This window comes from Salvia hispanica, chromosome 1 (genome assembly GCF_029641045.1).
Source record: "Salvia hispanica isolate PSC_SH4W2 chromosome 1, Shi_PSC_v1, whole genome shotgun sequence".
In the NCBI taxonomy this organism is placed as follows: Eukaryota; Viridiplantae; Streptophyta; class Magnoliopsida; order Lamiales; family Lamiaceae; genus Salvia; species Salvia hispanica.
Window position 1 is genome coordinate 50,707,967 of NC_142692.1, and position 122,732 is coordinate 50,830,698.

General features: G+C 37.2%; 20 protein-coding genes, 1 long non-coding RNA gene and 2 pseudogenes across 30 annotated transcripts; 9 read left to right on the top strand and 14 right to left on the bottom strand.

Annotated features, from left to right (window-relative positions):
• Window positions 1-535: 535 nt before the first annotated feature.
• Window positions 536-4,131, top strand: LOC125221656 (DEAD-box ATP-dependent RNA helicase 39-like). The gene is made up of 9 exons (XM_048123841.2): window positions 536-1,121; window positions 1,352-1,447; window positions 1,541-1,729; window positions 1,826-1,966; window positions 2,324-2,464; window positions 2,556-2,698; window positions 2,935-3,064; window positions 3,145-3,193; window positions 3,430-4,131. Exons 1-9 carry the CDS (start codon window positions 642-644, stop codon window positions 3,900-3,902), a joined length of 1,842 nt encoding a protein of 613 aa, XP_047979798.2. The 5' UTR covers window positions 536-641; the 3' UTR covers window positions 3,903-4,131.
• An 89-nt stretch (window positions 4,132-4,220) lies between these two features.
• LOC125221655 (type IV inositol polyphosphate 5-phosphatase 3-like) lies at window positions 4,221-8,165 on the bottom strand. Its single transcript, XM_048123840.2, has 12 exons — window positions 8,076-8,165; window positions 7,821-7,926; window positions 7,684-7,749; window positions 7,509-7,580; window positions 7,171-7,243; window positions 6,970-7,074; window positions 5,975-6,818; window positions 5,566-5,750; window positions 5,299-5,407; window positions 4,898-5,040; window positions 4,570-4,804; window positions 4,221-4,460 (listed from the first exon to the last, which is right to left on the bottom strand). The coding sequence occupies exons 1-12, from the start codon at window positions 8,100-8,102 to the stop codon at window positions 4,437-4,439; spliced, it is 1,989 nt and encodes a 662-aa protein (XP_047979797.2). The 5' UTR covers window positions 8,103-8,165; the 3' UTR covers window positions 4,221-4,436.
• Window positions 8,166-13,548: 5,383 nt separating this feature from the next.
• Window positions 13,549-21,519, bottom strand: LOC125223981 (carboxypeptidase SOL1-like). 3 transcript variants are annotated; one of them, XM_089064145.1, is made up of 16 exons: window positions 21,406-21,519; window positions 21,154-21,285; window positions 20,754-20,844; window positions 20,562-20,657; window positions 19,836-19,866; window positions 19,663-19,719; window positions 18,558-18,653; window positions 17,997-18,119; window positions 17,690-17,794; window positions 17,181-17,227; window positions 16,894-17,019; window positions 16,677-16,779; window positions 16,296-16,358; window positions 15,076-15,156; window positions 14,275-14,338; window positions 13,549-13,936 (listed from the first exon to the last, which is right to left on the bottom strand). In XM_089064145.1, exons 2-16 carry the CDS (start codon window positions 21,248-21,250, stop codon window positions 13,626-13,628), a joined length of 1,491 nt encoding a protein of 496 aa, XP_088920271.1. In that variant the 5' UTR covers window positions 21,251-21,285; window positions 21,406-21,519; the 3' UTR covers window positions 13,549-13,625. The 3 variants fall into 3 exon arrangements, with proteins under 3 accessions (XP_088920271.1, XP_047983263.2, XP_047983264.2); XM_048127306.2 differs by lacking the exon at window positions 21,406-21,519 and having other exon boundaries at window positions 21,154-21,370; XM_048127307.2 differs by lacking the exons at window positions 18,558-18,653; window positions 21,406-21,519 and having other exon boundaries at window positions 21,154-21,372.
• A 1,897-nt stretch (window positions 21,520-23,416) lies between these two features.
• LOC125220437 (stress response protein) lies at window positions 23,417-24,153 on the top strand. Of its 2 annotated transcripts, none has more exons than XM_048122605.2 (2): window positions 23,417-23,513; window positions 23,635-24,153. In XM_048122605.2, the coding sequence occupies exon 2, from the start codon at window positions 23,655-23,657 to the stop codon at window positions 24,027-24,029; it is 375 nt and encodes a 124-aa protein (XP_047978562.1). In that variant the 5' UTR covers window positions 23,417-23,513; window positions 23,635-23,654; the 3' UTR covers window positions 24,030-24,153. The 2 variants fall into 2 exon arrangements, with proteins under 2 accessions (XP_047978562.1, XP_088920293.1); XM_089064167.1 differs by having other exon boundaries at window positions 23,461-23,513; window positions 23,571-24,153.
• On the top strand, window positions 24,152-26,884 carry LOC125222932 (uncharacterized). 4 transcript variants are annotated; one of them, XM_048125833.2, is made up of 4 exons: window positions 24,152-24,261; window positions 24,322-24,426; window positions 24,933-25,021; window positions 25,938-26,884. In XM_048125833.2, the coding sequence occupies exons 1-4, from the start codon at window positions 24,227-24,229 to the stop codon at window positions 26,696-26,698; spliced, it is 990 nt and encodes a 329-aa protein (XP_047981790.1). In that variant the 5' UTR covers window positions 24,152-24,226; the 3' UTR covers window positions 26,699-26,884. The 4 variants fall into 4 exon arrangements, with proteins under 4 accessions (XP_047981790.1, XP_088920286.1, XP_088920290.1 ...); XM_089064160.1 differs by lacking the exon at window positions 24,152-24,261 and adding an exon at window positions 24,499-24,828 and having other exon boundaries at window positions 24,300-24,426; XM_089064164.1 differs by lacking the exon at window positions 24,152-24,261 and adding an exon at window positions 24,504-24,828 and having other exon boundaries at window positions 24,300-24,426.
• Window positions 26,885-27,900: 1,016 nt separating this feature from the next.
• LOC125224360 (cyclin-B2-3-like) lies at window positions 27,901-30,258 on the bottom strand. The gene is made up of 11 exons (XM_048127753.2): window positions 30,190-30,258; window positions 29,981-30,071; window positions 29,843-29,899; window positions 29,727-29,763; window positions 29,515-29,643; window positions 29,292-29,423; window positions 29,053-29,142; window positions 28,764-28,985; window positions 28,577-28,675; window positions 28,307-28,485; window positions 27,901-28,217 (listed from the first exon to the last, which is right to left on the bottom strand). The coding sequence occupies exons 1-11, from the start codon at window positions 30,224-30,226 to the stop codon at window positions 28,076-28,078; spliced, it is 1,215 nt and encodes a 404-aa protein (XP_047983710.2). The 5' UTR covers window positions 30,227-30,258; the 3' UTR covers window positions 27,901-28,075.
• Window positions 30,259-32,667: 2,409 nt separating this feature from the next.
• LOC125217968 (U-box domain-containing protein 15-like) lies at window positions 32,668-35,048 on the top strand. Its single transcript, XM_089064832.1, has 3 exons — window positions 32,668-33,249; window positions 33,328-33,744; window positions 33,922-35,048. The coding sequence occupies exons 1-3, from the start codon at window positions 32,758-32,760 to the stop codon at window positions 34,963-34,965; spliced, it is 1,953 nt and encodes a 650-aa protein (XP_088920958.1). The 5' UTR covers window positions 32,668-32,757; the 3' UTR covers window positions 34,966-35,048.
• A 562-nt stretch (window positions 35,049-35,610) lies between these two features.
• Window positions 35,611-38,257, top strand: LOC125218649 (uncharacterized). Of its 2 annotated transcripts, XM_048120365.2 has the most exons (5): window positions 35,624-35,754; window positions 35,922-35,980; window positions 36,500-37,257; window positions 37,350-37,433; window positions 37,927-38,257. In XM_048120365.2, exons 3-5 carry the CDS (start codon window positions 36,558-36,560, stop codon window positions 38,022-38,024), a joined length of 882 nt encoding a protein of 293 aa, XP_047976322.2. In that variant the 5' UTR covers window positions 35,624-35,754; window positions 35,922-35,980; window positions 36,500-36,557; the 3' UTR covers window positions 38,025-38,257. The 2 variants fall into 2 exon arrangements, with proteins under 2 accessions (XP_047976323.2, XP_047976322.2); XM_048120366.2 differs by lacking the exon at window positions 35,922-35,980 and having other exon boundaries at window positions 35,611-35,754.
• Window positions 38,258-38,650: 393 nt separating this feature from the next.
• Window positions 38,651-40,722, bottom strand: LOC125222219 (putative serine/threonine-protein kinase PBL21). Its single transcript, XM_048124718.2, has 5 exons — window positions 40,191-40,722; window positions 39,869-40,035; window positions 39,608-39,797; window positions 39,141-39,532; window positions 38,651-39,051 (listed from the first exon to the last, which is right to left on the bottom strand). The coding sequence occupies exons 1-5, from the start codon at window positions 40,276-40,278 to the stop codon at window positions 38,833-38,835; spliced, it is 1,056 nt and encodes a 351-aa protein (XP_047980675.1). The 5' UTR covers window positions 40,279-40,722; the 3' UTR covers window positions 38,651-38,832.
• A 141-nt stretch (window positions 40,723-40,863) lies between these two features.
• LOC125222217 (uncharacterized) lies at window positions 40,864-45,451 on the bottom strand. The gene is made up of 9 exons (XM_048124717.2): window positions 44,933-45,451; window positions 44,155-44,194; window positions 43,942-44,020; window positions 43,765-43,810; window positions 43,586-43,684; window positions 42,813-42,881; window positions 42,394-42,742; window positions 42,159-42,313; window positions 40,864-42,077 (listed from the first exon to the last, which is right to left on the bottom strand). The coding sequence occupies exons 1-9, from the start codon at window positions 45,383-45,385 to the stop codon at window positions 41,274-41,276; spliced, it is 2,094 nt and encodes a 697-aa protein (XP_047980674.2). The 5' UTR covers window positions 45,386-45,451; the 3' UTR covers window positions 40,864-41,273.
• A 693-nt stretch (window positions 45,452-46,144) lies between these two features.
• On the bottom strand, window positions 46,145-48,698 carry LOC125222220 (uncharacterized). Its single transcript, XR_016135247.1, has 3 exons — window positions 46,485-48,698; window positions 46,345-46,412; window positions 46,145-46,277 (listed from the first exon to the last, which is right to left on the bottom strand). It is a non-coding gene; the product is annotated as an uncharacterized LOC125222220 (long non-coding RNA).
• A 710-nt stretch (window positions 48,699-49,408) lies between these two features.
• LOC125222218 (protein WHAT'S THIS FACTOR 1 homolog, chloroplastic pseudogene) lies at window positions 49,409-51,278 on the bottom strand (annotated as a pseudogene).
• A 2,204-nt stretch (window positions 51,279-53,482) lies between these two features.
• LOC148934080 (HMG1/2-like protein) lies at window positions 53,483-55,842 on the bottom strand. The gene is made up of 8 exons (XM_089064177.1): window positions 55,686-55,842; window positions 55,537-55,583; window positions 54,747-54,836; window positions 54,563-54,620; window positions 54,436-54,480; window positions 54,234-54,314; window positions 53,798-53,872; window positions 53,483-53,699 (listed from the first exon to the last, which is right to left on the bottom strand). Exons 2-8 carry the CDS (start codon window positions 55,572-55,574, stop codon window positions 53,682-53,684), a joined length of 405 nt encoding a protein of 134 aa, XP_088920303.1. The 5' UTR covers window positions 55,575-55,583; window positions 55,686-55,842; the 3' UTR covers window positions 53,483-53,681.
• Window positions 55,843-63,661: 7,819 nt separating this feature from the next.
• LOC125219357 (coiled-coil protein) lies at window positions 63,662-66,059 on the bottom strand. Its single transcript, XM_048121318.2, has 6 exons — window positions 65,822-66,059; window positions 65,445-65,556; window positions 65,201-65,314; window positions 64,892-64,947; window positions 64,499-64,586; window positions 63,662-64,344 (listed from the first exon to the last, which is right to left on the bottom strand). The coding sequence occupies exons 1-6, from the start codon at window positions 65,951-65,953 to the stop codon at window positions 64,253-64,255; spliced, it is 594 nt and encodes a 197-aa protein (XP_047977275.1). The 5' UTR covers window positions 65,954-66,059; the 3' UTR covers window positions 63,662-64,252.
• Window positions 66,060-66,604: 545 nt separating this feature from the next.
• SAUL1 (senescence-associated E3 ubiquitin ligase 1) lies at window positions 66,605-70,096 on the top strand. Its single transcript, XM_048081620.2, has 4 exons — window positions 66,605-66,936; window positions 67,340-67,873; window positions 67,956-68,265; window positions 68,365-70,096. Exons 2-4 carry the CDS (start codon window positions 67,355-67,357, stop codon window positions 69,945-69,947), a joined length of 2,412 nt encoding a protein of 803 aa, XP_047937577.1. The 5' UTR covers window positions 66,605-66,936; window positions 67,340-67,354; the 3' UTR covers window positions 69,948-70,096.
• Window positions 70,097-70,797: 701 nt separating this feature from the next.
• PP2CG1 (Protein phosphatase 2C family protein) lies at window positions 70,798-74,162 on the bottom strand. Its single transcript, XM_048125606.2, has 4 exons — window positions 73,292-74,162; window positions 72,025-72,219; window positions 71,542-71,747; window positions 70,798-71,440 (listed from the first exon to the last, which is right to left on the bottom strand). The coding sequence occupies exons 1-4, from the start codon at window positions 73,502-73,504 to the stop codon at window positions 70,885-70,887; spliced, it is 1,170 nt and encodes a 389-aa protein (XP_047981563.1). The 5' UTR covers window positions 73,505-74,162; the 3' UTR covers window positions 70,798-70,884.
• An 857-nt stretch (window positions 74,163-75,019) lies between these two features.
• LOC125222794 (MLO protein homolog 1-like) lies at window positions 75,020-78,369 on the bottom strand. Its single transcript, XM_048125604.2, has 14 exons — window positions 78,244-78,369; window positions 78,109-78,166; window positions 77,777-78,024; window positions 77,573-77,689; window positions 77,410-77,470; window positions 77,249-77,334; window positions 77,078-77,152; window positions 76,892-76,980; window positions 76,685-76,734; window positions 76,559-76,599; window positions 75,932-76,105; window positions 75,812-75,847; window positions 75,600-75,728; window positions 75,020-75,512 (listed from the first exon to the last, which is right to left on the bottom strand). Exons 1-14 carry the CDS (start codon window positions 78,364-78,366, stop codon window positions 75,198-75,200), a joined length of 1,602 nt encoding a protein of 533 aa, XP_047981561.1. The 5' UTR covers window positions 78,367-78,369; the 3' UTR covers window positions 75,020-75,197.
• A 6,379-nt stretch (window positions 78,370-84,748) lies between these two features.
• LOC125223462 (uncharacterized) lies at window positions 84,749-87,019 on the top strand. The gene is made up of 6 exons (XM_048126625.2): window positions 84,749-84,946; window positions 85,301-85,418; window positions 85,744-85,840; window positions 86,034-86,120; window positions 86,406-86,574; window positions 86,801-87,019. The coding sequence occupies exons 1-5, from the start codon at window positions 84,886-84,888 to the stop codon at window positions 86,541-86,543; spliced, it is 501 nt and encodes a 166-aa protein (XP_047982582.1). The 5' UTR covers window positions 84,749-84,885; the 3' UTR covers window positions 86,544-86,574; window positions 86,801-87,019.
• A 122-nt stretch (window positions 87,020-87,141) lies between these two features.
• Window positions 87,142-90,998, top strand: LOC125223917 (MLO-like protein 9). Its single transcript, XM_089064244.1, has 15 exons — window positions 87,142-88,196; window positions 88,403-88,460; window positions 88,553-88,794; window positions 88,874-88,990; window positions 89,093-89,147; window positions 89,262-89,353; window positions 89,419-89,493; window positions 89,579-89,667; window positions 89,754-89,782; window positions 89,871-89,932; window positions 90,016-90,180; window positions 90,286-90,321; window positions 90,401-90,468; window positions 90,542-90,602; window positions 90,692-90,998. Exons 1-15 carry the CDS (start codon window positions 87,981-87,983, stop codon window positions 90,854-90,856), a joined length of 1,530 nt encoding a protein of 509 aa, XP_088920370.1. The 5' UTR covers window positions 87,142-87,980; the 3' UTR covers window positions 90,857-90,998.
• A 730-nt stretch (window positions 90,999-91,728) lies between these two features.
• Window positions 91,729-94,121, top strand: MCD1 (multiple chloroplast division site 1). The gene is made up of 5 exons (XM_048120231.2): window positions 91,729-91,912; window positions 92,016-92,273; window positions 92,905-93,071; window positions 93,282-93,669; window positions 93,764-94,121. Exons 1-5 carry the CDS (start codon window positions 91,865-91,867, stop codon window positions 93,953-93,955), a joined length of 1,053 nt encoding a protein of 350 aa, XP_047976188.2. The 5' UTR covers window positions 91,729-91,864; the 3' UTR covers window positions 93,956-94,121.
• Window positions 94,122-94,161: 40 nt separating this feature from the next.
• Window positions 94,162-96,646, bottom strand: LOC125185476 (monosaccharide-sensing protein 2-like; annotated as a pseudogene). Its single transcript, XR_016135262.1, has 4 exons — window positions 96,012-96,646; window positions 95,057-95,932; window positions 94,758-94,945; window positions 94,162-94,679 (listed from the first exon to the last, which is right to left on the bottom strand). The product of XR_016135262.1 is annotated as a monosaccharide-sensing protein 2-like (transcript).
• A 9,301-nt stretch (window positions 96,647-105,947) lies between these two features.
• On the bottom strand, window positions 105,948-107,523 carry LOC125200400 (protein CUP-SHAPED COTYLEDON 3-like). The gene is made up of 3 exons (XM_048098045.2): window positions 107,074-107,523; window positions 106,720-106,994; window positions 105,948-106,641 (listed from the first exon to the last, which is right to left on the bottom strand). Exons 1-3 carry the CDS (start codon window positions 107,276-107,278, stop codon window positions 106,204-106,206), a joined length of 918 nt encoding a protein of 305 aa, XP_047954002.2. The 5' UTR covers window positions 107,279-107,523; the 3' UTR covers window positions 105,948-106,203.
• Window positions 107,524-119,524: 12,001 nt separating this feature from the next.
• On the bottom strand, window positions 119,525-121,947 carry LOC125218927 (increased DNA methylation 3-like). 2 transcript variants are annotated; one of them, XM_048120733.2, is made up of 3 exons: window positions 121,758-121,947; window positions 120,525-120,859; window positions 119,525-119,871 (listed from the first exon to the last, which is right to left on the bottom strand). In XM_048120733.2, the coding sequence occupies exons 2-3, from the start codon at window positions 120,823-120,825 to the stop codon at window positions 119,636-119,638; spliced, it is 537 nt and encodes a 178-aa protein (XP_047976690.1). In that variant the 5' UTR covers window positions 120,826-120,859; window positions 121,758-121,947; the 3' UTR covers window positions 119,525-119,635. The 2 variants fall into 2 exon arrangements, with proteins under 2 accessions (XP_047976690.1, XP_047976689.1); XM_048120732.2 differs by having other exon boundaries at window positions 120,525-120,874; window positions 121,758-121,944.
• Between the last annotated feature and the right edge of the window lie 785 nt (window positions 121,948-122,732).

A 122,732-nucleotide genomic window follows, 5' to 3' on the forward strand; every position in this document is an offset into this window, starting at 1 on the left:
GTATTTAATTTTAAAAGTAGTGTAATTTTTTTTAATATAAAGTATATTTAATATATAAATATATTAATAAAAAAAATTTGTATAATTATTTAAGTTACATAAATTATTGATAAAATATTATGGGACTAATATGTAATTTAAGTAAACATGTAGGTATAATTGAAAAATGTATAAAAAGAATATAAATATGGAATATTCTTTTGGGTTTGAGTTTAGAGTAAATGATTGGAGTAAAACTACTTTTTGGTGTGACCCAAACTTAAAAATGGATTTGAGTTTGGTGTAACTTATGTGATTCAAATCTCTTATTTATAGTGTATACCAACATTGATATGTGAATGCCTACCAAACATACCCAAAAAAAGAAAAAAACTGACCACATAATCTGGCGGGTAAAGATAGCTACCTTTTCCAATTATCAATCTAAGTATCTAACACTCCAGTTAATTTCTCCAAAAAAATTAGTAGATATTTATTTTAAATATTAAAAATTAGGGTGTGACATAACGACATCCAATTGTTGCAGAGTAGTAGGACTACGTTTCTCATCTCATCCCTAAAGGCTAAACCCATCCCTAAAGGCTAAACCCATGAGCAGTAAAACCCCATAAACTCAAAAGCTTTGATCTTTGCAACCAGAAATGGCCATAACAGCAAAAGCTCTCTCCACATCTCTACCAAGATGCCTCTTTTTACACCGCCACTTTCGCTTCTCCCTTCCATTACCCGTTCACCGCCCTCCTCTCCACAAATTCCGCCCCCTTTGCACCGCCGCCGTTGAAGAGGCCGAATCACTGCAGCCCTTGAAGCATTCCATTCTCCTTGAAAGACTCAGGCAGCGCCACCTCAAGGAATCCCCCCAGCCTCCTAAATTGAGGCATGCTGGTGCCGAAATTGAGGGTTCGAGGAGGAAGAAGGGCGCTGCGCCGGAGACGGCGTCGACTTTTCAGGAGCTGGGTTTGAGCGAGGAAGTGATGGGGGCATTGGGGGAAATGGGGATTACGGACCCTACAGAGATTCAGCGTATTGGGATTCCGGCTGTCCTCCATGGGAAGAGCGTGGTTTTGGGGTCTCATACTGGTTCTGGCAAGACTCTGGCTTACCTTCTCCCTCTTGTTCAGGTTCAATCATCCTTTGATTTTTGTTGACCATTGTTTCAAATTGTATGTTTCTTCACAAGATTATCGTTGCTCATTTATGCCTAGATTGTGGGCTGCCTGTGACATCTGGATGTAATGATGTGTGTATAATGCTAATTTATGCCTTTATGATACACTTGAAGATGACTAATTTACTGTGAAAGTCTTGAAGTTTTGTACTGAAACACCTTTGCTTCGTGTTAAAACTCTAGTTGCTGAGAAGGGATGAGGATTTGCACGGTATGCTGATGAAGCCCAGACGCCCACGGGCTGTTGTTCTGTGCCCAACGAGGGAGCTGTGTGAGCAGGTTCGTTGTCTTGTTTCGTGGTCTGTTTATCCCTTTAGTGGCTTGAAGATACAACCACATTGTTCGATCAATGACGCTCAAATGCACGTCTAGGTGTTCCGTGTTTCCAAGTCCATTAGCCACCATGCACGATTCAGATCAACCATGGTAAGTGGTGGTGGGCGTTTAAAGCCTCAAGAAGATTCCTTGAACAGCCCCATTGACATGGTTGTGGGGACCCCTGGCCGGGTTTTGCAACATATAGAGGAAGGAAATTTGGTTTATGGGGACATCAGATATGTGGTAATTAGCCTGATATCTCACTAATTTTCTTATAAACAACTTTATGGCCAATTCTTTTATATCCTCAGCTTGTTGAAGGTTTCAATCTCTTTATAGGTGTTGGATGAAGCTGACACCATGTTTGATCGTGGATTTGGCCCTGACATCCGAAAATTTCTTGCTCCACTGAGGAGTCGTGCATCTAAGCTGGATGGTCTAGGTTTTCAAACAGTATTAGTAACTGCAACAATGACAACGGTATGCTAAGTAGGCTTGTGACAAACAAATGCAAAACCTAATCCAGATATGAACTTTAATTCTCCAAATTTTCAAAGTCCTTTTAGTTTTGGTCTTCCTTCTCAATGTAATTGAACTGGTACCTTTCTTTTTTTTTACTGCATCTTTAGTAACCTTGGTAATTTTTTGTCATGATATTGCAAACTATCACTTCTAAAAGAATTCTATTTTGTAGAGAAAATAAGTTAAAACCCTTAGTGTTCCTGATATGACCATGATGCTTTCAGGCCCTTCAGGCTTCAGCTGATGTTTCTTGTACTTCCCCATAATTCTTCTTCACTGTTCCTGGATAATTAACAAAACGTTTAATTTATGAAGGCAGTGCAAAAGCTGGTTGATGAGGAATTCCAGGGAATTGCTCATCTACGTACCTCTTCACTCCATAAGAAGATTGCTTCTGCTCGTCATGATTTCGTCAAACTCTCAGGTTCCGAGAATAAACTGGAAGCCTTATTACAGGTGTAGTACTTTCTTCACGCTTTAAGATGATATGCACAACTATTCTCAATTATTTCAATTTAGTTAATGTGGTCATGGGATCACATCACAGGTTCTTGAGCCAAGTTTAGCAAAAGGAAACAGAGTGATGGTTTTCTGCAATACATTGAGCTCCAGTCGAGCTGTGGATCACTTTTTGTCTGAAAACCAAATCTCTACGGTCAATTACCATGGAGAGGTTCCTGCTGAACAAAGGTAAAATGAGATGTTATTATCATTATTGGTCTGTGCCTGTCCCTTTCTACTGGCTGCTCATGATCACACTGACAAATGGACAGATGATGTGGAAATGTAAACTTACAGCTGCTCATGTCTACAAGAAATTCTCTTTTTGTTATCTGTTTCAGAGAGCTTCTGCTTTGGACATTGGCTTGTTAGATTTTAACTTCTTTTCACAATTTCACCTGTCGTGTTCTATGCAACTAATGCAGGGTTGAGAATCTGGAAAAGTTTAAGAGCAATGATGGAGATTGCCCCACTTTAGTCTGTACAGATCTGGCTGCTAGGGGTTTGGACTTGGATGTCGACCATGTTATTATGTTTGACTTTCCCTCGAATTCTGTAAGCCAAGAGACTCTCTTGCTGTCCATGTTAGTGCAGTGTTTCCATAATCTAATTCTTCTTGTTTTTTTACCTTTTAGATCGATTATCTCCATCGTACTGGACGAACTGCTCGTATGGGGGCAAAAGGTGAGTACTTTATAAGGCTTTACAATGTTCAAACTTAAAAATTTTGCTGTTATGTACTGGAGCTCTTGTTTCAATATGGTGATACTCCTTATCACTTCAGAAACTTAGCCTTATGTAAACTGGTCTTACATGCTCATCGGCTAAATATATCCATTGCTCTTGATTTGCTATATCTTTCTTGCATTCCTTTGCGTGCAACTTTGGTTAGACCCTTACCGGCGTCTTTGTGTTGATAGGGAAGGTGACAAGTTTGATCGCTAGAAAGAATTTGATTTTGGCCACCCGCATTGAGGAAGCAATAATGAAAAACGAGAGCTTGGAATCCCTATCCGTTGATAGAATCAAAAGGGATCTTGCCAGATCACACATAAATCAGCAGAAGGGACAAAATGAGAAAAGGGAAATGACCTCCAGCTTAAAAAGGAAGGCTCAAGCCACCTCAACAAAACCATCCGATGCTCGCGGAAAAGCAACAGTCGCCAAGAAAAGCTCTTTTTCTAAATCTACAAAAGCTCCCATGATTTCCAAGCCTAAGAAGAAGGTGGTTAAGGTTGTCAAAACGTCAAATTCTTCGGGATCTGGCAACTCAAGAGGTACGTCTTCTGGTGGGAGGAAGCATTCAGGGGGAAGAAACAAAGGAGGGGCTGGATCTCAGTCAAAACTAAACGTTGTTGGATTCAGAGGCCGGAGCAGTGTGAAGGCTGCTTGATATCTAATCTAGCTCTATCAAAGGAAGAGTATGGTACTTTTATCTTGATGTATTACAAGTTTCCTTTCAATTTGTTTCGTAGGTTAGGTTTATTTTCACTCAAACAGTGTATCGTCCACTTTTCTGTGGAAAGGCGATATGTATAAATACACAGTCAAGCCCTTAGGATAATGGAACATTGCCCTTGAGATAAATTTTTTAGAATTAGATTATTGATTTTCAAGAACAAGGTGCCAGCTTCCAGTCTCTTGGCACTTCTCAGTTTCCATAGCCATATCAATTTTTTGGTAAAAAAGCTTTTACCGTCATATTTTGATATCTTCAACACGTTATTTATATATACATATAGAATTCTTAGACAAGACATACACATACATTAGTACTAGTAGTAGTAATGTTGGTACTCAACATACACAGGCCCCTGCGGAAGCCATATCCGACCCCAACCCCCCTCCATACACAGCAACAAAAAATCGTAGCAAAAGACGAACATCACCCGATCAAGGGTCACTTGTAGCGTCTTCAACCATGGTTTCAGCGCTCCCAATATGAAGCGTCCTGCATATATAAACCAAAAGGAATGTATAGACCGGCAATTCCAAAATGTCGCATAATGCTGCAATATCAAGATTACAAACCATCTTCACTTGAGTAATCAACCACTGACCTCTTCTAGCATTGGCAGGTTAAATTCAGTATTAACTCCCACATCCGTTACAATATCCTCTTCTTTAACTTCGGTATCAGTGAAAGTGAGTGCTCGTTGCAACTTCTTCTGAGAAAATACTTCGACTTCCACCATGTACGTGGCTGTCACTGGGCGGTGGTCAGATAATTTGATCTCGGATCTTCTGTAGTCGACCAACCTCATTCCCTTCCCAAAGGATAGAATGCGATCACACCTGCACAGTACATGCAAGAGACTGCTATAGCTTCTATAAAAACAAGAATAAAAGTTTAAGAAAGAGAGAACAAAAAAAAGAGAAAATTCATACCATGCAGGTGTTCTTCTACCAGCTTTTGGGTCCTCACCGATGTAAGTGTTGGAATTTAACTCGTATTTGTACGTTGGAGCGAAGCTCAGAGAACCTTCCGACCACCCATCAAATGCTCGGCCTTTCTTGAGCTCTCTCACCAGCTGCAGAAGAATAAAAGAATCAGCTTCTTAGGTGTATCAACGAAACTGGATACAATTTGTGTTTATATGTTCAAATCAGTATTCAGATTTTGCCTCTTCGGTGTTTCTATAAATTTCTGAACTTGCATCATGTTCACTGTCGCTATATTACGTACACGATGCCTCGAGATTCATGCTATAAACTATATAGATTAACAAAGACAAACCAAACAATGTTTCATGTGACTCATTTCTAATGAACTGTCAACTGTTACGGACCTGGTCCTGCTCAAGTAACTTGGGCCAGTCCTTCTTGGATATCAGCTCTCTTGTTTGATCATAAGGCAAGTTGATTCGATAGTTAAGGTCACCAAGCCAGATAATTCTCCTGCAACAAAACAACGGTTGCCTCATGTCATTTAAAGAAACACCCCCCCCCCCCCCACACACACAAAACTAAAAACACTGTAGTTTAACTATGGATTTTTCCACAGTAGAAACTGGTGAAAACGAGAATAAGATATAATGATCGGAACATATGCTTACTCATGGTCATAAATCCTATAAGGAAGCCCCATAGCAGAACAAAAGTTGAAACGGCTCCGTCTATGAATCTCATGCACATCAGCATTTCTCTTGACTGCATCTACTTCCTTTTCTCCTGCTGTTAGATGAGTACAAACGAAACATAAGACTGTCTGATGTACCGACATACTAACTGATACCGCTCCCTGACAGATAGAAGGAGAGAGTTAAACTAAAGCTTAGATAAAAAAAAAAAAACGATCCGAGCATAACCTAAGTTAGAAGAAGTCAACATTAAAAATCCATATAACTCAAACTGTAATGAAAAAAAGAAGTGATATCTACTATTGTCAAATGTGCAGACAATTCCTTTTTGCTTTTTTCTACTGTAAAATTATGCTAATGCTTGGAAGTTTGGAAGAGAGAGAACCTTGTTGCCAATATAGCCCATGGCACCAACACCAACAGCAGACACGTTCACATTTTGTATATATCTTCGCAAGCTCCTCCGCACCCATACTGTAATAAAAAGTCCAACCATTTGCTTGCTCACTATTCTAACATAGGCCGGCCTTCTTTTCCGGTTTATCAGGGAGTCAAGGTCGATTGATGCTAGTGCTTTCAAGTCGGACTTCATTGTACTTTCATTTGTTGAACTAGATTTGAAAGAGCTGTTTGTCTGGAGAGATTTCAGAGTCTTGAAGGATTTAGCAGAACCGAAGGAATTAGGCTTCTCCAAAATATGCTGACCCAAAAGATCAAGTGGTGGCTCCGGCCAGCTTAAGCCTATCTTTTCTGTACCACTAAGTGTTTTGGATAATATCTTAGTGTACTGAATTTTAGACTCTTCGATGTTTTCCTCATTATCATCGATCTTTAAGCACTGCGATCTGTCTAATCTTCTGGAGGAAGACGACTGCAGCAACTCTTTTTCCAGTGCCCTGTCGAAGTGAGCAGAGTCCTCGGGGAAAGAGGAATCATCAAAAACAAAATCAGTTCCCCCATCATAAAAACCAGACGTATCCTCATTCACTGGGTAGAATCCTTCCTCGATATCACTGTCTGATTCAAGTGCAACTTCGTCTTCTATATTTATGGCATCCTCGGTTGGCTGAAACGTCGATGGACTAGGAGGACCACTATAGCTCTTGAACCTAGTCATTGGTGAAACTCGGTTGAGAGTTCTACGAATGATGTTTTCCCATTTTTGGACAGGGAGGGTATCTTCAGCTCCAAATATGTTAGCAGCATTCAACGGGATAATCTCCTGAAAGCTATAGATGAGTGCAGAAGTTAAACATCAAAAGGCTTTAAGTCCACATAAGGTTTCATGAAGCAAAATGCAATAACAATCATAAAAATGCATTACTTAACTTCACAGCTAAAGATAAGAGCAAGGACCTGGCTATATGCTACTAAACTTACCCGATCACGTATATATCAGCAGGCTCAGCAATGTCTAGCCAACCATCGAGATCGAGGTCATCGTCTGGAGCAAGTCCTCCAACGTTCCAGGTGGCGGCACATATCCTTGTAGAATAAAGATCTTATAGGTATTTGGTAATTAAACGTAGTACTTGGGTATGTTGTTAGCAATAAATCATGAAAGTGCAAGAGTAATATTACCTGATTTCCTTGGATTTAATGTACTGAGCTCTGACTGTCTCTGAATTGCGCCGTCTTAACCTAGGAAGAGCCTCTGTTGGCAGAAGACACATATCATAACTCACTAAAAACTAGACATCATATTCGATGGCAGTAATTTTTAAGCGAGAATTTGAATGGATTCCATTAAGCTTATTTTGCTATTATGTTGTTACCATTATATTTATATACAAATATATATGTGCTAAGGGGAAACAGTAGTATGGCTTCAAGAAGAAAATTATCCCAAATTTCAGCCAAATATACCTTACAAACACTAACTGGAAAATACAAGTATATATATTTAAGAAATAGCATACCATTAGCATCAATGTTGAGTTGTTGAGCTAATTCATTCTTGAACCTGGAGTCTTTGGGCCTATCATAAAACTCTGTGGATAAAAAGGGGGAAAAATGAGAAATTGATAGAAGAGATTAGTAGTCCTATTATGGTAAGTGATGCCTGAGAATGAAAAGATCTGTGAGCAGCTTTACCTTTAGCATCAAAGTTAACATGATCAAACTTTTCATTTTTGAACCTGGAGGCCTTCTCAGAAAAATCTGAGGAAATAAAAATGAGTTGATGAATTAAAAAAGCATGAAATAGAGGGGAAGGAGGATTGAAAAAGGACCTTGTTCGGAATCGGAGTCGGAGCTGAAGTCGCTGTCAGCGGAGAAATCGGAGTTACTGGAGGGTATGTTGAGCCACTTGCGAAGCACCGTGCGGCGCCACGACAGCTGCAAAAACACAAACACACACAATGTTGCAGCAAATCCTATCCATAAAAATCATTTGCACACACACGCAGCCGCATGTGTATGTGTATGTGTATGTGTATGTGTATGTGTATGTGTATGTGTGTTAAAAACAGAATTGTTTGCGTTGCCTGCTGGTGCTGGCGGTGGCTTCGCATCTTGATATACTAAATGTATACGTCACTAATATCGGCAGGAGAGAAGAAAATGTGATGTTAACTGCCGATTCACTCCTCTCCCTCCCGCCTTTATAAACCACCTTCATTTTCATATTTACATATTTTAACTTATTTTTTTCAATTACTTTTAACATAATTGAGTTATTTTTATAGCAATTAAAACTCTTTTTCGCTTTTATTTTTTTGTTTTTTTATTTTTCAATTTTATTTTCTATTCAACTTTATTCTAATGCCTTAAAAAATGCTTCAATTATCTTAATGGACAGAATACTCTTTCTATCCTGTCTATGATATCATATCATTTTAGGTAAGCAAGAATGAAAAAACTAGGGATAAATGAATCTTATGTTATAATATTATATTAATTTTATAATAAATATTAGTAAAATAAGATCGTGATATAAAACTGAAATATTTAATTGAGATATTTTGATATAAAATATTATCCGAGGGAGAGGTGAGAGTACAAATTTGTGTACATCATGATTCTTATTTTTAATACTGTATTAAATTCTAAAAAAGGTACTATATCGTAAATCAAAAGCGAATAATAATATACTCCCTTCGTCCCGTTTTAGGAGTCTCGGTTGATCGATTTCGGGCATCCTGCTTTTGGAATCCCGGTTGGGATAAACTAATAAAAAATGCCTATAAAGTAAGTAAAAAAAGTGTAAAAAGGGGTCCCAACATCCACTACAATATTTATTGATTACACACTCAATTAAAAGTGAGTCCCAATATACATTACAATATTTATTTATTACACAATTAAACAATTTCTTAAAACATATGCCCGATTCAACTGGGACTCCTAAAGCGGAATGGAGGGAGTATATAACTCGTATGAGAGTGATTTGCAATTTTATTCAATGCAGTGCTCTAAATAAATTAGATTAACCTTCTATACGATGTACGATCAGTTAAATTAATGATAGATAGTTAAAAATAAAGTTATACTAATAAAATGTGAGTGGAAAAATGTTAGTGGAATGTGGGGTCTATGACCATTTATGGAATATTTCAATCGGGACTCCTAAAGTGAGATACCCAAAAATAGTAAACCGGGACTTCTAAAGTGGGACGGAGGGAGTATATATAAAATTTCATAAATTATACTCCGTAGCCCGTATACTTTACGAGAAAATCAATATCTACATCAATATATTGCTTGACATGACTATGTTTTCATGCTTAATTCTCTTCGTAAAATGAAATCGAATTGAATTCTATAAGCTCCGATTTTTACTGAAAAAATCATTGTACATAATCATGCAATTAAATTTGAATTTTAATGTGTCATGTTATTTGATTGACCATAGCAAAATTTTCATTCAAATCGATTTGCAACTTTGTACTCAATTGCAAATTAAAAACTCCATCTTTAATATTTCATAAATATATACACTGTTTATTACAATTTGTTAGAGATCATAAATATTGATATAATATGCTATTTTAAATATTTATAAATTACAAATTCATAATTTTTTTATCCACCGACTGCACATTGGTTTTGTCCTCACTTGAGTTTTGATTAAGGGCAAAGAAGGGGTTGACTTAATCATTATAGGGATTAGTAATTTATTCAAACTGATAAGCTATGTGGCGCTGTATAAGAGGCCAAGGGGTGACTCATTACACTAATTATTGTTAATAATTGTTAGTTACATCGTCTTAAAATATACCATATGTGACTGCTGACAGTTGTGTGTATTATATAAAAGTCCTCCTCAAATTTTCTTTGTATAGTTTCAATTAAGAATTATTTTTGTCACCATCATAAAAAAAAATAGATACTAATAGGGAACCGAAACACACAAACATTATATCCTATCAATGCCTTACATTTTTCGAAGTAGTATTTAAATTCTACTTTGAGATCAATGAATATTGAGCATGAAACCAATGTTGCATATCAGTTTTATATGTAAAGCTACATACATTCTCTCGATTCACATAAATATTTTGGAGCAAACATAAAAGAATACTCCATTAAATATAATATATTTTAAAATTTTGTTCAATTAATTTAAAACTCTAGATTGAGTGAGTAGAAGAAGAACTACTAGGGAGAGTTTATCAAACCATTGAATTAGCATATAGTAGTAGACTAGATCCGGGTGGGGTCACATTTCAAATTGTAAAATAATACTAGCACTTATTTCATAATACAACTAAATAAAAATCGTCTTACATAAAAATGACTATTCCCTCCGTCCCGGATAATTCAGGTCACTTTGGCCGAGCACGGGTTTTAAGAATTGTAATGAAAAGTGGGTTGAAAAAGTTAGTGGAATGTGGGTTCTACCTTTATATATTAGTTTTATAATAAAATGTGAATAGGAACGAGTTAGTGAAATATGAGGTCCACTACCAAAAATAGTAAAAGTAAAATGGGACAAATTATATGGGACGAACCGAAATAGAAAACTGAGATAAATTATTCGGGACGGATGGAGTATATTATAGCCACAAATCAAAACAAGCAAACCATAGGATAACATTCCTAATATCAAAAAACAAGGGCGTCAAGATATTTTCAGATCTCTACCAAAGCATTGAGAATATAAATGAGACAACCATATTGAAATTTTTAAATTCATAGGATAACATTTTTAATAGATAAATCATTATACGTTTGCTATAGAAAAATAAATTGCACTAAGCAATATAATTGTATGACTAATTTATCCTTAGGGACCATTCGTATATGAAATCGGAATTGAATTTGAAAAAAGTGAAATGGAATGAATTGAATTATAATTTAACTTCAAATCATTTGTTTAGTAAAAATGATGTAATTGATATAAAAATGAATTTGAAGAAATTATACAGTGTGTGTAATGTGTGTATTATAACTATTTAAATATCTAATCATCTACTTATGGAATTTAAATTATGGAAATTTCAATTTCAAATCTAAATTTTTTATGGTACTGAATATTGAGTTTAGAATTGAACGGTCCAATTACAATTCTGCATGCTCAATTCTGTGATACCAAATACTCCATTTGTCCCTCATTAATTGGCATCAATTTTCTTTTTTACCATCCTCGATAAATCGCCAGTCTTATTTTTTATTCCATTCGTCCCACTTTAGGAGTCCCAGTTGAGTTTGGCACGAATTTTAAGAAATGCGAAGGAAAGTTGGTGAAAAAAAATAGTGGAATGTGAGTCCTACTTTTTATATTAGTTTTATACTCCCTCCGTTCCCTCATAGTTGAGGCGGAACTTTTCAGCACGGAGTTTAAGAAATGAATGTTGAGTGTGTTAAATAAATAGATAAAAAAGTAAGAAAGAGAAAAAGGTGGAGAGAATAAAGTAAAAAGTGAATAAAGTAGAGAGAATAAAGTAAGAGAGAGTAAAGTAAGAAAGAGGAAAAAGTTACTATATATGGAAATGACTCAACTATGAGGGAACTTCCCAAAATGGAAAAATGACTCAACTATGAAGGAACAGAGGGAGTAATAAAATATGAGTGGAAAAAGGTTAGCGGAATGTAGGGTCTAATACTATTTAAGGAATATTTCAATCGGAACTCCAGAAGTGGGACACCTAAAAATGGTAAATCGGGACTCCTAAAATGGGACGGAGGGAGTACTATTTTTGGTAAAAAATCACATTTCAGTAACTAATTTCACTCACATTTTATTATAAAATTGATATGTAAAGTATGAATCACATTCTACTAACTTTTTCTACCCACTTTCTACTATATTTCTTAAAACTTGAGTCAAGTCAATTAGTCCCAATTAACAGGGGACGAAGGGATTAGTTCCTTGCACTTTGAAATATAATTTTAACATCCAAAAAGAAAACAAAATGGAAAGGGAAAATGATAGTCTAGCTTGTCAGGCTCTTATGGCGAATAGACTAAAAGGCGTGAAGATTATGCTAATTGAATGGAATTGTTTTAAAACTTAGGATTGGTGGATATAATCGGTTGAAATAGAGGAAAGTAGGTTACTAGATTCAATTAAATTCAATTAATTAATCTTAACATGTCAAATGTAATGAGAAAGTTGGGCGCCTTTAGAATGTGTTAATTTTATGGAAATAAAGTTTTGTTAGGATAGACATTACCTCAATTAATGCTTTTTGTTAGGATAGACATACCTAAATTAATGCTACATTCCGTGGATGTAATTTAGATTAGTAGATTTTCTTTTGGAACATAGTGTATGGTTTTATTATTATGTTTTTTGTTTTTATATAGGTATAATTAGTTAATCAAATTAACAAATAACACACAAGGTTGGACACTTAAGCCACTATTATTTGTTCAAATTGTCGAAAATTACTTTCATCCCTCACCGGCCTGAAGATAAAATTGTCGAAGGTTAAAGGACGAGGAAGGATAATTCAAACCTAAAATTCGGTCCGACCGGTTTGGACGGAATTGATTTGATTAATATTTTAAAAATTATGGATGATTATGAAAAATCATTACGAAAACTTTGATTTCTCAATCCGATCATATCCATTCAGTTCTTATAAACAAAAACAAAAAATCATCGGTGATATTGAAACTACGAATTCTTAATTGTTACTGAAAATAAAAGGTTGAATAATTTAGTGGGAAGGCCGTGTTTGACAAAAGACAAAAGTTATGGTGGGATAGTAGTCTTCTCCTACGGAAAGAGAGCATGCTAAGCAGGAAACAACATTAGGTATACTGTACAATACATGCATGCAAACCTTCGATACCTTTACTACAAGTCAAACATGAACTAAGTAGATTATCATTTCATCATTATTTCCTACTAATTAAATATATATCATTTCCCTTTCCAATATAATACAACCTGTTTTATTTATTAAAGTTAGAACATTCATATAAATCATATCGGGTTTCTACCTTCAAATTTATAATGAGAACTAAACATTTATGTCTCCAAACTCCTTATATATGAACTTTCAATTGTTGACATTTTTCACTAAATTGCATTCAAATTAATTAGGTATATATTGCATAAAATGTGTTTATATAGATTATTTGATTGATTTACTAAATGTTATAGTTAGTGACGGAATCAGTATTTAGACGCTGAGCTATCGTTAAAAGCAGCGTTAAAAGACCCAAATCTAACTCTCTAATTATTTTTATTAATTTCACTTTCTAGATTTCATACCTCCTCACACTTTTATTATTGATAGAGTTTGTTTCTTATCGAACCAGAAAATTACTAACAATTAAAAAAATTATCTTTATTCGAGAATTAAATTCAAGTAAAACGGATGTAATTAATTGTAAAATGTGTTTGTAACTATTAAAATTGAGAATATAGTACAGCAATTTACGGAAAACGAAAATTCAAACATAATATGTCGGCGATATATCGTTTTTCTAGCAGGCCATTAAATTTATTTAATTTGATTTCTTTCACTTTCAACTGTCTGATATTATAGTAAACATACCTTTCCCTTATTCAAGGATACTATTATTATTATCTATATAAAAATAATGAGTTACAAACTTACAACTAACAAAATAATAATTTCTCAGACCATTGCTGCTCGTCTGGGCACAGATATCTGTTTTTCGTTCCTTCTTGCCCTCCTCTTCATTAGGAAGCAAAGAAATCCTACCATTACAAATAACAGCAGACAAAATTCCAACTGCGTCGCAGGCAATAAATCGGCTGCCTGAAGACCAGTCTTGCTCTCTGGATAGCAACCTGAATCCTCCAAAACTCGACCATCCTTGTAGATGCTACTCGACTCTGAATCAAGAACAAAATCTACTGTCTGTGCTGCTTCACCAAGTATAACACAAGCCCTCTTCGACCTGTAACCGGGCATGCTAGCAATAACTGCAAACATAGTCCAACATTAGATGCTTCATTCACATATTGGATGAAAACTGGGCTGCTTTAACTGATATATCACAGAACAACTTTTTCTATTATTCATTTTCGCTGCTAAGCAGGGATTTTGAAGTTTATTTATATCAAATGCTCATCACGAGGATCGTAAACTAACTAAATAAAAGCAGATGTAAACTGGTCTACTGTAAACCAAGAATATTTGAAGGAAAACATTGAGTTGTGGATAAAATCAGATTCAAATCCAGCTCCAAACATTGAAAAAATTAAAATAACTAATGTAAGTTGTGTAGCAACGAGGAAAAGCTAATATTTAACTCAGGTACCTTCATATTTTTCACCAGGTGCCAGCAATCGGTAGTACTCACCGAACTTCTTGCCAGCAGCAATCTGTGGGTGGTGACGGATCAGAAAGCTCTATTGCAAGAGCATAAGAAACAACAACACTACACACTTATCATAAAGTAGCAATGTCAGAAATCAGTGCACAAGGAATGGACTTTATTGTGTATAGGTCTCCCATGTAATCAATAAGTATGGGCTTCTCACTGAAAACAGAAATTGGAGAACAGAAACAAGAGAGAATAAGATCAGATTCCCAATCTCTTTTACAATAATTCAAAGAAACAAACACTAATTAGAGCCTCGTTTTTCTAATTGGTAGTTTATTTGCTTTCACTTTTATTTAGTTGGCCAGAGTGTATTGACATGTCATCACTCTGGTCACATCAAGTATCAAGCTGGCAATTTAATTCAACTATATGCACAAAGTTATGCATTGTTTAGGAATTCATGTTAAAATGTCAGACCAAGGTCATCCTTGGCTCGTCTACAAAAGGGGGGTCGAAAGCTGGTGAACTTTGGAGGCGCCAAAGTGGAGAATGTGGTCTTTAAGGCAGGAAGAGTGGTAATGATGGAGTACTTTGTGTGAGCAGCAACTTTGGCAGAGGCCTTCATTTGTGAAGAAGTTTATCCACTTTATGTTTCTTATTCCCTTGCTTATTCGATATATACAAACAAACACATATACTCTCGCTTTCATTCTCTAACAGTAGGGAGGTACAGCAAATGTTGATCCTGATAACATATTGTAGATAGCATATAAAAGAGATAATATGAGCTCATACCGTGTAGTTTATTCCCTGGATAGCTATTGATGCAGGCAAAGGTTTTCCATCTGATGAAAAAACTTGTCCATGTATTCCAGTCTGCATGTTTAAGATTCATAAATCAGTATAATAAGGAGAATCCCACATGTAAAAATATGAAATATCCCACATGTAAAAATATGGGATCACATAAGATTTGTAAACTGTATTATCTATCTCAGTCAAGAATTACTGGTACTGCAAACAATATACTTATAAGCTATAAAACTGTAGATTAACGTTGATAGAGATCATAGTTACATATTATTATTTGTTACTATTATTTTTCTCTATTAGTTATTTGTTTCATTAAGGAGTCTGTTTCTTTAAGAAGTCAAGTTTGTTATTAGAGTCAGCTTTTTATCTATTAGGAGTCAGATTAGAAGTTCTTTTCATCAGGATTCAGACAGTTCATTTTATAGCGAAATGTATTCAACATTTCAGTCATTCAGAAATATAATTAGGGATAATCAAATATGTTATGGCTTCAGAATGAGTGGCCCTTCGATGGACCGTTTTGTTTATGCTCCACCAACGGCCTCTGTGAAGGCAACCTTAGTTTCAATTAACATTCATATCCCCGTTCCTAGCTTCCCGTCCCGACAGCATGTACTGGCAGCTCCTGTCGCGCAACAAGGCCTGCTTAATGGACCGTGGATGCCACATTTCTCTTCTATTTCCCACTTGATGAAAAAATCCAGGATGATACTGACGTTAAGCTGTAGCAGATTTGGGACGTTGTCTGAACTTGTTTCCAGGCCTTGAGGACAATGTTGTTTCAGAGTGTCAGAGAAATTGATAGAGATCACAGGTAGCAGATTATTTGGTTATTAGTACTTATTAATTACTCTTTATCAGTTATTTGTTTCATTAAAGAGTCTGTTTACTTAAGGAGTCAAGTTTGTTATTAGAATCTTCTTTTATCCATTAGAGTTGAAATCAGATTAAGAGTTCATTTCAATAAGGTTCAGCTTTCATTCATTCAGAAATATAATTAAGGTTCAAGATATACGATGTGGCCTATTCGGAGGAGTGGTCCCTTAGAGGAGAGTTTCGTTTCTAATTTTTGTTTGCTTCTTTCTTTCTGTCCTTTTCCAGAGGCATCCGCCTTTACTCTACCAAACTTTTTAAGGTAAAACAACAATCATGAAGAAAGGTTGCGGGGTATATAAAAAGTTTAAGGCATCTGCTGATTGTACCTTAATTATGCTCCCAACAATTTTTAGCATGCTCATTCTGTTATGATCCCATATTTTTGGAAGCTGCAACAATAGATAAGAATTAAGAAATAAGACCTAGATAAGAAAATACTGAGCTATATATACTCCCTCCGTCCATAGAAATAGGGTCAATTTCCTTTTTCGTCCCTTCCATAGAAATAGTCCATATCCATTTATGGGAACCTTTTATTCTTCTTTTCTCTTTATCATTTATGGGCCCCACTCATCCACTACATTATTCAACTACTTTTTCTCCTCTCTTACTTACCAACTACGCATTAAAACTCGTGTCATCCCCAAATGGCCTATTTCTATGGAATGGAGGGAGTATATATGTGTATGAAGGAGCTCAGATCTAACCTCACTAGCATCAGGCCATTTTTCATCACTAATCTCGAGAGTGAGTTCAAAGCAGCCAGAATGAATATAATTCCAATCTTGCATGCCACCATATAATGGATACCTGCAAAACAATGCCGGAAATGGGATTTTAGCAACAAAAAATTGCCTTGAGTGTATAACATCTTAAAGATCCTCACAGAATATAAATCACGTTGTCTATACTTTACTAGCATACCAAAATGCACCATTTGTAATTCCACCGGGGAACTCCTTGCTCCGAGACATTTTGTAGTGGGACCTACTGTATAAACTGGCCAAAAATCTGAAAGTCTTGTCATCTGGGCACCCAAAGTAATCTCTCCTGTAGATATCATTTCAAAATAATTATGTTGAAAACAATCTGAATGAGATAATGAAATCACTCAATGTTGCATCTGTATATTTGAGTAATCTCTTATTAATCAAATATACAGATGCAACATTTGAAGCCTTTTTTATAAGAATTGGTAGTACAAAACTCACCTTTTATCTTCAGTTCCATCCCATGGATAGTTTGCAACCAACGCTCCCTGTTAAAGGACAAACTATTAGGTGCTTGTACATCATTCACTTTTCGTCCAAATTAAACCAGGCTCAGAATGTTGACGTGGACAATTCCTTCGTTCAGAAGAACGATGTTACACATAGAATCTTTAACTGTCACCATTTGATTAGGATTACAAACTACTAAAATAAAAGGTTCTTCATCAGGACTTAAATTTCTATGTACTGCATCTTTCTTCTCAACATCCAATTTGTCCACGTCAACATTTTTATTTGCCACATCGGGTTTAATTTGGGTGGAAATTGTGGGAAAATTGCTTCAATTTAGTTGGTGTAATTTTATTTGACTCCTTTCAAAGTTCATGCGAAAAAAACTAGCATACACCCCAAGTTGGTGTATTTAGGCGACTATAGGTCTTTTTACAAAATCAACTGCAACATTAGATTTGACAATGTTCCCAATTTTTCAAGCGAGCGGAGAACATTACCCCATGCAGAGTGGCAGATGCTGTAAAGTGTATATCTTTCATCCATTTCAACATGGCTTTTGTTTCAGGTTGCCGCAAGTCCATATCATCATTCATATGAAAGAACTATGTCAATCATGTCATTCATATGAAGTAAGCCAAAGCAGCATTGTTCCTCAGATAAATGAAAAAAGGAAAACTAGTTGCTAATAGCAAACTAAATGTGTTTGAAGGTACATCTGGAAGGCATGTCTCATCCAACTCCATTGCACTAGTTTGAGAACTAACGAATACTATATTTTAAGAATAACATAACGCAGCAGATTACCTGGTCTGGAAAATCACGATTCAAATCAATGTTATTTGCATTTCCGCGCCTCCTCAGAGCATAACCATCAGGGTTCATGGACGGAAGTATATGAAGGTGGACATCATCTACAATTGTGGTTGCCTGTCAATTGGACCGCCTAATATTAAACTTACCAACAACACAATAAGCAGAGTAGGACACATTCAAATGAGAGACCCATAAAAATAGTATTTGAAAAATGTGTCTACTGTGAGAATAAACTTAGACAATACACCTAAGAAATGATACATCTCAAACACAGCACATCATGCTGGTGATCTGATGAGCAGACAAGTTTTTCACTGACATGCCTAAGAATCGCTAAAATCTTATTTCAACAAGGTACAAAATTGATACTGGGGAAAGAGGAAAGGGCTACACATAAACTGTTAGGAAAGAGAAACACTAAACACCGGAAGCAATCAAGTGAACATGATTTCTACACATAATGAAACCATTTGTTAATAGTCTCCCCTATTTCATTGTGAAAAGTGCCAAGTTTAGTAGAAATAATAGACAAATGTGAAAATAAAGCTTTACCAATGAGTCCTTCAAATAATTATCGCACAGCCAATTTGCTAGAAGTAACAGAAGTTCACGGCCTACAGGTTCATTACCGTGCACATTTCCAACAAACTGCAATACGAGACAAATGAGACATCAATGTTGTGATTCTACATGCATGGTAAACATGTTATGTACAACCTCTAAAGGTTATACCTATTATCTAAACTAGTCAGTCAACATATTTAATGAGATGAATTAATCTAGGTCCCCTCTATTCTTTCATCTCACCTTCCTTCTCTACAACTAGATTTTTCCCAATGTAGCTAAATGTTTTATTCTACCAAAAGCTCCTATATAGAGCAATTTTAAAGTGAATACGTGAGCATAAAAGAATTCAATATAGATCATAGTTATTGAAAACTGAACTATATTATTACGAGGTTCACCTAGAACTGAGTCAACTGACAAACAAAATCACCCCTCCTCAAATATAAATTATACTATAATATAAAACCATGAGATGTTTTACAGGAACTACTTGACCTGTGTAATAATAAGCAAAGGCCTCGTAGTTATGACAACTAGAAACAAAATTTATGCTATAAATTGTTCTGTAATACAATTATGAGGTTATTTGGAAACCTAATATTATATAATATGAGCTACTCTGATATTGAATTAGGCTCATCTCCATCAAAATCAGGACCCTTCATTCCCCACCAGGTAAATCAACAAGTGATATGAGTATCAGTATCCCAGCATTATCAGTTAGACATACGATATTCATTTCTTCTTTCATGAGTTTCATCTACAAAGGCAAATACTGAACCATCACATAATCACTTCTCATTTATATCAAATTATCACTTATCTTATTGCAAATCTGGAATCATAGATCCATGAATATAGTTCTTGACACATAATTAACAACCTGTCATTTCCCAAATTATTACTAAAGTTTTGCTAATCTGTAAGTTTAGGGTTCATCATGATTTGCAGAAGCATTTCCAAGCAAAACAATAATTTAAACCACATTAAAGCATTCACATTTACAATAATTTAAACCACATTAAAGCATTCACATTCCAAGCAAAACAATAATTTAAACCACAAGTGAAATGATGGCAAAATAAACTACCTTAAAAGAAGGCTCAGCATCAATAGTCCCAGGTGTGTCAGAAATTTCCATAGCCAACTAAGTTCAGAAAAAAAAAAAAAAAAAAAGAGTAATGCATTCACATTTACAACCTACAAGTTCTACAGCTGTCCAGAGAAAATAGATAAATGCAGGTTCTGGAAAAGCAGTAGTACCAGAGGAACTCCGAATACACTCTTTCCGATGCTGATTGTCAGTTCCGTCAAGCCCACAAAGTGAGAATCAGAGCACATCAGATAATAGTAGAGCTCTTGAAACAATATACAGTAATGAAGTAATAACCTTATAGAGGGTGTTGAAGGCTAATTTTCGAACGGGGTTGATATATTGCTTCTTCCAACTACAAGAAAATAACTAGTACTACTAGGCTACTAGCTTCCCCCTAGCACAAGTTCTATTAACAGGGTAACTGACACCTGAAACTCTTCTCTTACCAATAGTTCCTGGCATGAGGGCCATTTAATCAGTGAACAGGCCAAAAGTGTAACCGGGTTACTTTATATACAAAATCTTAATACTGGTACATATTACTAAGGTCAAACTGGTTTAAATTTCTATGAAATCCCAGGAAGAAATTCTCTGATAACGAACTCAGTATCAGTTCCAATCTACTAAGTATATGAAGGTGGATGGAAGTTCATGATAGTTGCAACACCAAGAAGTATCTTAAATTTTGGTTGCATCCATTCATTTAAAATAGAAAAAGAAACAGGAAGAACACACAACAGCACCAACAATAACAAAATCCTGTGATTTAGTTAACTTTTGATAACAACTAAAGATTTGTCATTAAAAATAGCACTACGACACTCTTTTCGTACTTTATTGATTGATATAGATGGTGGATCGTAACATAAAGTTAAGCATGTCTAAAGAGTTACCTGTAAACTCTGGAGATGTTAGGACAGCGGCTATTAAATTCCTGCATTGCCTCCTGAAGATCAGAGTTACTCATGTAGCCTTTTGCTAACTTTTCACTGAGAAAAACAACATCATCCAAACTTAGCTCAAAGTTGGTAATCCAACTCTACCTTAAGCATAGAGAAATAGGCAAGCAAAACCAGAGAACTTACAGCCTCGCATTGTAATCTTCCTCAGTCATTTGAAAGTCGTTCATCGAATACATCCGCCTCCCAGAATTCTCATAATTTCTGTCATCATAACCTGACAAAATATATTTATAAAAATCGAAACTTTCCTTAGTGGGGATTGAACGAGTAATTTGTTCGGTACTTTCCCAGGCTGGAAGGCGAAAAGGAGATGTTATTTCGAAAATTAATACCAAAGCCAAGTAGCAATCCATATAAGGCTAATAGTAATACATAAACCGCCGTTCAAAAATTGAGCGCAATGGAATCATCAATATCAGTGAAGTCACCAAAGATCAAATTTTGGCCGGTACACCAACCCGAAACCAGTAATTGATAATTGAAAATAAGTTGATGCCTAAAAATTGAAAATTCGCAATAATACCTGATTGATTGTAAGTGCGGAGTTGGGCGCCTCTGGCAGAGGAGAAACGGAAGAGAGAAGAGAGGTTTAGACATAGAAAGAGGAGAGAGAATATCATTGGAGGTTTCTTTTTTCATGGAATGGAGATTAAATCTGAAAAAAAAAACATGAGAGATGATCAGATGAGTGGGAAGCTGCCAGCCCAATTGAGTGTTGAAGGCAGAAGAAATTTGATGATACTGAAGTCGATTTGAATTTAATTTTTCTTAATACCAAAATTATTAATAATTAATGCAGCTTTTTTACTTCAACACTTCAACGAGAGAGATCCAGATTCCAGATAACATCATCGTAACTTGAAGGTGGTCGTCATTTCTTTTGATGTCATAGCATATTGTCAGAAATTAGTGTACATATTCCTCGTTTGTATATAAGTTTTATAATAATTTCAAAATTTTAATCCTATAGGTTAACTTCTAATCCTAGTCATTCATTAATAAAATTAATGAAATAGAAGTATATTCTAAACCTTCAATTATAAATAATGAGTACCATTCATTAAAAAAGCCACAAAAAAAAGAGAATAATATTCTCCATGTACTTTCCATCTTAACAACTCTTAATAAAAACATAAATAAATCTTAATCAACCATTTAAAAAATTAAGAGGAAAAAAAAAAACATACTAGTTCATTTACTATCAATCTTACCACTCATCGTAAAAGCATAAAATAAAAGATATAAAGCACAATCCGTATGCTTTCAATCTTAGCCACTCATCGTAAAAGTAGAAGTAAATCCTAGTCATCCATTCAAAAAATAGAATAATCATTACATATCTATAAATACAAGCGAGCACAACATCACAATCATCTCATCTTCATCTCTATCGTCATCTTTATCTTTTTCTCACAAAAATGTCAATTTGTAAAGAAAGTTATGCAAAGAAAGAGTGAAAATAGAGGCAAAGTATTAGCACAACAATTATAGCAATGTCAAGACTCAAGATAAAGGCAAAGTTATGTAAAGTTTATATGCAAATTCACGAGGTCCAATAATAGAGGCATCTCAATTAGCACAACAATTATAGCAGTATATGGAAGATGGATTCAATCATTCAATGAAGCTAGAGATCCGACGTGGCCAAAGCGTAGCAAAGTATTATGCGGGCTCGTATTCAAATCATCGAGAAAACAATGAAGTAATTCCATTAATGTATCCGAGTAGCTGAAGCAAGAAATCAGTTTGGTGCTTCAAATGCAAACATAATGAATATTTGATAGTATTTCAATGTTAATTTCTAACTGTACAAGTGTCATGCGATTAATTGATTACAAATTTTTGTAGATGAATGATGGGAGTACCATACAAACACGTGAGAAAGATTCAAATTACAAATTAGATTGGAAATTTTCAATTTGTAAAATGATTAAGAAAAGTCCAAAATTGGGCAAAGGAGATCTAGACAACAAGCATCACATTGAATTCATTCATTCTTATTCAAAAACTCTGACCCATACTTTCGTGGCTCTTCTTTATCAAGGCCTATCAAAATGAAAAAGACTAAACTCAAGGAAAAACAGTCTGACATCACTTATTGTTGCCCTAATATAACAAAATGAGCAAATTAACAAGGGCATGAAACAATCAAACGGCTATATGACAAAGATTTTGAAACATCAAAAGATGGCCCATGAATTCAAAACTATGAGGGAAGAAAATAAAATAATGGCTATAGACTTTGTGCTCCACCTTCGATCCTAATAGTTGTGCTTATTTTCAAGCTGAATGAAGATGCATCCGACAAAAAAAAAGCTCAACCAAACGCATATCCTTATGGTATTGGAGGATTCGGTTTTGCTTTATCAAATTATAAGATTTTTCATTTTGTTATTGTACCTTGGTGATCGTCTTTTATTTTATTTTATATCGCTAGCTATATGTATGATTTTCACTTGTAGGACCACTTTATGTTATGTTATTTTATTTATCTTTTACCATGTAGTAACTTATTACTTATACTATTAAATACTCATGTTATACTATAATATCACAATTTATACAAATTTTCTTTTAATAATAATCAATGTAAACCGTATTATAAAATGAATTTTAATTGATTACAAATATGCGCTCAGTTATTAATTACTTAAACTAATTTAAATTTATAAAATTTTATCGGTAAGCGAAAGATGAAAACCTATTAATTCATTTAGGCATAGTAGTTTAAATAAACTTATTAGCCCACTAATTAAAGCCCATTTTACAGTGAATAAAATTCTACACCAATGAATACCTATATATAAGCGGCGTTCCTAATATTTTCCCCCTTTTGCTTCCTCAAAGATTGTGCTTCAGACAAATTCTTTTGCAACCTAGCAGGTACACTTCTTCTTGCTCTATTCAAAATTATAGTAATAATTTAATTTCAATTTTCAGAAACTGCAAAAGTAGATTGGCGACAATTTTTGCTTGATTTCTCATAAAATTTGGTGGTTTGAAGAGTGAGATTGCGATAGCAAGATGAAAAAAGTTGGGAAGTTGAAGAAGCCCCCAAAAGTAGAAGACGTTGCGGAACAGGAGAAGAAGGTCTCTAACCAGAAGGGGAAGAGGAAGGGAAGTGAGATTGATGAAATTTTTGCTGCAAATAAACGGAAGAGACTGGAATCGGAAAAGAAGGCTGAGGCCGAAACCAAAGCCAAAGTAGCTGCTGCCAATTTGAAAAAGAAGGAAAAGAGTATGAAGAGCCGCTCCTTCGAATTTTCAGCCGGCACTTGTGGACCGAGGAAGAGAACTGCCGATGGATTGGCCGTGTTTTCAGAAGAAGAGCTGGGTATAGGGAAGCCAGATGCAGGAGGAACTGCTCTGTGCCCTTTTGATTGTGACTGTTGTTTTTGAAATTTTGTTAGCTGCTTAAGTATTTGCATCTTGTTATTGTAACTTTGAATGGTAAAAGATACTCCGTAGATTGTTGTTATACATGATTTCCAAATTAAGTAATCATTTACTCCATGTGTTTTAATATGTTTTCTCCAATGTTTCTGCCTTACTAGTCTATTTCAATCCATCTTTTTTGTTTATGCAGCGACATTCCCATGGCCCAGTTCATCATTAGCATGAATGAATGCCGGTATGCCTCAGTCGCACAAGTTTATATTACATGTATTGGATAACACTTATCTTTTTGAAGGATGAGTGTTACAACAAGGGGTCGTGTAGCAATGATGCCTATTGGAACACCTAGACTGCCTTACACAAACTCTGTTGAAGGAACTTGGCAGTGGGTTGATTACTTGTAAGAATCTAGTAAATTTGTTATATGAAAGCTTATCATAGCTTTACAATATTTCCTTTGTTTTTGTCAAAGATTAGTGTTATGCTATCAAGTATGTCATCCGATCATCTGCTGCCCCTTTGTTATTCCCGGAACAATTGATTATATGATGTGCGAGGAAGATAAGTAATTTCTTGTGCGCTCCCTGCATTATACAAATATTAGCTAGGTTTGATTTTGTTCCATCCTCTTCGAAACTCGTCTGACAGACAGTTAGCATGTTAATTTTATTGGGGAAAAACATAGACGAATATTTGAGCAATCAGATATACTTGCTTCAATGTTGTACCTTGTCAGTATTGGGGATTCAGAGAGGCTCTATATGTACATTAATGGAGATGTTAGTTCTTCATTTACAACTTGGTACATACACTTTTGCATTTATTTATGTATGTCGTAATTTAATACTTATTTTTTCCCTCCTTTTATATTTAAAATCTTGTGATAACTATACATCTCTGTTGCAGCTCACATATGATGCAGAGTTTGAAAAGTCCTGTTAGAACTCATTGTGCGGGATATGCTTATAATTTGGCAGGTTTTCTACTTGCAGCTGGTGAGAAGGTACATCTTATTTTATGTATTGTTAGATATAATAACAATAACAATACTAAATTCCTCTACCCAATATCCATAGATATATGGAATTATAAAATAGGCTCATAAAACTAGGTCTGAAAACTTGTATATGTTGAGTAGAACTTGGTGATTTTATTGTATCACTTATTTGTCTTTCTGTAAAAGTGACAGAAAAGTCTTGCCTTATAAAAGATCATATAATGACATAAACTTTAGTATAATGTACCTAATGTCTTTGATCAGCTTCTCTCTATCATGTGACAATTGATAGAGATGCATTGACTTCACTTCACTCGGTGCAGTGAATGGAGCTGCCCGTGGTCAAGTGTGCAAAAGATCATGTTTTATGGCATTCGTGCCCCTATTGATATATGCGCACTGAATTTTCGACATGAATATGCAGGACCTAAGTCCTTCAACACTCGGGAGCTCTTGAATATGGTCTCATTGATTGGATAGTTTGGCCACCAAGTATAAAACAAGAGAAAAGAAAATTTTGATTTGGACACCAAAGTAGGTTAGAGCGGATCATTTAATTGTGAGCTAATTTTATTGATTTTCCATAATTACATAGTAATATCATATGTTAGAACTTAGAATGGACCTTTAATTTGAGAGTCAATTTTATTATTATTATTTTATATAATTTCACGAGCCATCTTCGGTTGACGATATTCATATTTAAAACAAGGTGAGTGGATTTTGGAAGCCCGATTGGACTAAGCCAACATTCAAAAAATAATTGGCCCAACAAACAACAAACAACAAAATGGAAAGAAATTAGTCTTGGCTTTAATATTCAAATTTGGAAATTGCATTCCCACCTTTTCAAATCCCACCCAAAATTAAAAGCCCTAACCCCTCTCAAATCACTGTTACGCTAACGATGGCAGAGGAGGGACCAGATCCGTTTGGTAGGATCCTGAAATGCTGCAAGCTCACAGAGTCGCAGGAGGCGAAGCTCCTCAACTGCCCATTTGCGCGGGATTCCGAGAATGTTACGCTCACGGACTCGGTTCCCCTCAGCCAGTTTTCCTCCATGACGCACTCTGAAGACGATCACATCTTCGTACTTACGCCGCCCGAAACCCAGATCTCAGCCGACGAATCGACTTTGGAAGTGAATTCAGTCTTCCACACCCCGCCGGAACATCACCTCTCCTCCTCCGAGGACCAAAACCCTAATGTGGATGATACAAGGAGGCAGGTGTTGGATGATGAGCCGGAGAGCAAGAGAATCAGAGCTGTTTCTGGAGATACCAAAACAGAGATCGAGGAAGATGATGGTGTTCATATCAATGAGGTTATTGATTTAAGTGATTCTGAAATTGAAAGTGGGAGATTGAAGGGGAAAGCTGTTGAAGAATGTGCAGAGATGCATTTAAGTGATTCTGAAATTGGAGGTGAGGATTGTGATTCAAGTGGGAGATTGAAGGGGAAAGCTGTTGAAGAACGTGCAGAGATGCCTACAGATGGAGGTGAAGGAATTGAGGAGGATAACGATGTTGCTGAGGTAGTTGGACTGTTTGGGATGGTGGATAAACTCACGGCCATTTTTGGATTTCCAGATGCTGGTGAGCATGTAGACTTTCTTGACACAGCCAAGGAGAATGGTATGGTGTTTCCCAAGCCAAGATGGCACCAGGAATCCTAAATTTCTAAGCCTTTTATCTTAACTTTTGCAGACACCTTTTGATTATGTATTTTGGTGATGATATGTACAAAGTCAGTGTCTGTTTTGGCTTCCATCCATCATTGTATAACCTGGTTTGAGATGGATGAGTTGATTGCTTGTAATCAAGTTTGACATGGTATTGGAATGCAAGAATTTGGTTTAGTACATCATTTGTCCTAATATTATGTGGTAATGTGTTTTTTAATCAAAGTTTGGATCAAAAGATTCAACTTTGATAACATCTATGGAGATAACATATGCATATACAGATATTTGAAACTATTCTATGATCTATAATTAGCATACTAAAGCAAGATAAATCCAAAATATAAAAAAGATAAAGCAAGCAACTTATAACAAAATCAACAATCACAAGCTTTTGGATCGACATAGACAGCAAGGGTAAAAGCTCGAAAACCTACCAGCTGAAGAAAAGTTCAAATAGCAAAGTTAATTTTAGACTGATCAACAAATTTGACAGCAGCAAACAGTTTAAGGAGAAATGTAAAAATTAGTGGCACAAAAATCTGAAATTTTTTTCAGAATGTAACATTATCTCAAACGAAAGGTGATTATCATTTATATGCCACCATGATGATTTTAAATCGAAAGAGAGTTTTCAAGAAACGGGAGATGTATAATATATTCACTAAAGTAAGTAGCATATAGTACTAAGAATCAAAGCTCTTTGGAAAGTGTAAGACAATTTAATAACCAAAAGAATCATGTCAATATGCAGCGAATTTAATGTGATGTGTACGGCTAAGGAGTTGTTCTGTTGGAGATGGAAGCAGATAATGAGGTTGTGCGAGTATGTTTTGACACAAGTTTGAGTGGATTTGTAGAAAATGAGGTGATGAAGTTGGGGTTGATTTTTAAATCAGATACGCTGTCACATGTCTGAGGTTGTTCAAGTTCTTGAATCTTATAAGGAATGGCTCTGGTTCATGATCAGAAGCTTTGCTTTGGTTAAGATATTCTTTTGAATTCACTGATCAATTCAGTTGCACTACTATTATTCATTAATGGTGCTTGTACACTAAGATATTCATATTACATTCTTTAGATTTTAGAGTGATGGATATTCATAAGCGCATAAACATAAACTAACTATGCATACAACAATGAACAATCACATATATATATCCATCCTTCAATGAAATGTATAAGTAACCCTCACATTATGTAGAAGCAACAACCAAAATCAATCAATTTGAAGCTATTAATCATGAATATTAAATGGCTACCATCACCAAGAACTTGATGGAGAAAAACAAGAAAAATATTAAATCTTGTAGACAAGCAAATAATTTCTGCACCATCGTATTTTGTAGTATATATTCTCTTTCTGTATCATCATTCTGCATCTTGGAGAAACACAGCAGCCTCCATTTTAGCAGCATAGCCATATTTAGAAGTCGAGTACTTCTTGAACACACCGGTAAGCTTCCCCTTTCCTGCATTGTGATGGAGAGCCACCATCAGTCTTGCACATTCCCTGCGGAAAAAAAAAAACAAAAAACCAGTGTGATTCATCAACAATGTGTCGTGTTTGCTCAATTTCAACTCATGTATACGCCAACTAACATGAGTTCGTCTTTGTTGTAGCTAGAATGCCTCTCGCACGTCCTGCTCCACATTTCACATCCGGTGAGAGTGCATTGGGCAGTGAAGACTGCAGCAGCCGCAAGCAGGGATAGTGGGAATCGGAGCATCTCATACTGAACGAGTGAGAGCTCGAGTATGAAGAAGGATAAGAGCTCCAACTGGGGAAACAAACAATCTCATCATCACTCAAACATCAATGCTTCCTACATTTGTGTGTTTTGTTTGCAAGAAAGTAGATGATCGAGAAACCTTTTTGTCGGATTGCGCAGCTTTTAGGAAGCGCCTCATGAACACATATGGAGTTGGAAGCGACAGATTGAACTGCAAGGTATTGACCATCAACTTCTCCTGCAAAAGAAACAACACAAACAGTTGAAATCAACAATGATTACTGTAATCATCAATCAGTGAACATTAGGAGCATTTTGTGGACTACCATTTCGAGGACTTCTTTTCTAGAGTAGGCTCTGTCGGATATCGACACAAGGTCTTCCACAACAGGAACAGACACTTCCTCGTACTTGCAGGCTAGGAGCATCGCAGTTACTCCAACAAGCTGCAATCTTTTCCTCTCGACCGGCTGGACTGCCAAGAATCTATCGATGAGATTGACAGTTAGATACAACGTCTCATCCATCAGCTCGAACTTGTAATGCACCTGCATAACATGCAATTTCAGCAGCTGCTTGATTTTTTTGATATTCTGCTGCATTTATTAAGTTTACCTCGATCAGCCAGTCAATGAGAATGGCCCTCATTCTGTCGTTGATATCAACCTGTCGAGCCATGTAATCTGATGGGACGCAGCTTGAGCTCTACAACGAGATATAAAGTTCAAACAAGTTGCTATTATTTAATTTGACATTCTCACAAATGTTACAAAAACAGTAAGATTTTAAAGTCGAAATAGCATCTAAACACTAAGACTGATCATCGCCTCAAGCTATTAGAGAAAGGTTTTAACCTCAGTGCTTTTATAATATGCATATATATCATCAATATACTCAGTAACTGCAAGTGGATTCTTCTTATCACACGCATCTATATCCACGATTGTCTCATCCAAGTCGAGGTCCTCCATCTTAACTTCGGCATCCTAGGCAAATTCACAGCACAAATTTGCATTCAACATATGGATATATGCAACCATTTTAGCAAATAGCAAAGCAACAAGAAACGAATAATACCATGCGATCAATTTCCACCAGCATAGCTTCTGTATGTTGCACAAACATTGCCACATCATGGTCCTCGGAGGCTTCTGCATCGATGAAAATGCAGTCTGCTGACTGATGCTGGACTGATGGCTTCACTTCCTGCATCAAGATAGCCATTTCTTGAGTAAAATAAACACTAAATCATGCCTAAAGTGTGACAACTTCTCCAATGAGATACACACCTGCTCCTCTTTGACAGCTAATTGTGCAGCAAACTTCCTACAAGTATCAAGATTCAGTAAAATTCCGACAGGAAAATGCGCAGATTTTTCAGACAAATACAAATGAGTATGCAAACCTAGTAAGTGGACGATGAAGGGGAGCCACGCGGTTCTTCTGGATGGCGGTATTTTTCCTAAACAAGATCAACAGATATGAAGAAATAGAGCTTCATATTAACATGAAAACTAAATTTTGATTGTTTATGGTTTTATACACTGTCAAGACGCCCCTTTTGTGAACTTGTACAACATTGCTGTCGATTGTGCTCAACGCCTTCCTGCTGTGCCCAGTCAACTTCATTCCCCCTAAGATAGAGAAATAGACATGCAATATCTTAGTTAGATATTCAAGAAATACCACAGGATTTCATTTTTCTCTCATCGAAAAAGTGAAAATTGAAACCTTTTTCAAATTTCAGATTACCATGAATGTTTGAATGTCTGTCACTTGCTCCATCCATCTTCTTCTCGAAGCAGAAAAAGCTTTGGCTTGTTGAATGTGAATTCGTGAAGGGTTTTGGTTTTTTATAAGATATATTTGAAAACAACGGCTAGTGAACGAAATTGGTTGCACGATGAAAGTTGTTCCATCTTAGGACTAACGCTGATTTTCTTAATTTCTTAACTAACCACCAATTATGGCATCTGATTTTTTTTCAAATTAATTAATTTTCTTACTTTATTTCTCATTAAAATGCGTAATTCCCCCCGATTGTTTATTAATACTTCCCTAGTCAAACAATAATTAACTTACTTTACTCACTTCAATCCACAATTCTTTTTTGCTTATTTCGTAGTTTGAATAAACAAATTGAATAAAATTGTAAGAACTTCGTGATTTTTGAACTTTCGAATAAAAATCACAACTTTAATATGATTCGCAACTGTCCCATAAGACTGGTTAATCGATGAAATTAGTGTTGGTGTGGAAGCCGAATTTTTCACAAGGACAAGATGTTGGTTCTTCGGTACGTTATCATTTAAGTAGATTTGAAAAGAATGTGTTTCCATCATTATTAATCTATTTTAGGTTATTTTTCTTAATTTGCACTAACATCTGAATTTTGGGCTTTTGCTATTTGAGATTCACAGCTTTGATTACGATAATTGTTCGCAACACACCGCTCCATGGAAGCAGGATTGAGTTTACAACAAGCCACAATTCGGGCATTCACAGATTTGAGTATTCACAATTCGAACTTTCTGTTGAATAAGTGAACTAAAATCTAATAGTTCGTAGTAGTTGAATCCTAAAACTCTATTTCTGTTCCGTATTTCTTTTATATGTTTTCTATTATTTGTTTATTCATGTATGATGAGTTTATAAATCCAAAATCAAAACTCTGTGTCTCTAGTTGCAAGTATTTTTAGCACTAATAAATAGTGCATCAGTGAAAATGTTAGTTGAATGTGGACTACACTTTTATAGTTAAATGTGAGGAGAAATTGAATCAAATATATTATATACTCCCTCCGTCCCACATAATATGCACTTTGGGTTCGGCACGAGTTTTAATGCATAATTGGTAAAATAAGAGATAGGTAGAGAGAAAAAGTAAATAACGTATTGTTAGTGGAGATTGAGTCAACCCCATTAGAGAGAAAAAAAGTTCCAAAATTAGATAGTGCATATTCTTGTGGGACGAAGGGAGTATATAATTGTGGATCTACTTGCCAATATAGTAGACGTGAAATAAGACATCTAACAATGAATATCCCAAAATGATAAAATGAGACTAAAGTGAAAGGATGCATGATACATGTATACACTATCAAGTATAAAATTATTTGAATATAAGTAATTGCATTTCATACGATTTAACGGTTATTTGAATATTGATTTTGTAATTAATTTGCACTTAGTAAATCCATATTTGATCAATTATTTAAAATTCGAGTGAAGTTGAAGGAATGTATTAATTGAGTAAAAGATGAAAACAAGCTCTTGACAAGCACATTTGATAGGCAAACTGAAAATCTTATTGAGAGATAGAACGATTAAAACTCCCAATTAGCATAAGAAATCGTCACCCTACTTCAGATCTTCAATTTTTTTTCAATACAATGGATAATTACTCATTATTTTTAAAATTTCTTTTTCTTTGTAATTATCAAGGGTATCTATCGGCAGACCCAGTGACTATTTGATTTGTAGAACTCAGTGGGTAGGACAGCTGGCCCAAGGATTTAAAGCGTGACTATGGCCCAAGGATTTAAAGCGTGGCTATTCCCCGCGCTGATTAGTAGGCACCTCAATGGATGGGACAGCTGGCCCAAAGATTTAAAGCTGCTCCATAGGGATCGATCCCTGACCATTTGGTTAAGGATGGACGAGTTCCATGCCATTCGATCACTACACTAACTTTAAAATAAAACTCAATCACGTCATTATAAATTAAAACATTCAATTCTTCACAATTTATCACTATTCAACAAAACTCATAGATAAAATAACTCGTTTATCATCTTTAAAGTTATCACCCAATTTATTACAACATTCTCTTTTAAATTCATGTAAATGTACCACTAAAAATCCTATGTAGTTCGAACGCTGAAATGACTAAGATGGTGGACTTAAGTTTTTATATGCTAGCTTGGATTTAAATACTTTTTACAATAATTTTCAAGCCTTTTTTTAAGTTTACTTCAAAAGCATACACTACACAAAATACGATACTTGTTGAATTACTCCTACTAGTTGATAAAAATGATTGGTTATGTAGTTATAAATTGGTGTCAGAAACAGTAAATTTTCAAATATCCATTTCCACTGCGAAAAAATTGTGATACCATCTCTTTCAACACGCCTTTAATCCCGGAGAATTATACACAAAATTTCACTACATTCTGTAATAAGAATTTCTCCTAGCCTCTCAATCATCCCCTAAATTAATCCTCCCAAATCACCAAAACAAAGAAACGAAGAAGAATTTGAAATCATTGGTTAAAAGTGATGAAGAATCTGAGGTTGGAAAAAGTGATGAATTAGGAGATGGAGAGAGGGAGGTCAAAGTCGGAGGAGAATTTGGTAGAGGATTCGATCGCCGTCATCGAATCCGTTAAGAAAATCGGCGAGTTCCGGCGTACTCAGAGGAAGGAGGGCGCGAATCTGGTGCGGCGCATGAAGCTGTTCCTGCCGTTTCTCGAAGATATCAGGGAAGTCGACAACGCCGACGTCCCCTTGCCCGCCATCTCCTGCTTCAAGAAGCTCAACAAGGCCTTCCGATCTGCCCGGAAGCTCTTGCGATTTTGCCACGATGGCAGCAAGATTTATTTGGTCCGTTGCACTTATATATTGATCGCACATTTTCTAATTCTTCGAAGCCCCAACACTTGCGTATTTAAATGCTTTTATGTTAATTCTCAGGCATTGGAAAGTGAGAGTATGATGGGCCGATTTCACACTGTTTATGAGAGTATAAGCGCTGCTATGGAAGGAATGCCTTATGAGGAGCTTGGGATTTCTCAACAAGATAAAGAGCATGTAGGAGTTGGTTGACACTGGACACACACATTCATCATTCATCAAAATCAAAATCAGTCTCATGTGCATGTATTGCAGATGGAGTTGCAGCGCGTGCAACTGAGACGAGCGAAGAAGAGGACAGACACGCAGGACATGGAGCTGACGATGGACTTGATGGTGGCACTGTCTACAAACGACAGAAACGCGGAGATAGCCAGCGTTGAGAGGCTGGCGGTCAAGCTCTCCTTGTTCACGCCCGAGGAGCTCCACGAAGAGACTCTAAGCATTCACAAACTCTCCAATGAAAGATGGGGCATAAGCAGTGAGTGCCAGCAGCAAGTCCTCAACCTTGTGCAAAAGTTGAAGCGCTTTGCAGGCGTCGAGGAAAAGGAAGCGGTCGATGAGCCCAAACGCCTCAATGTAGCCCCCTCCTCCTTCTCCATCCCCAACGAGTTCTTGTGCCCGATCACACTCGAGATCATGACTGATCCTGTTATCGTTGCTACAGGGCAGGTGTGTACACACATGTTTCTTTCACTCTACCTTTTTGTTACGATTGTAGCTTGATAATGTCTGCTTTGGTTCAAGTCTGCACACTCCCAAAAGGCCTCAAACTAATTGAGGTTCAACAACACTTACATATTGCTTCCAACTTCCCTCATTCTCTTACGTGGACTCATTTTGGTGCAGACGTACGAGAGAAGAAGCATACAGAAGTGGCTAGACTCGAACCACCAGACCTGTCCCAAGACGGGGCAAACTCTGGAGCACTTGCTTCTCGCGCCAAATTTCGCTCTCAAGAACTTGATCCTGCAGTGGTGCGAGAAAAACAACTACCAGCCCTCCAAGGAGGCGCCCAAGAGCGCAGAGACGACAAACGACGAAAAGATCCTGTCCCTCGTGAAGAGCCTCTCCTCGAGCAAGCTAGAGGAGCAGAGAGACGCGGTGGAGCAGATCCGCTTCCTGTCAAAGGAATGCTCCAACAGCAGAAGCTTGATCGCCAACGCAGGAGGGATCCAGCGCCTCGTGCAGCTCCTATCCTATCCGGATTCGAGAATCCAAGAGCACACCGTGACCGCCCTCTTCAACCTCTCCATCGACGAATCAAACAAGCAGCTCATATCCGCGGAGGATCCCATCCCCGCCATAATAGAAATCCTCGAGCACGGAACGATCGATGCCAAAGAAAACTCAGCCGCCGCGCTCTTCAGCCTCTCGATGCTGGACGACAACAGGGCGAAGATAGGATCCTTAAACGGGATCCCACCGCTGGTGAAGCTGCTAAGAGTGGGAACGATGAGAGGGAAGAAGGACGCGGTGACAGCGCTGTTCAACCTCTGCCTGAACCCTGCGAACAGAGCGATAGCGGTGGAGGCGAGCATCGTGCAGCCGCTGCTGAGGATACTGGAGGACGAGAAGCTGGAGATGATGAACGAGACGCTGTCGATGCTGCTGGTGCTGGCGTCGAGCCCGGAGGGGAGGAGGGAGCTGGGGCAGCTGCCGTTCATAGAGACGCTGGTGAAGCTGCTGCGGGATGGGAGCCCCAAGAACAAGGAGTGCGCGCTGGCGGTGCTGCTGGAGCTGGGATCGAATAATAGTAATATGATACTTGCGGCGTTGCAGTATGGTATGTATGAGTATGTGATTGATGTTTCGAATAACGGCACGGAGAGGGGGCGGAGGAAGGCCAACACCATGCTCCGGCTCGCCAGCAAGGCTCAAGAAATTCCCTAGATACCTCCCACTGTTTTTGTTGTTGTAACAATGCAACTACAAAACTGTACATTGTTTTCTGTTTTTTTACTACTCCATCATTTTTGCTCTTCAAAAATAACTGAGACTGCTAAAGCGGAACGGATGGAATAATAATCATTCTAGAATCGTAACCTCACTACAATCAAGTCATAACTCATAACCATATAATTGGACTCGTTTCAAGTGAAATTCATTTCAAAATTGTTAACAAATACAAAAAATCAGAATTAGTAGAAGTGAAATTCGTTTTAGCATCATAACAAAGTGTAAATAATTAGACTCGTTTCAAGTTACATGTATCTTTAAAAATATATTTCAAAGTACTAAGTACGAAAGAGATTCGTCAATTATTAACTTAATTTTAGTTTGAGATGATCTCGCCTGAGCACGAGCATACAATACAACCATTCTTAGTTACTAGAGTATTATCAACTTAATTATTGTTTGTCCTATTTAATTATTACCTAATCATCTTACAAATTGTTTAGAGCGTGTGGTGCTATTCGAGCACACAAGAGATTCTGTGTATTCATTTTTCACTACAATATATAACATTACTATTACTAATTTATAACAAGTAGCCACAAAAACCATCGAATCAATGTTGGTAGCAATTTAGCCATATTCTAATTAATAATTACACTTAGATTTCAAAATTAAATGTGGAAAATAAATGCAGGTGAGCGCTCTGTTATTTGAAAACCTCCTCTCCTCTGGCGCCGTCTCCCCCACATCCGCTATTGCCGATCTGCAAAACCCACTCCTCCGGTTAGTCTCCCTCCGCTTCCCTACTATCACTACCTCCTCCTTTTCTCTTCACCTCTTTTATTTTCTAGCTCAACCGCAAAACTCCACAATTCAAATGATTATTTCTCATTTTCTGTATCTACTCTTCGTATTATCAGTATTTTAATTTGATTGTGCAATTCATGTAGGGTTTTGTGGGGATATTCATTTTCTTCGGCGCAATTGCGGTTTTACATAGTCAGATAAGGTTCTCGTCTTTTGAATTGGAGTGTTTTGCGCATGTCCTTGTCTATTCTATTTTGAAATAGGAGTAGTAAATTTTAGAAAGGTTTGTATGCTAGCTGGTTCATTTTTAGGTCTTGGTTTGTCTATTGGTTAATTTTTGAAGTTTTTAGTTGTTGATGGGGAACGGAATTACTATTAATTTATCTCAATTTTTAGCTGCTTTTTCTGCATTTCGGAACTTTATAATACAGAGTGGAATTTTTAAGGTTGTGCAACTATTGAGTGTTTGTTGGGGGGGGATGGGTGGGTGGGAAGAATGTCTTTAAATTGTTGGTGAAAATAGTTGTATCAATTCTGTGTTTAGTTCATGTAATCTGGTTCTGGCAGTGGTACATACACTTGTTCTGGTTGTCATTACTAAACGAATAAAGTTTGTGAATTTTTAAAAATCTCTTGATGTGGGGATTTGAGCCATTGAAATATACGAATTTCTGTACTCTAAGCAATGTATTACGAGCAATATCTTATGTTTGTGCTGCAGATCACTGCTTTGGCTGGGATATTTTGTGGGAACTACTTCCAAGCTGGATTGACTTCCAATGATGATAAACGCTGAACGTAACACAAATGTAATGGCTGGTGGTGGGACTCCCACTCCTGCTCCTGCTCACGATAAGCAGTTCCCTGGTTCTGTGAAAAAGACGGCCCTCAGAGATTTGCAGAATGAAAATGTGGGATCAATTCATAAGCAGCCAGAGAATATTCATCCTGGAGGTGGGAAATCATGTGGTGACACGGTTAAGGTTTGTGGAAATAAAAGACTTACGCCTGAGCGCCCCTCAAGTTCCCAAGGTCTCGCATACTCAGCCTACAATGGTACAAATGAGAATGTCATGAACGCACGCAGGAGATTTGAGCTAGAACTTGGAGTCGGAAGACCTCATAACAATGTCGAGAAAAAAATTACAAGCTGTTCAGAACCAAAGAATGCAGTAGGTCAATCACGGCAAGATGTTAATCAGAAGACAGTGAAGAATGGCAATCTTCATCAAAGTCCAGTAGCTACACCAAACAAGCTGACAGCAATCATGGCCTTTTCAAGTAGTGGCCCATCGGTGCCTAATTCTTTGGGGAAGCATAGCAATAGCACTCCAGTGGTTAAGGTTTCTCATGAGCTTCCTCGTACCGTTGATTTTAAGACCACCAATGATCTGCTAAGAATGGAAACCGAGCGCTTCATCCACCTCCAGAAGTCTCTTAAACAATATGATGAAGCTAACCAAATAGACTACACTCAGAGTGAGTCTTTTTCTTCTGTGTGTTTGGTGAATGTTTAATCTATGCGCTATATTATCTGACAGACACTGTTTGTTTTGCGTGACTTGCTTCAGCGCTTATGCATCTACCCCCCTCAGAGCTGAGTAAGCATGCTGTAGAGTTGGAGAAAAGAGCAATCCAGTTGACAATTGAGGAAGGTAGACAACATAATTTTATTTATTTTTTGGTTTCATACATGGAACATGAGCTATATGTTGTATTTGTCCAAGAAAGTTTTGATCACTGAAATTTAAATAAGGATACCTGTTGTGATTTGTTGGTCTTTATGGGAAATATAATGATGCCAAAGGCAGTATGATTTGGTCTTTAAACAATCTTCTAAATAATTTACATTGGTTGACATCTGATGTATATGAATTTCTAAGTATTGGTGCTTCGAGGCCCTAATGGTTAAAATTGGATCAACAGCCCATCGCTAGCAGAGAACAGCCTATACTGCCCTCTTCAATGTTATGGGAAGGACAAATCTCTCTTTGAATATATATGCTTTGAGATATTTCTTTAGTCCCCCTTTTGGAAATTGGTGTATGCTATCTGTTAGCGTTCTATTTGGTTCTGAAGATAATCTTTAGCAATTTCTGGTCGTCTATTAGATACTCAGATGCACTCTCTGCATTGTATTTGTTACAGGAAACGAGATGCAGAGGATGAAGGCGATGAATATTTTTATCAAACCTTCACCGGGTAACACTGTAACAGGTCAGCTATTGCAAGCAAACACGCGCTAACTGGTGAGACTTGTGGGAAATCTATGTGCTTATTGCGTTATCTATATATTTAGATTAAATCCTTTTCCTTATTAGGTTCTTGTAAAACTAAGTACAGCAGTTATCTTTCAGCCATATTATGGCATTCTCAGTTATTTGATGCTCTTTAGGAAATAAGCATTTATCAGAATGTAACTTCTGTTTCTTACTCTTGCATCATTAAACTTTTTCAACTCTAACTATTCGAGCTTTTATTTTCGTTTTTGTCAGTCCTCTTTTGCTGATGAGTGATTTAGTGATGAAATATCCCAACAACATTTGAACTCTAGCTGCTTGCATGATTTCGACAAGGACGTAATAGGTATAAATAGTCCATTTTTGAGTCATTTTACATATCTATTTTTGGACAATTATCTACTAATAGAGTTAGTGGTTTATGAGCAAAGATAGTATGCATTGATTTTGATCGCTCTGTTTGGCATATAACTGGTTCCACCAATTGAGGCAATATGTGTAGTTTTTAAGGGTTACAATAATAATCTCTAAATTTTTGGAATAAAATTTTCATATTTTTATCTTTAACTAAATATCTTAGCTCTCAGGTTGATCTTAAGCAGTTTTACGATAACGTTTTTGGGGATCACATGTTGAAGAAACAATGATAACATAATTTAAAATAGAAGCTACAAAAGGTAAAAAACTTCTAAGACAGCTTGAATCCAAGAAAAAGCTAATCTTAGTATCAATGATGCTAATTCGCTTTGGGGCTGGTTCATCAACACAAGTAGACACATAGATATCTAGCTAAGACATGGAATGGTGATGTTACTTAGAGCTGCCTCGATGTCGCTTTCTTCTTTTCAGAGCCTTGCAAGTACTCGAGTGCGCTCACTATGTCCACGATGCTGGGCCGGTTGTTCGCCTGTTCTTGAAGACACATTGCGGTCACAACAATTGCGTGTTGCATGCTCTTAGCCGAGTAACGTCCTTCCAACAGAGGATCCACCATCTCTATAAACCTTTTCGGGTCCTTGAGATAAGGCCGTGACTGCACAATGCCAAATCATCACAAAAACTGGTCTTTTTTACAAAGCATGATCAAACCCTATATATGGGGATGGACACGTGAAAACTTACCCATACGACAAGATTTTGCTCTCCCGGTTTCTTGCTGAAGTCCATGGCCTTGCGGCCAGTGATAAGCTCGAGCAGAACAACTCCAAAGCTGTAGATGTCGGATTTTAAGGTTAGCTTACCGCTCATGGCATATTCGGGAGCGCAGTAGCCGTATGTTCCCATGACTCGCGTGGAGACGTGGGTGTTGTCTCCCACTGGTCCAAGTTTGGCAAGGCCAAAATCAGACAGCTTGACGTTGAAGGCATTGTCCAATAACATGTTTGATGACTTCAGATCACGGTATATGACGGGTGGATTTGCTTGGCAGTGGAGGTATTCGAGGCCACGAGCTGCACCAACTGCGATCTTCAATCTCTTCTCCCAGCTCAGTGGCCCCTGATCTGGCTCTAGATCTGATAGATTAGATTAAAAAATTAGGAGGATTATGCATGATGATTAAATGTGATTAGCTTAGCTAGATTAATTACCAAAGAGATGATTCTCGAGGCTGCCTCTGGGCATGAACTCATAAACCAAGAGCCTTTGTTGAGCGTGGGTGCAGTAACCAATGAGATTTACAAGGTTGGGATGGTGCAGCAAACTCAGCATCAGCACCTCCACCACAAATTCTTGGTGCCCTTGAAGCCCCTCAAGATTCAGTTGCTTCACAGCTACAACCTTCATATATCATTAATACCATTAATTCACATCTCGATGCGTTTATTCGTTCCAGCATGAAACCTACGTACCGTGCCACACTCCAGCCGGCCCTTGTACACATTGCCAAAGCCGCCTTCCCCAATCATGTTGGCGTCCTTGAAATTCTGGGTAGCTGCTGTGAGTTCCTTGAGTGTGAAGCTGCGCGCCATGTTTCCCTTCTTGGAAACGCGTTGATCTCTCCCTCTCCCATCCTCCTCTGCAATTCAAGATTATTCAAAACCCAGGTAGAGGTGAGATCACAAATGAATCTTACCTTCTTTAACCTTGTAGCTTCCCTTTCCCTTTGCTTCAAGATCAAACATCAACCATATATCACCATCTTCAAACAAAGCAAGGAATATATATATTTACCTAATCTTTCCATGGATCTTAGCTTCAACTCTTCGTCATAGTCCAGTATATCTTCGCGTCTGAAGCTTATGCAAGGAAAGCAACTCATCTCCTTGTAGAGAAGATGGATCCAAAGAATTTTACAGAGACTAACACCACCAGCTTAGCCTCCCAAAGCGAATTCCATTTTCGTTAAACACGAAATTCTAGCGAATCATGACATTTGGGAGAAGGCATATCTGGAATTGAGAAAGAGAATGAACAACTAGTGTTTTCGAGAGAGAACTTTATATTCTCTCTTCTTTCACAACTCCGGACAACCTTTTTCCTGAGTAATGAAAAGCACCACATTGCTCATACATCCCACCACATTTTACAGATCTCCTCATAAGCAAAACACAACCAGACAATTCACATACTAAAATTAGTGTTCCATACAAAAACATTGAGATTTTTTCACATCTCAAATCGTAACACAACAAACTTTCTAACATAACCCCATAATTTTAGGGCCATTCTTTTTCTTTTTCTCGATCCTACATTTAGCTCGAAATTCCCTACAATACCGCCAATTTCGACAGCATTACCTGCCCATTCAAATGCTTTTGAATTCCCTTATTGCATATCATTTTCCATCTATAAAATTGGTAAATCAAGTCTAGATATGGGTAATTGTATCGGAAAGAGAGAACCGGAAATGAAATATGGCCCGTTTCGGCTCTATTAATAAGATATCACAGTTACTAGACAAGAAATCCAGATCTGTCATAAAGTATTTGGACCTAATAAATGAGCTCATGTAAATATTGTTACACTTAATGTTGATTCATATCCAAATGGAGAAACCTATCTATGTAATCCAATCTAAAACCTTGCTATCCCCTCGTGTTGCTCCTATTATCTCGCCTGGCCCGGTCGGTCATTGTCCAAGTCATAAATGTTAAAACATTCTTCAACTCTGCCTAAAGAATTAGATACACGATTGATCTATACAAGCTTTCTGATGAACTCTGTCGTCGATCTGCAGCCCTTCATTGTAAGCCAGAGTTTTTTTTTTCACTGAAAACACCAAAGAGCTGCAGCCTAAAAATGGATGAATAATATTCAGAGTTGTAATGCCAGATCCGGCTGTTGTGGTGAACTAATTTGCAGGCTTGAACCAGGTGAGCCGGCTGGGACTCTAACATTCAGGTCTGGTGGAACTGCAAGGTTATATCTTTGCTGCTGCACTGGCCATGAAGATTTGACAGAGCTCCGCATATCAGCTTCTCCAACGGAAGTAGAGGATTTAACCTGTGCTGTTTGAAATCCAGGGGGTACACCGTTACTGCCTTCTGGCAACTTAGCTTGCTCAATAACTGAAGACTGACTTGATGAACGACTTCTTGGGGATACTGTTTCCACCTTTGGAGATGGAGCAGAGACCCCTTCCGAAACTGAAGGTTGTGGCACTGCTGCTCTAGCAGAACCTGCTGCAGATGACCCAAACATTCCGCTAAAACCATTTCTATGGGAGTTGTGCATGTGATTTTGCTGGGGTGGGAATTGTGTTCTCCAAGAAGAGACGTCACCTTGTCCCGCCACCTCAATCTGGCTGTTCAGTTTCTTAACAGCTTCGACCATGGCTTCACAGGGCCCACCCCCGACAGAAGGATTTAAGCCGGAAGTTGGGGGTGTAACAAGTTTCCTTGCATTAAAATCACCAGTAAATGATCTCTGATTTGCGACTGAGGTAGGCAATGGCTGGGGAGTTGCTCCATTCTCACCCACCCAGCCAGGACCATATTGTACCCCTGCAGGTAAGACGGCCTCTATCTTCTTCGATGCCATCTTCCAGGCTGTGGGGCCAAGCTTTGCAGCATACCTGGCCAGGCTTCGAGCATAAGCAAGGGCTTCATGAAGACCCACCTACAAGCAGGGAATGGGAGGAGTAAGTAAGTTAGGTACATACAAGTTAACAAATTTCACAGTTTTGCTGAAGAAATATACCGGGACAAGTCGCCTCATGTTTCCATTTGAATGATATAAAACGGGTGAATTGTCGCCTAAAGACATCGGATCAAATTGTCTATAGGTCTCGCGCTTGTTCTCATCCACTATAAACTGTTTTTTTCCATATTTATTGTCAGCCCTTAAAATTGATGCTGCAAGTTGGAAAAGGGGTTAACTCATTGCATGAAATTAACTACTGATGAGGACTTTGACAAAGCACCCGGACAAATACCTGGAAATTCATTATTCCAATCCGTCGAATACTCGGAGTAGTTTTCACCATTTCTTGAGGTGTAAGGTGACAAAAATGAGTCAGAGGACCTGTAGCTAAATAATGGTGATGCCTTTCTTAGATTGTACGAATTAGATCCTGTTGCCTTATCTTCTCCATTAGCAAGAGTTGCACCCGAAGAAAGGTCAGTACCAACACGATCTACTGGGGATGTCTCAATAGCTTTCTTTTGATTCTTACTACTTGGTGGCCTGCCTCTCCGCACTATCTTGGGCTGGGGTACACCATCAGCACCTTCATGCTTCAGATTTTTAAAGTCTCGCTTTGCAAGCTCTTGTATAGCCCGTGCCTAATGTTACCCATTGTTCAGATAGAAGGATTAACTAGGAAACAAGGCATAAATTGGTAAGAAGGCAAACCTGCCGAAAGTAGACTGTATCCGAAGCATTATATTGCATGGCATTCGAGCATATCAAATCTACATCAGCCTGGTATAAAAAATCGAGTGAAATTCAGTTGCAATCGCATCGCTTTTTGCCTCAATTACATGATAGAAGAAACCAAAACTGCATTGACAAGAATATAATGAACCAAGCTCTAGTACAGAAAACAGAAAAATCTGAGCAATAATATAATTAATAATCAATCCATGAAGGTATGAAACCTTGCCTTTACCGGCACAATCCCTAGAGTACGTGTAAATAATTCCCTAAACCATATAATACTACAATAAAATACCTAATGAATAAAAAGAAGCTCAACAAAGTCAAGTCAATGGCATAATGTGCATATCCTGATAAATTCTTGGCGCTTGTATTGGTTCTGGAAGCATCTAATGATCATTATGCCCAAAAACTACTGTTTTAGCAAGTTCATGGTCAAGGCACCGGAAGTCGCATAACATTCAAGTAGCAGTACATCTACTCTTAGCACAAAGCTTTCAACTTCCATTTTGATATTTTTCTTAAATAAGTTATCTCCAAAAACCACGGAATTTAGGATCTTGGTGAAAAATATGATCGATTAATAAAAAACTGAGTTCATTAAGATAACCATTCTGGAAACCTAAGTGGCCTAACCCTACCACACTATCCAACCATTTCAACCACCAAAACAGAAATTAAACAAAGACAATGAGTACAGCATTATATATTATAAGCTTGAAAGTTCAGTTTCTCATCATCAAACCAACCTCCAACTCATCCAAGTTTTTGTAAGCCCTACTCTCAAGTTTCTTCCTAACTGTTCCAAAATCCATTGGATGCTTTATTATGTCAAAATAATCAGGCAGCTGCAAGAAAAATTGTCTAGGTCAGCAGCAGAAAAAGAGAACGGTATGATATAATAAACAATCTGGCTTGGTGTCATCACCTCGTCAGGATCCACTGGCTCAGAAAATACCCCATATGTGTCCTTCCTGCATCAAGATAAATCCAAGAAACTATTGCTGAAAACTAGTGATGGAGGACCAAAATAAAACAGTCCAAGAAAGGTAAAAAAAGATGAGCATCAACCGAAACTAAAAGAAGTACAAAAGTAAGTACATACTTTTGAAGCCTATCAAGAATGAAGACCAACAACTTTTTTTCAGGTAAAGGAGCTGTGGGACCAGACTCCTTGGGTGACACTGTCCACAAAAATTAAATGAGAGTCCACAGTCAAATGGCAACATGAACGCAATCCCCTACATAATTTCTCAACTAAAAGAAAATTTATTTATCTTTAAATTTGTGTCCTAACTCCTAAAATCATGAGTTAAACCTTGTAGAGGAGTGTCTGTCACTTTCAAGACCTCTTTATCCTGCAAAGATCAATGCAACCATCATGATTCAAAACCCCCACAATACTCACTCAAATAAGCAATTACATAAAATCGGTTAACTAAAAAATAGCATCAGAAGTCCCAAAGAGAAAATTATACCCCAATAATCAATTCAAGTAAGCCAAAATTGAATTTGCATGCAAACACAATGTTATTCCGAATATAAAAAATGACAAAAATAGAAGTTGTAGGCTCTAACGTTGTGATAAATATATGGATATATTGACAAACTTCTGTACTTGGAAAAGGAATGGTTTTCATAAATAGACTCGAAGTAGATTATATACAAGATAGTTTATAAATGTATGTTTTACTTAAGAAAGTACAGAAACGTAAAGAAATCATGTAAAAATCACAGATTCACAAGGAAACAGAATCATTAATCTGTTTTATTGTAGCGACTTAAACTTGACTGAGTCAAAACACAACATTCACTTCAGATCGTCAGAAGCTACAGCATAAAAAAGAGAAAAAGTAAAACATTAATGTTTTGAGCGGGAAATTCCAGAAGCCCATCAGATCAAAAACCACATTTTAAAACCCCCCAGATATTCCGGGGCCAAAATGTTCCCAAGATAGAAACTTTAGCTTCGCATTATTCACATAAAAAATAAATTTATTAGCAAATCAAATATTTTCAGCAAAGACTCTAGATGAACCACGCGAAATCCCGTGCAATTTCAAAAAAATCAAACGAATTCAGCAGCGAATCCAAACCTGATCCAAACCCCCATCGTCAGATCCGCCATCGTCGTCAATTATCTTGCGTTTCTTCGCGGAACCCTCCCGATCCTCATCCTCGGGGTCAGAATCATAGCCCGACCCGGACTCGGAACCAGAATTGGAATCGTGGGAATGCCCGCCGCTGTGCTGGAGCTGGTGCTGATTCTTCTCGTCGGCAAGAGTCTTGTCATCCGATTGAGGCAGGCGAACGACGAGCTTGACCTTCTTCTCCTTGCGCTCGTCTTCGTCTTCGTCGTCGTCGAATTCCGGCCGCGGCGGAGAATCGTGATTGTTAGGGTTCCGGCGCGTGGATCGTCGGCTTGCGGAATTGGAAAGAGGGGTTTTTGGCGGGGTGGAGAGAGGAGGGGGATTCTTCAAAGGACGGCCTTTCTTCTTCTTTCTCTTCATCTCGGTTGTTGCTGCTGCCGCAGTTGGTACCTTACCCATTGTCTTTGGGTTTTGGAGTGAGAGAAGAGAGAGAAAGAGAGAGAGCCTTTTTCTTTTTTCTCTTTTCCACTGCATACAATTGGAAATTTAACTACTTCCAAACGACGCCGTTTTGTTCTTTTTTATTGTGAATTGGATAGAGAAATTACTCTGTTTTTGGACATACTACAAAATAATGTTAGTTATGTTTTCTAAATTGGACAGCTAACTATATTTATGTATGAATTGGTACTCACTTTAAATTCAAATTATCATGGATTCAGTTTCCAATTTCCAATTTCCAAAATTATGTCATGTGAGAAATTAGGGTCCACAAAAACTTAATTATATTTATTACTACTATATATCATTCCCCAATGCAAAACTTGCGTAATATGGAGTAAGAAGGAAAATAAAAATGAAACAAATTAATACTTCAAAATTAGTACTATACTAATAGTAACAATATACACATGAATTAAAGGAGTTCATATATGAATCTAAAGCTAATGAAATGAATCTGAATTAGAATCTCACAAATTATTCGATTTGAAATTTTGCTCTAATACTCTGTTCGATTGTCACTTTCATTTTTTACCCATCACAAATTATGTACCCCGATTTGTATAGAGAACCTGGTTATAATGGGTGGATTATGTGACAACCCAACGTATTTATTGGTATAGAAAAAAATCTTCCAACTCAGTTGGAGACCCATATGAATCAATTCAATCTTAGATAGAGACAATAGAATCCAAAATACAATTAATGATAGACAAAGATATTTATTGGAATCATATGTTATTTTAGTCTAAATTGTATTAATTCTTCTAACTCTTGGAGCTCAGTGGTGTATAAATTATAATAAGAAGAAACTGGCTGCTCTTTTTGTTTGCAAAGGGTGTGAGTGAGCCTGAAAAACAGAGAGAATCTGTGTTTGGAGAATGATAGAGACGATTTGTAAAGACTATATAAAGAACCTGGCTACGTGCAAGTTTATGCACGATAGAGGCGATTACAAGTCAGGTTGGTGATGATGGTGACAGTCCTGCAACAAGTGATGAGGAAGATGAGAACGCGCTGCCCATTTGTACTTGAAGAATCTCACCGGGGTCTCCACCTTTAGTCTTCAAAGTGTTCCACCCAAATCAAGGCTGCACACCTCCAAATATGATGTGCTCAAAGACGATGTCTCAATCTTCCTCATTTCGCATTTTTATGTGCTCAACAACACACACTGCCGCAGATTTTAGGTGCTGAAATTTCTCTAAAAAGCATACCCCACCGATAAGATAAACAATGTTATCGATACATAAATAAAATAACACCTACAGCTTGAAAAATAAGAATAACAGTACGGATAAAAATTCGATGAAACTTTATACTACTAGTCTACTACAGTACTATAATTTCTTTTAACAATTTACCCTATTATTTAAAGATCCATGTGCTTCTTTTTTAACCTGTGGGAAAACAGGTAGTACTAGTATTTTATTTTCCAATAACATAACCTGTGGCAACGGCTAATAAGAATATAATAAGATTCATCAACTGGAGTACTACTTGCGTACAATTACACCAGATGTGTAGAACAAATGGGAAATTTCCATTATACCAAATCTGCAAAAGCTACAAGATTTCGAGTTCCAACTTCTAATAAACCTTTCTGCATAGAAAGAAAATCAAGAATAGAAGAATCAACACAGACTAAGGTAGGCCAGTTCTTATCTAAGAAACAAACTTCCAGTTCCAGACATTCTCCACCTTCGAACATCCATGAACAAATCCAGCACTTTGTCCGACAACGTTTCCTACAAACAACTGTCAGTTCTTGAAAAAACAAGGGTTCATAAACATCCAGCAGAAAAACAGGCATGCACGCAACACACAAACACGAAAGATGAGAAATACAACTTGATCGTCTAGGCTGCAGAGAACCACAGAGAGGTTCTGTTGTCTCCAACCCTCAAGGGTCTGGGAGTAATTTCATTATGACTACACCAGAAACCCTCGAGGGAGAGAGAACAAAAGCTCCAGTGGTGGAAAACGAGCGAAAGCAAAGCTGCAAAAAACCATGGATTGCTACTTCTCCCCCAATGCCTCCTGGCCAAGTTTCATCACTGGTCACTACCATTCTTTTAGAAACCATTTCTTGAAGAAACTAAGCATGCAAAGGGTCAGAAGCCCTTGAGGGAGAATAGCAATCGTAGCTTTTGAACGATATACCTAATGCATTGTAAGTAAGCTATGGATGAGGGTATAAGCATTATGCAACAACGTAGAAGCCTATTTATAGCCACAAAGTCGAGAGAAATTGCGAAGGCTAGGATAAAAAGTATGGTGGGACCTAAATATCTTAGGTACTAGACATGAATGGCCAAACCAGATTCGTTTGATTCATGACATATTGTTCCTAATCTAAGCAGAAAAAAGATATGGCCCTCAGACACAGAAGTCAACCCTCCAAAGCCAAGAATGAAGCATCTCAGGCATCTATCTCAATTATTAATCATGTTCGATTCCTTTTGACCCCTTGATCTTGCATGAGTGGATGGATGCAGTTGAAAGAATTTGGATTGAAGCATTCATGTCAATGAGTCATTATATGAATAGAAAACTCTCTTGTTTTTGGATAGGTGTACATATATAATTTGCTTTTACCTACATATGAGAAACTTCTGAGGTGCCGCGTCTCATACTTTTGCCCGCTGTTGAAAGCAACAGATAAGTAGAGTATGGGAATATTAAACAGATCTAAGATCTGAAATCCCATCATGAAAAGATTCAATAATAGTGTGAAATATAGAAAGACAAGCTGTTTTAATTGGTAAATCTGTGTTCTGTCGAATAAATACTGTGTAAATTTGTAATACCTCGTCTGCATGGCACTCACATTCACTCTAGAAAAACTTTTCCTGAACAAACATAACCAACATTGTTAGCACTATAAAGAAAGAAAGAAAGAACGATAAAGTAGGTTATTTTATTTACCTGGTATTCTCCCTTTTTCCAAAATTTTCAGGTCCCCACACTTTCACAAACAAAAAAGATTTATAGTGTTCCTAACAGAGATATCAATAGTAAACTAGTAACACATGAAACACATGGTATTGAGGAATCCATGGAAGTATGTTTGATCTCCATTCAACTAAAGAAGATATATACAGAGCCAAAATAAGCTTTGCTCATCAATTTATGATTTACTATGATTTTTGTACAACAGAATAGCAAAGAGGAAAGAAGGATTATTTGGGGAATTATAAGATGAATAATCACAGTAAATTTTGTTAGGTACTGACAAAAAAAAACATGTTATCAAATTCTGAGGTCCCCCCCCCCCCCCCCCCTATTTGAAATTTGAATTTACTAACACATACACATAGATCATGTGCATTAGTGGTGCCAGATGTACCATATAAACAGAGAAACATTTCATATCTTATTCTGAATGGATGTTACTGTCCACTTTTGATTATAAAGCATATAAAGTAGGGCAACAGAACAAGCAAGTAGAGCAGCCAATGTAGAATTATCTTTTTTTTTTGCAACATCGTATCCATTTTGTGAAGAGCAAATAAAAATGGAAACAGCAATATAAACCATAATCAGCAAATATACTCATCAAGCTAGAGCATCAGACACTGTAGGTGTTACTCTAAAGGAATATATGTTTGTTAGCAACTTAGCGTGGTAATCTGAGTTAGCATGAAATCTCTCACAAACTTCCATATCAAGTACTCCATCAAACATCAACCGGGATGATAGATTGCCCTTTCAAATGCAACTAAAGCATGTATCGAACCATGTCCTCATAAATGAAATTCCACTGGTGATATACTTTCTGCGTCTTTTTAACAGAAGTGCAAATCATATATCCATGTTGTAGTACGACTTTGGCCCATTATAGCATATGGAGAACAATGAGGTGAACATTTACTTTAGAATAAGAATAGTTATATGAACAAGGAAATGTAGCACACTGCAAAATGTGAAAATGCAACAATGCAAAGTAAAAGCATATAGAGTTTCAAAAAGAAGGTAGACTGAAATTTTAAGATCATATGTTTATGTTTAAGAAAAGTAAGATGCATTTTCACATGGATAAGAAGTTCTACATAATACATCTCATAAATAAACTAATTGAAAGAAAGATACAACAAGATCAAAACAAGCAGTGACCGTGTATTAATTCCTTGTATTCTTGAGAAGTACCTTGAGATGGACCTAATAAACCTCATATTTACCAGCGTTCTCTTGGTGTGCCATCTGGGAAAACAGGAGAAAGAACTTTATCATCACTCTTCTTCGTTGCGCCATTAACTCTACCAGCTGGCTTGCTCCTTTCTAAACTAGGCAATGGCTCATCTTGTCCATCATTGAAGTCTGGAGGCACATCGTCTTCATCATCATCGCTCCATTCATCATCATAATCTTCTCATCACCATCTTCATTGCTTCCCACATTGTCAATGTCAGACCACCCATCCCCATCCTCTTCATCTGACATGTCTTCTTGCCCTGTTCCTTCAGCTTCACCTGAGTCAGTCCTACGAACATTTCTCTTGGGGAATCTTGGAACATTAACAAGTGCGCGAAGCTTCTCCTTGATAAGCAGCATCTTGTCTTTATCTAACAACACAGAATCTAAATCTATCCCCCTTGAGTGATATATAGAACATATCCGGATGCCTAATCAACATGCCTCTTAGCTGTTGGGAGAATCTAAATTCCTCCCAAAACTGGGTTAAATGATCCACAAGTGTTCTCTTCTCAAGAGTGAGGCTCAAGATCTCATGAACAACACCACAAGCATGTTTCTCCTTTTCGGGGATACCAGACCTCAAATTCGAAAAATCAGAATAAGGCGAAATGTAAGGCATATCTCTAAACAGAGAAATCCTTCTCATCTCACCTTTCGAAAGACGAAGCCCTTTTGGTAGCTTAACTCTATTGAACCTAGGCACACGATCAATAATCAAATCTCTCTCTTCCGCTTCTCACAGCCTATTCTCGTCTTCACCAATCTCTGCTGCAGACACACAGCGCAGGCCCACGTCCTGTTGCAACAACCTTGAAATACTGTGGGTATCGTTGACATATAGTATCCCTAAACTCCAACGGAAGCCCCACATCAGTCTTCAAATGAGCAATCTTCTCCAACAGAATCGGCTTATCAATCGACATCATCAACAGTTTCCTCAACTTAATAACCAACAAATCCTCCATTTCATTCCTAATCTTCATCTCCTCGAGGTAAAGTTTCTTGGCCTCAGGAGTCAACTTGAACCGAGGTGAATAAACACCTTCTTCCACAATCTCAAACACAGCCTGAAATTTCTTCAACAACGCGATAAAACGCCTCTTTTTTTTGCAGCCCTAAAGCTTTTCTAAATCTACCCAATTCACGAAGCACCATAATCCCATCCGGCTGACTCATCAAAATCTTCCTAATCTTCAACACCAATTTCAGCTTCTTATCCCATCTGAATCACATTGTCAAACGGAAGCTCCTTCCTCCTGTTCGCAACACCAGCTCTGATAACCGGAAAATATTTCCTCGAGTTTGTCCGAGATTCATTATTTCCCGTCAAGACAAAATTCTGAAGTCTTGCTCAAATTTCCACAAGTAGTTGATAAACCGAAATTCGCACACGGTTTACATTTCAGAAGACAAAAAAATGGGACAGCACAAGCTGATGGTGGCAATTTGGGCGAGGAAAGTAAGAATTTAGGCTCCATAATCAATTTGAAACTATCGAGCAGGGAACATATATCAATATATCGCAACAATTAACAGACGAAATTAGCCCCAATCGCATCTATGTGTGATGTGTTCACGAATCAGTCGAGAAGAGATTTGAATTCGTAGAATGACTGACTTAGCTAGGGTTTATCACAAAACCCCTCTTTGAAGATATATATTTCTCATTTTCCATTTTATCTTCATCCGGCAATTGATTGATGGATATGCATATTTCCAAATTTACCCCTGCACTCAAACAAAAAATCTTATGTAAACATAATCCTTCAATAATCTAGAATAAATGATAGAAAACGAATCATAATGTACCAAAGCTAAGTACTTTTGATGTACCACAGCTAAGTACATTTGCATAATTTGTTACTCCCGGTCCCACCCACTTCTTAACATTCTTAATATTTCTTACCCGTAAGAAAATGGAGTAGCTTTTAGAAGTAAAAATTGTTGATTTGAGAAAAGAGCAAAGAAATTAATAAAAGTAAATTATCAAAAAATCATGGAAGATGCTCAAATTCCATCTAACACTTTTCAAATTTTGAAAATTTACACATTAATGTATCAACTGGTTTAAAAGACATTGGTAAAATGTTGATTCGAATTCAATTACACATTATCGTTTTATCAAATACGGAGTATTATTTTATCCACGTGTTTTAAATTGACTATCATATTAACACATAATATTGTCCCAATTCCTATGCATTTCTCGAAATACAGGTTGTGATGTGGACTTCTCCATTTGATATTTTATAAGATATTATATGTATTTTCCAGAAATTAGAATAACATGAATAAAATGTAGAATCATTAGCCTTTTTGTGGATAAATAACTTCAGATCTTAGTTTTTATTAGTATCAACAATGTTACGTGAACGAAAGATTAAATGTATGGCCAAATATGTGGTATGCAATTTGTCAAAAATATTTGAAGTAATTTAAAGGGGATATCGAGCTTAGAACTCTAGTCTTGAATTTCCATCCAGAATTGATCCAATTTCAATTGTAGGGCTAGGTCGGACGGTGGGACAGCAGCGAAGTCATTCTGAGGCGAAGAAGAGGTCGCCTGAGGCACGTGGGTCGCCTCTTCCATGGTGTATGTCTCCAATAGGCCTACTTTCTTCATTCAACCGGTTCTTCCAGTCATCCACGTCCTCTCCAACGCAATGCACGACTTCTTTCTATCCTAAAATTAATTAGGTATTAAAGTGATTTTTTTTAAACTAAAACCTACATGTGAATATCTCAACATAGCACGCATCATGAACGTTCAAGGTGCAAGCGGACACATGTCTTAACTGGCGGGTTTTTGTCAAGGTGCAAGTTGATCTATATAGGGAGGGCGAGATCCCGTGAAGGAGCTAGTGGAAAAGCAGATGAGGGACACAGAGAAAGCCGACGAAAACAAGCTTCCAAACATATGCCCTCGCCATTGGGAGCACAATTTGAGCTCCATTTTTGTGCAAGTAGACACTCTACTGGTAAATTGTGTATTTATGTGAATCAAGATATAGTATTGTTTTAACTTTTAATTCACTCTATAGGATTGTTTAATAGGGAAATTTGTAGGGAAAATATGGGACTAGAAGCACTGCTGCATTCATTGACGCTCAAAGCCAGATTTTATGAGAGAGTATATTTGGAAGGGGAAGAATGGAAGCAGCACACATTAAATTACCACATCCCAGAAACTGTTAGTATTATTCAACAATGATCACATAATTTAACAACTTTATTATTATAGCATGATTTCTTTTCAAATGTCTTGAGCAAAATTGTTGTGGTAAATTTATGAGCTCTTGGCAATTGGCATAAATCATTTTTTCTGTAACTGCATTGCAATAGAACATTGTACTTCGCTCGTGAATGAAATTTTGATATTTGGTAGAAACGTACACTTTTTTTTTTCCCTTTTTCCTTTCTAGAGGAAGATATCACGTACACAATTTTTACCTGCAAATCTATAATGCCAAAATGTGCGTGGTAAGATTGCTTCACAAAAAAATGCGACATAGACGTGTCACAAATTTGGCAGAAAAGCAATTTGTACATTGCATGACTAGATAAAAATCTTAGTTCAGGTACATAAAGAGATGTATCTTCTATATATATGTAAAATACTATTTCTTTAGAATTAATTTTATTGAGGCAATTAACAAGATTATCACATTAATCGGAGAAATTTTAAAAATAATGAAAAATCAACACCCCTTAATCATTGATTAAAAATAAAAAGGTCTAATCATATCAAGAAAAATGCAATAAACAATTTGTGATCCAAGAATCTTCACTTGGATGTAAATTCCACCATCATGCAAATTAAATGAAGCATCTATGATATGAGATATATGGAGCCAAATATAGATGAAGTACAACCAAGCCACACTACTTGGAAAACTAAGCTTCGCATTAAGATCTACCATAATAAGCATACACAGTCTCAAAGGTTAGCAAAAAGTAACAAAGTTAATACCATGTTATAAACTACTAATTCATGTCATTAGATCAAATGGGGAGTATGGCCACCAAACCATACCGAGAAAAACATTACACATACACTTCAGTCATCATCTTCCTCCTAAACCAAATTAAACATAATAGATAATCAGTACTGTAAGATTTAACAAAGGAAAGGATTGGTTGGTGAACTGACTGTTCAGTGTATAGACAACAAACCTCAACACTGCCTTCCTCATCTTCATCGTTTACTTCTGACTTTGATTTGTCAGAATCATCATCAGCACCTCCAGCCTATTCAAATGTTCAGAAGATAGTTTAGGCAATGCTTACTTATCATGCGTGAGGGTGATAAAACAGAAGATTAACAAATTTTATCTCCATTCCACCCTTTCAATGGGATAATATCAAGAAAAATTAACTCAAATTATAGGAGTTATTATGGGCATTGCCACATTGGGATAGCCAAAAACTGTAATCCTTCAAAATAAATAAGGAATTTACCCATACCATTTTAATCTATCTAGGCCAATCATCACAAATGAATGTCATGTATTGTAGTCTAGACAATAGAATGGACATAACAAAGCTTACATACAATAAAGCAGTCTAGCAACTAGCATAGCAAATAACAAATAGACTGCACCAGTCATACCAATTTTCTGTTGTATGCTTCCATGTTTCGTTCATATGCTTCTTTGCGCTTCCCTGCTTCTGCTACAAATGGAGCCTTTTCCTATATCATATATGTACAGTTTCATGAAAATATCACAAAACCAGAACAAGTAGAAACAGCCATAGGATGGGACAATAGAAAACATTGGCCATTAGACAACAAGAATCTAAAGTATACTTACCTCCTCACTCAATGACTTCCACCTATCACCACCAGCTTTACCAACCTGAACACATTGCATTAACTGTAAGTTTCTACATGATCTAATAATGAACAGAAGCAAAAGAGTAAAAGGCAGAATTACTAACAGCAGCAACAGATTTGTTGCTAGGGTGCTTTTCTTTATATTGCTTCCTAAAATCTTCCCTGTAATCATAATATAGATAGGATCACATAACATAGCAGAGTCTCTTAATATAAACAAATAAATCTCAAAACCAAGCAATGAAAGAAAAATATCAAACACAATGGATAAGGGTAGGATTTAAATACATGAAAACAAAGAAAGCACTTGGAGGCCTTTTTGGTTTGTTAGGATCCTTAGCAGCTTTCTTTTCCTTCTTTGTCATCTTCACACCAAGCCTAACATCATTACCATAACAATATTACTCCTCTGACAAACAACAACAGCACAGTATACAATATAGGCCAAATTTCCAAAGGTAAAAAAAAAAAAGGACAAACAATCAACAGTGTTCCAAGTGAAGAAACTCAGACTAGTCCTCAGAAACACACAATGTGGACACTACACATGCACAAGCACTGATAGCTATCACAACAGCACGGGAAGGTAAACAGAATTGGGTTGTTGTTTTAATGTGTATCACAAAATTACAAGCTACTACATTGTAAAAATGTTACAAATCATCAAAGTACTACCAACCTGAAAGGAAAAAACGAGATCAAGAAACTGACAAATTAAAGGCTAGCTCATTCTCACTGTGTTCGAGAGTATGTAGTCTGATGAACTCGGAAATATTTTAGCTAGATAATGGCTCTATAAACACTGATCTCAGATCTACTAGAGTAAAACCACTTTAGTTTGTTTATGTTTAGAGCACGACAGTGAAAATTAAAACCTAAACATAATAGCCAACAAATGCAATGCAACTCTTCGAAATCTAAGTCAAAACAATTTGAGCAATTACAGCCATTATCAATTTCCATTGGTAGATCTTATACTAAATAATTACCAAAAAGAACACTAAAACTAACTACACGCCGTAAACAATATCCTAAACTCGCAACACAAGAGGAAATAGAAACGTAAGAAGATGCTCACTTGCTCTTTGAATCAGCTTTTGTTTTTCCTCCTTTCATGACGATGCACTTCAAGCAAAGCATGGACAAATTCAGATTTACAAAAGTGCAAAAGATCGGAAAAAATAAATCAATAATGGTGACAACGAAATCACGAAGACCTAAACTGACCTGAGAAAGCAGCGAGCTAGGATTAGGGTTTCAATGAAGAGGGAAATAAGGGTTTGATGAGAAAAGAAGGATTTGTGAAACTATAAAAAGGGGCTGAATTGAGATATCGAGAAGTTCAAATCGCGTTGGCGCAAATAATGGCGGGATCTCCAAATTTTCACCGCCTCAGCGTCTTGGGCTTTAATTTGGATTGACCGCTTTGTAATTTATTTGTAATCATTATTAGCAATTATATAAGCATAAGCAATTAATTTGGGCTGCCCTCTTTGAAATTATTTTGGGCTTTAATGTCTAGATATGTTTCGTACGGATTTAAAAAATTCAATATAGGGTTGTTCGGTTTACAAGATTATAGTATCATATACTTAAATAGTATAGTAGGATTATATTAAAATTGCATATAACAATCAATCCATAACTAAGACTAATCATATACCATAAAATATTAAAATGAGTAATGAGATTAAAGCTCACGAATTTCAATAAATAGGAGATAAAATATCAATAAAATGATAAAAAAAATTTGACAAACTCATAGTTTAGGATGTTTAGGTGGGTGATCAATACAAGTTGTTGAATAATTTGAGGGATAAAGTCCAGGTTTCATCCACTTATTTGTTATTTTTAGAGCTAACGAGTTTGTTGGAGTCTTGATGCAAAAACAGGTCTAAAACAAGCTTAAACGGAGTCAAAGGGACCAATACAGAGATTTTGCCCGCCCGAGCGTTTTCTAGGAGAAGAAAATATCCGCTTGGGCGTTCTGGCGGAAACTGCACGTCAAGAAACAAAGAGTTTGCCTGGTCGAGCGTTTTGAAGTGATCGCGTTTTCCAGAGAAAACGCTTGGTCTTTTGGGCATTTTGGCATTGGCAGATCGCCCAATCGGGCGTTTTAGGCAGACTCTATATTTTGCCTATTTTTCACTCCGGATAAAAAGGGGATCTCATTTCATTTTCGAGCTCTAACTTCCATTATCCACAAAAGTAAGCTAAAACAAGAGATTGAAGGAGAAGGTTTCCCCACCATCAATTCCACCTATATGGAGTTCTAGTTCCATTTCTATCCATGTTTTGTTTTGATTTCTTTGTTTTTCTCTTTGTTTTATCTTTGATTATGAGTTGCTAAGTGTCTAGTTGGGATTTGGAGAAGTTTGATTGGATTGTATGGACTATGGATTGATCTTTGGTTTAATGCTTATCTATCTCATATTGTTGGTTTTGTTGATTGTTAAGCTTTTATTATCTAATTACTTAACTACCAATTGGATACATCTTTTGCTTGATTATTGCCATTGAAAAATGCATGATTAGGATAGATGTTCAATCAACAATTCCGTGCAACCCATGTGATCGAGAAATGCATGTGCTAGGGAGAGGGCTTGAGTCCGTAGAATTAGGGAATCGTTCTCGAAGTGTTGGAAGGAGACTCCGACAATAAAGGTCGATCAACGCGTTAGATGCACTCAAGGTCTAACCAACTATCCCGACTTTCCTAACCACAATTGAGGCACAATAGATGGGCATGACCCGTAGGTGATATCCTTGATCCATTCTAACGGATCCATTTCCCTATCATTTCCCAATTTATGTGAAAATCATATTTTATTTGCTTTATTTAGTTAATTGTCTCTATTTGCTTGTTTGCTCTTTGTTCTTAGTTAAGAAAACTCAAAAACCCCTCTAATTAGTTTAAATAGTGTTTGACATTGCATCATAGTATTCATTCTAGCATTTTAGTCTTCGAGCATCGATAATTTAACTTGTCGCGTGTTACATATCTCGTACACTTGTGGGTGACGCTTTTAATTAATAAATTAGCATGAGTCAATAGTCAATCTGTTATACCATAATAATAATTTTCATGATTTTTTATATCAACATAGTGTATTATAAATATTAACATAGTGACATAAAGTACCAGAAAATATCAATATAGTTTTATTGATATTGTACATGCATTAAGTTGAGATTTTTTTGATACATTTATTGATATAAGATATGCTTATAACATATACGAAAAATTAAAATAAAAATTATAAAATTTTATCATTCGATCATCGTTGGAACATATGCAATTGGGATATTATAAGAATCCATATGAAATTACCTTTAGTTTGAAATAATTTTTACTAAAAATAATTTAAATTGAGAGAGATACATAAATTTAAAGTTTAAAGATGATTTTGTGAAGAGAGAGAAATTGATTGGTTTTAACTACCATATACTATAAGAATTGACATTAATATCTTTTAAGTTTATTTAATAATTTTTTTAATTTTAAATATAATTTATGATTATTGCAATCACTAGATCTCCTAATCTAATAGTTAAGATTTGGTCTTAATTTGGGGTTGCTAATTAGTTAGCATTTGATCATAGTATTATATTTGGTTCATAAGAATGAATCCCACAACTTAATTTTATGTGAATAATCATGTAATAATTAGTCATTTCCGCCAACTAAAACAATCTCACAACTTAGTCTTAAATGGATTATCACATAATAATTAGTCATGACAACTGAACAGTAGCTATGAAAATGAATTACCCTTTGGTGGATGGAGTTTCTAGGAATGTGTATACGGTCATCCAGTTATCAGTTATGATAAACGTACTAATAATGTTGATTATCGGCAACGCACAAACAATTATGCTTCTGTGATTTATAGCAGTATAATTCATTCTTCATGAACCTAAAATTCAGTAACAAAAGTTGAAATGCCTTACTCCCTCTGTCCCAAGGAAGATGATCCCTTCCTTGGGCGGCATGGGATTTTATGTAATTTTATTTTGAGTGTAAAGTGGAGAGAGTAAACTAAAAGAGATGGAATAAAGTATAGATAAATATGTTTTCATTTTAAGTAATTGGTCACTTTGGTTGGGACAAACCAAAAATAAAAAGTGAATTATCCTCGGTGGGACAGAAGTATTAGATATTAGGTAGATTTATCTAAAGCTATTAATATACTCAAAATTTGAGGTATATCGGTATAGCGTTAGAAACTAGTTTAACGTACAATGTCGCATTCCCAGTCTTAGTTCAAATGCAAAATAGATTCCTCCAAATGGAGTTGATATTCACTTATTCTAGCATTAAAAAATTGCATAATGAATTTAGATTTATAGAATTCACAAATGATTGTATATATCTGGTAGGGCATTTATAGGTTGATGTTACCGTGATGCTTATTATTGCGAACTACTACTTAGTTTATTTCGCCTCCCTAGCTTGTACTATAGTGAACTATGTGGATGGATACAATGAAGCAATATGAGGTAATAGATTGTTTGAATCAAAGCAGCATTGAATTTGAAGCTGGAGATGAAAATTATAGCCGTTGGGAATCAAATGCAACTCAAAGGGGCAGCTGACTTTTTGAGCATCATTAACTATGCCCGATCCAAGTCTCAAATCCCATCCACATCATCATTCTTTTATTTTTCTGCGTCAGGCCACAACTTCTATAACCCTGTAGGCTCGAACTATTAAATTGCACTATTCACTACTACAAACTATTTTACTTATAAAAATAGAAAATGTTGAGCAATTATAACATGAGAAATTCATAATTTATTCAAAAATTGAAAATTAAAAACACGGAAACTTAAAATTAAATAAAACATTAAAACATAAAATCAATGCTGGAAAACGTTGGAGCATGTCCAAATTTCTTCAATTATATCCGTTTGGAGACAAGTGTGTGCTTCTTCTTCACGCATCTCAGTTGAACAGGCCATGAGCCGCTCCTTTCACTATACCCCGTCGTGCTTAGAGGACTCTAAATGCACGCTCCATATCTGAGCCGCCTCTTGCTTTTGGGCGAACAACGACCTCTTCGGCGTTTTCGGACCTGTGATAGTCTTCACGAACACGGGCCATCATGGGTAGATCTCATCAGCCAGATAGTATGCCACACTGTGTCGGCGGTGGTTGGCCGTGAACTCTACGTTTCGGCGCTCGCCCGACAGACAGATTGTTGAACACTAGACTCGTTCAACACATTGAGTATGTTGTTAGACCCAGCGACACCAAAGTAGGCATGCCAAATCTACAATCGTTGGTCGGCAACGGCCTCCAACACGATCGTCGGATGTGTGCCCTTGTGCCCGCTAGTGTATTGTCATCTCCATACCGTTGGACAATTTTTCCATCCAGTGCACACAGTCGATGCTGCCCAGCATCTCGGGGAAGCCGAGGACCCGCCCATGCATGTTTACCAACCTCCGGGTGTCGTCGGTCGTTGGCTTTCTCAAGTATGTATCCTTGAATGCTTGATGATTGTCCGACAGAATTTAGCTAGACACTCTTGTCCATTCTGCTCGCGTACATGGAGATGCACGTCGAAAATATCTGAAGTAGTCCGTAAGTGAGTTTACGTATGACAGATGTGCATTTTTGCAAAGTCGATATACTTTGCCGGCCAACAACATCGGTGGTTTGCTTGAAATATGTTGGTGGTTCCGGGATTACAAGAGATAAATACTTGTCAGGCGTAATACAACCCAAAAGAAGGAATACAGGATGTGAAACTGAAACTAAATTACAATGTAAGATTCGAAACTATAAACCGTGAAAGTAAGGAAATAGCCGAGTCGAGGAGGTCTCTTTCGCAAAACGAGATACATCCCGGTAGTGCTCTTCGGATTGACGTTTTGTCCCCAAAGATAAAACGGCTACCTCTTGTTTGATGCAACACTGCAATTGAAACGAGCTCTGGGGACTGGAATAAGGCGAGGGCAGAGCTTTCGACAGAAACTTATGCAGAGAGGCATAGAGCTTATGATGCTTGTGTTTGTTGCTTGTCTGATGTTTCTAGTATGTTAGAATGCTAGAATGACTAGCCTATTTATAGGCTCCATCCACCTGCAGGGGTCAACAGCCTTGATGGTTGTCATCATGGATCATGAAGACAGATTATATAACTGTCGGGTGTTACAAAATGTTACGGATTTCGAATCCCGGATGTATCTAGACATGTACATCCTAAAGTGAGTGTAGCCAGCTTGATGATCAGTTCACTGGTTACGTCGCTAGGCTTCGCCTGCTTCAGTGGATCAACTTAATCAAGTCTGCAATCAACTTGATCAGTTCACTAGTTCACTGGTATGTGCCAGCTCCAGCCTGTTCACCTCGCTAGACTTCGCTAGCTTGAACAGGTCACCTGGACTTCCGCCAGCTTGATCATGGATGTTCTCTGACTTGATCAGGTCGTTGGTCCAAAAAGTAATACCTTGGCACCCGAGAGCCCAAAGACCAATTGCCAAGATCCAAGTCCACGGACACGGGCGTGATGCGGCTCGGCGGGCGAGCGGTGGCGGCTTGCGCGTGCGCGCGCGTGTGGGCTCTTTAGCCCAACTTGGTCCCCTAGAATTTATTAAGTGTAGTAGAACACTTAATTCATACACCTCAAAAGAGGCTCTCACTTCCAATGTGGGACAACTAACACTTAGTTGATTGCTCCCTACATTCAAACTTAGATAAAGCTCAATCTTGCCCAACTTTAATCCACTATTTCTCACTCACCGGGAATCGGATTTGAGAAAGTGAATATACCACGATCATCTACGCGGAACGTAGACCGACGCTGTAGCATTTAATTTCAAAGAATTAAATGTCTCGTCATATTTATTATTCGATCAAAGTCCATTGACTAGGCACATTCAATCCATGATTCCAACAAAATACGAGTCACGAGCTACAACTGCGTTGACGATAAGCAGGAATAAAGGCTTCCGCATCCGGAACCGACAGCGGAACATCTGAATATCTGATTACTCCATCGAGGATCTCTAGAGAAATAATATGTGAATAGTAGCAAATGAGTTTGTTCAAGGTCTCGGTGGATATACTCCGTCTGTGGTACGCGAAAATGTTGTTCATTCCACGCTTGAATAGCTTGGTAGCGAGCAACCTCGTTGTTTATTTCCTCTTGGATTGCGGGCATCGCCCCTCTAACATTCTGATAATGTCAGCTTCAATTGCTCTTTGATCAGGTTGAGGAGGCATTTTGACGGATGTATTTGAGTGATTTAGTTTGAGAGGGAGAGAAATGAAGTAGAATAGAAATAAAAATGGTGTGGAATTAGATGGTATTTAATGGAAAAAAATTTGAATTTTAAAAAAATATGTATATATTCAAAATTACGGCCCGGGTCCGGCCCAAACCCCCTCCAACGCTGGGCCGGACCACAACCAGGCCCGGCCCAGACCCGGCCCCCTCCAACGTTGTCCCGGCCCGTAGTGTTAACGATGCTCTTATAGTCGTTGGAAGGTAAAAGCTGTTATAACTGATTGTGGATTTTGAGCTTCACTTACAACTGTTTTTGCTTCTTCATCCGATCAGTTGGCATACATAGAAAAAAATATATGTGTGGCTATTAATATTGTGGATGTACAAGAGAGTTGATAGCAGAAAAAAGGATTCAACCGGGAAAGAAGTAGTCTTCTATTGAGTTTTGTTGAGAGCTATTATTCATGCATAATCCTATTTCACTCAAGCAGCTGCTAGCAACAAGCTAGACCTAAAGTTATGCCTACAGTTAGATTCAAAACCTTCGTGTAAGAGGTATAATGAATAAGTCTCAGTGAAATAGGAATATTCCTAGGCAGGAATACAAGTTCCAAATTGATTTTAGAGTACTATAAAATCGTGTTGTAATTGGCGTTCTATATAAATTAATATTGTATTATAATTAAAATTTAAATCTTGTAAATCAAGCGTTTGATATAAAATTGTATTCTAATTCCAAATTTTTTGTTTGATTATATCAAAAGATTAAACTATACTCCCTCTGTCCCAGAAAATTTGTCCCATTTTTCCATTTCGATCCGTCCCACATAATTTGTCTCATTTCACTTTTTACCATTTTTTGTAGTGGACCCTCATATTTCACTTATTCATTCCTACTCACATTTTATTATAAACTAAGTACGACTCACATTCCACTAACATTTTCAACTCACTTTTCATTACATTTCTTAAAATTCGTGCCCGATCAAAGTGAGACGAATTATTTGGGACGGAGGGAGTGTTTGGCATTGACTTTTAATTCAATATTTTCTTAATTTCTACATATATTTCGTCTATGAGGTGTATCAATTGTTAACGACAACTAATTTAAGACCATAGAATTTCTAGAAATTGTCATGTGTAATTCATTTTATTATTATTTAAATTTAAAAAGATAAGAAGAATTATCAAATTTAGGATTTTGGACTAACTGTCAATATAGTGTATAAAAAATATCAATGTGATTCCTTGAATATGTGAACACAATTTAACATTGACATTGTATCTGTACTATGTTGAGAAATACATATTATAATAACTATGTTGTTGACATTAAACTGTTTCTCAAAAATACAAAAATTCAATAAATTTTTTCAAATTGACATCAGAACATATGCAAGTGAGATCTTGTTAGAATCATAAAATTACCTTTAATCATCCGAACCAAACAGTTTATTTTATCCAAATTCAATCTTTATATATCTCATATTGTATCTCGGTATTATATTATCAAAGCAGACGAACGACACCTTAGTGTGTTGTTGCAGTATGTTTTGTGCGTGCACAGTGTTTATTAAAGTGCATGCTAAATGTGTTACATTGTGTTACATTTTGTATACATTGCGCGCATTTAGTATTGTGCGTGTGTACGCATCATGTGTTTGGACTTCGGAAGGTATTCAATCTTACTAGTCTATGGAATTCCATATATCTCTGCTCTGTCTATAGAGTTCAAACATAAACTCACAAGATTAAGAATTGGAATTCAATTCCAAATTCAAGTATTTTTGCAGAGTATAATTCAAATATTAGATTTTGAATGGAAAGCTCCAACTCCAAATAACCCTTCAATTCCATGATAACAAACAAAGTCTTAGAACAGTTTTGTAAATAAAAAAATGTATTGAGCGAAATTTTGTCTAGCCAAATTTTTATTATCAAAGTTTCAACTTACTGTACCAAACATCATAACTACGAAATCAAGGCTTTATTTCTTACGTACCAAATACCCTCAACAGATAACAAACATATTAGACTAAAATAGGATTTCACATCTTGTCTTAGGAATACCAATAGATCCACTGCAACTGAAACTTGCTACAACCAGAAAAGACATTCACAGCAAAAAGATGTAGAATACTACTACTTCTTACTGGTAAAGCCCATCATCACTCCTTTTGCATAAGTTTGTGCTTTTCCATATGGATACACAGGCAGTCAGGAATCTCTTACCTTGTCCGTGGAAACGACATGACTCTCCGAACAATGAAGAGTTACTATAAAATAAAAAGTTATGTTACCTCACAGCATAGCAACTTTTGAACCACCTTGAACAAACGAGCATGTTCTTTATATGCTATCCATCATTTGCTGCTCGTCGAAGGGATTTCATTCTTGCTAAATCACAGATCTGAGGTAATGATGGGTGGAGCGAAAGGCGTAAAGTAGGATTCTGTGAACGTCTAAATCTTCATGTGTGTATGAATGATCAATAGTCTTGGACTATACTAGATGGGGGGATTATAGTAGTAAACAAATACTCCTAGAAGCTAGCCACAACTATTTGGCAGCCTTCACGTCTTTCTGCACTTGATTGTGAGCATGCAGCAAAGAAGCTCGTACGTTTGATATCTCCACCAGCATCTCCATAGCTGCTCGTACGTTAGAACATGTGTCAGAGAATCATAAGTGAAAGTTATTGGGGAATGTTTCAGTATTGGTTTTCCATTAAGTAGTGTTGGGGTTTAATGTTACCGGTTCTATGATCAAGTGAGCAGCAGTCAGTGAACAAGGAATTGGTGTTACCTTTCTCAAATGATGTCTGGGTTGCACGAAGCTTGGGAGAGACCAGTGTCCCAAACATGGAAAGTGATCTAGATCTTGCCTGTTGGACCTGCCAAAACAGTTTTGACATTTAAGCTTCTATTAGAAAAAATACTAGATATACAAGTGTTGAAACAAAACAATGACTGGTTTTGGAACTCGTATATTGCAAAGACTAGTTACACATAGCCTTCTCTTTATAGAACGTAGGATGTAGACACAAATAGGTTATCGAGGACAGCTTCACAGAAAGGAAGTTAAACTGTTCAACTTTATATGGTCCATAACATCACTAATGTGTCAAAGACTATGTGTGCTGAAGAATTTAAAAGAAAAGCATTTTGAGGAAACACAATGGAAGTAGTCGCAACTTACGTGATCATCAGGAGAAACCGGGGATTCACCACTTTCAGCCCGTCTAGCTTGAGGTTCTTCATGAGTCAAAACACCACCATATCAATAATTTGTTAACAGAAACAACTTGCAGGAATAAAGATGCACAACATCTCCTCGCTTACTTATTAAACGACAATTGAAGAAGACAACAATTAAAAAATCATAAATATGCAAAAACTGATCCCGGTTGTAAGGCTTGAACATGGCAGTATAGATCTAACTAGCCAACATTTCAGATGCTAGTAAGCATCTTCAACAAAAGTAGAAAAGCAAAGCATAGAGAAGTACCCTGATCCAGAGCTTGTGGCGTTTCAAGCTTGGCTTCCCCATTATTCATTTCAGAATCATCCGAGGCCACCCATTTGCACAATTTGAAATGCGGTGGCTCTACATTGGCGTCAACTGGAAAGAAAAACATAAAATCGTTTACTCACAAAATGAAATGCATATAGCAGAGCATGCCTTAGGTGAACCACACAAGTTTGATTTGCAAAACTGAATCATCAATAAGTTAGTAATGGCATTACACTACCATCTTCTATTTCTAGTGTTGTTGAAGCATGATGGGATTTGAGGTCAAACAAGGTGCTGCTGACACGAGCAGCACCCATTGAATGTCGAGCACTGGCTAGCTCCAGCCATCCCTGCAAAACAGTTGATACATAAATCACAAATTGCCCCTGTTGACATTCTGATTCACCAAATCTAGAAAACAACAATTGATTTAGGTTACCAAAAGGTTATACTATGATTTACAGAGAAATTTCTTCAAAGTAAACAGAGACATCAGATAGAGTGTTGGTAACCCTAGGAACCGCCGAAGCAATTTAGTTTTGCAATAAAAGAAAATGAATTGCTATTTGGTTGAATGTATACAAAGGGGATCAATAAAATGCGAATGGATTATACCTGACGAAGAGTTGATGATAAGGAATCCATAAGATTTAGATAAGTATCCATGGAATCTAAGAAATTCACTACGTGCTGATCAGCTTCCACGAGCTGATCAGTCGATTCAGTCCTATTTTCGGCAATCTGCATTTTTTGAGGAATCAAAAGTTTATTCAATCTGTGCAAACCCTATAGCAGGGATTTGAAATGCTTGCACACGAGTTGAATACATAAAAAAATGAATAATAAAAAAACATGTACGAGCTTTAATTAGTTATACATCTACTATTATTATTGGTAGTAGTAATATTTTTATTTGCACGCCAAATTTTATAAAATATATTGAGTAGTACAAATAAGAAATAGAAATAAAAATAAAAATAATTGTATATACAAATAATTTGCATATGTATATGTTCTATAATATGAGTCCTATTTTATCATTTTGACAATAAAGTCTTATTTTTCTTTTCATAAATAGTAGTAGTGTGAACATTCCACTAATTTATTCTACTCATATTATTATATTATAAAAATAGTAATATATATAAGTTGCTTCATATTTCACTAACTTTTATCTCACTTTTTTGTAATTTCTTAAAATTAGTGTCGTAACCAAATAGGACTTTTATTTTTGGAACGGAGGAAGTATATATTTTTAAATAATTCAATTAAATCAATTAACTAATGAGGAGTATTAATATTTAAAGAGAGAAAATAGATATTGTTTTGAGAAAAGGTGTTCTTTAAGGAAGAGGATTCACTTGTCTCCTAATTTTGCAATTTGAACACCAAAAAGATTTAAGTTAGAAAGAAAGAAATCTGGCGTTGCCATAAAAATTGAAAAAGAATGAAATCATGATTGCTGTTCAACAACGACGACTCAGAGAACTGGACAAAGTCAACTCTTCAACATTCAAACTTTTCTTTTCTTGCACAAGAAAAATGAATTTTATATTTCAGTTTTCGTACGACATTTGCACTTTTACTAATCCTTGTTGGTTGTCTTCTGCGAGACTACGCCAACTGCTGCCACCTCTTTTGCCATTTCTCTTCCCCTTGGCTTTCTTCAATAATCCATGCCAATTTAACCAAATTTTTTTTATTTCTTTTAGAAGAGCCCTCCTTTCAAGGTAATTGTTCATCTTTTTAGTTTAAACTATATTTTTGTTATTTACCATGATTTCACTGATTATTAGTTTAGTACTATGATTAGATAGTTTGTTTTTTTGTGTTTTGGGAGGTGCGTTCAATTAGGGATTCTAGTCATTTTGTGAAATGATACTTTGTTGTTAATCAGAGATGAATTCTTGTAAAATCATGGGAGCTAGCTTAACTTAGAAAGGGGATTTGATAGCTTAATGTAGTTAAACAAGAAATCTGAATCAAGGCTGCAAAAAGGTGAACCCTAATTGATTGTAGTCATAAGCTGATATTTGTATCATAACTTCAATCATTCGATTTACCAATCCTGGACTTGTTGAGGAATGATCACCATGTCCATCCTAATGTAATGCTTGTTGCTATTTTGCACAGTTTTGCTCTAATCTGATGGGGGATGGGAATTCCGACCTTGGTGCTCAGTTACGCGTAGAGCCAATCTACGACTCGTTCCTATGTCCTCTGACGAAGCAAGTGATGCACGATCCTGTGACCTTGGAAACCGGGCAAACGTATGAGAGGGATGCCATAGAGAAGTGGCTGAGAGAGTGTAGGGAGAGTGGAAGAAGGCCTGTCTGCCCTTTGACATTGAGAGAGCTCAAAAGCACTGAGCTTAGCCCTAGTATTGCTCTAAGACACACAATTAAAGAATGGAATGCGAGGAACGAAGCCTCTAAGCTTGACATGGCACGGCGATCCCTGTCCCTGACAAGTTTGGAGGGTGACATTCTGCAGGCCCTGAAATTCGTGCAGCGCCTCTGCCTGCAAGCCCCTTTCAATAAGCGTGTGGTCCATGATGCCGACTTGATTCCCAAGATCGTAGACGTGCTCAAGAGCTCCAGTCGACAAGTCCGTTGCACAGCTCTTGAAACTCTTAGGATTGTGGTGGAGGATGATTCTGATAACAAGGTTGGCTGGTTGTTGCTATGCCCTAGCTTATTTCAAGCTGTGTGTACTCTGCTAACTCGACTCCAGTTTCTTATTCTTGCAGGAAATCGTGGCGGAAGGGGATACTGTGCGCACAATAGTCAAGTTCCTGTCTCACGAGCAATCTAAAGAGAGAGAAGAAGCTGTTTCTCTTCTCTACGAGCTTTCCCACTCAGAGAAGCTCTGTGAAAAGATCGGCTCTGTTAATGGGGCGGTTCTGATCTTAGTTGGTATGGCCACCAGCAACTCGGAGAGTCTCCTAACTGTCGAGATGACTGATAAAACACTCGAGAATCTGGCTCAATGTGAGAACAACGTTAAACAAATGGCTGAATGTGGAAGATTGCAGCCTCTTCTCACATTACTGCTTGAAGGTGCAGTCATCTTGTTTTTGTATTGTAATGAAGGATTTCTGTTGGATTCTTGAAAATGTTTAGATAGCATTGTGTTGAGCATTTGTCATTTCTCTGCAGGTGCTCCTGACACTAAGCTGTCCATGGCTGCCATTCTAGGTGAGCTCGTTCTAGACAACGAGGTGAAGGTATTCGTGGCGAGGACAGCTGCTTTTTCACTCATCAATCTCATGACGCACACCGACATGCCATCGAGGGAGGCTGCTCTTAAAGCTATAAACCAGATTTCATCAGATGAAACGAGTGCCAAAGTCTTGATCGAGGCAGGCATCTTGCCCCCTCTTGTGAAGGATCTGTTCACTGTTGGAGCAAACCAGCTGCCAATGCGGCTCAAGGAAGTTTCAGCAACAATTCTTGCCAATGTCGTTAACTCAGGCCATGACTTCGACTCAGTGCCAATCGGGCCTAACTACCAGACTCTGGTGTCGAAGGAGATCATTCACAACCTTCTGCATCTTATCAACAACACTGGCCCTGCAATCGAGTCCAAGCTTCTCCAAGTTCTGGTCGGGCTCACAAATTCTGCAGCAACCGTGTCCAGTGTTGTCTCCGCCATCAAGAGCTCCGGTGCTACTATCAGTTTGGTTCAGTTCATTGAAGCTCCTCAGGTGGATCTGAGGGCGGCTTCGATAAGGCTTCTGCAGAACCTCTCCCCACACATGGGCCCGGAGCTGGCTAGCTGCCTGCGCGGGCCAGCAGGCCAGCTCGGGAGCCTGATCCGGGAGATATTGGAAAAAGAGGTGATAACTGAGGAGCAAGCAGCAGCTGTTGGATTTCTAGCTGATCTACCCGAAAGGGATTCGGGTCTCACTAGACAGATGCTAGACGAAGGGGTGTTCCAGCGCTTGGTCTCGAGAATAGTTAGCATCAGGCAAGGTGCGACAAGGAGGAACCGTTTCATGACCCCATATTTGGAAGGGCTCGTGAAGGTCGTGGCAAGAGTCACATTCGTGTTATCTGAGGAGTCAGGTGCTGCCGCTCGCGCACTCTGTTGTCGGACCAACCTAGCATCGCTCTTCATAGACCTCCTGCAATCCAATGGGCTAGATAATCTGCAGATGGTGTCAGCCGTGGCTCTGGAGAATCTATCCAAAGAATCGAAGAACTTGACACAACTGCTAGAGTTCCCTGCACCGGGGCTGTTTGCCACGATCTTCCCTTGCCTGAGCAAGCAACCGGTGATAACGGGGCTGTGCCCTATTCATAGAGGGATATGCTCACTGAAAGAGACATTCTGCCTGTTGGATGGACAGGCTGTGGACAAACTGGTGGCTCTGTTGGACCACACGAACGACAAGGTGGTGGAGGCGTCACTTGCTGCGCTGGCCACTCTGTTGGAGGATGGCGTTGACATAGATCAGGGGGTTCAGGTGCTACTGGAGGCGGAAGGGGTGAAGCCGATACTGGACTTGCTGCTGGGGAAACGGACAGAGACGCTGAGGAGCCGGGTGGTGTGGACAGTGGAGAGATTGTTGAGATGTGAAGCGATAGCATATGATGTAGCAGGTGATCCAAATATAAGCACAGCTTTGGTTGATGCATTCCAGCATGGAGAATACAGAACAAGGCAGATTGCTGAGCGCGCATTGAAACACGTTGACAAGATCCCCAACTTCTCTAGCATCTTTTCCAACGTGGGATAGTCCTTTTCCACCTTGTATTTACTCACATGCACATATTGACACACAAATTTTTGTTCCGGAGTTTCCATCAGGTGTGAAGATACTGATTGTTTTTCAGTCCAAAATTACATCTTATTTGAGCTATTCCATATTTGTATGCAATTCGAATTTATATGTTTGCACTTTTAGCAGCAATGCAATAAACACAATAAAGCTATGGGAATGGGATGGGACCATCATTTCCGAAATTGATAAAATTGGTTTTGGTAATAGATGCGTAATTATGTCTCTTTCTTGCATGCGAAAATATGTTTTTAAGTTGTTAGAAGAAATTTTTAAAAAGTTTATGAGAAAAAAGTTTATAATAGGAGTATAACATTGGTTCACCCTATCATCTTCACACAGTATAACATTTCCACTCTTCATTTTATTTCAAAAATATAATTACTATATTTCTGATTAATATTGGTTCAACTAAACCAAATTACTGATTCTGGATGTTCAGCCAATTATAATTATAAATATTTTTTTTTCTCTTAAATGGGTACTACTATAGAAGTAACTATAAATACAACATGAATGACGAGTTGATTAAAAGTTATCAACCGTCAATTAAAGTTATCTAAGTATTTAACTTATGCGATTGAACAACAATGTTTTGTGTTTTCTATGAATAAATAAAAATAAATTTAAAGACCACGTCATGGTGAATTCGTGCATTACAATTTATTGTTTGGTCAATACACAATTTTTTAAAAATAACTGTTTTTTATTCTTTCTTCTCTTGGTGTTGAGTTCAACACCAAGAGCAAAACACGACTAGAATAAAATAGAAGAGAATGAACGTTAAAGATAATAATGAGGAGAGTGGTGAAATAAGAATAATATGATATACACGACAAACAGTAGAGTCACATATACAAAAGGTGAATTATCAAGAAATGACATACATGTCTATCTAGTTACCTTCCAACACGCCTTTGAGAAGATTCAGCCCTTCTGCCGATATGCTCCGCCGAACTCGGCCCGGGACGATCTCAATCCGGGGCGGAGGATCCTGCGAGAAGCAGACGACCACCACCGTCAGATTATCACACGTGTTGCGTTTCAGCGCCTCCCTAACCACTTCTCTCGAGCATCGTTGAGGGTCATTGTGAAGCATCAGCTCTTTCCTAGCCATTGTGACGGCACATTGGCTGCTCATCACATCCCAGAGGCCGTCGCAGGCAATGATCAAGAACTCATCCTCCTCCGTCAGCCATGTCTCCTGCAACTCAGGCTCGGCGCTCAGAGGGCAGCTGCACCCTTTTGGCCCCTTCATGTGCCAATCTCCCAGCGCCCGTGACACGGAGAGCTGCCCGTTGAGGTAACCGTCATAGATGGCTCCTCCTAGTTTCTCGATTCTTTGCCTCTCAGAAGCATAATTTGGCTTGTGATCTTTAGACATCTCGATTGCTTTACCTCGCTTCCCCAGGACAGCTCGACAGTCTCCAGCATTAGCGACTATCAGTTTTCTGCATTCAGATGCACAGTACATCATTGGGGATGGTGAATCCTAATAGGATGCAGATAAGTTTTGCCCCAAAAAAAAATTTGTTTTCAAAAGCCATCTTACCTTCCACATATGAATGCAGTCAAGGCCGTGGTGCCAGATGATATGTCGAGGGAACTATCATCCGCAAACGCGTAATCAGCTTTAAGAAATGCACTCTTGATTGCTTTCTCCATGCATGCTGGAAAACAGGAGCTCTCGACTATAAAATTGAGAATATTGTTCTTGACAAACGACGAGGCATCTGTGCCTCCATGACCATCAAACACCTGTCAAAGTATAGCGTCGATCAGTAAATGCAGAATTTGGGTTAATGGTGAAAAGACGAGAGCTTCAAAGGCGAAGAATGCAGGATTCACTCGTACGGTCAACTACTTTTTGATTGATTTGAATGATTCACATCATATGCTTATCAAAATGCAAAACCTAATTAAAGGGTGGCATTTTCTGCGTAAAGAGCTTTGATGGCCATATTCAAAATCTGTAAGGACTTCAATGTAAACAAAGCTTTAACACAAATTAATTAATTAATAGAACCACACTTACCCCGTAGAAAGCTGCACTTGAAGAGAAACCAGAGACATTATCTAGATATTGGGGTAAGTCGTCTACACAGATATGTTCGTCTTCCATGTATGGCTTAGGACCTTTCTCAGCACAGCTTCCAGACCGAAAAATCGGTGTATAGCTAGATATTAGATCTGTAGGGGACTTGACTCCAGTCATCCCATGACAAGAATCCTTGAAAATACAAGAAGTATGAATTAACATCTTTGCTAATTTGTTAGATAGCTAGTGCCAATGAAGCTTAAATAGTAGTAACAGCCTAAAAGGTAGCACAAGCCCTAAGCAAACATTTATTGCAAGCAAACTTTTTTGGCACGAACTATCTCGGCCATGTTTTACAAGGCTAATATAGCATATGCTTATGAATCAATAAAAATGATAAAGACGACTTCAAAAATCAGGATATAGTACAACATCTCAGCAGAGTCATAATGGAATTGAAGGAGCATCAGCTGAAAGCAATCCAGAATCTCAAGTCATAGACTTTTACATCTCAATTTTGGGAAATGATTAGACATCTAAAACTTTTCAGCAACACCTTACACAAAAATTGCTTCATACACACAATAATATTACTCCAAACAACTATAACAAACATGATCGGCTATGGACAGACAACACACTTTACCCCCTGATTTTGCGACAAAAACTAATTTTACTACTGCACAATTTTCCCAATGTCAATTCTCCCTATTCGAAATTCTCAACTCCAGCCAACCAATATCTAAAGAAGCCTAAACTTCTAACTGAGAATCAAAAAGAAACTATAATAAGTATCATGGAGTCCGTGATCGGCACATAGAAGACGGAGAAGTTCCCAGATAAATACTAAATTCCAGATGCATCAAGTATCATGGGTAGTTCAATCCTATACCTACGGACAATGACCCAATTTCAGAATTGTAGACGAACCATTGTAGGCAGAGCACCTTTGGCCTCTAACGAGTGTAGAAACAAGGGAACATGACTGCACACCATGTAAGATACACAATTCTCTATCTTGTTCAAGGGTAAGATCGAGGTTGCTCCTTGAGCAGTAACTAACACAGTTAATGTTACTTAATCACCTATCTAACAGTTCAACATCAACCTAAAGCTACATGCTATACATTACTATCAATCACTCGAAAAGAAAGTAGTTAACCCCGTGCTTTCAAACAATTAACCATACATGTTCACGAGCAATGCAAGATTCGATAAAACAAAAGGACTAGAACATAGTTACACAAAGCACAAATCCACTCACCAACTCCGAAGGCGGCATGAGAGCATCAGCTCCGAGAGAGTGCCGCACAACTGACAAATGCCGTGGCGGTTTACCATTCACTGTCTGCGGCAGTTCTTCCGAGTTATCTGATACTATTACATCTTTCACCTCAGAAACCTCACTGCTATTATCATTACTAAAATCGCTCTCTACAATAGTAAATGGATGTGTTAACTCAGCACCCGCAGCCATTCTCCTTCACATATCATCAATCTAAATTTCTTCAACAAGAGAAACAACCAACTAATTTCAACCTGTCAGAGAAGCAGCTAAAGAAATTCCCAAGATGAGAAAAAACAGCCCTGGATCAAAATCACCCAACCCCAATAAAATCACTAGAAGATAGCTCTCCTTTAGATAAACCAACACCCTTTTTCACCAATTCCTTTTGTCCTTTCTTTTCCACCAGAGCTTGGAGCACTGTCTATTCCCCCCAAAAATCCCTCAATCCTTCTACACCTTGAACAACATAAAACGTCAATCAACTCAAAAGTATCACAATTAGCCTAATCTCAGATCTAAATCCGTGGTTAAAGCTGCACCAAAACGCCACCGTCTATGAACGGATCAAAAATCTGTTTCGCATACAAACCTAATTACACCATAAAAATTCAACCTTTTGGGCATCAAATGAAAAAACAGAATCTTTGCTCAGATTCAAAGCCTCAAATGCTATTCCAAATCCTTTTATCAATACAACAACAAAATGCAGAAATATCCCTTGTACGTAATTGAGACCCTAAAAAAGAGCAGCGAAACTCGGGGTTGAAATTGTTTATAGTTTCGCCAAGAAAATGAAAAGCCCACGAATTATTTTTCGTTAAATTCGATGCGATTAGTTTGTGACAGACGATCGCAGGTAAAAAAAGGTGTTCTTTACCGACACGTGGGGCGCCGCGGTCGTTTGTGCGCTGATTGTTTGGATGGCCAACTGCAAATGCTTCCTCGCCGTTGGATTAAGTTCGCGGGTAAAGTTTTAACGGCTGCGATTCGGTGGAGCGTTTGTGGCCTTTTGCGGTGTCGGGAAGGGCGGCCCGTCGACGGCCGTTAAGGACATTTACCGTTTGTTGACACGCGTCTGTGTTTGATTGGCTGAGTTGGCTTTTTGGCAATGAAAATCTGTTTTCCTTCTTTATCGTCACTTTCTAGAAATAGATATTTTATCAAAAATTTATTTATTTTTGCTTAGTTTTGTGTTTCATTAAGGGCAGGTGTAAGTGTATCTTTTTAGGTTAAACTAATTTAGGAATATAGATTGATTGTACAAAAAATAAATAAAAAACAATCACAGTTCCAAGTCGAATATATTCAAGTAATAGTGGATGAGATAATATTTCCAATAATCTTAGTATCTCGTTATGTCTCATTCGTAATTTTGTAGTATAGTATAAAATCTTGTTGGATAATACATTGCGATTAACATTTATTACAAAAAAGTTAAAAATTTAAAAATCATTTAATTACCATAGTTTCATAATATTTTGATTCAAATTATTATTCTGGTTGCTTATTCTAAAAATATGATACATGATTTTTTTTAAATATTCGATTATGACTACTATAAATTTATAATATACACAGCTTTATATTATGATCGCCAATTTATTCGAGTCTCGTTCAATCACTTTCCATTCTTTTTCCTTTCAAATTATTCGCCTTCAAATAATAATGAAGGTCGTCATAATTTTCTTTCAACTATATTACAAAAAACTTGCTAGATATTCAACTAAAAAAATCAAATAAATCCCACCCCACCTGAATACAACATAACTACGTACTAGTACTATATAATAATTGAAGTTTAAAACTCCCAAGTTTCACTAAATTGAAAACATGAGAAGATTCTATGTAAATCCATTTTGGAAATATAATAGGTCACGAAGAGTCAATTATGTTGAGATGAATTGCCAAATGAAAAATCGATATTATGAGATTGCGGAGGTGGCAGAGTGGTGTGTTTGGAAGTGTCGATTTCGGAGAGCTCAGTGTCAGAAACCTCGTCGGGTGCATTGGACCTGATTTTATAGTTGTGTAGCAGATGAATTGGCGATGAGCCATGAACAGGGGTAGAATTGCCACTCATGGTGACAGAAGCATTATCTTTCCGTTGTTTGTTGCGTTGCTTCGCGGCTTGGTGCCATTTCTTCAGAGCCTTTGATGTTTGCTCTTCGAATATCGACGTCTTCATGTTTGATCCCATCTGATCATCAAATAACTCATCATCAAACTATTGATCCTATATACATGGTTCATTAATGAAACTAGCATAGCATCACTATATATATACCTGTGTGACCAAGGTGTAGAGTGGGAATGTGATGTAGCTGCTCACTATTTGAAGCCCTAACCCTAAGAAAACTCTAATCAAAATTACAAAAAGGGCCTCGTGGAAGCATGTCGTAATTCCAAATTCGTACTGCCATACAAATGTTAATAATTAGTAATTTGTATTTAGACCAACTTCACTAAAATCAAAGCTGTTACAATTCGATTACTTACCCACTTCCATAAGAAGTAGGCCATTTGATATGCATTCTGCAAACACCAAAATAATTAGTTAAAAGTAACATGGACAGTTTGTATATATTTGTGATGTGATTGAAATACTCCATTATTTACCTGAAATAAGGTAAAGTGTATGAGAAAGAGTATCCATTGTGGGCGATTAAACCAAAAGAAGTTGTTACTTGGCTCCACAAGTGGAGCTCCTCTCACTACAGTTGTTCGATCTTGGATTTGTTGAGCCATCTCCACTATCACCAATTCAAGTTTCGTCCCAACTAATAAAATTATCTGAAACACAATCTCTTAGATATATTTTTCGCACTCATGGCCTTTTAGCTTGGTACTTTTCTTTTTAGAAATTACACATAATAAAAACGAAAACACATGCAAGAATTAAACTACACACTACCAACAAAAGGATCCAACATGCATATGTATGTTGACCTAGTCGTATAGTGATAATGTTCGAAATTAAAGATTTCGGGTTTCAGTTCCTCGGAACACGACTTTTAAAATTTCTCTTTTCTTTATCCATCTAGAAAAAGGATCCAATATCTTGATGCATAATGGTTATCCCAAACACACCCTAACTCCTGGTGTGGGGGCACCAGGAGATAATATCAATGTAACATTAATAATTAAGGGGCTAATATATATGGAAGTATATTATAAGCATTTAGCCAGTAAGGGAAAACCTATTATCGACTTACTATTTTGACAGAATGAATAAAGACAACTTACTATGAGTGGAATTAAGGAAATCCAAGCCAATGTATGCCATCCTGCACAATAAATTATTCAAGGTAAAAATATAATTGCATAGAACCATGCACAAATGAAATTTGTATATATGATAAGAAGACTTACTATAGACGTTGAAGAATAAAAACATAATTGCAAAGAACCATAAGGGAATGCTGCATAATACATGTAAACAAAAACAATTTTAGGATCTAATTAATACACAAAATTAAGAGTGTGAAATTAAATTTATATTCTTCAAATCTAGTAGTATTTGGAATCATAAAAATACTTGAATTCGAAATTAAATTACAATACATATGCTATACCAACCTTATACCCAAGACCGATTTATAATCGTCTTCCATTGATCTTTTTATATATTTGTGGAAGTCAAATTTGGTATTCGGTGCAAAATGGGCCTGCCAATATTATTTGATATAGCACTTGTTACATACTAACTCTAATTAATAAGACAATGAGTATTGATAATTTATAATAATTAGGATGGAAACTTACGGTAATAAATCCATTGCGAATGGTCATGTAGTCAACTTTTGATATTGATCCAGTAAATTGCCTGAAAAATGCTACCTGTTACATAATATATATAGTATTAAAATAAAAGCGCATATGTAATTAATTAATGATACAACTTTTGTCAACCATAATAGTAACAATTAATCTTACAATCCATTTGATAATGGGAGTGTTGTAGATTCCTGAATGACGTCTGACGAATGAGGTTTGATGAGCAAACCTAAATCTATCAGGATCTGGAATTCAATTAAACATTAATCACAATCAATTTTTAGTTAAATCCAATTTAACCCCTAATTAAAAAAATTTACCGTTGTTAAATTGGTAGTCCGTAGACGAGGTCTCCAGTTCCCACTTCTTCCACTTCTTCATCTGTGATAAAAAAAAAGTATCATCAATTAACATTTTGTTTATTAGTAGTACTATTTTATTCAAAGGAAATATAATAGTAAAAACTAGGATGAAAGAACTTACTTTGGCATGGCCTAATACCATGAGAATTACACTATAAAGAACATGCATAAATGCCAGCACAAATATGAAGATGTGCAATTGGTGAATCCCAGAATACGATATCAACGACACTTTCCCCTATTTTAATTCCACAAAATAATTAAATTAATATTTTTTCTCTTTCAAACATAAAAAAATTGTATAGTTAGGACTTAGGTCCCTTACTTTATTGGCACAATAATCATACTGATCAGTCCCAGAGGCCAAAGCTCTACGCCACACCATCTCTTCACCATACGAAAGCAACCTTCTATGCTCATTTTTCCCTTCGTCGCCGTCGCCATCATGGTCGTCTTTATCCTTTTTGTCACACGGGAGCCATTTATTTCCGAGGTCTTTAGGCACGCATATTTTTGCCACGTATGATGTGCCCACGGTCAGAAGTAACGATATGAACCCGAGCAACATTAGTTCTGGGAAACCAAACACACAAAAATAAATGAAATAAAATACGAGATTGAAACGAAAATAGAAATATCAGGTCCAATCATCCAAACCTGCTTTGATCTTTTCGAGGGCTTCAATCATTGCCTTCTTCTCTCGCTTCTTAAACCACTGTCGCAAAAAAAGTAGGAAATGAGTAGCTTGAAACAAAACTAAAATCAAACAAGAAGAAAGAAAATTGACACAACCTTTTCAAGGGACTCGATCAAGTGTTCTATACCGATGGATATAACGACGAACACTGCACATACGACCGCAACGGCCCATGTGGAGGTTTCTTCGAGAGATCGGTCTCCGGAGCCTGCAGCCATTGATCAATAAAAACATGTAAGGTCAATCACAATTATAATGTATCATATATTTGACTAGGTCAAATAATGGGGTTGTAATTTACGCTCTTGTATTGCCTATGTTATGAAAAAAATTGAACATTACTCACTTTTCATTTCGTAAAATGAAAAATCAAGACTTGAGAAGAAGACTATGTTGGCCGGCCGGCCGAGTGATAATAGGTCCAAATTTTAGAATAGAAATAAAAGCCATAAATTTGTCAAGAAACATAGATATGTCCAATAAATAAATTACTAATTGGTGTCCGCATTGATTGCAACATCACAATTAGATAATACATTTAGTACTGTTCGATTTTTTAATAAAGGGCTATGATCTTAGATTTATCAGAACATATAATTTAGTGCTATAGTATAATACATTTATGATGATTCCTGAAATAGCAGTAATTCAAATCAAAATATATTGCAATTTGCAATACTAGGGAAATCGTATTGTATGTGATTTACATAGAAATACCAGTAATTCAAACAAACATACATTGGGATTTGCAATTATTTTCTATGTAAATTGAGTATACAGATTTCACGGTCAATAACCGCGAGACGTGTAAATTAAACATTTTATACATCTTCTATCTTTATATTAAGACTTTCCCTTAATTAGAGAGATTGTACTATTTTATAACTCAGTTGAATAAATCTTTTCCCAAAAAATAGATGTGATAAACATGTATTGGCCATTCAAATGTTGCGGCTCATCAAATATGTAACAAGGTTGATATTTGATACTAGTACTATTTGTTTTTATAAATCAAGAGTAAAAAATTAAAGGGTTATTAGTGAAAGCTTTAGATAAAGACTCTATAAATAGAAAGACATATATTATGAGAAAGAGAAATTTTATTGCACGTATTGTTCAACAATACATCAAGGACCACAAGGGATTCCCGGTATTGAACTTACATTAGGATGTTAATTACACATCGATAATAGATTTCAGTTATTTTTAAAAGATGTGGACGACGCGTTGATTTTAATTGATGATGTAAATGATTGAATTAGATTTAATTGATTATGTGAGCTTCAATTTAGACTGATTGGAACTTAAATTGAAGTTCACATCATCAATAAAATGTCACACAATCGTCTATATCATCAAATAAATGTCACCCTATCACGCATCCTTTAATTTAAGACAAATTTTGTCATCGTTGTGTAATTGTCAGTAAGTTCATAATTGAAGAGATTGCGATAGATCGAAAATAATCGGGCAACAACGAAGTAAAATGAACACAACAGATTTTAACGACGGTGATGCAGAACTGTGGACTCTCACTCCATATGGAAGTTTTTTTGCTTTTTCCCAAGATGCATTTTTCACAAGCTTGGAGTTTCTGTGATGCATCAACATCTATTATCCCCCTCTTGGCAAGCTCCTTGACTCCCTTCTCACCTACATGACCCAATCTCTCATGCCATATTCTAAACTTATCCTCTTCTGCCAGATACATGTCACCTCTATGACCAGCAGTAAGTAAATAATACAAGCTTCCTTTCCTCATGGCCTTCATCACCACTCTCTGACCTTGATTTATACTCATGCATCCAGCCTCAGAATTGAAAGAATACCCTTTAGACTCAAGCATTCCAAGAGATATAAGGTTCCTCTTTACTTCAGGTATGTATCTCACACCAGTCAAGATTTTCACAGAATTATCATGCAACTTTAATCTGATATTTCCTATACCAAGAACATTACATACCTGATTGTTTCCTAGGAGTACAGATCCATTTGCAGGCATAAAATCCTCCAGCCATGCTTTTTGAGATGTCATGTGAAAACTACAGCCCGAATCAACAATCCACATAGCTTCTGCTATGGTATCCATGATGTTCAGAATCTCAGGTTGTTCCATCCCTTCGGCCAGATCTGCTGTATTTTGGCCAGCCTCTTCATCAGCCATCTTTTTCTTCCAAGAAAAACAATTCTTCTTCAAATGTCCGGGCTTCTTGCAATAGTGGCAAGACCTAGTCTCCTTCTCACCATGGTCTTGATCCTTTTGGAATGACTGCTTCTTCCCATGCTGCTTGGACTTCTTGCTTTTAGCACCCTTGAACTTATTGATGTTCAACGCTTCTGCTTTTGGTTCTTGTCGCCCCCAACTCGTTTTCTGGAGGTCCTTCGTCTTGAGAGCGGATTGAACCTCTTCAAGAGTTATAGTTCTTTCCCTTCCATACAGCATCGCGTCTTTAAGTTGCTCATATGACTTTGGCAAGGCATTCAACAGAATGATCGCCTTGTCTTCATCTCCAAGACTCACATCGATGTTCTCCAAGTCATCAATGGACTTGTTGAATTCATCCAGCTGCTCCAATAGGCTCTTATCCTCTCTGAATCGGTATGAGTAGAGCCTTTGTTTCATATACAGCCGGTTTGCGAGAGACTTAGTCATATATAGTGACTCTAGCTTCGCCCAAACGCCGGCCGCGGTTGTCTCTCTCGATACCTCCCTGAGCACTTTGTCGGCTAGGGATAGCACAATGGCGCTGTGAGCTCGATCACTGATTTCCTGTTTCTTTATCGCAGTCTTCTCATCAGGCACGGCCTCCTTCTCTGGATCCTTCTCTGAATCCTTCTCCGATTTCAGAGCATCAGCAAGCCCTTGCTGCACCAGCAACGCCTTCATCTTTATGCGCCATAAACCAAAATCGTTTTTCCCGGTGAATTTCTCAGCCTCAAAACGTGCCATCGACATTTCCTCAAGAATCAAAATCGATCGATCGCTCTATCGAATTCCCACAGACGGTGCCAGGTTGAAGAGATTGCGATAGATCGAAAATAATCGGGCAACAACGAAGTAAAATGAACACAACAGATTTTAACGTGGTTCGATCAATTGATCTACATCCACGGAAGAAGAAATCGAAACAAGATTATCACTATGGAGAATTACAATCAAGATCACTCAAGAAATCACTCACTATCTTTCCTCACAATAAACGCGAATTGTGTGTGATGTGTAGCTAATTTCTTCTGTGTGTATGTGTGTGTGTTTCCTCACCTTACACATATATATCACTCACTCAAGTGTATCTACTCGCGTGAGCAGCAGAAACTCAGCTCTTGCGTGTAACCGCTCAAGCTCCAACGGTCACTTTTTTCTAACTGTGCTGCTCAACTGAATCAGCTGTGGTATTTGCAACTAAGTCCTCCAAAAGCTAGTTATTTCATAGATATAATCCTAACAATAATATTATACTATATCAACTTCTAAATTCATAAAAAATAAGAGTACTAAGCAAAGTTACGTGATAATATGTGCTAATAACCATAAATAAGATCACAAACATCCTAAAAAATTCTCATTATTATCCTCAAAATGGGTTTATGGTTAAGCGTCAAAACAAGTTAACAACACAATGATTGATTCATTGAACTCATCATGAGAATTCGCCAATTATATAGAAGCTCGTTTTCCCAACTTACTTGCGGACAGGAAGCGTTGGACTTAGGAGGGGTGTATTTGATGCATGAAGAAATAAAAGAAACGCGTGCACACATCTTATACAGTATTATGGCATGATTATTAAGAGCATCCACAGTGTCGGCTAGTCAATCGGCTAGCCGAACCATTGCAGTCGGCCAGCGGTGAATTGGCCAGAAAATCGGCGTGGGCTAGCCGATTCAGGGGCACTGGCCGATGCGCTGGCCGCCATTGTGGCGTGCCGATCGGCCAGCGCTATTTTCGTTTTTTTTTTATTTTTTATTTTGAAAACCTATATATACGCGATTTTAGTTTCATTTTCATTTGCACCACTTGTTTTAACGAGTTTTCTCTCTCTCTAACTTTCTGTACAAGAGCATCATCGAGCGATGGACAACAACAACGAGTCCAGTCCGGCGACGAGCGGCTCTCATACGCCCACGGTACCCGTGGGATCTGGATGGGGCCAGATGGGCGGGCAGATGGGCCCAGGGTTTAACGTCCCTTGGGGGCAGTTGATGGGGATGATGGCTGGAGCACCGGGGGGATGCAGGGGGGGGACCAGAGGGGTATGCCGTGGGGGATGTCGGGCGGGGGGCAGGCGAACGGCGGGCAGTCAGCGCCGGGGTGGGGAGGTATGCTCCAGATGCAGCAGCAGATGATGCAGCAGATGATGGGGATGATGTGGCAGGGAGGGATGCAGCACGGTATGCATCCCGGGATGTAGGGGCCACCGGGGGGGGGACACGATCCATCGTCCCTCTCTTGATTTTTTGACGGCTTCGTCTCACACGTCGACCCCAGTGGAGACGCAGTTCACTGGCGATGACCTTTTGTCATTACATGATATGGGGATCGATCTCGGGGATCCGGACACTCCCGTTCCAGCGAGTCGGGCCGCGCCGAAGAAGAAGAAGGGCAAGGTGGTCGGCGAGTCCTCGCAGCCCGGTGTTGACGACACCCCCACGCGGAGGAAGTGGACGGAGGATGAGTACGCCGGCGTGGCCAAGGGGTGGTTGTCGGTTTGCGACGATCCGCTGGTTGCGAACAACCAGCGGGTTGTCAACATGTGGGCGAAGATTAGAGCAGCCTACAGGAGGAACTTCCCGCATGGGAAGGACTACAACGAGGAGGAGTGTCGGATGGGGTGGGAACGGATCAGGGCCGCGGTCGGCCGATTTTCGGGTTGTACGCCAACGCCCTCCGCCAGCTGACTAGTGGGCAGAATGAGGAGGACGCCCGGAGGATAGCGGAGAGTCAGTTCCCCTTGCCGGGGAAGTATAAGGAGTTCCTCTTCTGGGAATGCTATGTGTTACTGAAGGACTCCGAGAAGTTCCGGGCGGGGTGCGACGCTGGGTGGCCGAAGAAGCAGAGAGGCCGAACTATTCCGGCGACTACAGCGGCAGCAGCGGCGGATCCCACGACCTCCCCCCAGATGCTGAGGAGTTTCCGTCCCCTCCATCCGCTACTCGTCGCCCTCGCCCGGTTGGCCAAAAGCGGGCGCAACGGGCAGCGAGGGGAGGATCCCCCCTATCGCCCCAGGAGGTCATCTCGCCCCCCCCACCCCCACGCGCGTACACGTTATTCTCGCGTGCAAAGACGGAGGAACGTATGTTCGCGGTCTTCCAAGAGTGGAAGGCCGCAACCGACCCCACGGAGAAGAGGTTCCTCTACTCGATGTTCGAGAACATGCGAGTGGATTTGGATGCCTCGAGGGCACTGGTGGGGGGTTCAGACGCGGGCTCAGATACACCGGGTGGCGGCGGTGACGACGAGGAGTAGAGAGTGGCGAGGCTCGTGTGTGGAAGCCCTTTTTTTTAAAAAAAAATCATGTATTTTTTTTTTATCTATGTACCTTTTTCTTTTAATGAAATGAATGAATTTTCCCGTATATGTCTCATAAATTTAATTCCGTAATTTAATCGTAAATTTTATTCCGTAAAATGTAGTACTCCCTCCGTCTTGGCTAAGATGACACATTGTTTAGCCGGCACAGGATTTTAGGAGTTATTGGTTAAAGTGTTTAATTAGAGAGAGAGAGAAGGTGGATGTAAGTATTAAAGTAGAGAGATAAAGAAAGATGAATATTTTAATAGGGGTGAGAAAAAGTGGTTGAGTGTATTAATTGGAGAGAGAAGTTACCATAAAAGGAAATGTGTCATCTTAGTTGAGACAAACTAAAAAGAAAAGTGCATCATCTTAAGTGGGACGGAGGGAGTAGTTGTTTTTTAATTATTTTTATTGCAGCTGGCCTATACTGATGTGACAGGTGGACTTTCAGTGCTGATGACGTGACAGGGAGGAAGAGTGGCTGGACCATGACTGTGGATTCTCTAAGTAGGATTAACAAGTCACGTCAGCAACATTGGTTGGGAAGTTAGACTTGAGAGTAAACGGGTAATATGATGGTGGTCAATGGTCATATACTTTTAAATGAGTGGGGAAGTTAGACCTGAGGTATTGAGAGTAAACTTTGACAGAAATTCTAGTAGTAATATTTTTCATTCATGTAGATGTTTTAACTTGCCAAAGTGATGTCATTTGTACCACAGTAAAATTATCCTATAAGTCATGTCAAAATAAATTTTTCCCGATTGAAGTGTGATAAATCTCATAAGCGACCAAGCTAGAAATTTTAAGACCAAGTAATTTATGAAAAAAATTGAAATTCAGCCAAAATTTGTGATATTAGAGATAGAGATAATTGACTACAATTATATTACTATACACTTCACGAAACAATACTACAAGTAAAGAGAAATAGAATTTAAAATCGTGGAGTATAAGTTATTCATCTCAACAAGCAATAAAATTCTGTATCTATTTAAAACAAAATGTTATCCAGTTGAGAAGAGTGTGCAGCCATTCAAAGATTAACAAAACAGATAAATAAATCTAAAATATGAACATAAAAATAGATTACAACTTTGATTTCATCGTCGCCAACAAAGAGAAATTAAATTAAGGAGGTTGACACTATTTCGCACTCACTCCCCTTTCTTCATTCCTTTCATCGCACTTCAAACTCCTTTGCTACTGGAATCTTCTCAGAATGGCGTCTTTATCCAATTCTGTTGTCATATCGAGGAGCCCCGCAGTCGATTTATCTTCTGGTAAATCCACGCAATTGCTAGTTTGTTTGTTGATTTCATTTTCTGCGATGATGGAGTTGTGTTGAATTAAGTTTGGCTGCAGCTATTATTTCAATGAATTTAACTTGTTACCTTAATTTGAAATGTTTACTGGGGTTTACAAGGATTCCTTTATCTGCTTTTGAGAGAAGCCTAATCCTCACTAATATGAATATGATTGATCCATATATAGAGTTAAATGTAGTCTTACAAGGAATGAAATGGACTTCTCTTTTGTACTATGTTGAATAAGAGTCAAATTATGAATGTTGCAGCCATTTTGTGTCAATCGTTCTTCTACTCTTGCTAAATATCCTATCTTGATATATTTGCTAGGCTCTTCTTTGAAGTCTGCTGATCAGTTTATGAGACCCACTCACTTGGCCTTGAGTTTTAAGGGCAACAACAGACCATCCACCAACAAAAGGATACTCACAGTTCAAGCAAGTTATAGGTACTTAAAACTCATTTACTATTGCTGTAAATATGGAAGTAATGGAATTTGTCATTAGCAGTTTGCTTTTGTTCCCCCACCACTCTCTTGTTACCAAGGCCTTGTTATTGCATGCAATTCTGTTTCAGTTTATATTTTTTGCCAACGAACATCAACTGAGATCATCGGTATAAAGTTCTTATTGTGAATAAGTAGAACCAGATTAATGAAATATAAGTACTTAAATGGCTCCAGTTATAGGAAGGCTACAGATTTCCTCCTTTAGATTTAGATACTTGTGAGATGGCTCTGAATACATCTATTAGTTTTATGCAACCTATGGCAGTGATGATGGAAGGCCAGGCAGTGCAAGCATCTTTGTCAGTGGCTTTGTTTTAGGGGGATTAATTGTTGGGACACTTGGATGTGTTTTTGCACCTCAGGTGATGATCAAAACAAAAAGTATTTTGATGAATTATCTTTTCTCTTAGTCTTTCACTCTTATGTAATACTGTGCTGATATGTACTATGATGTTCCTGATAAGTTTCCTGCAATTGCATTCTTTTCTGCTGCATAGAGTGTTGAATAGTATAATTGTATAATGACATCCGGCTACTCTATCCAATATTCGACAGATCAGCAAGGCTTTAAATGGATCTGACAAAAAGGATCTCATGAAAAAGCTGCCAAAATTTATCTATGATGAAGAAAAGGCCCTGGAGGTTTGATATTTTCAATACAGTCGCTTGTTTATATATTCATCTCTATGACTAGTTAGGCTCAGAGTCATTGACATTGCAGTTCAAAAATATGTTCTGCCTGAGAAAGCTTGCAAAATTAGCTTTTAACTAGGAAGCTCTAAAATTCTGGTGATAGATATTTGAACCTTGTTAGAACAAAAATTGAAATTATTGAACCTTGTTTTTAACTGTAATGTGTAGTGTCTTGAGGTCTAATGAACTTTCCGTCCGATCAAATTACACACATGTAAAATATTTTATACGCAGAAGCAACGCAAGAAACTGGCTGAGAAGATTGCACAACTGAACGATGCCATAGATAATGTATCCACTCAGTTGCGATCAGAAGAGCAGCCGCCAAATGGAGCTGCAGTGAGTTCAGATGACGTTGAGGCTCTCATCTAAGACTGCCAACATGTACAACCTTTCCTCTAAGGTATATGGTCATTGTACCAACCCTTCACTGCTTGATTGTGTTACAAATGCTGGGTTTAAGAGATGATATGCTAGTGCTATTGTGCTGTTAGTTTTCTGGATTTTGATGGATGTCGTGAGTCGCACTGTCTAATAACCTCTTGTATTGGTCATTTCAGTTGTATATAAACCCATGTTTATATCTGACACTCCCTTATCTTCTTTGATGAACAATGTGAGGAATGCAGGGGAGTTGGTGTTTTTGTTGATGGTCCAGGAATAGGAAACCACATCAAAGCTGGAGCCAAGAAGGTGATCGTTGTATATAACGAAACTGCATCATGGATTATAATAACTCAAAAAGAGATAATATGACAAGACAAGATTGATAGTAATGATTTCATCATAGTATTATGTAATCCATTAACACTACTTCAACTATTTTTTCTCGTTTCTCTCTCACCAAAGCCTTTATTTTTAAGGAACGAAAAGGTTAGTCAAATTATGTTTTTTATGAAACATAAAAAAAAAAAAAAACAGAGTTAAAATAAACAACACAAAATATGTAAATAAATTGATAAATTATGAACCTTTAGTCTATTAGCAATTATTGTCATCGTCTAATACTAATACTCCCTTTGTCCGTGAATAGGAGTTCCATTTTTTTCATTTTGATCCGTTCGCAAATAGGAGACCCGGTTCATAATTATATAAATGGTGAAAAGACCTCATATTCCACCAACTCATTCCACTCACATATCATTTAAACCTAATATACACAAGTGTAGTTATATTTCACTAACTTTCTCCCACCCACTTTTCTTAACATTTCTTAAAACCTGTGCCGGAAAGAAATGAGACTTATATTCGCGAACGGATGGAGTACATAACAAAAAAGTCATAGATAAAATTACGATCTAGATTCATATTTGAAATTGCATGATGATAATTTAATTACACAATGATACAAACACTAGTTGGCTTGTTGAACAATATAATTACATAAAAAAATTACAATATAATTATATTGTTTGATCGAATCCCATTTGTAAATGTACATGTATAGTGATCCAATGCAGAAACAACTGTCGGCATAATGAATGTGAGAAAGCTAGGAACTTTTCGATTGAATGACAAAAGAATACTTGTAAAGGCATAATCAACGTGTTCTTTTGGCATAAAATAGTATTATTTAAAACTCCATTTTCAAATGTAGTATTGACTGATTGATTAAGAATTCATTGGATGATGATAATAAAAAGTAGAAACTGGATTTCAAATGGCATCAAGCAACCGCATTCTAACGGCCATCTCTGGTCCGTACAATACCAGTTATTTCCCAATTTCCCACCTCTCTGATTTGGTTATGAGTTTCTCAAACAAAACAAAGAGACAAGAAACTCAACCCTGCAAAAATCTGCAGGGCTAATGAAATTACCTTTCATTTCTTCACTTGCTGCCGGGAATCATCATCTCATCATGATGTTTCTTTCCCTTCCGATTATTGTCGCTGCTTCGAGCGTTGAAGAAATGATAGGTTCCCGGGAGCTCGATCAGACTCCCACATGGGCGGTTTCATTAGTTTGTGGAGTTATCATCATCATTTCTTTGCTTTTGGAGAAAACTATTTATCTAGTTGGGAAGGTTTGCCTCTTCATTTCACTTCCTACAAGACAAATTGGAAGTATTTTTCCCCCAATTTGAAAGGAATTATCACTTCTGCTGTAATTGTCGGGGGATTTTAATTAAATTTGCTTTTCCTTTTTGCTAACTTGTAGGTTTTGAATATCAAACACAAAATATTTCTTCTGCTTCATTTTCTTAACTCTTTTTGTTTATATTACTTGTAGACTTTCTCAGACAGAAAGAAGTTTGCTTTGCTTGAAGCTCTTGAGAAAATCAAGGCGGGTGAGAACTCGAAACACACTTAGGCCAGATATCTTGTTCCTGGCCGTGTTGTAGAATTTAGCCTCAAAATTCATCGCTTTTATTCTTCGCAGAGCTAATGGTTGTGGGCTTCATTTCCTTAACACTGACATTTGGGCAAAAGTACATCACTAGTATCTGCATTCCTGAAAAGATTGGGGACACTATGCTGCCATGTGAGCTTAGAAGGCGTGGGCATCACGGGCCTCATGTTGGGCATCATCATCATCAGCATGGGCAAGAGCATCAAAGGAGGCTCCTCTGGTATGAACACAGAGTCTTGGCAGCTGATTCTGTATCCAGACAATGCGAAAGAGTACGAGTTTGTTAATAATTTTTTTTTCAATTCAAAATGTGAGGGAGATATTCATATAGATGCTTTGATCTTTTACTAGGGATATGTGCCTCTTATATCCAGCAATGGACTCCATCAGCTCCACATATTCATATTCTTTTTGGCCGTATTCCACGTGTTGAGCAGCGCCATAACAATGCGCCTGAGGAGGGTGAAGGTATCTACATAGCATTCCGTCGTATAATTTCCCTCTTTGATCAGTGGAGATCATTTCCTTGTTGGTCTAATACTATTTCCTCTCTCTTAATCACGGGAGCAGATTCGCGAATGGAAAGCATGGGAAAAAGAATGTGAAGCTGAATATGACAAAAATGGTATTGAGTTAACAAACACAGTCCTTCATTTTTGCTAGTGAAAACAACAAATGATATGCATCTTGATGCTGCTGAGTTATTTCCACTTCTATTGATTAAGATATGTTTCCACAGATTCTACTTCATACAGATTTGCGCGAGATACATCTTTTGTCAAAGGCCATGCTGCTGCTTCTTGGATGACAAACAACATCCTCTTTTACATCGTAAGGATATACCAATGCAGGTTTCTTGTAACTGAGGACTTTACATATAAATGCAACTTTTCCAGGGTTGCTTTTTCCGGCCCATGGTGTGGTCAGTTCGTAGAGCTGACTATTGGACTCTGCGCCATGGTTTCATCTCTGTGAGTTCTTGATGATCATTTGTTAGTGAACACAGATATTTCAAACAAACAGTGATGATTCTAAATCATGAGGAATTTCTGTCAGGTGCATTTGGCTCCTGGAATTAGGTTTAATTTTCAGAAGTATGTGAAAAGGTCATTGGAGGATGACTTCAAAGTAGTCGTAGGAGTCCCGTAAGACTTCCTCCCTCTTTGTCTGTCAATATATGAGCTCATTTATCTTTTTTGCCTATCATAATAATGTTTGGTAATACTCTCAGCCCCTTGCTGTGGTTTGCTGCAATGTTTTATCACTCATGAATGTTGAAGGTGCTTCCTCTATTTTCATTTACTTATAAAACATCCATATATTCATGTTTCTATAATGGAGTAGTATCTTATCTTGTGCTTGGTTACAGGATCCCTGGCTTTGTTTTGGCTGTCAATAATGCCTCTTTTGGTAACATCACATTATCCTCCATCCTCTAATTAAGTACTATAAATATAGAAAAGATTGACTTTAGTTTGTTGGTTGGGGTAAAGATAATATTAGCAGTTGGCACGAAGCTACAAGCGATCATAAGCCGGATGGCTATAGAAATCCAAGAAAGGCATGCTGTTGTGCAAGGAATCCCGCTCGTGCAAGTTTCGGATAATCATTTTTGGTTTAACTGGCCTGAGCTAATGCTTCATCTTACTCTCTTTCAGGTCCAATTCTTTCATCTAATTATGCTGTTTGTTCGATTTACATCTTTGGTCACGAATTCAGTCTCGTTTAAGACCTTATCTCTTGTTTTTCTTACTGATCGACAGAACGCATTTGAGATCACATATTTCTTTTGGATAACGGTAACGAAGCTCTCTCTCTCTCTTCTCCATTCTCCATCCTTTTGTTTCTTATCTAACCCAAGGCTGTATGATTTATCAGTATGAATACGGGTTGCACTCTTGCTTTCATCGTTATTTCCGACTTGCTCTTCTCCGAGTCTTCATTGGGTCAGTCTTGCTTTCGACACACATTTTTGTAACATGAAGTTATGTTTAACCTATATTATGTTGTTGTGAGCAGGGTAGCAGTTAATATCATGTGCAGCTACATTACCCTTCCACTTTATGCACTTGTTACACAGGTAATAATTCTCCTCACAATGTGCATTCTCAATTTAAAGACTACTGAATTGTTGTAGTTAAGTTTGAGGTGTATTATATTTATTCTCAGATGGGATCACACATGAAAAGGGGTATTTTTGATGATCAATCATCCAAGGCATTGAAGTTATGGCACAAAAAAGTGAGGAAAAACAGAGAACGCTCAATTCATATGCTAGGCAGTGATTCAGCCTCAACTCAACAACAAGACGAACCTCATCGCCAATCTATATAAATTAGTGCAATAACCATAGGAATTAATGTGAATTTTCCTATCATGTTTATATATTCCCCAGCTTACAGAATTAACTTTTTTTACTCCAACACAATTTCTATGAAATTAAGGAGAAAAAAAAAATTCAATTTTGAGAAATCCACTATTGTTCATAAACATAATTCTTGATAGGTTGCAATGCACTCATCTTTTAATTGTTGAAATTTAGTAAAATCATTAGTTTCTTGAAATTAGAATCCCTGAAAATTAACAGATTGACTGTTAATATATTGTCATTCAACTTTTCGAGTTTATATTTAACAGAATTGTGTCAAAGTTTTAGTGCATTTAGCTTGACTAAGCCCTATTGATGGAATCTAAAAAAAATAAAGGCTTCATTGTTAACAACAATCATAACTGTATTCCTAAATCATATTAATGGAATCACCTCACTTTTAGATGTGTTAATATGTTAGTAATTAATTGTGTTTCAAATCTTGTAAATATACATCTCCAATAAAATTTAATTTTCCCAACAAAAAAGTAAATTTCTATAAAAAAAATCATGTAAATATGCAATGAGGCCATTTCGGTTGCTACAATTACATGTGATTAAAGGACAAAGATGATGATTAATCTTGTCACTTGATTGGTTGCGTTTGTTTCAAAACTTGGGTGCATGATAATATATATGGGTTCGTCTCTAAAATGCCAAGATTAGATTATAAGAGTATCTCATGATTAATCATGTCATATTTCAATTAAATTATTTATATACAAATTTTATTGTAAATTATTTCAAATTTAATCTTACTGTCGAATTGAACAACATGGGTAGATATAATATTGAGGCCGTCGTTGATGAAAGCAAGGCCCATCGGGCCTATTATAACGCGTCAAATCAATTGATAGCCGATTTCCTTTTCCCCCAAATTAGCTTCCTCGATCCAGCTCAATTTGCCCTAAATTATCGCCATTTTGCGAAATGATATCCGATTTGCCACTCCGCCAGTAACAGCAATACCAGAAATGGCTTCCATTGGTGCAGTACACGTGCGTTCGCCGTCGTTCCTTCCTGTAAGTCAACTCTCAGGCGCTCTCACAATTACACTTTCAGTGCTCGCATTTTGAGCTTTTTTTCCTTTTTCTAATCGGGAATTGCTTACATTCGTTGACAAAGCTTCGGAATTTTCGGAATGGACTTCAATTTTGGTCGGAACTGGGTTTGGATTGTACCTGTAAGTACTCAAACGGGAGAGTTACATACAGAAAGTTTGTGGTGAAAGCAATGGAGTCTGACGTTGACAGTGGCCTCCGAAACGACGCCGTTGTCATCAAGAGCTCCGAGAAAGATAATGCCGAGAAGCTACAGCTACATCAAAATATAGTTGCCAAATTGCACGACTCAGTTGGCTCTCTACCGGTGTTCGCCTTCTCGGTGGGTTAATTATAAACTAGTTTGATGAATTGCCCTTCCAATCACGTGGCTTGGAACTTGGACATTATCTTGATAATCTGGAATTATAATCTTTTTTCCAATCCTAATTACAAATGAGGTTACATATGTAGTTAGGCATGTTTAGATTGGGGATGGCGATGCTGCTATTCATGTGTTAGCTCAATTACATATATATGAACAGCTAATTGCATATGTTATGGTGTAGTTTATTAGATGAACTGGATGTTTCAATTGGTCGACGTTATACCATATATGGTTATTTACATTTTTGTTTACATCTCTTAAAAATTTCATTGTTCTACTTTTCTGTAATACCACTTGAGAGCTTCTTTTGTTACTCCAGCCAAGAGAGGAAAGTGTAGGATAATGGGTGACAAGATGGTCCGGTTCATTGGTTGATGGGTACTACTCAAATGCACCAAACAAGCTTCTATGTTTATCAATATTGATGGTCGAATATCTACTTTTTAACCTCAAAGTTTTTAAAATTTCGAGCAAGCTAGACTTTACATCCAAATCAATCATTGCATACCATGCATAAGATAGTGGATGTGATTCTCGTTTCTTGCTGAATTTACCCACTTTGTTTTTTGGACTTTGGTTTTGGCAGATTGGAAAACTTTCTGGTATGAACTTCACAATTGGATTATGCATTGTAGCAACCATGCTAGTTGTTGTGGTGAAAGGTTATGCAACAAAAAGGTCAAGTGACCGGCGTCCAGGCTCTGTGGCTGAACTTGTCCGACGTGGACAGCTTAGATCAGATAGAAGAGGCATGTATGACTCTTTAACTTTTTTCCATTGAGATTGAGCTCTAGGATTTCATAGTTTTAAGCTTCAATTTCTGGCACATTTCTTTCTCTGGTTCTTGGGAGTCCTCCATTGCATGTAAAAAAATCAGAAGATTTGCATACCTTTTACTTGTTGAAGTTAATGTCTCCAATTCTGTCTTGGTCTTCTCATATTCTGATTTTTCCTTTTCCACAGCTCCACACCTCTCAAGTATGAGGACCCATTTAACAACCCTATGGTGAAAGTCAGCAAAAGCAATTCTACTGTTGAAATGTGTGGAAAAGTGTACCGGCTTGCACCTGTGACTCTTACAGATGAGCTACAAACAGTACATCAGAAACGAAGATCCCGTGCATATCAGTGGAAGAGACCAACTGTATTCCTCAAGGAAGGTGATCCGATACCTTCTGATGTAGACCCTGATACTGTCAGATGGATCCCTGCAAACCATCCTTTTGCGACAACTGCTAGTGATATTGATGAAGGTCTGGCTCAAACAAATGTGTATCAGAAGCATGGCGTGCCATTCCGTATACAGGCAGAGCATGAAGCCCTGCAGAGGAAGCTTGAAGCGCTGCAGAATGTAAGCATCTTGTAGAACTGTTGCACTTATTTTCAATGCTAGATACGAGAAATAGACCGTTGGTGGGCTTATGTTTCGATTTTGAGTGATGCAGGATCAAAAACTGGGCAAATTAGTGATAGATCCTGCTGCAGCCAGAGATTTCGAGAGGCCATTGAAGTCACATATGAAGTCGGAGAATCAAGTCGAGCATAACATCTCAACTCCTAAATCAGGCTCAAGTGCTTCTCCATCCGATCACCCTTCCAGTAACAAACCACCGCCTGAGGAGTTGCAGAATCCTTGAAGAGTAAATGTGTCAAATTTTGTATCTAAGCCAACATGAAATTTCCATCAGAATATTGAGGTCCAAAGTTTGATCTAATGTACATATTATTCAGATGTAACACAGTTGCAGGTTTTGAGTTTCTATGTACATTATTTTTAAGATGTTAATGGTATTCCTTATACTATATCTTTTGAGTGATTTATTAGATCAACTTCATTAAATCTTGTCTGATAGTATTTGACAAAAATTTAGTACAGTAGATTACACCAACTCAAAACATTTTATTCCAACACCATACCATCATTAGCTGCATTTCTGTCACTCAATCTTTGCTCCCACAGCAAAGAAGTCTGATGACTTCCAATGGCATGCCTTTTTGTCTCCGGAACCCTCAAGAACACGAAAAACATGAGACGACACAGACGATGGCATAAATACTGAAAACACCAGCCAAACGATGGACCCAAGCATCACATGGGGCGTGTAAGTAACAATGACATCGCATATCCAGAAAACAAGGGCACATATGGCAATACAGAGTCCACAGACTCTCATAGGGAAAATCTCTGAGCACAGGATGTTAGGGACTGGCCCGTACCCCATCGCGAACGGGCAGAAGTACATCACCACACACACAGTTGAGATAACTGCATGAGCCATGTCGCCAAAATCAAACACATTCCCAATCACCAGTACAGCGAGTGATGTTATCAGGATGGGAATCGTGGTAAGTAGCAATGACCTGAACGTACAAGAGAATGAGAAAAGTTTCACTTCTCGAGTTCGAGAAATACTGACAGTGAAGGAAAAGAGAAGGGACCTCCTTCCCGTAACATCCATGAGCCTCATTGCAACACCAATACTCGGAAGCATCAATAAGTTTGTCAGCGCGCTGATGAGGAATGTCGAGGAGTCTGAGCTGATGCCAAGATTTGAGAGGAAAACGCTGGCCCCTGCTTGCTCAAAGATTTGAGGAGTGTAGTACAGAACCCCATTGATCCTGGAGAACTAAACAGACACCATGAAGATAAGGCCGTGTGAAACATGAGATGAACTAAAGCTGAGACCAGATACTCTTGCAATGCATATAGATGATAAAAAGAAGTTAATCAGCAGTACCTGTTGCAGCATTTGAAGTCCGATCCCAACAACTAATGCTCGTTTAACGCCTGGTTCGAGAAGAGCAGCCAAAAGAGGCCCTTTTGAAGTATCTTGTGAAGGATGCACCATTGCTGGTCCAACATGTTCCTTTGCATAAAGAGTTGGTTGGCTTACTACAGCTGCAGCAGGGGATGTAGTCGCCAAAATCACCAGCACCGGAGAGTGAGACGAGAGAGCCAGGCCTCGTGCCAGATGCTGCTCCCTCGTGCAGGTAAATCCTCTTGAATACCCCTTTCTTTCCATCTTCACCTCCTCCTTCCGACCATTTCCACGCTAGTTGCCACCCACTGCCAATGCCTGTGGTACCAACTGTGCCGCTGTTCCCTTGCAAGATGCTGCCATGGGAATGAGGAGGAATGAATCCCTTCTCCATGGTTGTAGTTTGGCATGAGATCAACGGGCTCTGCAGATTGCTGTTGGACTCCACATCACCACCCTCCGATGCATAACCCTCGCCTTCTCTCTGTGGACTCTCTTCATCTTCATCTTGAGGCTCTGCAGTGCTAAACATACTACCAAAATTGGGGAAAAGCATGCTCCTCATACTCCCTGCCTCTGGCAGCTTCTCGTGGACACTACTGAAGAGCGTCACCAGAGGATCCATAAGTGGGACATTTTGATGTACGATGATCCCTTGTTGTGAGACTAGACTGAGATGACTCTCACCAGTGATTGGATTCACTATCCACGAGCGGCCCTCCTCCGGTCCATACAACTTGATACGGTCTTCATCATCACGTCCCTCATGCTCCTCATCTGCTGGACCGATAACATACTCTTCTATAGAAGGCTCGCCACCAACTGCCAGACCTTCTACGAGTAAAGCCATCTCGCCTGCAAATCGAAGTAACAACAGCCACGGTCATATTTGTCTATTTTCAAAGGTCAAGGTGAAAACCACATAGAAACATACCGGAAACATCCTCCCTAGCGCGCAGTTTCTGTAAAACACGTTTGGCCTCCAGCATCTTCGCTTTGCTCACTAGCCAGAGGGGAGATTCAGGCAGATACAAAACCATCAACGCAAAATACACAAGAGAAGGAACTGAAAGAAGTCCGAGCATCAAGGACATCCCGAAAATCATACAATACGCCAAGAACATACCAGCAGTTCCAGCAAACTGAGGAAGGGTATTCAGCATGCCTCGTATCTCTGAAGGGGCAGTCTCAGATATGTAGAGGGGAACGAGAGTAACAGCAAGTCCGACACTAAAACCATCTAACAGCCTAGCTAGAAGCAAGACATACACATTGGGAGACCACAGCATTATCAAGCCACTAAGAAAGTAAAACATAGAAGACAAAATGAGCATTGGACGTCGTCCAATCATGTCTGAGATAGTCCCGAAACAAGTGGTGATGGCTGTGGCTCCAATAAGAGACATTGCCACAATAAGGCCTCTCTTTATTTTATGTAAACTACAGCTCCTAGACATATTAGGAATATGGATTACTATAAAGTTCATATACCTAAGTATAAGTTCCCTTTTTGAAGAGAAGAAATGGCGAACACGTCAAAAGGTTGCCAATTGTAGCAGCACCTTTCATCTTTCCTCATCTGCTATCACAAAGATAACAAAATTTGAGTAAGAATCAACATTCCGGAAAAGAAGAAACAAGCAATCTACATAATATGCATGATCACTGATGTACAGACAAACTACACAAACATATTGTAATGAAGAAAAACTAACTCGATCTTGAATAGGTAATATACTTCCTTTAAGCTTGTACCAGAGCAGAATTTCACAGCACAAAAAAATAAATTAAGATATAAGATTGTTTAGATTTGAGCAAACCATTTTATTTGTGAGAAAGAAACATATGGTTTGAGTGAATTAAGTTGCTGAAAATGAGCGAGGAACTAATCAAACAGAAGAACTGTGAAAGAATCCTAACTAGGAGTACTTGAATCTTTTCTTATAACTATGATTAAATTGGGGAAAAATTAATGGCGGATTATAAATCAAAGGATTCAGAAAATGACAGCAGATGCAGTAAACTTGTTGCAAACAAAGTCATACTACCATTCTGCCTCTTTTAAACTAGTGATGCTCAATTGCTCATTTTCCATTGTTTTTTAAAGAGGATGGTATGAGGTGCATGAGAATCATTGGATGTTTATCGTAATCAAATCGCTTTCTCCTTAAAAATACACTACATTTCATTAAATGCTGGATTAGTTTCAGTTCCAACTAGCTATTCATTAGTTTGCGCTCTATAGCTTCATAAATTTTCATGAATATAATGGAAAGGAATGTGAATACTACTGCTATTTTATTCATTTGATTGGTAATATTATGGAATAAAGGATGGAATAAAAAACCAAAACTATGATTGCATTCATATCTTCATTCCATTATTGTACTAATAAGGGGCTAAATGTTATGAAAATTATTACCTCTCGACACATTTTTATTAAGTCTCATTTCTGTGGAACGCAGGCTATCTTATGTTGTCTAATTTTCAAAATCACATAGTATTAATTAAGAATATATTCATACTTAATAACTAAGTGCTTATAATTTGATATGATAAGCACACGTACCATATAATTTGGGGAACCTAGAATGTAATCGATCACTGGCAAAAAAAACCAAACTCAGTAGAAACAAGTAGAATATCAACTCCAATAATTAAATTCATAATTAATGTTTAATCAAAATGAATTGTTTTTTCTCAACAGCCGATGGTCACCAAGCTGGCGGCGGTGGCTGGCGATAATTGCCGCCCTTGCCTACTCGCCGCCTGATTCGTTGCGTGGATCAACGACTTCTTAATTCGGTTTGGATGACAAGGTGATGTGATGTTCACTATTGACCTCTTTTCTTAACCTTTTTGGTTAGGATTGTTTGTTGATTCTTTCCTGTTTTTTGATATGGATAAAGGTTAATTTGCTGAAACTGTGAATTAGGATACTTATTTGTAGTATTGTTTCAATCTCTCTCACTTATTGCTGTTTGCCATTTGGTTATGGTAGTTAAGTAAGAGGAACAAAAAGTATTTACACTGATCGGATTTCAGACTAATTATTTCCTTGATAATTGTGTTACTTATCCTGGTTTATGAAACTCATATATAAATTGTCAATATTACTCGATATGATATATTAAACATGCATTTTTCAGGATTGCGAAGTTTCCCCAATCATATGAAATTAATTGGAGTGTCTTTTCGTGATGGTTGGTTAGAGTCGTGGTATGTTGATGAAAATTGTATGTGACAATTTAAACAATTGAGGAATCTATCTCAATGGAGTCGTGATTCTTTCTCCATCGCCACTTTGCCTCTCTCATTTTGAATAGTGTAATAAGCTTTAATTTCAATGAGTTTGGCATAGTTCATGCCATAAATTGATTTGATTGGAAGATTGACATAGATAGTGGGTTTTCATTGGGGGATGGCTTGTGCCTTGAGCATGAAACATCAATATCACTGCATTAGGATTGGTAAAGCATGTAACTTTGCTTTATTGGTTACTATCCATTTGTTTGCAAAAGGCAGGTGTGCTTGGTTAGCAACCTCAAGGTTCGTAACATAGTACTTAGAAACTGACCAAAGCGCTGGACAAACTTACTAAGTTTACCTCATCCTAGGTTAAGAACTATTGCTGCACTAATAAGGTCATTTGATCTTGAAGCTTTGTTAGAAACACAAGGTAACCTTTACTCTAGTGGTAAGGCTGACACCAGAGCAAACTCAACTGGATGGTGTAACAATTCGTTGTTGATTCGGTGTAAGATGAAATTTTAGATGTGTCATTGTATGCTTAGATGCCAGGTTACTACCTCTATCCTCATCCCAACTCTGGTTTTCGTTGCAGAAAAAAAATGTTTTCTACTCCCTACTTGTTTAGATCATTGCTTTGGTTTCATAATGAATTTTTTTATTACTCGATAGCAAATAGTTTGTTTGATTAAGTTGTGAAATTACTTGTAATAGAACAGTCTATAGAAGCCAAAGATAATTTAAGTTGGAATTTAAATTCCATTCATCTATAAGAGCTGCATTTTTTCTTGTGCTCTCAAAATAGCATGTTCAGTTCAAAACGTTGAGATTGAACTAAAATCTTGATTTGAGCTTATAGGGCATGAGTAACGGGTAGAAGAATGGGGTGCTGGACGACTTGGAGGGGTGCAGACTCCAGCACACTGCGTTGCAGGGGGCGAGGGAGAGGTGTGAGACCGTGATACGATGATGATCGTATCGGTAATGCAATCAACGGCGAGTAAACTGGATGATCGAATAGAATCTGCGTGCGGAGTTCTACTCCTTCATATGTAACTGATTTAAAAGTGAGAAGACAACAAATTTGGAGTAAACTTATCATTCATTATAGATACGTTGACAAGTTCTCCTTTTTTATATCTAGGACCCTAGGGCGGTTCGACCTCCTATCTCCCGGGAAAGAACCACAAAGAAAACCCGAGATAGAGCTTATACTATGCTTGACTCCTTACACTATTACATTATACGAAATAACCAAAATAACTAACAAACTAACAATCAACGTAATCTTTGAAACGGACTGGGGGTCTTCTTATGCGTCGAGAGGAAACCTCCAATGTTGGAGCAGTGAGAGCTTCATCTGTAGCATTCGTCATCTATGTCCTCTGCATGTGTTGGCTGGTCTGAAGTAGAGGGGTTCGTATCAACTCCCCCCCCCCCGATAGAAGTGTCCTTGTCCTCAAGGACAATGGAAGGAAAGCGACGGTAGAAAGAGTTGAGGGGTTCCCAAGTTGGAGAGGTTGTCACTTGAATCAGCCCACTCGAACAGACCCTGTTCCACTGGCTTGCCATCTTGCATCACCACACGACGGTCCAGTAAACGAAGCGGCTTAGCAACCGGTTGAGACATGAAGAATTCCTCCGGTAATGGAACTTCAGCGGGCATAACAGACCCTGCAATAAAAGGTTGCAAAAGACTAACATGAAAGACATTGTGCACGCGACATTCCTGCGGTAATGACAAGCGACAGGTGACGGGCCCTATACGCTCAATGATCTTAAAGAGCCGTAGAAACGTCGAGCCAATTTTGCATACTGTGGTCGGGCGACAGAGTGTTGATGATATTGCTGAAGTCTGAGAAGAACCATGTCACCAACTGAAAATTGAACATCACGACGATGCTTGTTTGCTGTGTCCCGTATCTGTTGTTGAGCCAGCTGTAAATTCGCTCTCAATTTTACCAGTAAAGCACCTCTTTGGCGGATAAGGTCAGCTACTGCCGGAGGAGTAGAATGCGAAGGGGGTGTGGCAACCAATAAAGGTGGCTCCCTGCCATATAGAGCGTGGAATGGAGAGGTGCCAAGGCCTGGTGTAAGCAATTAAGTGCAAGTTCAGCCCAAGGAAGGAAATTTATCCATCTTGAAGGTTTATCCGCCACAAAAGCATGCAAATATTGCTCCAGACCTCTATAGCGAACCTCCGTCTGACCGTCAGATTGAGGATGATACGCGGTCGAAAAATGCAACTTAGTACCACTCAAACGCAACATATGTTCCCATGTCGCACTTAGAAAAATGGGGTCCCTGTCCGACACAAGAGTTTTAGGGAAACCGTGATGTTTAACCACAATTTCAATAAACAATCGAGCGACTCTCAAAGCATCAAATTTCATCGGTAATGCAGCAAAATGTGCATACTTGGATAGTCGGTCAACAACAACCATTATAACTGTGTATCCTCTGGATGGTGGCAGACCTATGATAAAATCCATCGAAACGTAATCCCAAACCTGCGATGGAATAGGCAAAGGTTGGAGCAAGCCTGCTGGACGTTGAGTAGAATACTTTGTCGTTTGACAGTCAACACATGAAGCAACAAACTGTCGAACTTCCTTACGCATCTTAGGCCAAAAGAAACCCATGGAAAGGCGACGAAAAGTACGATCTACCCCGGGATGGCCGGCTGCAGGAGTACTGTGGTGTTCAAACAGCAACCGAGCGCGACTAGGGGAGGCAGGATCAACGTAAACTCTACGTTTATAATATAGTAAACCATCACAGTAAGATATGTGAGCAGGAGCAGTACCAATTCTCAACAGCAGTTCGAATATTTGTCAAGTAATCCGAAGATGGCGTTTCTGTTCGCAAGGCAAAAAGCAGATCAGGCACAGGTTGTGCCGCGAGAGTCAGCAAAGCAGTAGTCTGTTCAGCGTCCGGATCTCGACGCGAGAGGGCATCAGCAACCCGATTCGAAGTACCAGCCTTATACTCTATTCGAAATTTGTAGCCCATTAATTTCCGCACATAAAGATGTTGATCCGGTGTTTGAATAACTTGTTGAAGCAGATCCTTGAAACTCTTTTCATCACTGCGAATAACAAACTCACGTCCCAATAAATATTGTCTCCACTTCTGAACCGCTTCAACAATGGCATAGAGTTCTTTGTGATAAGTGGATGCAATACGACGCCGTGGACCCAACATCTTGCTGAAATAAGACAAGGGATGACCATCTTGCAATAAGACCGCGCCAATACCAAAATCTGAAGCGTCGGTTTCTATATAAAATGTTCGCTCAAAATTCGGCAGATGAAGGACTGGTGCAGACATCATTGCAGACTTAAGAGCTTCAAAACTGTCATTTGCCTGCGAGGACCAAACAAACGAATCCTTCTTGAGCAAATCAGTGAGAGGGGCCGCTATTATGGCATAATGAGCAACGAAACGACGGTAATAGCCCGTCAAACCCAAGAAACCACGCAACTATTTGACTGTGGTAGGTGTTGGCCATGCTACCATGGCTTCAATATTTGCAGGATCAGCCTTAAGACGCCCATCTGTGATCAAGTGACCCAAGTAATCCACTGTGGAACTGCAGAAAGTGCACTTGGATAGCTTCACAAAGAAAAGATTAGCCGCCAAAGTCGATAGGACTTGTTCCAAGTGTGTACAATGAGTTTCCAAAGTGGGACTGTAAACCAGAATATCATCAAAAAATACAATAACTAATTTACGGAGCAATGGTCTGAAAATACAGACGATTCATGGGCAAGTACATACTGTGTTGCTGAGGCAAATACTGAGAGTGCTAAAAATTTCCCATATTAGAACGAGAGGGATCTCCTGGATCAGTTGCAAACCAAGGTGGAATCATGGAAGAAGATGACGGTTGTTGAGGCAGGGCAGTTGGTTGTGGTTGACGGTTATTAGGAGTAACCTCTGGGAAGTGGAAATTGTGGTGATTGAGGGGGTTATGAAACGGTTGAATTTGTGGATTATGTGTATAAACCATCGTGTGAAACGGTCGTGGGTCAGTTGATTTTTGCGAATCGCCGGAATAGGCAAAGCGTAAGGCGAATCATGATCCAAACGCGGCAGAGTCCGGTAATCAGCTAGCTGACGATCAATAGAAGTCAAACAAGACTCCAAATTGGCAATCGTGGACATAATCTAATCCAACTGAACGGACGGAACTCCTCCCGGGCTGGGAATTGCCAACGTTGGACCTTGATGGTCCTGTTGGAAATCTGCATTCGACGCTGGTTCAGAATGTTCTGGATTAGGAATGGGGATGTTGTTCGGATATGTTGCCATGAGAACGACAATGAAGGCACCAGATGATACGATGATGATCGTATCGGCAATGCAATCAACGGCGAGAAAACTGGATGATCGAATAGAATCTGCGTGCGGAGTTCTACTCCGTCAAGCAGCGGATATGTAACTGGTTTAAAAGTGAGAAGACAGCAAATTTGGAGTAAACTTATCATTCATTATAGATACGTTGACAAGTTCTCCTTTTTTTATATCTAGGACCCTAGGGCGATTCAACCTCCTATCACTCGGGAAAGAACCACAAAGAAAACCCGAGATAGAGCTTATACTATGCTCGACTCCTTACACTATTACATTATATGAAATAACCAAAATAACTAACAAACTAACAATCAACATAATCTTTGAAACAGACTGGGGGTCTTCTTATGCGTCGAGAGGAAACCTCCAATGTTGGAGCAGTGAGAGCTTCATCTCTGTAGCATTCGTCATCTATGTCCTCTGCATGTGTTGGTTGGTCTGAAGTAGGGGGGTTCGTATCAGACTGGGTTCAGGGAGATAAATTGGACCGCTGGGGGGTAGAGGGGCGGGCAGTGGCAGAGCCACAGTGGGGCCAGCCCCCCAGCCGATTGAATGTTTACTATATACTACCTCCGTCCCCCAAAATTTGCTACACTTTGACCCGACACGGGTTTTAGGAAATGTAATGGAAAGTGAGTTGAAAAAGTTGGTGGGATGTGGGTCCTACTTTTGAAGTATTAGTTTTATAATAAAATGTGAGTAGGAATGTGTTAGTGGAATATGGGGTCCACTACCAAAAATGGTAAAAGTAAAGTGTATCAAATTTTCAGGGACGGACCGAAATAGTAAAGTGTATCAAATTTTCAGGGACAGAGGTAGTATTAAATATGTATGCGCCATTAATGATATCAGCAGATAGCGCAGTTGGCGTGAATTTCAGCCTTTCATTGGCGAGATACAAAGTTCAAATCCTGTTAACCGAGGGTGTACTATTTAGGGTGTTTAGGGTAGAAATTTTAGTTGATTCTATCATATTCAATTAGTAGAGTATTTATTGATTTTCTCACATTATTATTTTTATTGATTTTCACTCTAGTAATTCTCTCATAAACGATTTAAACTTTTATTCATAAAGAATGATATTTATAATTTAAGAATAAAAATAATTCTATAAATATGTAAATATATAATATTGTATAACATTAGTAAAATTAATATCAATGCTATGCCCTAAAATATATATTCATATTTTTCTTATTATCTATTTCTCATGCACAACTTTTTCTAAGGCTTTGTTCGATTTGTTTCCAAACACTGAACATATTCAATAAATTTTAATAATCCCTCCATTAACGAAAAAAGTCTCATTTTAGAATGTCCACAAAACATAGTTCCATTTATGAAAATGGAAAATTTTCCTTCATATACTTTACTTCTTTTTCTCTCGTCTCTCTTACTTTATCCACATTTTTATACATTCTTTGTCTTACTTTATCAGTTTCTCATTAAAACTTGTGTCGTCCATAAATGTGACTATTTTTTATATAGATGGAGGGAGTAGTTGTTTGGACCCCAATCGTTAAAAGTCTGGCTCCGCCACTGGGGGCGGGAGAGGATGGCTTGAGAGAGGGGGAAGAAGTCATGGCTCACAGCTACTTCTTTGTGTTTGTCGAAATGAGTGAGAGGAAAGTGGTGAAGATAGAAGGAGAATGTATTTCTAAAAAGTTTTTATTCCAGTCGCCGGATAAGTGTAATGCCAAAATATTTTATATGCGTATGGTTTTCAATTCATTTCTAATTCTACTATATTTATACTCCATATATAATTGAGATCGAGGATAGTATTCTTTTATAGTGGTAGTTTTTTTAAATCCAAATTTGGAGATTCACCCTCTTTGACGTTTGTCTTAATTTTTCAATTTTAGAAATTATAATTAATGTAAATTTTTTTACGAATTTCAATTAAGTCATTATGTTATTTAGTATATTATGTATTTTAATTTTATAAATTGATTGATAATTAAAAAAAATAAAAATTGTTGAACTAGATATACTCCATCCCGACCCGATACTCAACGGGTTTTGGGTACCTGAAACCCAAAATTATAGGTTCGGGTAATTGGTGTAAGGATTTATTGGGGTACATAGATGGATAGGTATATTTGGGTACCCGAATAGTACTCGATTAATATCCGATAATAGAGTAGTGTTTATAGTTATAAATATTTTTTGCTATAAGCCCGTATTGTAAAATATTTAATTACTTTTAGTTTTAGCAATGTTTTCGTGCCTCACTCTTCAACTCTAAGTTTCATTAGCCCACCCCGGTTCGGCGCCCTACACCCCAAAAGTTTCTTTGTTTTGAAACAAGTAGTGGTTAATGTCTATTAATAAATACTACTACCTTCGTCCACCAAAATTTGTCTCATTTTTCCATTTCCGTCTGTCCCCCAAAATTTGTCCCACGTCTCTATTACCATTTCTAGTAGTAGATCTCATATTCCAATAACTCATTACTACTCACATTTTATTATAAAACTAATATATAAAAGTAGGACTCACAATCTACTAACTTTTTCAACTCATTTTTCATTACATTTCTTAAAACTTGTGCCGGGTCAAAGTGGGACAAATTTTTATGGACGGAGGTAGTATATATCATCGTAGTATCATAATAATGAAAAACTTAAAGCACTAAAACTAAAGTTTAAACTTTGAACAATAGTCAATTAGTATTATGATAATTTTAATAACTCTTACACTCATCACGGTATAGTTTATTTAAATAAAATAAATTTGTAACATAATAATTTTGGGTTTGCGGATACCCACATCGAATATTATGGTATTTCAGATTAAGTTGAACCATTCAATCACCCTAACTAAGTTGAATCATTTTTTTTTTTTCGATAAAAAATAAAACATTTAATCAATCTTACTTTACCTCATCACATATTTTACTCTATTTTTACTTTTCTGACATTATTCCACTCTTCTACTTTTCAACAGATTTCTTAATCATTGTGCTCAAAATTTTAGACTCATCTTGGTTGACACCGATAGAGGGACTATTCCTACTCAAGGGATATTACCATCACTAATCATCGCCATGTGCTACTGACAATGCAATCGCGCCATAGCCAAGCAAAACCTAACCCCTCCATAAATCACATCTTGCCATCACATCACATCCCCTAATCCCCATCACTTTTTAATTTTTATTTAATTTTTTGACGAAACACCATAAACAACTTGTGCAATAAAATCTACACTTATATCTTTTTAGTGCCAGAAATCAAAGATTTTGGTTATATACTAGCAGTAGTAGTAGTAAATTGCAAATCTTTATGTTGCATAAACAAAAAAATGGTACAAAAACAGCAAGATACAGTACTAGTCATTCCATAGTCCCCATCATTAATGCTACTGCTGCTACATGCTTACAATATTCATGACACACAATCTGCAGATAGAGATACACATATATCCAGAATGTGTAGATAACATATTTTATACTCAGTATTCCACAATTAAAGAGAGGCAAGAATAATCTCTCCAGTGACATTGATGGATTTGAATCTCTACCACCATCTAAAAGCCGGCTCATTTGACATCACATGATGAACAGCTGTATCCACTGTTGCTGTTGCTGATGGGATTGCCAGATTTCCCCCAAAAACAAATGGATATTCATATTTGCTGTTTCCACTCCCATCACCACCACACACATACTGCAACTGCAAATGGCTCCGTATATCAGACTCTTTCTTGCACTGTATGGCAATGGCCATGCTTAGCTCCTTCAAACTCAAGTCTTGGTTGATTAGGGCTTTGAGCTCCGATTGCTCTTGAACAGTGTGATAGAGAAATTGATGATGATGGTCAAGTGTTGGTGGTGGCTCTAGCAATGGAGGCAATGAAGTAGCTGGGTTGTACCCTCTCATTAAGTAGCTCTGGCCTTGCACCAAGCTCTTCTTCTCAGCTGCCTTGTGGAAAATTCTGCATATCACCCACTCATCCTATCCAAAATCAAAATCAAAAACTATTTCCTAAGAATAAAACAAGTCAACCCTAGGTAGGCTAAAAAAGTTTAATACCTTGGCGGTGTGGCGGCAGGAGAAGTCGCCGTCGAGGCGGTACTCGTGCATGACCCACTTGGTCTTCTCCCCTCGGGGGGCTCTGCCTTTGTAAAAAACTAGGGTTTTCTTCATCCCAAGAAGGCCCCCATTCGCACCGCTCACCACCTCCCTATCTTTCCCCGTTGCCTTCCAATAGCCAGCGCCGGTCGCCCGGTTTGTTCGCAGCCCGCTCGGGTACTTCCGGTCTCTCAAGCTGAAGAAATACCACTCCCTCTCCCCCATTTTCGCCGCATCTGCACAACACACACATATATATGGGGATTAGGGTTTAATTAATTAATCAATTTGGGAGATGAATATGTAGTAAAGTACCAGGAAGCTCCCACGGCTCGCATCGGTTGAGGTCGACTTCAGCGATGTGGACGCCGCAGAAGCTGCCGTTGAAGACCTTGGAAGCTAAGTAGAAGGTGATGAGCTCTTCATCGGTGGGGTGGAATCTGAAGCCAGGAGGGAGGCTGCCTTGCTCATCATCTCTCTCAACCTCACACAGAATCTCTTCCACTCCCAACATCATCATATATATTTTGATTTCAAAATTGAATATGCTAAAAACATGCACAAGAACTTGATAGTTATGGTGGATGTATAAATAGAGATTATTTATATAGGAGTAAGAGTAATTCAGAATTGAAGCACTGAATCCGAAGGGAAATGGAATAGATTTGGGGAGGGGGCGTCATAAAGGCTGATCTGCAGAGGACCTGTAAAAGCCACCTGAGAAGGGTTCCGAAACAGGCAAAATAATAATCAAGAGGAGAGAGAGAGAGGGGTTGGGGTTGGAGAGATGGAGTAAATGCAATGGCAATTGGTTGCACAGATTTATGCGTGCGTATACAAAGAATTAGGCTCTCAGATTCATACTGCTTCCCTATTCCCTATTGCAAAATAGTACTACAAACTAGTCAATTCAGACACTTCAAATTAAAAGTTACATTTAGCCAATTTTATTTTGTGCTTTAAATGAAAATGGAGAGAATAAAGTAACAGAGAGTAAATAAAAAATAGATAAATGTGTTTCTAAATTTAGTAATAAGTCATTTTGATTAGGACAAACCAAAAAGGAAAGTGAATCAATCATCTTCAATGGGACGAAGAGAGTACTAGGCGATTTTAGTACTAGTATTTTTGGATAAAATTGAATATGGCCAGTCATTTTCATTTATTTATTTTTGGCAAAGAAGAGCATACAAAACCTGAAAACTAACACAAACTAGCGAATATAAGAATATAAGAAACACTTATATTATCATGGATAAACCAACTACAAAACATGAACTTTTCTAGAAAAGCTATTAGCAAAATGTGACAAAAAATTTGTTAAAATATTACTTCTCTATGCACATGCCGAACCACAAGTGAGTCAAAATCTTTAAGGATGTTAATAAATAACGACAATCAGTTGAGATCTCGATTCTTCCCGTAATGGTGGTCATTTTCTATCTCTCTAAACTTAAGTTACCTTAATAGGTCTATCGAGACGGGAATAAATAACCACTTTAACATAATTTTTCTATTTAATGCATAAATTTTTACTCCAAATTACCGGAATAATTTAGTTTCATGTTTGGTAATAAGTAGAGCCAGGAAAAGAGAGTTAGGGCCCTCGGGCCCTCCTAAAAAGGTAGGGTATTTGTTGTGAAACTCAACACCCAAAAAAATGGCTAATAGATCCTTAGATTTTGATGAAACTGTATCCTTAAATTTATGAGTCAATGAAACTTTTGCATCAATTTGTAGGTTTCGTATGCATTGTGTGCTGTGCTGATGCCTAAAACACACATTTATCTTCTTGACAATAGACACACTTTCTAATCACCTAACGGTTTTATATAAGTTTTCCATTTCCCAGTCACACTCCTTTCTTCTTTGCTTTCCTCTTTTTTAATTTATTTTTCATAAATACTGATAGTGTAATTTGCCATTTTTTTCAACCCATAGGTAAATAAGGCACACACCCATATGCACTTCCGATGAGTCGTTGCATATCCTACTCTCTCCATTTTTTAAAAATAGAAACATTTGAAACGACACGGTTTTTAATGAACAATTTAGTAAAGTAAGAGAGGGAGAGAAAAAAAATGGAATTAATGTCAGTTGATTATGGAGTCCACTTTATTAGTGGTATAAATGATAAATAAATTGATGTATAGGGGTGTAAAGATTTCTTAAAATAAAAAGTTTGAAAGTGCTATTTTTAAGGAACAAACTAAAATGGAAAGAGTTGCTATTTTTAAAAAACGGAGGGAGTATAAAATAGTATTCTTTTCTTATATAAATGACTTCCTTCTACGGATTAGAGTTTTGCTCTTAGGTTCACTTTCGAATATTCAGTCAATTGAGAAATGTATCCAAATTATGAAACGAATAATCATATTCATTTATGGTGTCATTCTACCAATCCACGTTCTTGAATTCATTTAAGTTAGGTGAACATTTATCTGATTTATTCGATCATATGTCCAGTTCTATCAAGTCATATGCTGTGTTAAGAGATGATTCCTCGTGATTCATCGATCAATTGATGAGGATTGTATCAGTGGTGACCGTTGTACGAGAACCCATGTTGTTTCAAATGAAATATAGAAAAGCGAACACGCCTTATAGTTATTTAGGTTATGATTTAGTTTTTTACTTAACTTTGAAATTTATAAATTTTCTATAAGTAAATTAATATCAAAGTAAGCTTTCTTTCTCTTACTCATTACTAAGCGTTATACATTTAATTTTCGTGTTTCATTTTTATATTATCATGTTCATTATATTTAATTGAAAAAGGGAAAAATAGAAAAGTATCGAGCGAGAGCTGGAATAGGCTAAAATAGATAAAACAATCATGTTTTAAACTCGAACTAGGATTATTGATTACCAGTTCAAAACCAAAACCCTCTAATAACTCGTCAAGCCGGTTATGGTTGCATTAAGGTATAATTTTGTTAGATTCAAATATGGCAGTTTCAGCGTCACTACTTCTCTTGTTTGACTTGAAAATATTTTGGGACATATATAGTTACTTGCATGATAGAATCCTAATCACAACTTATTACTTAGTGAAAACAGTCATACAAAAGTTACTTGCATGATTGAATCCTAATCACAATTACTTAGTTACAACAGTAAAGAAATTAAAGCATGGTAAGAAGAATATACTGTTTTTACTCTATTTATTTCACTATTCGTAGTGTTCAGGATAGCTAGGTTGATAGGTGGTGAAATTTCATTGCACAACAAATATACAAGTATATTCCAGCTACAAATCGAGTTGGGAGGTAAAAGAAATACAGTAAAATTCTTGTACGTTGAGTGTGCAAACATATTTGATCCCAATTTTGTGACAAATCAAATCAAGAACTCATCAAACTCTACTAAGCCTCTCAACTTCTATAGCATTTTCATGAAAAAACTCACTAGGAATTACACCTTCAAAAACAAAAAGTTATTTCATGACAATATTAAATGTGAAAGATAATGTTGGACAATTCGATCTAATGTTTGATCAATTTTATGAAATTTTCCCTTTTCTCTAATATAAACCTTGAGAAAGCACTAATTACGGGAGATGTGAAGTTACTAGAATTATTTTTTCTTCACCTTATTTAATGTTCAAATCAATGGAGATCGAATATGTGTACAATGTTACTCCCCACATCCCCGATTAATTGTCACTCTTTAACTGGGCACGAGTTTTAAAAAATGTAAAGAAAAGTTGGTTGAAAAAGTTAGTGGAATGTGAGACCCACTTTTTTAGATTGGTTTTATAATAAAATGTGAGTGGAGTGAGTTAGTGGAATGTGAGACCTACTTATCATTTATGGTAAAAATGAAGTGTGCCAATTCTTGAGGGACGGACCAAAATGGACAAGAGTGACAATTAATCGAGGACGGAAGGAGTAACTTGGTCGTCAATAACAAAAAAAAAAGTAGCCAAATAAATAAAAATATAAACACTTTTGATATAATTGTCATAACAAACTTAATCAATTCACCACAACAAGCTTAAAAAGAAAAAAGAAGTCGCCTATGGCCTATACCCAAAATTTTAGTAATGGAATTATGGAAGCATTTAAGGATGAGGTCGAGTATTTTCAGTAAATAGCGTGAAAGCTCTTTAAAGAGAAAAATGAAATTATAACGAAGAGGGTGAGTTATGCAAGTAAAAGATAGCAACAGTGAGAATCTAGTGGCAGTAGCAGAGCAGCATGGTGTGGCAGCCTACCTATATATGTGCACACGTACGTATTAGTAACCCGCACCTACTTTCATATTTTAAGTGTAGAAATTATTCTAAAAAGTTAAACAAACAAAAATGAGAGCATATGCACCCCATCTCGATGCAGGCTCGATCTCATCTTGGAGAGACGAGACCGCATCTAGATAGCGATGCAAGCCTCCCATCTCGTCCCGTCTCATCGCGTAGCTCGCCGCGGAGAGCAAGCTGGCGAGCTCCCGTTCGTCCGTGACGCCAACTCGCTGGCCCCCGAGTGAGCGTCGTTTATATCCTTTGAAAATGTTTTTTTATTATTTTTTTTAAATTAAAATAAAAATCGAAAATTTTATAAAAAAATCCCAAAAATTACTAGCCGTTTATAGCCATTTTTTTTCAAATTCTAATTTTTTTTTTCTATTTTTTGTGCCGCAATCACTTCTATAAATATCAAATCATTCCCACAAATTATCCATCATAAAAAAAACTCTCTATTCTCACTCAAACACTCTATATTCTCCATCTCAAAACATTTTAATTTTCTCCCAAATTTAATACATTCATGGATCCATTTTTTAAATTATGTTTTTCTAAAGATTTTAATTATGTTTTTATTTTAAGATTTTAAATTGTAATTTTCTTTTATTTAATAATATGTGTTTTTATTAATTAAATTTGTTGGAAATAAAAATAAAAAATGAAATTGAATGAATAGTTAAGGGATGAGATGATCAAGAGATGGAGGGATGCAGGTGTTGTCTCTAAGTTAAGAGATATGATGAAAAGTACAATGTGGCCCATGAATAGTGAAGGGATGAGACGGTTAAGAGACATGGATGCGGATGGCCTGAGATACTAGGGGTGGTAGTAAAAAGTACTCCCTCCGTCCCCTCCGTCCCATAATAAATGTTACACTTTCCTTTTTAGTTTGTCCCACAAAAGATGTCACATTTTCTTTTTTTAAAAGAAGTTCTATCACATTAATATAAATATATTGTTTTCTCTCTCAACTTAACACACAAATAATACTCCCTCCGTCCGTCATTAGAAGGCTCATTCCTTGGTGGCACAGATTTTAAGAAATGTTAAGAAAAGTGGGTGAAAAAAAAGTTTATGCAATAAGGGTCTCACTTGTATATATTAGTTTTAAATGAAATGTGAGTGGAATGAGTTAGATGAAGGTGCGACCCTATTAGTATCATTTATGGTAAAAGTGAATCGGGACTCTTATTCGCGGACGGACTAAAATGGAAAAACGAAAATCCTATTCGCGGAAGAAGAGAGTATCTCCTAAAATCTCGTGTCATTGTCCAACGATATAATCTTTTATGGGATGAAAGAAGTAAGCACTGGTAGCACGAGTACAATCAAAACATTAATGTATCCAAATTGGAGTAATGGTTTGGGTGTGAAAAAAAAGATAAAATTTGAAAAGTAAAACAAAAATAGAAAACAGAAGATAAATTTTGAACAACCGCAGGTGATTCAGCCAAGAATGGGGCAAAACCCCCCACGGCTGTCTGGAGAGAGGAGCTACGGTGCAGCCGCGCTGGACGGCCACCTTAGGCGCGCGCGGCTGCATTGCTGAATGCCCTACGAATAAATACTTTGAAAAAATATTACAAATTTTAATACTTAATTGGTAAAGTAGAAAACAAATACATAAAAAAGTGATTTAAGTACTGAATGTATTGCTAGTGAAAAATAAATCTAATTTATTAGAAAAAAACTTTTAACAGTATTTAGAAGTTTACTATTTTTATTAAACGAATGAAAATGAAAAATGAGTATTTAGAAGCATGAACTCCATCCGTTCGTGATTAAAAGTAAAAATTAGTCATTTCCATTTATCTCCGATTATGAGTTCTAATTCACTTTTATTATAAAATAATATCTATGCATCACATTATATTAAATAAGTACACTAACATTTTATTAGTATAAAATTAATATATAAAAATAAAATTTATACAATATTTGTGACATCCCTAACCCGACACCTGCATTATTTTGCATATTAGCATATTTTATTGTCATTGCATATTATATTGTTATTTTTATACTATAGTGTTAAGTAATATTAATTTACGAAAACTATTAAAATGGAGGTATATATATATATATATATAATTTTATAATATAAATTAGGAGTTGTGATCAATGTCGAACCAATTTTAAAGACCGAACTAGAGACCAAATCTGGGCCATTAGATCTAGTTTTTTTTGATGAGATGTGCTGCTGTGAAAATTTTTTCTGCTTCATTACTAGCTCATTTTACTTCATTATATAGGTTTATTACTTCATTATGTACGTAATACCTTGAAACTACAACATGTTTTTACTTGCTTCCAATAGATTTTGAAATGATTCAACATATGCTTCATTCAAATTCATTGACGTGGGTTTTTGCTTGATTAACATTTAAAAATGCAATTTATTCAAGTGAGTTTATTACTTCATTTAGAAACGTTATTACTTCATTAGATAAGATTTTTACTTCATTCCCGTAGGACTTCAAATGCTTCTACACATACTTCATTCCAATAATTTATTACATTATTCCATGTGTTTATTAAACCATATTAGCGTCATGGCGTTGGTGATAGATATTGTAGAGAGAAAGAACTGCACGCGACGGCGAAACCACATTTACGTACTGGAATGAAGTAAAAACCTACTGGAATGAAGTAAAAACCTACTAGAATGAAGTAATATATTCTGGAACGAAGTTAAATCTTCGTAACATGTTAGTATGACTTATTTACCTTCGGATGAATTAAAATAGGCTCGTGATGAAGGCGAAAATAATTTATAAATTTCTGTATCTTATCCATAAAAAACTAGATCTAAAAGCCCTAATTTGATAGGGTTCGATGGTTCGATCTTTAAGAGTGAATTTGTGGATAATGAGACTCTATAAATTAGTATACATATATATAATAGTTACGTAAATATGTGTGCATGTGTAGTCTATATAGTACTAGTAGTTATGTACGTGTATATACATATATAGTATATATTAACAAAGGAAATGATAGTTATCCCAATTGAGGAGTGATCAATTGCTAACTCATCATTTAATTGCTAACTACAACTAATTTAAGGCCATAGGATTTTAGAAAATGTGTGGTCTACAATTTGCCAAGTGTAATTTTCATTTTTATTAATAAAATAAAAAATGATTAAAAAAAACGCCAAATTAGGGTTTTAGATGAAAATGTCAATATAGTGTTTCGAAAAAATCAACACAATGCTTTGAGAATGTCAACACGATGCTTTAAGAATGTTAACCCATTGCTTATATTGACATTCTACATGTATTATATTGACATATTTTATATAGTATGTTGACATTTCTGCTTTACGAAAAAGTTGAAAAATTCTCGAATTTTTTTTCAAATTTTGACGTTGGAACATATGCATATATGATATCGTTGGAATCCTTATAAAATTATTTTTAATTTGATATATGTTATATGAATTTAAATGAGATTTCTTTTAAAAGTTAGTTATAACTAAACATGTAGTTAATTGACATTAATACCCCTATTGATATTTTATGGAATTAATCATATGGCTTTATTGACGTTTTTTATTGATCGTATTGATATTTCTTGGTTAATGATCTAGGCCCTTAATTTGAATATCTAATGACTATTATTTAATTGTAGTTAGCAATTAGGTATTGAATTAGCAATATAACACTCCCCTATCCTAAATTATTATAAATAAATAATAGCAGTAGCATCCTTTTGAAAATACAAATGTGTTAGTATGTACGTGGTGTTTAATTGTTATAGCCACTGATCTCATAGGACAAATGTTAAAATAATAAACTATTCCCTTTGTCCCGCTTTAGCAGTCCCATTGACTTTTCTGCCATCTTTTTGTAAAAATGATAAAAAATAGATAAAGAGGAGAAATGGTAAATTAAGAAAGAGAATAATATAGAGAAGAGTCTTATCTACATTATTGTCTTTCTTACTTTATCATTTATCCACTTTAACTATTTTTTATCATTTTTACAAAAAGAGGGCAGAAAAGTCAGTGGGACTGCTAAAGTGGGACGGAGGGAATATATAGTATGCATGTTACTATTTATTTTAATAAGTAACTATAAGTTATTATTTTGTAACCGCCTTTGCTTGCTTATATGTATTACATACTTAGACTCAATTATAAACTGAAAAAAAATAAAAGAAATAAAAGTGGAATAGAATGATAAATAGTTAGTAGAGGAAGACGAGAGAAAAGAATTAGAAGAAAGAAATATGAATCGTAGATCGCAAAGCAGATTTGGGAATTTATTTAAAGGTGTGTATAAATCACACTTTTAATTTTACATATTTTATGTGATTGATTGCTACGTGTTAGAGTTGAGTGAATATTTGGATTATATGATATGAATTTGATATAGTAGCGTTATTTGGAATTAATTTGTGAAATGTGATATGGATATGTGATTGGTGTGCAATGAATATGTGAGTGGTGCAATGAATATGTTTTTATATGACATTAGAATATCTTGAATCGTTGGATTAAAGAGGATATGTGACAGTCTTGCTCTGGTTCTACGGGTCAAAGAAAATATATAAAGAGGGGCCTTCGTGGAAAGGTCAAAATGTAAAGAGGGGCCTTCGTGGAAAGGTCAAATAATGAAAAGGGACTTTCGGGTCATATATAATGGAAATTCCGGATAGACACTAGGCTTGAACTGTCACAGAATAATAAAGTGAACAGAGTGGCATATGCATATTTATATGGAATTATTTTAATATTTGTTGATAATTGTTATATATATTGGTTTAAGAATATACTCCCTCCGTCCCAGAGAAGTTGGCACACTTTCCTTTTTAGTTTGTCCCACAAAAGATGTCACATTTCCATTTTTGGAAAAAGTTCTCTCTCACATGAATATAAAAATTATATTTTCTCTCTCCATTTAACACACAAAACAAAACCTCCTAAAATCCCGTGCCATTTTCAAAGTATGCCAACTTCTCTGGGACGGAGGGAGTAATTGATTGTTTGGGCTGTGGAATTAAAGGTGAAATTTATATACACTAAGTTGTGGCTCATATAAACTACTAATATTTTCCAGGAATAAGATATGAGTGAAGTATGTGAAGTATTTGGTTGAGATGAGTCGTAGGAATTGCACATGTTATCAGGGTCGGCGGCTGACGCATTTTGTCAACCTTCTCTTCCTCATCATTTTTGCATGTAGATAAATTTATAGTATATAGAGTGGTGAGAGGGTCCCACTGCTTTTTAGAATGTTTTGAAATATGCACCTGATAAAATATGTGGATTTTATGTAGTCACAATGTGGTTATTTGTTTTAAAATTTGAATTTATTTATAGTAAGTGTATACGTTATAAGGGTTGAGGTGTGACAATATTCTACTATTATCTTTCTTTCATTTAAGTATTTTTATATTTCTTAAAATTTATGTTGAACTTCTTATCGATACTCTTGATCATGGAGGGAGTATATTGTTTATTTGAGATAGGTAGCTAGGTTGGTGCAATGAAGAAACCATAAATAAAAATGTACTCCCTCCGTCTCAAAAAAATAAGACATGGACGGTATAGAAAGTAATGCATGATTGGCAAAGTAAGAGAGATGATGAGAAGGATAGTTAAACAGTGTAAGTGGATAGTGAGACCCATATTATTAATAATGTTTAATGGTGGGACATAGCGGTATAAATTGTAAATAAATTGATGTATATGAATAATGAGTTTGAGAGAAGTTTCTATAAATGAAAATGAGATAATTTTATGGGACGGACCAAAAAAGAAAGTGTCGTTATTTTTATGGGACTGAAGGGAGTATTCTTGTGGGGACATATGTAGTACTCCCTCTATCCCAATTAAATTGAGGAAAACCTTTTTGCGGAAATTAAGAAATTGTATTAAAAAATATAAAAGATAAATAAAGTAAAAAAGATAAAGAAAGAGTAAAATAAATAATAGAATAAAGTAAAAATAATTGAATATTTAATAACACAATTTAGGTGAGACATTATTCCAGAAAAGAAAGCGAGCAGCTGGGAGTCTTGGGACGGAGGGTCGGGGTCACTGATGCATCAGTCTTATTTAGAAAGCGAGCAGCTCGGTTATTGCATGATATACTAGCATTGACAGTACAAAAATTATTAGTTGTAATAAGCATGATGCATGATGTATGATGTGTCATAACATGCCTAATCTAATGCCATCCAATTTAATTACTTCCTCCGTCCCGCTTGAGATGACACGTTTTCCTTTTTAGTTTGTCCCAATTAAGATGACACATTTCCTTTTTTGGTAACCTTCTCTCTCCAATTAATACACTCAACCACTTTTTCTCACTCCTATTAAAATATTCATCTTTCTTTATCTCTCTACTTTAATACTTACACCCACCTTCTCTCTCCAATTAAACACTTTAACCAATAATTCATAAAATCCCGTGCCGGCTAAGCAATGTGTCATCTTAGCCGGGACGGAGGGAGTACTGGAGTACCACACAAACACGCAGGTGTATCTATCTCTATATATCTATTCATTAGAGAGAGTGATGGATGAATCAAGAATCTGATGGATGGGTATGTTGAGATTCGAGCCCACTTAAATTCGATTATTGTTCCTCCAATTACATCACATTTCTCTATGCCGTTTTCTTGCCATCTTTATTGTGCACCTCTTTCTCTTTTGTCTTTATCTTCTTTTATAATTTCTTTCTTTTTTCTCTATAAATCTACATGACAAATTAAAATTAGTTTATTTTTATATACTAGGAGTATATAAGTATCAATCTTTAAAATTGTAGTGGTTTGTATACTAAAATAGTGATGTAGCGCGTCTAAAGACTAGAGTGTTTTGTACTTACTAAATGAAATGAGACAATACACATGAATTCCTAAATAAGAAGCAGTCACAGCTCAAAATAACGCGGAGTAACAAGTTTAGTAATTTAGGTCATGAGAATAGAAATTAAAATATGGAGTATGTGATTTTTACTCTCCTGATCATTGACGTGACAGTTCATAGTAAAGGAATTGAATAACTCCAATAAATATAGTTGCAATGCAGATCTGTTTTTTTTTCTTTCAAAAACAGTAGAAAAACATTTGCTTGTATGGCCTTCTTATCTATTTATATGTGTAGGGTTACTCTAAATTAAATGGGTGTAAATTAAGTTGTTTTATTTTTGAAGGGTTGGAGGAGTTATTGCATGAATTATTGTTGTACGAAACCTTAGTTATTCAATCATCATCAACCTCTGATTTATCTGCTCTTTCTCTCTATAAAAATGTGTATATATGCATTGGGACACAGCTTGATTTCGTACCATTGCATTCAATGCATTTTGGACCTACTTTCTTCTCTAAATTTAATACGCCTAGTTGACATTTTGTACAAAACTTGTCTTCACACGTCTCCTCTAACTGCCATTCATTAATTTGTAACGAGAAACTTTTTCAAATGAGACAATTTTTAACTATGTAGTTGTTGCAATTATTATGATCACTATCTATATATGGCATGGAACTAATAACCTTGTATTCATTTGTATTCGAGCATGATAAACATATATTCATTTTTTGTAAATGAACTCTTACACTTAAAAGACACACAATGTACTTTTCCTTTTTCGTTACATTTGAGATCTAAATGGTCCTTACATCTTAACTCTCTCACAAAGAAAGATGAATATCACTCCTTTGAAATAGTTGTATAAATGTAAAAGGATGTCATAATGGCGAGGCGAGGGGTCTATTATTTCATCTTACTATTACTAATCTACAAGAAAGCATGTGTTTTTACTTCCGACTCATATAGACATTCTCACATGTCTCAAAACATTATCGTTTTAGTCCTCATAAACATTCAACTTTGTGGAAAATCGACTACTAGTCAAAGTCCACGATTTTTTAGTCACTTTTATGTTTATGTGAAATATCATAGTTTGGCTAAAATTAATGAATTTAGCTATTATTTCATCTTACTATAACTAATATTTTGTTTTGTACGTGAATGGGCTTTCAGTACTAAAGGCCCTACTGTTTTATATGTGAATGGACCTTCAGTATTACTGGGCTTACTGTTGGGCCTTACCAGATATCATTTCAACCAGTTTGACGAAAAATTAGTAAAAATATATAAGTAATTTATTTTTGAGAGAAGGGCATACGAATGGTACCAATATTTGGATCTAAACTCATATCTAATGCATATTGTTATTTGTTAGTAAATCTTAATTATTGAGCTGCAAATGCAGGCAGTTGCTGCACTGTAGGGCATAAACCAGACCGTGACGGGAAACCTAACCGAACTGTCGGAGCAGATGCCAATCGAGTGCTACACAACTTATAACAGGCCTCGTGGATTACGTGTTTGCCAACATTGGCAGCCTTTATAAGGAGGAGACTATCCATTGCAGGTTTGTGGGATCGAGCTCAGAGTGGCAGCTGTTGGGTACCAAACGAGCAAGGGGCTGAACCACGCCATCGTGGAGAAAGGATATACGGGAAACGTAATGCTGTTCAAAATTATAGTACTGGAAAAACTCATTTGTCTAAAGAAACACATGTTCATTAACATTCCAACATAGAAGCAAGCATCCTAGATTATGTCGATGAACAGTCGATACATTACATTAAGATATACGAAATCTACTCTACTCAGTACTTTGCAACAACGGCTTCGAAGATGCCATCGGATCTGAAATGGGGAGAGAACAACCTAGGGTCGACGGGCCCTGGCAGATTGAAGAAGAGCGTGAAGGGTCCAGGGGGTGATTGTTGCTGGAATTTCATTTCGTATACTCGGGAATATTTTTGGACGATCTTACCACCAGTCGAAGTCACACCTCGAACACAGACCTTTCCGTCCCTTTGAACATCACAGCTGAATTCACCTGATACACGTAATCAAGTGAGAACAAAAACCATATAAACATAAAAGTGTAAAAGGTTAATTGAATGTGCTTCATAGACACACTTCAATGTCGAAAATTAATGAAAAGTTTTCAACATAAGAAGAAGATTTATCCTGTGTTCATCATTCTCTCATGACATTATACACAGTAATGGGAAGATATGGTGCATTGAGTCAATGACCAATATCCGATTTCAGTTTGCAGCTTCAAGTCCACACAGACTGATCTTGTTATTTTCAAGATGTGTGTGTTAGAATCTCTAGACTACAAGTAAGAATCTAAAGCACGGCCGAAATTAACATGAAATAGGTTTGTCAGTCATAATCCAATGGACTAAAATCTCTCTTTCCTAATGATGCTCCCTCACTCCTGTAAAGACACGAAACATCAGTCTCTTTATGAAGAACGAGAAGTTTAATCTCTCATAGCCAAATACATAACTTCCAGCCTGCACATGTTCGATCAGAAAATGAGCATGGAAAACACATTACTTTGCTTAAACCGTTCACAGATACTCTTCATTTACTTAAGTTATTTCCACAGCCAACCAAAACTACAAAAAAACACAATATACAAAAGAACATAAAAGAGTAAATCACAGACACGGAGTGATGAGGTGAAGAGAAATTTACCAGGATCTTTCTTGACGCCAGGTAGAGCAATACAAAAGTAATATGCAGATTTGCTCTCACCAATGTCTGTGATGCCAATAGGTGGTCCAGTCCCCCCTTTACAAGCTGTACCAGTCAAGACAACAGACGTATTCGAACACCATTCTTCCACCTTTGGAACAGGCACAAGGGGCAAAGCAAACGGCTGGGCAGAACTGCAAGTCCTTGGATACGTAACCAATTGCATAGAATCAGAATGGTGCGTCTCTTCCCCTGCATCTTTGCTGTTATTCAGGTCCACTATCCCACCATTTTCATCCATTGCAGATATACTTCTTTTCCAGCAGCCACGTCACCTAGCCCAAGAATGACTTGATTCAACAAACAATTGTGAGTGAAACTAATAAATGGCAAGAAACGATATAGGGAGACAAGAGACATTTTCAGGGCAGAAATAGAAAGCAGGTTCTATATACAATGTTAATTCTGAACAAAGGATTTAACGACCAACTCGTTTGGAGTAAACTGATTGGATTTGAATAACGACTGCAAAGGGTATTTGAATAACAACGGCCCCGTTTATAAATATGTTTATTATGGTCAGGGATTCAAGGATAACAGAAGTTCCCATTCAAACAAAGCTGAGAGAGAATGATTTGAAAGAGAATCATCAAGCTCGTTATAAACGAAATTAGAATTATAGTGATGTAGCTGTATTTAAGCTCGAATTGATATGTTTACTGAAACCATGATAAAAAATAATTAGTCTAGCAAGCATAATCTGATCAATGTTGGAGATCAATCTCTATGTAATATGCTCTATCTTCGATTGCTGAAATAGCTCGGTAGCACCGTCACACGACACCCACACAATCACCACGACAACATTGGGCAAACTAATTGGGATTCTCTAAGCCAAACTCAACTAACACTAGAACAAACGCTTCATCCAAAATTACCATAAACCATTAACATATGAAAAGGCTACATTCCACCACCCACCCACTTAAATCAAGATTTTTCGTCTGAAGTTGCAATTAATCATGTTTCATTTTTCGAGTTTCATTTCTTGGCAACAAGATTGAATATCTTCTTTTTATACTAAAAATTGAGCTTTGGGTAAAGTTACATAACAACCTAACTAAGAAAATAATTCACTAGAGTAAGATGAAAATCAGGGGAAACGAACGATTTCAAGAATTGAAACGACAAAAACACTAAAATTAGTCGAACAAGGAATGCAAGAAGAATTACCTGTTGATAACTCGAAAGGAAAGCTGGGTTGGGTAAATTTGAGCAGAGAAATGTGGTCTGCGGTGTTATGATCGCCGAAAAAGACGCAGTTGTGCTTCTTCTTTTCTTCTTCACCGGAAATTATAAAGTTTAAACGGTGACATTAACAAAGCATGACCAAATTTAGTTTGTTGAAATAAATTAGGGGAGAAATTACCAAAAAATAAATTAGGGGAGAAATTACCAAAATGGGATTAATTGAGTTTTTTTTATTACAATTTACAAAAGAGGGAAATACACTGCGTATGCAAGACGCAACATATTAAAGTATCCCGCATCTTTGCCTAACACGTGAGAATATCTCGCGTCTTAATTAAACATATGAATTGTCGTCGCGTCTCTACCTTAGTATTCCAGAACAAGTTGACTCCCCACCTCCTCCGCGCGACAGCTGCTTCAGATCGAGAAATCAGCTCCGATTTGTATTTTAAGTGTTCTATTATGATTATTATTGTTATTTTGTGTATAATTTTGTTGAATTTTGGGTAAGCTTTAGGATTGAATTTTGTTGATAAATCTGCTCTCATCAACAAATGAACATTGAATTATGGTATATTTTTCTTGAATATAGATTTGGAATTTAGAATACTGAATTTCGTTGAATATAGAATTTTATAGATTGATTTTTATGAATTAATTTGCTATTAAAGGTGGGAGAAATAGATTTTGGGTTTATCCATATCTAGTAGTAGCACAATTTTTTCACATATCATCGAAACTAACTGATAATATGATATTTTCTTATTCAATATAATAAATGCTTTCGCACGAATTAAATTATATGCAATACTCAAACTTAAGAGCTAGATCATTTTCCATTCCAATATAAATGCACAAACACTGTCATTTGTGCAAAATATAGTAGATAAAACAACATTAGGTAGATACATAAATAAACACTCTTACTAAAAACTTACTAAAGTGAGCTGCAAATTG

Bases quoted from the DNA above. Each gene is read 5' to 3' on its own strand.
- LOC125221656 (XM_048123841.2), top strand. From the start codon at position 642: ATGGCCATAACAGCAAAAGCTCTCTCCACATCTCTACCAAGATGCCTC. The intron at 1,122-1,351 runs GTTCAATCATCC...TTAAAACTCTAG, and splicing joins ACCTTCTCCCTCTTGTTCAG to TTGCTGAGAAGGGATGAGGA. The intron at 3,194-3,429 runs GTGAGTACTTTA...TTGTGTTGATAG, and splicing joins TGCTCGTATGGGGGCAAAAG to GGAAGGTGACAAGTTTGATC.
- LOC125221655 (XM_048123840.2), bottom strand. From the start codon at position 8,102: ATGCGAAGCCACCGCCAGCACCAGCAG. The intron at 7,927-8,075 runs GCAACGCAAACA...GTGTTTTTGCAG, and splicing joins GCCACCGCCAGCACCAGCAG to CTGTCGTGGCGCCGCACGGT. The intron at 4,461-4,569 runs GTCAGTGGTTGA...TTATATATGCAG, and splicing joins ACCTGCCAATGCTAGAAGAG to GACGCTTCATATTGGGAGCG.
- LOC125223981 (XM_089064145.1), bottom strand. From the start codon at position 21,250: ATGATATTCTCTCTCCTCTTTCTATGTCTAAACCTCTCTTCTCTCTTC. The intron at 19,720-19,835 runs GTACTACTGCTT...TTCTGAACTTAG, and splicing joins GTGTATTCGGAGTTCCTCTG to TTGGCTATGGAAATTTCTGA. The intron at 17,020-17,180 runs GTGAGTTTTGTA...TGATATCTACAG, and splicing joins GATGGAACTGAAGATAAAAG to GAGAGATTACTTTGGGTGCC.
- LOC125220437 (XM_048122605.2), top strand. From the start codon at position 23,655: ATGAAAAAAGTTGGGAAGTTGAAGAAGCCCCCAAAAGTAGAAGACGTT.
- LOC125222932 (XM_048125833.2), top strand. From the start codon at position 24,227: ATGGCCCAGTTCATCATTAGCATGAATGAATGCCG. The intron at 24,262-24,321 runs GTATGCCTCAGT...ATCTTTTTGAAG, and splicing joins ATTAGCATGAATGAATGCCG to GATGAGTGTTACAACAAGGG. The intron at 24,427-24,932 runs GTAAGAATCTAG...TCTCTGTTGCAG, and splicing joins TGGCAGTGGGTTGATTACTT to CTCACATATGATGCAGAGTT.
- LOC125224360 (XM_048127753.2), bottom strand. From the start codon at position 30,226: ATGGATGGAGCAAGTGACAGACATTCAAACATTCATG. The intron at 28,486-28,576 runs GTTTCTCGATCA...TTGTTTCCCCAG, and splicing joins CTGCGCAATCCGACAAAAAG to TTGGAGCTCTTATCCTTCTT. The intron at 28,218-28,306 runs GTTAGTTGGCGT...TTTTTTCCGCAG, and splicing joins TACAACAAAGACGAACTCAT to GGAATGTGCAAGACTGATGG.
- LOC125217968 (XM_089064832.1), top strand. From the start codon at position 32,758: ATGGAGAGAGGGAGGTCAAAGTCGGAGGAGAATTTGGTAGAGGATTCG. The intron at 33,250-33,327 runs GTAGGAGTTGGT...CATGTATTGCAG, and splicing joins CTCAACAAGATAAAGAGCAT to ATGGAGTTGCAGCGCGTGCA. The intron at 33,745-33,921 runs GTGTGTACACAC...ATTTTGGTGCAG, and splicing joins TTATCGTTGCTACAGGGCAG to ACGTACGAGAGAAGAAGCAT.
- LOC125218649 (XM_048120366.2), top strand. From the start codon at position 36,558: ATGATGATAAACGCTGAACGTAACACAAATGTAATGGCTGGTGGTGGG. The intron at 37,258-37,349 runs GTGAGTCTTTTT...GACTTGCTTCAG, and splicing joins CCAAATAGACTACACTCAGA to CGCTTATGCATCTACCCCCC. The intron at 37,434-37,926 runs GTAGACAACATA...TATTTGTTACAG, and splicing joins CCAGTTGACAATTGAGGAAG to GAAACGAGATGCAGAGGATG.
- LOC125222219 (XM_048124718.2), bottom strand. From the start codon at position 40,278: ATGAGTTGCTTTCCTTGCATAAGCTTCAGACGCGAAGATATACTGGAC. The intron at 40,036-40,190 runs GTAAATATATAT...CTTGAATTGCAG, and splicing joins AAGATCCATGGAAAGATTAG to AGGAGGATGGGAGAGGGAGA. The intron at 39,533-39,607 runs GTAATTAATCTA...CTAATCTATCAG, and splicing joins CCTCGAGAATCATCTCTTTG to ATCTAGAGCCAGATCAGGGG.
- LOC125222217 (XM_048124717.2), bottom strand. From the start codon at position 45,385: ATGGGTAAGGTACCAACTGCGGCAGCAGCAACAACCGAGATGAAGAGA. The intron at 44,021-44,154 runs GTTTAACTCATG...TTTTGTGGACAG, and splicing joins GACAGACACTCCTCTACAAG to TGTCACCCAAGGAGTCTGGT. The intron at 42,882-43,585 runs GTTGGTTTGATG...TTTTTATACCAG, and splicing joins AAAACTTGGATGAGTTGGAG to GCTGATGTAGATTTGATATG.
- LOC148934080 (XM_089064177.1), bottom strand. From the start codon at position 55,574: ATGAAAGGAGGAAAAACAAAAGCTGATTCAAAGAGCAA. The intron at 54,837-55,536 runs GTGAGCATCTTC...TAATGATGTTAG, and splicing joins AAAGCTGATTCAAAGAGCAA to GCTTGGTGTGAAGATGACAA. The intron at 54,481-54,562 runs GTTAGTAATTCT...CAATGTGTTCAG, and splicing joins GCAACAAATCTGTTGCTGCT to GTTGGTAAAGCTGGTGGTGA.
- LOC125219357 (XM_048121318.2), bottom strand. From the start codon at position 65,953: ATGCAGATTGCCGAAAATAGGACTGAATCGACTGATCAGCTCGTGGAA. The intron at 65,315-65,444 runs GTAGTGTAATGC...TTTTCTTTCCAG, and splicing joins AACACTAGAAATAGAAGATG to TTGACGCCAATGTAGAGCCA. The intron at 64,948-65,200 runs GTACTTCTCTAT...TGACTCATGAAG, and splicing joins GCCACAAGCTCTGGATCAGG to AACCTCAAGCTAGACGGGCT.
- SAUL1 (XM_048081620.2), top strand. From the start codon at position 67,355: ATGGGGGATGGGAATTCCGACCTTGGTGCTCAGTTACGCGTAGAGCCA. The intron at 67,874-67,955 runs GTTGGCTGGTTG...TTATTCTTGCAG, and splicing joins AGGATGATTCTGATAACAAG to GAAATCGTGGCGGAAGGGGA. The intron at 68,266-68,364 runs GTGCAGTCATCT...ATTTCTCTGCAG, and splicing joins TCTCACATTACTGCTTGAAG to GTGCTCCTGACACTAAGCTG.
- PP2CG1 (XM_048125606.2), bottom strand. From the start codon at position 73,504: ATGGCTGCGGGTGCTGAGTTAACACATCCATTTACTATTGTAGAGAGC. The intron at 72,220-73,291 runs GTGAGTGGATTT...TGTATTTTCAAG, and splicing joins TCATGCCGCCTTCGGAGTTG to GATTCTTGTCATGGGATGAC. The intron at 71,441-71,541 runs GTAAGATGGCTT...ATCTGAATGCAG, and splicing joins ACTGCATTCATATGTGGAAG to AAAACTGATAGTCGCTAATG.
- LOC125222794 (XM_048125604.2), bottom strand. From the start codon at position 78,366: ATGGCTGCAGGCTCCGGAGACCGATCTCTCGAAGAAACCTCCACATGG. The intron at 77,335-77,409 runs GTAAATTTTTTT...ATTGAATTCCAG, and splicing joins GGACTACCAATTTAACAACG to ATCCTGATAGATTTAGGTTT. The intron at 76,106-76,558 runs GTAAGTTGTCTT...ATTGTGTTTCAG, and splicing joins TTTCCTTAATTCCACTCATA to ATAATTTTATTAGTTGGGAC.
- LOC125223462 (XM_048126625.2), top strand. From the start codon at position 84,886: ATGGCGTCTTTATCCAATTCTGTTGTCATATCGAGGAGCCCCGCAGTC. The intron at 85,841-86,033 runs GTGATGATCAAA...AATATTCGACAG, and splicing joins GATGTGTTTTTGCACCTCAG to ATCAGCAAGGCTTTAAATGG. The intron at 86,121-86,405 runs GTTTGATATTTT...TTTTATACGCAG, and splicing joins ATGAAGAAAAGGCCCTGGAG to AAGCAACGCAAGAAACTGGC.
- LOC125223917 (XM_089064244.1), top strand. From the start codon at position 87,981: ATGAAATTACCTTTCATTTCTTCACTTGCTGCCGGGAATCATCATCTC. The intron at 89,354-89,418 runs GTAAGGATATAC...CAACTTTTCCAG, and splicing joins ACAACATCCTCTTTTACATC to GGTTGCTTTTTCCGGCCCAT. The intron at 89,494-89,578 runs GTGAGTTCTTGA...AATTTCTGTCAG, and splicing joins TGCGCCATGGTTTCATCTCT to GTGCATTTGGCTCCTGGAAT.
- MCD1 (XM_048120231.2), top strand. From the start codon at position 91,865: ATGGCTTCCATTGGTGCAGTACACGTGCGTTCGCCGTCGTTCCTTCCT. The intron at 91,913-92,015 runs GTAAGTCAACTC...TCGTTGACAAAG, and splicing joins GTTCGCCGTCGTTCCTTCCT to CTTCGGAATTTTCGGAATGG. The intron at 93,670-93,763 runs GTAAGCATCTTG...TGAGTGATGCAG, and splicing joins AGCTTGAAGCGCTGCAGAAT to GATCAAAAACTGGGCAAATT.
- LOC125200400 (XM_048098045.2), bottom strand. From the start codon at position 107,278: ATGATGATGTTGGGAGTGGAAGAGATTCTGTGTGAGGTTGAGAGAGAT. The intron at 106,995-107,073 runs GTACTTTACTAC...TGTGTTGTGCAG, and splicing joins CGAGCCGTGGGAGCTTCCTG to ATGCGGCGAAAATGGGGGAG. The intron at 106,642-106,719 runs GTATTAAACTTT...GATTTTGGATAG, and splicing joins CCTGCCGCCACACCGCCAAG to GATGAGTGGGTGATATGCAG.
- LOC125218927 (XM_048120733.2), bottom strand. From the start codon at position 120,825: ATGGATGAAAATGGTGGGATAGTGGACCTGAATAACAGCAAAGATGCA. The intron at 119,872-120,524 runs GTAAATTTCTCT...TACGTGTATCAG, and splicing joins TGGCGTCAAGAAAGATCCTG to GTGAATTCAGCTGTGATGTT.